Consider the following 144,179-nt stretch of genomic DNA (forward strand, 5'->3'; position numbering starts at 1 on the left):
GAATTGATAAACAGCCTCTGAAATGATCGTTACAGTCACCAGTGCATGGGTATGGCTCAATTTTATGGAGAAGTGGGCATGTGGTATATGAATGTTTGGAGCTGCCTGAAAGACAAGGTGTCAAATCACTTTCAAGGTTGATTGGCTCCTGACATAGAAATATCTGGGTCAAGCGAAAGAGATACCTTGGGACCTGTCACGGGATGGGAGGAGGGCTGGAGGAGTCCCAGGTGAGAGTTACACATTCCAAGGTTGAGCACAGTTCTCTGCTGAGCAAATCTCTTCTGTGAGAAAAACTGATGAATTTGAAAGGATGGGGGCTGGAGAAAAGAAGGGGCGTTTTTAGGCTTTTATTTTTTAATTATATTTGCTAATCAAAACGTCTGTAGGCTGCAATTTAGCCCTGAGGAAAGTGCCCATTGAAAATTGTGTTGAATAGCAGACCTCAAATCTCATTATGTGAGTAATGGTCTAACAAAGCCTGCCTATTCTTTACCACCCACTTGAGCTTGCACGAGGGAAACAACCCCTAAGGCAAGAAGAGGAGTCTAATGCAAACGCTGTTTTTCTACAGATGCCTTATTGTTCCTTTGCCAAAAATATCACTGAAGACTAGTTTGTTTGTGATGTAGGAAAATCATTTGGCTGCTGTGAGCTAGAAAATTGGTGTGGAAAGAGTTGTCATGGACAAATTAAGTGGCCTATGTTTTACTTTGACAGTGCTATTTGGAGTGAAAAGCAGGTTTCCATACTAAATTGGGATAATGCCTTCTTTATAAGGATTAATTATATAAGAGTTTAAAATTTTCATTATTAATAGATTGCTCTCTTGTGAGCAGTGACCGTATAGCTTGTTTGAGGTACTAAAGGTTAACAGTGGGTCAAATATTCTGGATAGTAGTCGTTTTCTGGGGCAACTCATGAAAATTGTTCTGCTAAATATAAAGTGACCTTGCTGTTTATGATAAAGAGAAAAGAAAGGAAGGGAAGGGAAGGGAAGGGAAGGGAAGGGAAGGGAAGGGAAGGGAAGGGAAAGGAAGGGAAGGGAGGGGGAAGGGAAGGGAAGGAATCTGACATTTCTGAGTGTTGCTCAAACTGCTATGATAGGTCCTGGCAGGTCTGCCTGCTTCCTTTCGCTCCCCCTGAGTCAATAACCCACAAGATAGCCAGACTAATCTTCTTAGTATGTTTTGCATCCTGTCACTATCCTACTTCAAACCCTTTGATGGCATTTCATTACATTCAAAGCAAAATTCAGAAAGATCCTACCATGGCTTGAGACCCTTCTGACCTGGTCCCTGCTTCTCCCTCCTGGACTGGCTCCAACCTTACTTTCTCTCTGTCCCCTAAACAGTGCAAATTCATTCCCAGCCAAGGTGGTGTACTTGCTGTTGCCTCCCTGGAAACACTGCCTCAGGTGTTCATGATTACTTTGTTTTTATTTATTTATTTTGCTTTGCTACCTTTTTAACACTTCATTGAGTTATAATTTACGTACAGTTAAAGTGAACAATTTAATGGTTGTTAGTATATTTACAGAATTGTGCAACCATCACCATAATTTCAGAATATTTTCGTCACCCCAAAAGAAATTTTGTTCGCATTGGCAGTCACTTTCATTCCCCTCCCCTGCCACCTCATTCTCCAGCTCTAGACAACCACTAATCTACGTTCTGTCTCTATAGATTTGACAATTCTGGACATTTTATATATACAAGATCATATTGTAAAATATATGGTCTCTTGTGACTGGCTTCTTTCACTTGGCGTGATGTTTTGGAGGTTTATCCTTGTTGCAGCATGTATCAGTACTTCATTCTCATGTTGTTTTATTGATTGATTACATAAATGCACTTATTTGAAATTTCATTGTTTCTGCATATTTGTTTACTACTCCACTGTCTATTTAAAGGGCACATACTCCCACTCAAGAAGTCCTTTCATTTGATGTATATAGATAAACATACTCAGCAATCCCAGGGGGGTGAGTAGGTGGAGAAGTGAAAATCTGACAAATAATTTATCTCTGTGGAGGACTCAGGCATATGTGAGCAAGCTCAGATGAGAATCCTTCCCCACCTCCTCCACTATTGTATCTAGGGAAAAAACCTGAAGGTTAGGGAAAAAAAACCACTTGGATAGGGTGCCCCTTGTTTGTAGTTGTTAGGAGCTTCTTTGTCATGCTAGGGCGGGGTGGGGGGTGGGGGTGGGTTGCTCACCCAACCCAGGTGAAGGTCATTTGACTCTTTGGTAGAAAGTACATAGAAAGTATGCTTGTTGAACTTATATCGACTAGGGCCATGGGATTTAACAACTCTCTACAGTTAGATGTAAGTTTATCAGAATCTGATAAAATACAAATTATTTTATATCCAATAACAAATTCAAATAATATTTATCCAGTAGAGGGACTTCCCAGGTGGTCCAGTGGTTAAGACTTTGCCTTCCAATGCAGTGGGTGGAGGTTCAATCCCTGGTCGGGGAGCTAAGATCCCACATGCCTCGGGGCCAAAAAACCAAAACATAAAGCAGGAGCAATATTGTAAGAAATTCAATAAACACTTTAAAAATGGTCCACATCAAAAAAAATATTTGTCTAGTAGAGAAAATAACCCCCCCAAATATGATTTATTGCTCTGTAAGACATTACCAGTCTTTTACTTAAAGTAGAAATTTTATCAAGTATTTATTTGTCTTACACTCATTATATAAACAAACCTTTCTCATGTTACTATTTATTGTTTTTTGTTTCTTTTGGCTGCACCGGGTGGCATGCGGGATCTTAGTTCCCGGACCAGGTATCGAACCCACACACCCTGCAGTGGAAGCACGGATTCTTAACCACTGGACCACCAGGGAAATCCTCGTGTTATCCTTTAAATAAACTCTGTCATCTTCCTAGTTCCCTCCTTAATGAGTACAACAAAACTTCAACAAATTTTCATTATGTATTTGAATGTAATGTCTTTTTTCTATAATCTTTTGGAAAATGACACACTTCACACAATTAACTTAAGACTGTAGTTTGTATGGATACGTTTGATTGCACTAAGAGAAAATCAGCTTTGGCATACAGACCTGATTCTGTTCGTTGGAAGGACACTAACTGCTTTTTAAAGTACGGTTATTAAGGTATAATTTACATACAGTAAATTCACCATTGTATGGTGTGAAATTCTATAATTTTTGACAAATACATTGTCATATTCCGTCACTACAAGTCAAGATAATAGAACATTTCCATCACCCCCAAATTCCCCACTTAGCCCTTTTGGTAGTCAATGCCCAGCTTTCAATCTAGCCCCTGATAACCACTGGTCAGTTTTCTCTCCCTATAGTTTTGCCTTTTCTATAATGTTATATGACTGGAGTCATAAGAGTATATAACTTTTTCAGTCTGGCTTCTTTCAGAAGGATAATGTGTTTGAGATTCACTCATGTTCCTTTTTATCGCTGAGTGATATTCCATTGTATATATTTATAGTAATTTGCTTTTCCATTTACCGACTGATGGACATTTGGCTTTTTTTTTCTAGTTTTGAGAGATTATTAATAAAGCTGCTATAAACATTAATGTGTAGGCTTTTGTTTGTATATTTGTTTTCATTTCTCTTGGGTAAATACCTAAAAGTAGTAATTTCTGGGTTGTATCATAAGTGTATGTTTAATATTCAAAAAACTGCTACACTGTTTTCAAAGTGGCTGTACTAGTTTGCATTCCCATCAGGAATGCATGAGATTTTCAGTCGCTCTGCATCCTTTCCAGTACTTGGTAGAGTCAGTTTATTATTAGTATCATTGTTATTATTATTAACACCATCCTAATAGGTGTGTTGTAGTATGTCATGTGGTTTTAATTTTTTCATTGCAGTTTGAATTTGTCTTTCTCAATACTTTTTTTTATGTGCTTATTTGCATTCATATGTTATTTTACTGAGGTATCTGTCTAAATATTACGTCTTTTTGAAAAATTAGGCTGTTTGTTTTCTTATTATTGAGTGATGACAGCGCTTTATATATTCTGGATGCCAGTTCTTTATCAGATATGTGTTTTCTAAGTATTTTCTCCCAGTCTATGGCATGTCTTTTCATTTTCTTTCTTTTTCTTCTTATTCCTCTTATTTTTATTTGTTTATTTTAAAATTTTATTCTGGTTGGGTGCTAGTATTATTCCCTTTTTTAAAAAATAAACTTTATTTTTAAGAGACATTTTAGATTTATAGAAAAATTGTGAAGATAGTACAGAAAGTTCCTATATGCCAGAACCCAGTTTCCCCTATTATTAACAGCTTACGTTAGCATGGTATATTTCTTAAAATTAATGAACCAATGTTGATACATGATTATTAACTGAAGTCCATACTTTATTCAAATTTCCTTAATGTTTACCTGATGTTCCTTTTCTGTTCCAGCATCTCATCCAGTATACCATGTTTACACAGTCATCATATTTCCATAGGCTCCTTTTGGCTGTGATAGTTTCTGAGACTTTGTTTTGATATTCTTGACAGTTTTGAGAAACACTGATCATACATTTTGTAGAATCTCCTTAAACTAGCATTTTTCTGATGTTTTCCTTATGACTAGATTGGGGTTATAGGTGGAAGGAAGACCACAGAAGTAAACTGTCATTTCCATCACATCATTTAAGGCTATACAATACCAACTTGCCTTATCACTGTTGAAGTTGATCTTGATCACTTGGCTGGGGCAGAGTTTGTCCGGTTTTTCCACTGTAGAGTTATGTATTTTCCCTCCTTTCTGTACTGTGCTATTTGGAAAGATTTTATTATGCACAGTCCGTACTTGAGCATGGGGGAATTACAGCCCACTTCTTTGGGGATGGAGTATCTACAGACATTATTTGAAACTCTTCTACATGGGAGATTTGTCTCTTCTCCCCATGTACTTACATTTTAATCATCCACTTATATCAATGAGGACTCATGGAAATTTAGTTCATACCTTGAATAATAATCCAAGATGACTTTATTTTGTTGCTTAAATCGTTCCATCTTTTGCCATTGAGAGCTCTTACACTTGGCTCCTGTGTCCCTTTGACATAATCCCTACTGGATTGTTTTTGAACTTCCTTTCTGGCATTACAAGTTAAGCCAGGCTAAGCTTGTATATTTCCTACCCCAGTCCTAGAATCAGCCATTTTTCCAAGCAGTCCTATTTTCTTTTATTTGAGGGTGATGTTAGGAACTAAGGTCTAAGTGCTAGGTGTGATTGATGCTACTGCAGTGTCCTTACTTCTAAGTCTGTTCAGCTGATAGGGCAAGAAAATATGTATATTTTCATGTACATTTGTAAGGTATATTAATTGGTAGTTTTTCTTTTGGAATATCTTTTTCAAATTTTGATATCAGGTTATAAAGTCAATACATAAACATTAATAGCCTTCAATATATATAAACAAAAATAATTTTCCTCCCAAGCTCTGTCACAGGGAGACATTCTTGCCTCTCCTTGGGGTGAGGTGGGAGGTTCTCTCTCCTCAAATTTCAAGTTACTTGGTTGCCCTGTGATCTCAGCTGTATGATAGATTTACAAAAATTATGATTTTTATCTAGCTTTCCTCATTGGTCATTAAGAGTGGTCCAACTTTATACAGTCTAAGGAGAAAGGGATCTCTCAAAAGTTAATCTATAATGTAGTTAGTTATTTTTGAATTCAGACATTTCACATTTCATAGGAAAATGAGTTACAAGCCAGGGAATAAATTCCTCCACATCCCATTCTCTACTGCATCCACAAGACTACAGCAGAGGTCTGCAGGATTTGGGGGAACACCAGGGTACAGGTCAAGACTGAATAATGCAGACTTGGAGGGGAGAGAGGATCCTTAGGTGATATCAACATCTGTAAGTAAGATATGTGATTTCTTGAAAAAAGGTACTGCAAATTCTCATGAAGAAGGTTTGAATGAGGCTCTGCGTGAGAAAAAATCAAAGCCTGTGGGCAGGTGGGCAAGGATACCACCTGGAAGGCATCCAATGAAGGGACCTTCTAAGAAGTGTCTAACTTATGAGGTGCTTCTCCTTTGGGCTAGAAGAAAAGTTAAACTCAGCATGCATGTTATAATTATTTTCCTACAAATATAATTCTCTATAAATTACTTATACTAGTAGTTCTCAACCCTGTGTACCTATTAAAATTACTTGAAGCACTTTTATAAAATTCCAGTGCCCAGGCCCCATCCTATACCAATTATATAAAAATTTTTGTGGGGACTTCTCTGGCAGTCCAGTGGTTAAGACTCTGCACTTCCACTGTAGGGGATGCATGTTCGATCCCTGGTCAGGCAACTAAGATCCCACATGCTGAGTGGTGTGGCCAAAAAAAAAAAAATTCTGTGTTTTTTCCTAGGCAATGGCAACTTTTTGAAAATTCTTAGGTTATTTTAATGGGCCTCCAGATTTGAGAATCACTGACCTAGATGATTTACTATAATCTGAAAATCTCATACAGGCATGGGATTCAAAAGTAAAGGAAACCTGTCCATACGAAATCCTGATTCAAAGGAGGCCCTTGGGAGGAAGTAGCTTTACAATAAGGTAATGAATTCCATGTGCTGGTGAAGCAAGCAGGGGCTTGGGGTGGAGGAGAAATCTTTGAGGGGGATTATATAATTTGGATCCAGGTTTGTGATTCTCCAACCAAAAGGGAACTTCTCTAATTTAAAAGGAGATGTAACCCTGAAGTAAGAAGAAGAACACTGTTACTTGGGTTGCATTAAAGACTTGCCTCGTTGTCCTAATATTTTTTTCTCAATCTCCCCGCTGTCTGGTACAAATGATGATCCCAGGCCCAGAAACCCTGCTGTTAATAGGGAATTTTTGAAAAGTATAAATAAATAACATAGACAGGTTTTTAGCTATATGTTTTTTCCTCCCCAAACCAAAAATTCCTTGACGGATTAGACTGTGTCTCATCTTTGTTTATCCAATGTTTATTAGTGTTGATATATTGATTAGTTAATTAGCTAATCAACTTTCTTGTCTATTCACTCATCAACTTCTTTTTTTTTTTTTTTTCATCAACTTCTTTTATGAACTGATATCACGCCAGGCAGTGTTTTAGACCTGGAGATAGGATATGGAAAGGTGACAGACAAGTCTCTTCCTTATGAAGCTTACATTCTAATAAGGGAGATAGCCACTAAACAAATAAAGTAATAAAAATCCAGGTAATAAATGCCATGAAGAAAACAAAGAGGATAAGTGGATAGAGAATATACAGAGATGTGTGTAGGAAGAAGCTCTATTTTGGATAGGGTTGTCATGGGAAAGCTTTCTGTAGAGTTTGCATTTGAACAGAGATTTAAATGAGAAGGCACCAGCCATATGAATATCTGGGGAAAGTGGACTAGCAAATGCAAAGGGGGAACAGCAAGGGAAATGCCCTTGAAGTGAGAATGACCTTAATGTGTTCAGGAATTAGCAAAAATATCCATGAAGTTGGATCATAGTGAGAGAGGCAGAGAGTGGTATGAAATGAGGTCATAAAGGTCTGCAGGGCTGGGTCCTGTAGAGCTTTGTATATATTGGTAAGGAGTTAGGGATTTAATTATAAATATACTGAAAGCCATTGGAGATTCTTATGCAGAGAAGCAATCCATCTGATTTATGTTTTTAAAAGACAATACTGGTTATTGGGTGGTAAGTGGATAACTTCAAGAAGGAATTAGATATTATTATGATGTTCCATTATGAGAAGAAATGTCTTGGTTAGGTGAGGTAAATTGAGTGTTCCAAGACCCAGAATGGAAAAATATTCCATTCAACTGTAGCTCTGGGATACCATCATGATCTAAAAGGACTCAATTAGTCTCTTTGAAAGGAAAAGTTCCTTTGAGAGACAATTCCTGTTGGATGATGTCCCATGTTATTGGCAAGAGTTTATAAAACATCTTTCCTTCAAACCATCTCAGACATGGTAATCCAGGAGGATTCAGGTACTGCATCTTAATTGATGTCATCATAAACTGCTGCATCTGGTTGCTGCAGAGGCAGACACATGAGTCTGTGTTCCATACCTATGGTAACTGGAACATCATTTTCTATTATGTTCTATTTTGTTCTGACAGGCAAATGATTAATTAGCACAATCAGCGTCTCTCCTTGAAAAGGGCCATGGATCAGCGTGTTCCCCTCCATCATGTAATTGAATCAGGGCCCACACACCTGTTTCCACTTCCTTTAAACAAACACCTGTCCAATAACCAACACAAAGCAATATTAAATCTCAACCTGCCTTGTGCATAAGTACATCTTTCAACTTGACCTAATCAATGCTGAAAGCTAGGAAAACATGGGTCTCAGAGAAGACTGTTGCCTGATCCTCACATGTAACCAGAGCACCTGCAGCTCTGGCCCCACTCATAACTACTTTGCGGAGTGATTCTGGAATCAGACCAGCCTAGGATCATACCTGGTTTTCCAGTTGTGTGACACTGAGCGATTCAGTTAACCCCTGTTAAGTCTCTATTTCCTCATCTTTAAAATGGGGTTAATGACGTTTATCACAAATGTTTGTCATTTTTCTATACGTTAAGTCATGCAAGTAAAAGGTTTAGCACAGTATTTAGCACATAGTAAGCAAGTGTTAGCATTTTTTACTATAATAAGATAATATTAAAAGAAATTAGGTTGAAAATTTTCAGTTCTGGTTAAGATAGGGTAAATGCATGCCACCTTCTCTTTTCCACTGATTACAACTAAAAGTCCTGGACAGAATATATGAAGTAACTATCTGAGGACTCTGAAAAGTATACAACAGCAAGTTAACTGGGGAGGAGAAAAAAGCCACGAAGAACAACAGCTATGAAGATGAGTTCCTGCTTCTTCTTTCCTCCCATACTTCCAGGCATAGGTTCAAGGACTGCTTGAATCTTGAGACTGTACAACAGGTACTAACAGAAAAAGTTGCATGAAAAGTCCTCTCTCTTGGGCCAGAGGGCTGGGAATGGGGCCCATGGGAAAGAAAGATTTTTTACCTCTCTAAGCCCTACTTCAGTAATGAGGTGGCATTCCCATGGCAGTGGGAATTGCAGCAGCAGTGGAGGTGGCATCATGGGTAGCAGCTACAGCAGCAGGATTTCTGCAGGCTCCTTTCTCTTGCTACTTTGCCCTGAGGTAGATCCAGTTTCAGGAAGTTCATTATAGTACATGGATGCTAAAACCATGGTTTTCTAGGCAGAGCCATGAAAAGGAGTCCATAGGAGTCAGAGAATGTGGGGGGGATTCATAAGGAGGAGGTAGCAGGAGAAAGGGATCCTTTAAATCTGTGTATAACGTTTGGGCTCATCATGAGTTGTGCATGTATAGAACTTGATCATAAGCAACATAGCAAAGTCTCTGAGAACTGAACTACAGTGTAGACCACCACCCTGGTCTCAGACTGAACCTGGATGGTGCGTGCACGGGTAGGCCGGATAGTACAGAAAGGCTATGAAAACTGAATTCACAATAGAGCTACAGCCTGCAGGTGGGTCAGGACTGTGGTCTGAACCTAACTTTAGAAGGTTAATTGCCTACTAAAGAAAACAAACAAAAAAATAACAGAAATTTTTTTTTTTTTTTTGCGGTACGCGGGCCTCTCACTGTTGTGGCCTCTCCCGTTGCGGAGCACAGGCTCCGGACGCGCAGGCTCAGCGGCCATGGCTCATGGGCCCAGCCGCTCCGCGGCATGTGGGATCTTCCCGGACCAGGGCACGAACCCGTGTCCCCTGCATCGGCAGGCAGACTCTCAACCACTGCGCCACCAGGGAAGCCCAGAAATTTTTTAACATATCCTATATTCTCATAGCATAATATTAAAATGTCCAGGATACAGTCCAAAATTATTTGACATACAAAGCACCAGGACAATGTTAACAATCTTCAAGGGAAAAAGTGATCAACAAATGCAAACTCCAAAATGACCCAGATGTAGGAATTATCAAATATTTCAAAACACCTCTTATAGTGAAGGTTCATGCAGTAAGGGTGAACATTCTCAAAATGAACAAAAAGAAATAGAAGGTATGCCAAAGAACCAAGTGGAAACTTGAACTGATAGATACAATAACAGAACTAGAAAGTCCACTGGAGCACCTCAAAAGCAGAACAGAGATGAGAAAAAAAAGAGCCAATGAGCTTGAAGTTCGATCAATAAAAATTATCCAATCTGGAAAACACAGAAGAAAAAAAAATGTTTGATAAAAAATGAATGGATCCTCAAAGAACTGTGGTACAATATCATAAGTTCTTATATACTGTGATTACAGTCCTGGAAGGAGAGGAGAAATAAATTGGTGCAGAAACATATGTGAAGAAATAATGGCTAAAAAATTTCCAAATTTGGTAAAGGCCATATATTTGCAGATGCAAGTTCAGCAAACTTCAAAAAGAATAAACTCAAAGAAAACCTGCTCTTACTCGTCATAATCAAAGGGCAAAAAACCAAAACAAAGCAAGAAATCTTAAAAAGACCATAGAAAAGCAATACATTAAAAAGGGATCAATGACCCAAATGATGGCAGATTTCTCATCAGAAACCATGGAGGCAAAACAAAAAACAATAACAAAACACCAGAGGAATAACATTTTTTAAGTGCTGAAAGAAAAATACTGTCAATGCAGATTTTCATGCCCAGTGCCCAGTGCAAACAGCACTCAGTAATTTTGGCCTGAGAACAGGTCTGGTACTTAAAATAATTTTTTTTCACCAAATGTTCCTACTATGTTCTAGGTATAGTGCTCAGTACAAGTGATTCCAGAAAGATCAACACTCAGCTACGCCATCAAGAAACTTACTCTGAAGTCCAAGATAAGGTGGAAATGTGAGCAGTTAAGTGCCACGTAAACACTGGAGTTAAGGATGAAGTCCATATAAGGTACTCTGGTGACACAGAGGAGGAGGTAGTTGTTTCTATTCAGGTAAAAAGAAGGAACCAGGGGCTTCCCTGGTGGCGCAGTGGTTGAGAGTCCGCCTGCCGATGCAGGGGACACGGGTTCGTGCCCCGGTCCGGGAGGATCCCACGTGCCGTGGAGCAGCTGGTCCCGTGAGCCATGGCCGCTGAGCCTGCGCGTCCGAAGCCTGTGCTCCGCAACGGGAGAGGCCATAACAGTGAGAGGCCCGCGTACCACACACACACACACACACACACACACACAAAATAATAATAAAAAAATAATAATAATAAACAAAAGAAGGAACCAGGCATAGTTTCAAGAGGAGATTATGTTTGACTTGAATATTCAAAGGTATATCCCAATGGGTAGAGAAATTAGCGCAGTAGAGTAGGTACTCTGTAACAGGGAGAAACATGAATACACCCGGCAGTGGTTTGTTGGTATATTTGGGCAACTTTAAGTTTTTTAGTTATTATAGCACATATACCTCTGAACACTTATTTTTCACTTTCACCAAATTTCCAACTTCCAGTTCCTACAGCACGTTGATTGAGGGCTGGATCCAATTCTTCTTGCACACAGAGCAATCTGATTATACTGGGGAATTAACGCTCCAGGGGCAGATTTCAACCAATGACTGATGGGAGTTGATGAATAAATACCCCAGCCCTCATATCCCTTGGACAGGGTAACTCTGAAGTACTGGGGTCTCAGATTTCCCAGTGGAATTTAGTCCTGTTTGCCCACTCTTGTTAACTTGCTTGACAATGCATACATTATTGATTTTTATCCATTCCCTCTCCTACTTCCCCACTTGCCTTAGTAGTGTTTTTAGGGATAACTTCTCAAAGAAACTCTTTGAACTTGTATCCTTGTTTCAAGATCTAACTCTGAGATAACTCAAACTAAAAGAGTTTCACAGATTAGGTTTCCAAGGAAGCAGATTCTGAAATGGAGATTTAGAATTTATTAAGAGGTACTCTTGTAATTAATATCTGTGAGATAAGAAAGCAGGATTGGACAGAGGGAGGAGCTGGGCTGTAGTTACAACAAAAGTCTCAAGTAACCCCATGGAGAGCTCTGAAGCTGGAGTGACTCTTGAGAGTTGTCCCAAGTTGGGGTGAGGGGGCTTGGCTCACATTCCTTCATTTCAACCGGTCATTAGATGCACGTTTAACCTTAATTACCTCCTGTAACATCCTATCTCCAAATACAGTCACACTGCAGGTTAGGGCTTCAAGATATGAATTTTGGGGGATACAATTCATCTTATAATGTGTGTCTTTATGAAGAGAGTGTTATATGATGTAGCGGACTGTGACTTTACATAGACATATGTATAAGTATGTCTGACCTTGAGCATAAGTGAAGAGAAATCCCTAAACCTTGTTTTATACAAAGCAAGGCAGTGTTCCTTAATTTATTTCAATAAGCATTTATAGAGAAGTGACTATGAGCAAGACACTGTTATCAGATGTGAAAGATACAAAAGTGAATAAGATTATGTTAGAAGTTCTTACTGTAATTTTAAATGACTTGAATATTTTACAAAAGGACACACAAAATATTCTTGCAAACTAAAGCTTTTCAGAAAGCGGACCACTCAACCAGAAGAAAGGGAACCTATTACCTTTCTAAATTTCAAAGAGCATCCCTATTTAAATAAAGAGTTTTCAGGGGAAGCAAATGTATGATTCACTGCTCTACAGTTATTCAGATTAAATGAATAGTAGAGAGTTGTTTTCTGAAACAAAATACATACACATAAAGTGACCAAATGCCAGACAGGTATCCTACTCTACCACTTGTATACCCAGCTCTGGAGCCTCCACTGTGGACTGAAGAAGCAGCAGAGGGGTTGGTGGAGGTTGAGGCTGTAGAGAACAGATAAGTGGTAAGACTGGGCAGGAATGAGAGTTGAACAGGGCAGGGAACCTCCCCCTGTAACGCATCAATGTTATGCACTCATTAAAGCAATGGGAAGTTCGCAAGATTCAACAGTTTTCAACAGTTCCAGAAAACTGTGTCAGTGGATAATAAAAAATAAAAGTAAATTTTATTTTATTCATAGGAATTGCTAACAGAGCAATGCAGTTGACAAATGCCTACCCATTTCCATAGAAGAATACGGATGGTCCAAAGCAGAAACATGTAACTTTTTTTGAATGGGTAAATACTTGGCTTTTGGGAAAGAAAATGCTGGACACCTATTATATTCCTTAAGTCTTAGAAATTATATACTTATATCCCAAAATATTTATTTTAAAAAAGAAAAATATAGATGTTCTATGACTCTGGTACACTGTCATTAGCAAATAAGCAATTATTGAGTGATAATGGGAATGAAGAAAATGTAGGTGCATTTAGGAAGTAGGTGATTTCTTTCACTTCTATTTTCCTGGTGAATGAATTCAGAGAAGGATTGGCTCTGACTGTTAGATTGGATTACCAACATTGGATAGCACTGAACTCTTGGAGTACCCAAATGGGAAAAGTCTTCAATTTGATTCTAATGATTAGAAATCATTCGTGACATGGAAGTCTCTTTCTTTACATAATTAGGTTGACTCAGAGAGGGAGCATCTCATACTAAACTTCTGGTCTACTAATGTTTGAAAATTAGACTATTAGAACCTGAGTCTTGGGTTAGAGAAAGGTGCTACCAATATTTTGGCTTCTGTTCACATTCTCTCATTTTCAAGAAAGACAATTTGACATCATTTCAAATAATCTACAGTCCCTACAAATTATGGCTGTTCTTTGTTGTTCAAATTAAAATTTGAAATTAGATATGCAACCCACCATCGCACAATTAAACATTTTTAAACTTTTCTTCTCAAAAAACTTTTATCCTTTAATCTCTGCACAAATGTCCTATTTTATGACCTCTGTTATACCACAGAAATTATTTCTCAACAAGAAGAAACAGTTATATTAGACCAGATTTTCAAGTCATTAGAACATATTGTGACTTTATTTTTTCTACTTTAGCAAAATTATTTTCTTTTGAAGAAAAGATAACTCTGGACCTGCAGACAAAAATGCATATATAAGGGAATATCTGTTAAACAAAATCTAATGGGATTTTGTGGAAATGTTTTCCCGTGGACTGAAAGATGGATATCCTTATATAAGTCTACATAGCCTATGCATATGCTGTGGTTCAGAGCAAACTTCAAGGTTTTATCCTTTTGTCTCCATCGTGAAACCTGGGTCTTCACTCATGCATAACGAAACCAAGGAAAATATATAGCCCGAATTTCCAAGTGTTGTTTCTCAACTCAGTTTTCTCTATTCACACCTTTGGCTTTGAATATTGAAATGAAATCTGGATGGAATAAAATTAATATAGGAAGGGACCCCTGTCCTTTGATGTAAAAGAGGTTAAATTGTTCCCTTGCCAACTTCTAAATTTGAAAATGATCAGGTGGTGTGATTTTTATTTTTTTTCTTCTTTTTCATTGAAATGGAATGACTCTAACCCCGAGCTGGGTTTCACAATTAAAAGGTTTTCTATGTTATTAACTTTGTACAAATATTTATTGCAATGATCTCTGATTTCAGATATGTAGTCTGGATTTTCTTGAATAAAGTCAACTTGGATAGGTTAACTTTGAAAAAAAGAGAATGCAGGATCTTGGAACTTGAAGATAGAACTGTGAGATTCCCCAGAAAATCATTCAGGGACTGCAGAGGAACTCTTGCCATTATTCTTGGGCAATGGGACAAGCAGGAGTAAGCTAAGAGTTGCTAGGATGGTAGGTTCCTGAGGAGTCTTTGCGGAAGAAGTCATCTCTTTACATGAAAGCAACTCAGAACCTGCCTTTGACTGCAAGAGCCATTTGTCATTAACATAGTACACTGCTTTCCAAACTTTTATATAGAGTGAGATTTTTTTAAAGGAAAATCTCTGCTAAAGCTAAATAGATAATGCAGACAGAAGCAGGGTTACTTTGGTTGATTTGGACCTACCAGTGGGCTCCACATAAGCCCCAAGGCTTGGCAGAGCCATAATGGTGAACCACTGGCAAAACATGGAATCAGAGAGTCAACTCAATCCCTTACTAGTTGTTGGAACTTAGACAATTTATAGTCTTTTTGAGCATGTGTGTGCACATGCATGCGTGCGTGTGTGTGTATTGATTTTTGCCTCTCAGGATTGTTGTGAAGATAAGTGATAATGCACATAAAGTGCTTAGCCAGTACCTTGCGTGTAAGTAGATATTCAAAAATTGCCACTACTCTTATTATCATCATTATCTTAATCCCAATGAGCTGTACTCCATATGGAAGCATACAGAAACCACGTTCCAGGCTCGCTCTAAAGGGCTATATATCTTAATCCCAATGAGCTGTACTCCACATGGGATCATACAGGAACCACGTTCCAGGCTCGCTCTAAAGGGCTATATAGGCACGAACCCCTGTAATGTACAAATGATGACAGGCTTAGAAACGTTAAGTAGTTTATCCAACACAGATGGTGGAGTTGGATTTAAGCTTCCGGATTTAACTCTAGAGCTTGAGTCCTTAACCCCACTGTACAGTTGCTTCTCATTAATAATACAGCACAGGACTCAGTGTCTACCTGTGGAGATCATTCTCTCCATCTTAGCTTCCTCCTATTCAAATGCGGAATACTTCCCTTAGCACTGAGAGGCTCAAATGAGGGAAAGTCTGTCATGTCACATGCAAAATACTTCTATTTTTATATGGCAACTTATATGGTCAGTGCTTTTTATGCAGTTTGATTATATGAAATAACAACCATCAAATCTTCATTTGCATCTGTTTTGTGTGGAAGCAACTCAGGTCAAAAACAGGTCTGAACTTTATCAACACTCCAAACTCCAAAATGGAACTTATTTAGCTTTAAGCTAGGTTCTCAGAAAAAGAAAGTTTTCCATGTCTAATGAACAGTTTTGCTGTGGGCTGCTTTTGAGAATAAGAGATTGTCATGTAAGTACTTGGCATGGGGCATTGTGTATCACACAGAAATAAAAAGATAGATACTGAGTGAGATTTGGAAGCAAGTCTTCCAGCTGAAACTATCTTGTGGAGAGTAGAAAATGCTGGACGGGAATTCTGGAGAGAGCTGGAAACTGGGCTTCTAGAGTGAGTGTGTATATTGAGAAAGATGGTGTGGAGAGAGAAAAAGAAGAGAATTGAGGACAGAAGAGGGATGTCCACACTCCAAGGAAGTATAGTCAACAGAGGGAACTGCAGGGTGGTCTGAAGGGTAGGAGGGCTCCCATGAAGCCAAAGGGTTTCCGAAAAGCAAGGAGGATGAAGAACGGAAATAGGCTATGAGATGGGTTCTAGTAATGGGTAGCTTCAAAAGAAATAGCTTCTTAGTTTCCTTGCTGGAAAGTAACCACCACTGGCCCATCTTACATAAATTATGCACTTTCCTCAAGGAGTTACTTTTCCATGAACTTTTCCTGACTGTTCCATTCTTCATGCATCCCCCGCTCCTGAGAATTCCTGTAGCACTTAGAGACCGCCAGTGCACTCAGCCCTGGTGTACACCACCCTGCATTTCACTGGCAAAGGGGGGTGGAGGGCTCACAAGCCTCCCCAGCTGGATGGAAGCAACTTGACAGTTTTGCTTCTCCCTTCCGGGATTACACCAACTGCCTTCTAACGGGAGCTCCTGCACAGCTGTCAGTCCCCAGTGGTACCTTTTCCACAAGGCAGTCAGCGTGACTTTTAAATGTAAAGCAGATCACAGGACAACCCTGCTTAAAACCTACAATGGCTTTCCATCACACTTGGGAAAAACTCAGGCTCTCGGACTCCAGCCTTCAGTTATCCCGAAGCCCCACCTCTCAGACTTCCACTCCCTCCGCTCCCCTGTCACTCACCCACTCAGCAATGCTGGCTGTTTCTGTCTCAGAGCCTTTAAGCTTCCCATTCCTTCTGCTTTATTTTCATTTTCTTTAATTTTCTTTTAGAGAAGGGCTCTTTTTTAAAAATAATTAATTAATTAATTAATTTTTGGCTGTGTTGGGTCTTCGTTGCTGTGTGCGGGCTTCTCATTGTCATGGCTTCTCTTGTTGTGGAGCACGGGCTCTAGGCATGCAGGCTTCAGTAGTTGTGGCACGTGGGCTCAGTAGTTGTGGCTCGCGGGCTCTAGAGCGCAGGCTTGGTAGTTGTGGCGCACGGGCTTAGTTGCTCCGCGGCATGTGGGATCTTCCCAGGCCAGGGCTCGAACCCGTGTCCCTTGCATTGGCAGGCGGGTTCTTAACCACTGCACCACCAGGGAAGCCCCCTTCTGCTTTAAATGTTCTTTCCCCAGAATTTCACATGGCTTCCTCTTCCTCACCATTCGTGTCTTGCCCCAATAGCTTCCCTTTCGCAAGGCCAACCACTCTGATGAATGTGGTAAGCTTTTCACCCCACGTCACTCTCTACGGTATTATCACACGGTCTTCGCCATGGTGAGGAACTGACGTGATCTTATATACTTGCTTGTTGGTGCGGTGGTTGTTTCTCACTCTTCGTCCGATGCTTTGTTGAGTAGGAGCTCTGTCTCGTTCACAGCTGTCTCCAGCACGAGAGGAGCTGCTGACACCTAGTGGGTGCTTCTTCAATAAGTCTGGCTTGCCGACCAACTCAAGGCTTTTGGACAGTCTGCTACCTCTCAGGCCTGGATCTTCCTTCCTCCTTCTGTTGTCACTCCTTCAACCAGGCCCTTCTGATACCCTGATCTAAATCAGCCTCCCTGTTATTCTCTCTTTCATAAAACCCTGTTATTTCCTTCAAAGCCCTTTCACAGTTTTCAAATTCATACCTATTTATGTGTTTACATTCTGTCTCCCCCAAAAGACTGTAAGTTTCAGCAGGGCAAAGACTGTACACCATATATACCTTGAGGGATATATATTATATACATCTTGGCCACTGCACCCTATGCCTGGCACATAGTAGGTGCTCACTTATTCTGTATCAAATGAGTATTAAAATATTCTTCCCAGGTTTAACCATAGCGTAGAATATTAAAAAAATAGCTGAGGAAGGATTGATACACACTTCTCCTTGGGGAAAATTTAGATATTCTTGTTTTTTTTTTTTTTTTTTTTTTTTTTGCGGTACTTGGGCCTCTCACTGTTGTGGCCTCTCCCGTTGCGGAGCACAGGCTCCGGACCTGCAGACTCAGTGGCCATGGCTCACAGGCCCAGCCACTCCGCGGCATGTGGGATCCTCCCGGACCGGGGCACGAACCCGTGTCCCCTGCATCGGCAGGCGGACTCTCAACCACTGCGCCACCAGGGAAGTCCTAGATAGTCTTGCTCTGGCTAGAATGTGCTTTTACATTTTGTAGAAAGGTCAACAAACCTCCCCTGATCTAGAGGAAGACATCTGTATCCTTTTCTCCAACAGGACAATTTGACAGAGAGGCCGGATCTGATTCTGCCAAAACTGGAGGAGACATCCTGGTGTTTCTCCCCAAGGTGGATGGAGGAAAGGCAGCTAAATGGGTCACACTGCAGCATGGAGCCCGCTGGCCATCACTGGGAGGAAAGGCAGCCCCAGGGGCCATGGAGGGGTGGATCTTAGCACATGAAGTCTGGCCATTCTTTTCTTCGGTCCACTTATACTGATGCAGTAGTGTTCAGGTGGTTTCCCTGTGAGAAGCTCAAGCTACTAAAAGGAAAACAGGAACAAAAAGTGTGGACAACTTCCCATATTTACACCAAGGAGCTAACTCAGACTGGTGGGAAAGGCACTGATGGGTGTGAATTCTCTAGACTGGGCTCTGTGCGATGGCAAAAGATCCTGGCAGTGACTTAGCCCATATTAGGTCAAAAGCCGTGTATCTTGTTCTCATTTGGAAAATGGGCTACTAATACTTATCTCTTGTTTACAGGGCAGAGGAAAAGATTGGCATGAGGGTGAGGTGACCCAAGTTCTAGTCCTGAATCACCATCAGCTAGCTGTGTGGCCTTGAGCAAACCAATGTGCTTTTCTGGGCTTCAATTTCTTTATACTTAAAATGAACTTGTTGGCACCTAATCTTAGAATCTGGAATGACTGTACAATCAGGTTTCTCACTTAACACACCCCTGCTACGATGGGCAGGATCTAGTGAAACCCCACACCCCATCGCCAGTACCGATTGCATCCCTTCTTGAATTTGCTGAGCCTGGTCTCCCAGTTGAAACTCTAGCTCCTCCAACTACTGCTGCAGGGCTTCGAGTAAAGTTTGCAGTTGTTCAGCCTCCTCCCTGCAGGTAAATAATAGAAAACAACCAAATTTCACAAGCACCTCCAGGTGCAATCTTCCACTGTCCCTCTCAAAATGTAGGTCACTCCTTTGACAGGTCTTAAAAGAGACAGTCACCATCTTTATTTGTATCAGTTGCAGGCCTACGTTTATTAGGAGGGCAGGTTTCCTTTTTTCTTTTTTTTAAACAACTCTGTTGCAGAATAATTTACATACCATAAAGTTTACCTATTCTAAGAGTACAATTCAATGATTGTTAGTAAATCTGCCAAGTGTGTAACGACCACCACCATTCAATTTTGGAACACTTCCATCTCACCAGTAAGAAACCTTGTACTCCTTTATAAATTAATCCCTATTCCTACTCCCAGCCCCAGGCAATGACTAATCCACTTTTGGGACGAATACTTTTAATCTATGTGAACATAGTGCAAATTTCCAAAACTCTAACATCCGCCAATATTCGTATTTTCGTGAGCCCCGTTCATGTTGATTAAAGATGCCCTGCTGGCTAGCCCCCTCTTCCCAGCTGCTGCCTATTTTCTGACCTCAAATAGCCCTGGCCTTGAAGAGGTAAAGTGTTGCTATCCGGCAAATGGCTCTCACAGACTCCCACTGAGAAAGTAAGAATGGGAACAGGAAAGCAAAGGGAAAGCTGGTCAATTTCTCGTTAGCCCTGCTCCGTGGTGCTTGTCTGTCCTGCCCTGAATACCTTTTCTTGCTCCAGATGTGTGGGCTGGTACTTACTTTTATGGCTCCCTTAGATAATTATCTTTTCTCCTCTGACATGCCCCTGGAAAAGAGTGCCTGTTGTTCTCTAAGGTGCTGCTCAATTTCTTCTAAATGCTTCCGGAAAATCTGGCAGACCGTCCTCATTGTTTCCATCTCAGGGACTGTGCACTGAGAACAATTAGAAAGAGCTGAGAAGGAAGGTCTTTCTGAATCACTGCAAGAGTTCACCACAGTGGCACCTGCCTTTCCACCTGGGCTTACCTGTTCGCGACGAAGCCCTGCTACTAATGTGTCAGAAAGAGAATAGGGAAAGCCCAGCCTTTGGCTTCGTCAAGCAAGTAGAGGCAGTATGTGGCTGGGACAGGAGGGCAGCCATTGTTGGATGGCCCTTGGAGACATTATGTCCCAGAGACAAGAAGGCGCTCTGGAAGACTAGGGGGAGGTAGGGTGCGAGGATGTAGACAGGAGAGGAGGAGGGAAGGGCCAGAATAGTGCGAGCCTGTGCTTAGAATTGTTGAGTTTTGTTTAATCTTGTTTCACTTTGGTGCTGAGTACTGCCTCACTCTGAATCTCAGTAACACTGAACATGTTTGTTCGGATGGTACGTATTTGATTAGAGAAAGTCTGCTTAGAATAATTTTTATTAGCCTTAGCTTTGCTTAACCACAGTCTCTGGTGGTTGAAATCTGTAGGATCAGCCCCACCCAGCCGACAAGCCCATTCAGAGTGAGGTAGGCATAGATTAGGCATCCCATCCTCCATGGACTGGAATCGAAAATTGAACTCTGTCCTTCCAGTCCTGCGTCCCATTGTTCCTGATGTGAATCAATCTTTAAATCTTACTTTCTCTGTACGACGATGCTGTTGCCTTGGTTTCCTTATTTAAATATCTTCTTGCAGCCACCAAGCCTGGTCTATTTGTCAGGCACTCGGCTGATTTGCTGAGTTCTTACCAGCTATCCTCTTTGTTTTCTAGCCCTGGTTGGATCATGCTTTGAATAGATCCATGATCCAGAGCCCCAGAATCTCTACCCACCTGACTTTGAGTAATATTAATGCTAGCTGGACCCTAATGCTAGATCTACCAGGTCCTCCATTTTAAACTCCTCCCTGATTAGTGTGTAGTGTCTGGTCGTTGCCTACTCACCATCTCTCCCTCCTGTATTCATAATTACAGAATTCTAATATCTTAGGGGCACTGAGCATTTAACTAAAAACCTACATTTCCCAGTATCCCTTGCAGATAGGATGGCAATGAGATGGAAGTGGAGATGGTGGAGTGGGGCTTCTGGGAAACTCTTTTTTTTTTTTTTTGGGAAACTCTTTAAAGGAAAAATTTCAATGGCAGGTTGCTTTTAACCTTTTCTTCTTCTTCCTCCTTCAGTGGAGACCAATCTTTCAGCTATGTTAATTCCTCCCACCCCTTTTTCTAGGAAGTCCCAGATTTCTTACCTTTCACCCCCAAACCACATGGCCATGCTCTTAGCAACCAGATGGCTATTTTTACTGGTATTGTCATAATGGAAATACTGTCCTGAGTGATATTTTGATATTGAAACTCTCCATCATTTTGCTTTGAGAGTTCGGTTTTGATTCTATCCTCATTTTTATACATGAACAACATTTTACAGAGCAAAACTCTCCAATTATTGTTGCTTCGGTATGAGTGCATTTGAACCAGTTAGAGGAGTATTTGAAGGTTATTGATGTCGGCAAGAGTGCTTGAAAGGTGACTACAGTTATGGTTCTTAAAACTAGAAAAGATCATACAGACCATGGAGGACTTCTTTTTATAGATAAGTGTTCTGACACAAAGAGTTAACTAACTTGTCCCAGGTCAAAACATGGTAGATTTCAAACCCAATTCTCCTGATTCATTTCTTTTCTTCTCAAGATCTAGCTGAGTCACAGCAGGGACTACAGTGTAGCTAGTCATACGGAGAAGTTATTTGTCCCTAAGGAATGAGCCGATTGGTCTTAGTAGATTCTTACAAGGTGACCAAGTTCTAGGGACTGTGAGGCCAGGGCCGTGGAAATATGGTGCTTAAGTAGGCTGAACGTTATAAACGTTGAAATTTATGCTTCATCTAGATATTTTGGGATAACCCTTTGTGATTGGAAGGCATGAGGGCTGGGATTTAGGAATAACTGACGGTGTATAGCTCCCTGTGAAGGGAGCGATGTGGAAGATTCTGAAATGCTGCCAACTCCCGGTCACTTGGAAACACTGAAACTATCAATACATTTCTGCTTTAGAACAGATATAGAAGTTTCAGAAAAAAGGAAACCTTAGTCAAGCAAACAAAAAAAGAGGCTGTTTTGAACTCTTTTTTTTCCAATATAAGGGCTAGGTTATAACTCAAATACAATGCAAGGTCTACTCTACTGACCCAACCTGGGCCTTAAAACAAACTTTATCTTCAATAGTAAGAGCAACAATATCGACCCTTCACTTTTGAATTGGTTCATATTACTTTTCAGTGGCCATGGCTCACGGGCCCAGCCGCTCCGCGGCATGTGGGATCTTCCTGGACCAGGGCACGAACCCGTGTCCCCTGCATCGGCAGGCGGACTCTCAACCACTGCGCCACCAGGGAAGCCCGGCTCATATTACTTTTTAAAATTTGTATGATTTTCTTTTTCTTTAAATCTAAATAATAAACATTATAGATGGATCTTCTAATATCCAAAACTCTTATTTCATATACAACTCATTTTCTTTTCTGGAAAGATTTTATTTCGAATTAACAAATTATTGTGAAGAAATCACTTATTTATAAGAAATTAATCATATCAGCAAACCATTATCATAGATAACCCACGAGAGCACACCCTCTCTGTGACTTTCTTCTGAAGTTTTAAACACAGTTTTGGTTTTTTATACTTTATTATTTTAAACAAAATATAAAACCAACTATGGTTTAATTTATATTTCCTTATGAAATTTATCTTAAAAATGTAAATTAGAAAAATAATATTTTTTCAGGATATGTTAGATCAATAATCTGGTTTTCATCATGGAAACTGGAGTACCTAACTGTAGGATTTAATATTTTTCCCCTTATAGCCTCTTAAAATGTCACCTTCTCCAGCTGTCTTTCATCCCTAACATTTGCCTACATGAACTATATGGTCAAGTAGATGTTTATTCCCTTAGAGCTGAGTTTCTCAACGTTGACATTGTTGACATTTTAGGTCAGATAATCCTTTGTTGTGAGGGATGTCCTATGTATTGTAGGATGTTTAGCACCATCCCTGACCTCCACCCACTAAATGCCAATAGCACCTACCCCAGTTATGACAACCGAACATGTCTCCAAACATTGCCAAATGTCGCCATGGCTGGGGTAAAATTACCCCCAATTGAAAACCACTGCATTTACAATCTCTCAGCTAACGTCAATGATGATGATGGCTCCTACCATTCTCCAGGATTTGAACCTCGGTCTTTTTACTCCAAAGGACCCCAGCTATACGTTAGCTTTTGTTCTTTTCTCTCACTGAAACTTAGCATAATATTATACCTAGAATTGATCTCAACACCTTCTTTTACTAGTTCAACCCTTATTTTATCTTTCATATAATCACTTTCTATATTCACATTACATTTGTATAGATTTCTATATCTTGAAGGACCATGTCGTAATTTGCCTTATCTTTCAAATAATCACTTTCTCATGTTACTATTACACTTACATAGATTTAGATATTTTAAAGTTGGACACATCTTTGGAGTGGATTGTCCAAGGATTTGGTGTCAGCTAAGCTTGAATGTGACTCTGGACTTAGGAGTTGTGGGAAGTTGGAAAATTAAACTCTCTCAGTTCTTGTTTCCTCATCTGTGAAAGAGGGAGGACTTGGCACATTTATGGCATGGATGAAAATGGGGGTTATTTGACACAGCATAAATAAAGTGCTTGGTATAGCACTCAGTAAATATTTGTGGGATTAACAGAATGGGAAGGTAACACAGAAGGCACCAAATAGTAGGCACCCAGGAAATCGTAGTTGCCTTTCATTCTCCTTTGAACAGCTATAGTCCTACGTTATATGTGCTACCTTGTTTTTCCACCCTGTCTATACACGTAGTTTCATGTTTGATACTCTTTAATTTTTTAAATCAATGGCTAGCCTTGATAGCCTAGATTATTTCTGACCTTGAGAATTGCTGAAGAGGGTTCATTGGAAGGACTCACTAAATGCTTGTTGATTTACCAGGAGCTGAACAGGGTTGGGGGTCCTTCAGTCCTCAGTAACCTCAATGTTCACTTTTAAACAAGCTCAGCAAAGGAAGACCAAAAGTTCCTCTATTTGACATGAGAAGTTCTATATTTAAGACCCGAACAATAATAAAATAGTAACGAAAATCGGTAACCACCGATTCTCTCATTTAATCCGAAAACGATCCTGCATCGATGACATGAATAGTCTCCCTATTTTACAAAGCAGGAACTAGGCTCAGAGAGATGAAATGGCTTGTGCAAGATTATACAGCTAAGTGAATATGAGACAGAATTTTCAGTTAGACTGAACTGAAGGGAGGTACAGATGCATTGATGCTTAGAACCTTACATATGAATGTACTGTTCTATACCCCTCTGTAAAATGGGGGTGGATAATAAAATTTGCCTTCCTTCCTTCATAAGGTGATTGGAAGTATCAAATAAGAAATTTGTGAGAATGTATTTTAAATAATAAAACAGTCTACAAATATTAGTCATGATTTGAAATGGAAAGGTATGTCCCGAGAGCTCACATTTGGAAGGGAAGGCTGAACTTTATCCCTGAGGTGTTTATCGTTGCTGCGTCTGCTTCTCCATCTTTGCAGAGGTAAATACTGACAGAATACAGCTCCCTCACTGTGGTGTCCTGAAGGACGTTCAAAGCCTTCCTGAACTTGGCTTCCAGATGGTTATGTGAGTATGAACAGGGCCTACAGGCTGAAGACACAAAGCTGGGGCTTTGCCTCGCCACGTGGCAGGGGAGATGGCGGTGACGGCAGCCACCACAGTGGGCAGGCACAGCTTGGCAGGTGCCCCCTGGGTAGATACCAGGGAAACATGTGTCTGCAGAGACAGTTTTGGTGAGGGGCTGGGCCTTGTTACTTGGAGCTGAACAGCAACGCCAGGGCCTAGGCTCACGTGTGTTAAGTCTGAACAGAAACATCATTGAACTGTCTTGCTTCTGTTCCCAGTCCTGGCTCTGCTGTGGTAATAGGGTCACACGTAGTGCATTCAAAAGTTGCTTCTCTGGAATCCATTCCCAAGACCACAGCACTCTGAGCGGCTGATGCCAGCTTGCAGAACATCTGGATTGTCACAGACTTGGAGCATTTACGTTAGCATCTGGAGGAAGGTCTCCCGTCTCAGATTCTGCCCTAGGTGGTATTTGACCCAAAGCACTACACCTTGGCCTCACTTGGGGAGTATCGCCAGCCACTTAATCTAGATGGGGAATGGACCTTCCAGATGTTTGGACAAGGTCGCCTGTATAGGGCATGGCTTCACTGGGCTTGGGGACGTGCTGTGGGACACTTTTTTTGCATCAGTAAGGCGTTGTTAATATCAGGACAGAGTTTACCGCCTTCTGTTCCTCTTGGGGCCTCCGAGTCAACATGAAAGGACTTGTCTTGAGCACAATCAATTCCAGGTGATCTCTGAGACTCACAGTGGTGGCTTTGTACGTATACTGCCCCAGCTCGCTCAGGCCTCAGGAACCCATCCTTCACTTCTGTGATGTGCATCACCATAAGACCCAGAGGGCAATCAGTGTAAAATTGAGTCACTGGTTTCCTGTTACAAGGAGTAAAATTGAGTCACTGGTTTCCTGTTACAAGGAGTAAAACATGAAACAAAGGAAGAGGAATGAACATCTCTTAAAACGAAATAACAATCTGATTGTGAGATGCATCTTCACTAAGGGGAAGAAAATCCAGAAGGGAATGCATATGCCTTAAATGCCACACTAAGAAAACAATAAACACCACAATTTATACATCTGTGTATATGTACTGCAATGGACAGAATGTTACATTCCCCTTCCACCATGCTATGTAAACATTAGGAGACCCAAAAATTCAACAGAAGGGTTGAAACTCGCTGAAGATGGACAAAACAGACTTTGCAACCTCTCACTTTTTCTATATTTGTTTTGGTGCAAGATTTGTGTCACAAGCTGTGAAGGACTCCCAGTACATCATTATTCTTTACAATTTCCAGATAATGTCTAAGCAATTACTATCCTGGAATGTAAGCTTCATATAAAATGGTTGCTATTCCCTTTCTTATAACTCTGGAATGAAATTATACATTAGAGCACTAGAACAAAATTATCGGTTAAAGCCCATTTATTCGTATGCTGGTAGGTTCAAGTCAGTCTGGTCCAAATGAAAATAAACAACCACCAACATAAAGGGTCCCTAAAAAGTAGAGAGAGTGATTTCCTCTAAAAGGGATATAGTTATATTATAACTGTTACCTTTAGTTAACTGTACTTTGTAAAGCACAAAAAAGCCAAAAATAAACAAAAATAACCTCTGAAACTCATTTAAGTGAATTTGTGAAGAAACCAGATTATGAAAACTTCTCTTTGATGGTGAGATCAAATGGTGGAATTTGGCATATTTCTCTCAGGAGTAGAGCCTTATTTATCTTGTGTTTTAGAAGCCAAATACATGCATCGGAATCATTTTGAGCAAGTCGCCAGGAAAATGTGGTTCAATTTACAGATGGTTTCATTTCTTCAGGAGGCTAAAAATCTTTCCTACCTATAAACCACCTTTTTGACAACTCGATAATAAACTCTCAAAATTGAGTTTGCAAATTCTCTTTTTAAAATAATTAATTAATTTTGGGCTGCGCTGGGTCTTCGTTGCTGTGCGCAGGCTTTCTCTAGTTGCGGTGAGCAGGGGCTACTTTTCTTTGCGGTGCACAGACTTATTGTGGTGGCTTCTCTTGTTTCGGAGCACGGACTCTAGAGCTCAGGCTCAGTAGTTGTGGCACACGGGCTTAGTTGCTCCGCAGCATGTGGGATCTTCCCAGACCAGGGCTCGAATCCGTGTCCCCTGCATTGGCAGGCAGATTCTTAATCACTGCGCCACCAGGGAAGTCCCGGGTTTGCAAATTCTAACCATTCTCTTAGGGTTGTAGGAATTACATGATACAAAGGATGAGAAATTGCCTAGTCCAGGATGGCTATGATAGATGATTAAGCAAATAGACAAATACAAATGTGCATCGTTTAGCACTCCCACACCCTCACACCTAATATGTAATATGAAGGTTGGCATGACTTAGGGGAAGATGATATGGCCTCTGGCAAGAGTAATGGACTTAGTACCTGCACCCCCAGGCCAACCCAACCCAGTTCCTGAAGCTATCGAGGCCAAGACAGGTAGAACTTCAGAAGCCTCATCACCTCCAATAGGATTTTCCCTATGCACTTAATATGCACAAGGAGCCATAGCTCTTCCTTACTCCACTAGATTGGGGCCTTGGCTTACCCCTACCTTACCCCTTACCCCTACCAGTCCCTTTCCCCTAGCTATATCTTATTATTCAAACCCTTGCCTACTGGGTGGATCCTGTACCAAACCACCACGAATCCCCTCGTGAGTTTGTCATGCCCCTTAGACTGCTGATTCCCTCATTCTGCCAATCCTGTAGCTCGGGGTGGGGGGTTAATCTCTCTATAATGTATGCTACTAAGATCCAGTTTGCTCCCATAGCTGAGTCATCTAGAAAATCTGGAGCCAAGTCTACTGGGTTAAGATTCTGACTCTCCTACTTACTAGTTGTGTGGTCTTGGGCATGCCACTTACACTCTCTGTGTCTGTTTCCTCATGGGGAAAAGAATAAATATGCCGGTGATATTGTTTGTGGGGTTGCGAAGAGGATAATATCCAATAATACATACGTGAAGAATTTATGTACATGGAAAAGATGATGTAATTATATATACATTTTTACTGCAGAACATCATCTTAATATTATATTATCTTTCAGAATTCAATCATTACTAATGTTATTAAGTATCATTAATGAGTGTCATTATTAATATTAATATTTACTAGAAATTACCTTCCCTAGCACAGGACTGTCCTCACAGAGTTAAGATTTTACCCTCCCAATTAGGTAGACCCTGCCCCGGGAAGGTTTGCTTCACCATCTCACGGGTGTGAAACATTTCTGCCTGGGAGGAGTGATGCTGCAGGCACTTTGTCCAAACAGTCACCAGGTGGCAGCATTACACCAACCACAGCACAGAGGAGTCAGGGCCCTGACAAGTCTCTGGAATGGCTGAAAGCAGTAAGAGAAGTCAACCTGAAGGGTTGCTCTTCTGAGCTGAGTTAGTGATAAAAGCTCTGAATCCTAAGTGGAAAGTTTTTACTTAATGTAGTCTGAGTTCCTAGAGGCTCAGAAAAAAAAAAGCCTGTGGAATTGAAACATAAATGAGGGGAGGGAGAAAAAGAAAAGGAATCTTTAAGGGTGTGATGTATGCTGGAGTTGTGCAGAACAAAAGAAATGGTTCAACCTTAGGCTGTTTGGGGTTCCCATCTTCCCTGAGCTATTCTACTCTACCTCTTTGCCAAGCTCTTCTCTCTTCCATCCTCCAATGGCAGAAAATTCTGTGACAGCTCCGTGGTGAAGTTACATCTCAGGGGCAAATTATCTTCGAATTGGACTGGACATTACAGATTATGCCAACTCGAATGCCTTTAGGAGCTGGGCAGGTCGCATAGATATGTGAAGCAGCAAGATTCAAGACGATAGGGAGCCGTGTGAATAGTTTGGACTCCAGAGTGTGTGTTCCCCTAAAGGCATTTAAAAAAAATTCATTTGTAGGGCTTCCCTGGTGGCGCAGTGGTTCAGAGTCTGTCTGCCGATGCAGGGGACACGGCGGGTTCGTGCCCCGGTCAGGGAAGATCCCACACGCCGTGGAGCGGCTGGGCCCGTGAGCCATGGCCGCTGAGGCTGTGCGTCCGGAGCCTGTGCTCCGCAACGGGAGAGGCCACAACAGTGAGAGGCCCGCGAACTGCAAAAAAAAAAAAAAAAAAAAATTCATTTGTAGAACAAATAAAACCTCTCTGTGGGCCAGTCAGTCCCCCATGTTGGAAGCCTGCATGGTGCATCCTACCATCCAGTGCAGGAGTACCTTCTAGAACATTCCTTATAGATGGTCATCTAGCTGGTGCTTGCCCCCTTGTGGTGACAGACACCTACTCTTGTGTACTCAGAGGGTATCATACCTTTTAGAAAATGCCTTTTCATATTGAGCCAAATCTACTTCAGTACTTTCCATCTGTTGCTCATACTTCACTCCGTGGAGGAATACTGGATGTGTCTAACCCATTTTCCCCCGGAAAGCTCTCTTGTACTCTCCAGGCCTTTTCTCCTCACCTTAAATCTCCCCAGATCCCCTTAAATCAGCCCTCAGAGGGCAGGGTCTCCAGGCCATTTGTGTTTTATATTTTGGAATAAGCACTTACTTAATAATGTTTACTGTAAAACTGGGCACCCAGAATTCAATTCCGTGACTGGGACATGGTCTGACCAGCATGGAGTGGAGCAGGACTGCCTTCTTCCTTCTTCTCTGTATTTCTCTTCTGTACACACAGCCTAAGTTTAGTCTAGTCAGAGGCTGTGTTTGCAGTGTTGGGTTGTACTGAGATCAGTCTCTATTTTGTATTCTCACAAGATTGACCTAGCTAGCTTGGGACCATGTTTTCATCCAGTCAGGGATGATTTTGACCTTCATTCTGAAAGCTATTTGTGTTATCTATGGCTTTGAAACACATTCTTGCTGTGGGCCAAGTCACAGTTCATATTCTGAAGAGAACAGGCCATGAGACAGAGCCGGGCAGGGTGCTCTACTGCAAACCCCCCTTCTTCCATTGAACGCATGTTCACTGGCCTTGCAGGGCCCTGCACTACTCCAGAAACTCCATGGACACAGCAACAAAAGTACCTGGCCTCACACAGCTTATATTTTATCTTGACTGAATTCTAGAACTCAAGAAAGGCTGACAATATTCGTGATTGTGGCGGGTACACCTGAAGAGATTTAATTTTTCCTTCTATGCCAGCAGGCTGGAAGCAGAGGAGTTTCTATCCCATAAAGATTTCTACATAAGGATTTGATAACTTCCATTAGCACCCTGCTGACATTTTTGTTCAATCTCTTTCTTACAACCTGTGAATCCTTACTTTTCCTTTTTCCTTTTTCCTCCTACTCCCCTCCCTCTCCCTCACCCCCTCCCTGTTTTTTTTTGTTTTTTGTTTATTAGTCCAGGTTTAGCAATTTCTCCTTTGTTCTTTAGTCAGACTAATCTTCCTTCATCATTACAAAAAAAAATAGCTGCATCTCTAAAATCAGCTTCTTTTTGGCTTAATACCATTAGTTATTTTTTAGCATTATAGAAGTAATACATAGCAGTGAAAAAAATTTGCAAAGTGAAAAAACATAAAAAAGAAAATAAAAATTACGTATAATCTAACCATACAGGAAAGTTACTATAATATATATCTACTTCAATCCATTACATTTTCTTTGTGCACATGTATATTTTATAAAATAATCATCCTAACATACACAGTATATATTCTGCTTCTTTTCACATAATATATTGTGAATTTTTCTCTATCAAATATTCCTTATAATTTGTGTGTGTGTTCATATGTGTGTATTTGTAAGCACATGAATTTCTTTTTCAGATTTTGATATAATGATTGTGCTACTTGTATAAAAAAATAAGTAGATAGGTTTCTCTTTTTTTTTTCCTATGCTCTCAAGCAGTGTAGAAAGCTTAGCTAGTATCACGTCCTTAAACTTTTTTTTTTTAAGAAGATGTTGGAGGTAGGAGTTTGTTAATTAATTAATTTATTTTGCTGTGTTGGGTCTTCGTTTTTGTGCGAGGGCTTTCTCTAGTTGTGGCAAGTGGGGGCCACTCTTCATCACGGTGCGCGGGCCTCTCACTATCACGGCCTCTCTTGTTGCGGAGCACAGGCTCTAGACGCGCAGGCTCAGCAGCTGTGGCTCACGGGCCCAGTTGTTCCGCGGCATGTGGGATCCTCCCAGACCAGGGCTCAAACCCGTGTCCCCTGCATTAGCAGGCAGACTCTCAACCACTGTGCCACCAGGGAAGCCTGTCCTTGAACTTTTTAAAGTGCTCAGCCATAAAACCGCTGATTGTGGTGCATCTTAAAAGATGAAATTCTTTGACAACTTTTAATTTCTACAATAGTTATTGACATTTTTGGATTCCTACTTCTTGAATTAATGGGAATACTTTCTTTTTCTTACTTATTTTCTAATGTTGTCAGTCAAATAAATCATTTTTTTTTTCATTCTACAGTCTCTAAAAAGAACAAAGACTAAGTTTCTGCCTCTTGTCATAGCTTTGGCTTGATTTCATAAATTTTTGTATGTACTTTTTTTCTTGAATTCTACTCTATCTAATAATAATAATGTTGGAATTCCTGTTTTCTTTTTGTTTACTTTAGCATACTTTTTGGTATATTTTGCCCATTCATTTTTCTTTTAACTTTTCTGTGATTCTTTATTTTAAATATTTTAAAATATTTTAAAAGGTTTTATTTTATTTAAAACCTTTGAGTCTTTTACTTTGTTAGATCCATTTATTATATCTATAACCATTTTCATAAAACATGATCTTGGTCTTATTGTTCGTAATTTTATGTTATCTACTTTTATAATTGTGATTGATGTAGTAAGCATATGGCATACTTGATGCAAATCTTCTCTCTCTCTTTTTTTTTTTTTTTCACGGTATGCGGGCCTCTCCCTGATGTGGCCTCTCCCGTTGTGGAGCACAGGCTCTGGACGTGCAGGCTCAGTGGCCATGGCTCACGGGCCCAGCCGCTCCGCGGCACGTGGGATCTTCCCGGACCGGGGCATGAACCAGTGTCCCCTGCATCGGCAGGTGGACTCGCAACCACTGTGCCACCAGGGAAGCCCTCTTTTTTAAAAAATAGGCATCACTAATAGTCCATGCTGGTCTTTTCTGCTGAGATGGGATTCAGCCTCAGAATATTTATCAGTTCAACATTACTAAAGGCTAATACTAATCAGTGAGAATTGGGACATAAGTTATAATCTATTTGCTATTCTTATTGTATTAATAAAGACCATAACTTCACATTTAAGCTGACCTGATTTTGAACTGCATCATAAATAACTATCTCAGAGACTTAATCGAGGATTAAAGGAGATAATGTAAAACACTTAGCCTAGTGCCTGGCACTCAATATTTGTTAGTATCATTAGTATGATTAATTTTCAATGATTATTCTTTTGCCAGGTGGACTCTATTTTCTTAGGTTGCTTTTTTCCTCTGGTAATTCATAAGGCATATAGTGTGTTTTTAAATTTAATTAGTGGTAACTTTAAAAGTTCAAACATATTTCACACTGCGATTTTCAACATCAAGAATTATACATGTCTATTGACTGCCCAATTAATCAGTATTTGTTGATGATTTTATTTTCTTCTGCATTCAGCTTTCTTTGATATGATCTAGGATTTTAGATCTAGAATGTTGTCGTTAAATTATTTTTTTCATGTGCCTTCTTTTTAAGAATTTTCATGACATTTGGATTACGTCTGTATAATTTACACTTCCTTCTACTTTGCCTTGCTCATCCTCTTAAACAGGATTTCCTCATTCGGTAGACTGGTGTACATCTTTGAGAAAGAAAATGTGAGTGCTCTACTTCCTGAGAGTTTGCTTATCTGAAATGTTGCTTCACAATTATATGACAACTTAAAAAGGTATAAAATTCTTGAGTTGCAAAATATCTACTTTAAAATGAAACTGATGTGCTCTTATCCTCTGGTTTCTGCTGAGAGGTGAGTGTGAAAAACCTTCTCTATTGGTCTCACGGTCTGACCGTATTTTAAAATATACATAAGTCACATGGCTTTTTCTGGCATCTTTTCATACCATTTTTTTTTAGAAGCTGTCATGTAACACACTACCTAAACAATAGTTGAAAAGGACATTTTAGAGTAATCAGAGGGAGTGACTTACGTTTCTGTGCTCCCTCTTCCCCCCACAAGCTATGTTTCTACCCATAAGGAGAAGAGGCCAGTGTGCCTGGAGCTAAGTGGCATAAAGTAATCAGGGGATTGATCATGAAGAATCTTGGAATGAAACAAGGTAATTTTAATCAATTAAATTATTTCTGAAACAGAACATTTATATGAATCTATAAAGATTATATTGTTTCAATACACATATCTCCTTTGTCTACATAGATACTTGTTTATTAGATATTCTTGAGAAAAAAAGAGGGGGCACAGAGCCAATTTTGAATTGTAAACCTGCATTCATCATTCGGGAAGAATGTAATGAAAATTTTTCATTCGGAACCGGTGCTTATCTCATATTTGAAAATAGGAGAATAGAAGTTTCCAGGGCTAAATGAACAACGTCGCCATGACCATTTGAGACAATAGGTGGATTACAAATTTTGTGATACCAATTTATATGAAGCTTTTAATTTCTGTACTGATTCAACTACCATAGTTGTGAAGACCACCGGTCCAAATGTTTTTTCTCTTGCGAAGCTGTCTGGGAGCAACATTATCCTTGCTTGATTTAACCAGCTGATGGCCAACTGCTCAGACAGCAAGACACAACAGTCCGTTTACACGGTAGCCTACTTCATCAAAAGTAACAATTTAAGTATCCAAACTGCATCTATTTTTCTTACAATTATAGGTAAAAACTGTTTATTAAAAATACAATTCTTAAAAATGTAATCATCCAGGATGAAAAAGGAAAAAAAGTTTGGAGACACCAAGCTGGAGAACTAAAATTTTCATCAAGAATCAGGCTTATGATTTTCATCTACTTACATTCTAGGGGACAGATGTAGGAGTGGTGGCTACATTGGGGGCAAAGGGGAAGCTCTCTGGGAAGCCACTTGTGTGTTGGTTAGTCTCCATTTGCCCTTCCTTACTTTCACTGCCGCTACTCCAGTCACTTTTTGCCCTGTCTTTCCTCCAGGTTTTCACTTGTGTTCAGTCAATGGGAGGAACCGGTAGAGATTGAAGGGCAGGAGAAAGAACACTGAGTACTTACTTACCACCACTTCCTTCGGGGTACTATTTGAAAATAGCTGCACTCCTTTACGGTGAGATCTCCAGGTAGAGTGTTTTCCTTCTAAAGCTTCCACTTTTACCAGGCTCCATTAACATGATTCTTTCCCACTGTTTTTTCAGACCTAGGAGTGGTAATGGCTTTTTTTTTTTTTTTTTTTTTTTTTTTTTTTTTGGTAATGGCTTTTTGCTCTTCCTAGCCTAGGGGTGCTTCCCCATCTCTTATTGGTTCCTTGAATTCAGCCCACCTCAGTAAATAGTTCCTTTTCAAACCTCTCTTCAGTTAAACATTTTTGAATATGCTATTGCTTTTCTGAGTGAAACATCCAGGACAATCACCCAGATAACTAAAAATGCTTTGCCATGGCTAATCTAGTATTCTCATAGCATTGCATCTTTTTATTTTATTTAAAATTTAAAAAAAAAATTTATATATTTATCTGGCCATACTGTGTGTGCGATCTTAGTTCCCTGACCAGATATCAAACCTGGGCCCTCGGCAGTGAGAGCACAGAGCCCTAACCACTGGGCCACCAGGGAATTCCCAGTATCTTTAAATTTTAATCCTAATTAATCTTTTTTTTTTTTTTTTTAAAAAAAAAGAAGGTTTGGGTTTTTAGGGACCTTAACCCACTGAAGCTTGTTGGAAAGATGGACAGAGGATTGAGACCCTGCCCTCCGTATCTGTCACATTTAATCCCTTTCACCTCTTTGCCTTGCTCATTTTGATTTTTCTCTAAAGAATGTCTTTCATGTCGCTCTTTTTTTTTGCACTACCAATGTTATTTTTTACTACTTCAAAATCATTTTAAATTCTGGTAAAAATTATTTTATATATTCTCATTCATTTACTTGACAACTGTATTACTAGTTGGCTACTCTGTGCCAGGCATTGGATGAATAATGGAGGGACCTGAAAGACACAGACCAGGCTTTGAGGAACTTGTCTAGTCGACAAGGCACAGATTATGGGTAAAATAGATGGTAAAGAAAAATGCTAAAAGTGCCTTTTAATTTAATTTGATAGCAATAAAAAATACCCCCAGAAGATCTTTTTCAACATATGTTTTAGAAACACATAATTTATAAGACGTGCCTCCTAAGCAATGAAATAAAATAATTTTAAAGCTGATGACTAGCCACCGTCTAGAAAAAAGCTTGCTATATTTATTTATTCATTTCCAGAAATATTTATCTATTGAGTGCTTACTGTGAGTTAGGCAGTGTTCTAGATTCAGGGGATACAGTGGTGAATAAGATTGTGTCTCTCCTCGGCAGAAGTTCAGTCAAATGTTCTGAGAATGAACTCTGAGGATGTTGGTAGCCCTTACAAAGAGTAAAATAGCCTTATAACAGAGTCTTTGTACACTTTAAAAACTAAGTCCTTTTATCTGGGGCTCCAGCAGCACTGGCTCCTCTTTAAAGCATGGTTTCACTGACATATGTAAATTATTTGGATTCAAATGCTAAAAACTATTCAGAAGAGAAATCCTGAATACCTACTACAGGGTGAAAAATCAAGTGAAGATGCTGTATGCAGTTTTCTGATATTCATGATAGCAAAGGGAAGCATGGTAACAAATGAGAAATATAATCACGGATCTATAAATAGTGAAATGCAAACACAAGTATATTAGAAAAACTTATTTCTACCTAGTAGCACCAGATAAGTGATGGCAACTGAAGTATGATTAATGGTAGTGCTCAGAACGAGGTTACAGACCCAAACTTAAAGCGTGATTGTGGTCACAAGGTGGCCTATTTCAAATTGACTTTTCAAAAGGAATTATATATCTGGCTTAATTTCAAACAAGCAATTTTAATATCTTTTGTCACACAAAGTATATTCCATTGCTTTATGTGATGTTATCATTCTTTTTTCTGGTCTTTGCTCTTACAAAAGGAAAACCAGAAGATGCACAGCAGTAACAGATTTTGAGGCTGAATTCTTTTTTTCTTAGAAGGACATGTTTTTGCCAAGTTTGCAACCCACTTGAACTTCTGTTTGTTCTTTGATTTTAGAATAAACTTGGGTTCCTTTTAACATTGGGAAAATTACAGATTTTGCCATAGATAAAGAAGTCTAACAAAGTTTACTCAAGATTTTTATCATCACCAAGTATCTGTAAGTAAAGAACCTTCTTAATATAATCATTGTAGCTGAATCTGAAATATAGTGTCTTAATTTAAGGTGAAACCATTTTATTTTCAATTAAGCATTCATAAAATAACTTTGTAAAGGAAATATTTTTTTTAAAAGACATTCTAAGAAAAGCTTACTCTAATTTTTAACTGTTTGAAGAAGAGCTTGCTTTATTTAAAAAACTACTTGATCATTTGTTTCCCCAGCAAACATGAGTGTTTGCTCTGTGCTAGGCACTGAGGTAAATTCTGGGGATTGAAAAGAAATCAGACATTATTCATGCCATCAAAATGCTATTACCTGCTTAAATTTACCTTTACACATATCGTTTAAACAAAGAATAATTTGGGAACATGTTACACAGAGAACTGGTTAATCATAAAATAATCAGAATTGAAGATTCAGAACTGAGAGTCTTGGGTCTGGATTTGTCACTAATCATCACTGGCATTGGAACAAGTCACTAACCTGTGGGCCTTTCTTTCCTCATGTGTAAAGTATGAGGGTTGGCCTAGAAATGGAGTCATTAAGCCTTCTATTTTATAATGACAACAATTTGATTGCCTGAAATAACCATAACCTCATACCCACCTCTAAATGTCTGAGCATGCATATTGGCTCAATACGGTCCACCAAAGCCTACCAAGACATGGAGAGGGTAACTTGCATGTATTTATAGACAAAGAAAAGGAGGGAAGACTAAATCTATTTTTAAAAATAAATAAGTTATTATGGTTAATATATACAGATTACAGGTAACATGGGCATATTTTAGAAATTATAAGAAGACGAAGGTGAACAGGGAGTCAGAGAGGAGAGCAGAGAGGATTTCCTTTCTCAGACATACTACAAGGTGGTGAGCAATCAGATTTCACAGAGTGAATCCTGAAAGGCTTTGTGTTGCCCACTCCCTTATGACACATGTGATAAAACATTTTATCTGCTTTGGCTTCTAATGAAATGCAATCTGCACCAGCAAAACTCATTTTATAATAAAGTTACATCCCAATAGGTTATTTGCAGCACAGAATTTGGGCAGGGCATTCCAACTGGAGTCAGAGAAATCTGGGTTTCGTCCTGATGCCAACACTTGCCAGTTGGGTGAACTTGAGCAAGTTACTTAACTTTTATGGGTCTTGGTTTCCTCATTCACAAATTAGAAATAATTGTAGGTAAGTCTTTATACTCAACTATAATTATGGGGTACTACGTTGTAACCAAATTCAGGAAGGGAAGTTTCTGAAATTTGCCTTTGGCCTTTCTTGACTCCCTTTTACTTTCTTGCCTCAAAGCCTTTTCTAACATCATCTCTACCTTCTCCAAGGAAAAAGGAGGACCCCACTTAGAAGCATTTTGTCTTGGAATTAGGCTATGGATCAGCGAAGAAACAAATATTCGTGAAACTTGGGTACAAAGAGTTGGCAAGACCCAGATGCCTCTAGCAGTGCTGTGCATCAGAAGCAAAGGGCATGAGAGGGATCCCCCAAAGAATAATGTAAACTTGCCTTCTTTCCATTTCCCCATAAAAGGCCCTATTATTTGTTATGGGATACTGGTCATACTGGGGAGAGGGGCAAATTGGGTGGTGATTGGAGAGATACACATAAAACAGAAAAGTTCTTACGTTTGAGGAAATGGTTACACCTTTGGTCTGGATACAGACTTCAGAGTCCTTGCTCCCATAACACTAATGGGTACCAAAAAGGCATATGAGTCCTAAGGGTCTGTGAGCCAGATGTCTTCTGTCTTCTCCAGGCTTCCTTAGGATCCCAGGGAGGCCACAAGTACCAGGAACTGTCAGAAGAGCGTGTACAATTTCTCTAACAACAGTAAATATGGTGTTTCTGAAATTATTTCCCCACCATTTCCCTTGCTACAAATAGAAAAGGAACTTTATTTTCTTTCCCTACAGTGGTTTGTGTTAGAAACAAATTTAAGCACCTTTCTTCTGAAGTTAAATATTCTTTTCTGAAATTCAAATATTTTATCTTCACTCTGTCAACCAAGTTTACTGAATTTATTTTAAGTCCCTAAAGTACTGTGGGAGCAGGAATAGGGCACAAACATAAACCAGAAGATTACAAGAGAATATGGTGATTGTTTTCCTTAGAAGATGGGACATTGAATTATTTGTAAGGTAAGGGACTTGTCTAAAGAGTGACTGTTAATGGAGACCAATCAGAATATGTGTCCTCTGAAATAAGTTTGTCTAAACTCTGTTCTTTCCACTTACAGTGAAGTTTTATTCACAAAAAGCAAGACGATTTTGATTTTATACTGATACACATTTTCTTTTAAGTAAACTGTTGGAGATATTTGGTTATATCTCAATGCCCCTCTTGTGTAACTTAGAAATGCTTAATATTGCATGGAGGTATGATACCTTGGCACGCTGAAACTTAAGGCTAATTTTATTATAGGTTATCAATGAAATACTTGCTATTGAGAAACTCCTTTACGTAAATCATCCTCTCTGCACAGGTCTATCACTTTTTAATTGTTGGTGTTGTCTCCATTCTAATTAGAGCAGTGCTTCAAATCTACTGAGGTTATAGGAGTAATAATAGGATTTTCCCTTCTCTAGGTTTTTCTTCCTGAGGATGCCAAGTGCTTTAAAAATTGAATAAGTTGATAGACAAATTATACTGGGATGAGCACACCTACCGAGGATGTGCAACCATCTCCAGGGTAGCTCCCTGTAGCTGTTTACTACCTCACAGTGGTGCCTAGGAGCAGTTGATTAAAAAGGAAAGAAGAATGCCACTTGGAATATAAGCAACAGGGGGTTTGAGGGAGAGCAAATATAATTATCTAGATTGGAATGTGACCAGGACAACCACACCATATATGCAAACTACTAAGATTAAAATAATTCCTTTTATTGATGGAGTAATCAGATTTGGAAAGGCAAAAAGTAGGCAGGAGAGGTCTGGGAGTCCGACAGTTGTTTGAAAGACAAGCTAGTGTTTTTACACTGCCAACATATGCATTTTAGAAACCTTTTTGGTCTTGTGTTTTTTGTCTTATTCACTTGTACTAATCCTCACGCTGTTTCTTGCTTTGGGCACAGAGGAAATCAGAAAAAAATCCGAAAACTACTCTCCCAGCTATCTAGGGAATCTACTATGTGATTTAAGGCACTAGCTATTTTAAAGCTAAAATAACAGATAGTGCCTGTGGAATCAGAGAAGATGAAAAATTGGACCTTTGTCAGTGTGTGGAAGGGGTATGTTAAAAAGTGTATTACCTCCTTCAGTTCCTAGACCCACTCCACATTCCCCTGCTGTTTTTCCTTGGAACACTTCCTAATAAATCACTTTAACACGAACCTTTTACCAAGGACTGTTTTCTGGGGAACACAGTCTAAGATAAATGGTAGGGATGATTCATAAATGAACTCTAGAACATAATGTTAAAAAAATCTAATTATTGAAAGTCCAATATATGTAAATATTCATCACAGGCCCTGAAGGGCTTATCATAAATAGAATAAATGAAAAAGAAGTAAATTAACAATAATTTACATTAAAAAAACCACAATTGAAAACCATGATCGATTCAAGGTAATGTTACTAATATGTTGATAACAAACCATAATTCTTGAAAATTATAAAAATTCCAAAAATTTACATGTTTGTATGTACAGTAGGCATCTTATAACGTTGTCAAAGCATTGTGTAGCATCCAGGCCTCTTTATAGAAAACTGAATTAGAATTCTCAGTAAACTCTAATGTACCACTTGTATGAGCCCTTAATTAGTCACTTAGTATGTTACTAGTAATAGTCTGGATCATATCTGAAAATGAAAGTCTGTGTAATTACACATACTTTCCTTTTAAGAATCAAAGAAAAGACTTCCATTTTTTAATCAGTTAATGTCTCATTTTTCTTAAGAGAGTACTAAGGACTATCTATTGATAATCACTTATCATGTCTTCATATCTTTCCATAGAAATGACAGAAGAGGATTTACAAATGACTTTCAAGATGAATCCACAGTAATAACTACAGTACTAATAGCCACTATTTATTGCTCACCACTACTGTTCGTGATATTCTGTACACATTGTTTCTGATCCTTACAACTGCCTAGTTGGGTAGATTTCATCAGGCCCATCATAAAAATGGAAACATTGGGGTTTGCGGGCCTCAAATAACTTACCATAGGTCACACAAACAATGTGACCTGACCTTATGTTCATGCTTTTTCCATTAAAGCACACATATCAAATCTTTGGTATTTCACCAGTCAGTCCTGTATCCATGTCCAAGGAAGAAAGGAGAAAATATTGGCATTTATTTTCTAAGGGCTAAATTCTGGATTATGGTGATTTCTAGAGTTTTGCTAATCAATATATACTTTCCAGAAGCCACTCTTATGCTCCTTAAGGAAATTAATATAAAATTAAGCTGAACTAAGTAACATTCTCAAGCTTACAGCTTAGAGTTTAAAAAGAAATAGCTGTTTAGTCTCTTGGCTGATGGTGATACAAAACGTCAGCAGTGGACCTGAAGTGAGGTCCAGTGTTTATTCCTGCCATTCTACTTCAGGGAATAAGAAACGACATTCCAGGGTTCCTTGTGATTTGAAAATATAAATGGAATTTCTGAGTCAGGAGTTTTCTCAGTGGTTGTTTCTGAAATAGGTTTCAAAAAAAATGAGCAATGAATATTCTAAAATCAGATGACAAGGGTGTCCAATCCCTTCTCCTCAGAGAATATTTCCTAACCATCTAATAAAATATAACTCCCTGTGCCAGGATGTTTTATACTCCATTACTCCATTTTATTTTTTCATAACCTTTAAAAACATCTAAGATTACCTTATTAGTTAATTAATTAATTATATAAATGTATATTTATTGAACACCCATTATGTATAGGATCTGGGTATGTCCTAAGGAACTGGGCATACAGTATTGTACAAATCAGAGAAAATAACTCTATCCATGAGATGTGTACACCTATTAATTGTATGTCATCTCTTCCTTTTGTGGAGACTTTGTTACTTATAGCTCTGGACACACAATAGGTACTCAATAAATATTTGTTAAATTACTAGAAAAAGTATAAATCTGCAAACTTGCATGCAGTTATTTTTTAAAATAAGCTCTTGAGCTAAAGTTGAGTCTCTCTTCCCTTCCATACCCTGCTCCCCACCAAAAACAAAGATAACTAGCCCTGATCGTCTCTTATAAAGCATAATTTTATTGGAAATATTTATGAACTGACCTCTCCATCCCCCTTACTTTAGATGGTTAAGAAAATATTGGAGGCTATGTAGGTATTTTAAGCATTGGATGGTTTGGACTAAATAACAATCTGAAAGTCCGTGGTACCTGGAGTCGAGGACACTGGATGGTTATAACGAAGAGGTCTCTAAATTTTAATACAGGTGACCTGAATTCAACTTCCAACCTTGGTGCATACTAATTGGTTGTTTTGTGGCAAATCACTTAACTCCTCTGAGCCAAAGTTTAGCATCTGAAAAATGGGGATAAGCCTGACTGCTTAAACTGCTATACCGGTGACTGTAAGGAAAAAACTTATGAGCTAGAAAAATATGAAGCTCTTATTAATGGCAAGAATAACACAAATGTAACTTAATGTCATGAGAAGCCATCTCTCGAATTCAGGAAGGTTGAGAATGCTGTCGGGTATACAACATAAATATAAACATAACCACTGAATCTAGCTTTACACGGAAACAAAACAGACTGCTGATCACATGGGGATTTAAAAGAAGGATGGTCTTAACCAAGAATATCTTTCCTTCTGGTGTGTCTTACTACCTGATATTCTACTAGTAGAAATGTTTCAATCCATTGTTACTGAATAATAAAACAAAGGTAGACTCTGGGCTAAAATGGTAGAATGAACACATATAATTTTTTTCTTTGCAAATATCTTGCTAAAACTGTAGTGAAGAAATTTGTTCATATAGTAGCATCTTGGACATGGAATTGTTAAACCATCTTTGAGAAATGTACACCAGGACTTGTTCATTAGGTTGGCAGCAGAGGGGCAGAAGGAAGTATAAAAGGGAGGGAAGTATGTGGATGTGTTCCTATTTATAAATATATATATATATTTTTAAATGTTGAGCCTTCTTTTAATTAATTTATTTTATTTTTGGCTGTGTTGGGTCTTCGTTTCTGTGCGAGGGTTTTCTCTAGTTGTGGCAAGCGGGGGCCACTCTTCATCGCGGTGTGCGGGCCTCTCACTGTCGCGGCCTCTCTTGTTGCCGAGCACAGGCTCCAGACACGCAGCTTCAGTAGTTGTGGCTCACGGGCCTAGCTGCTCTGCGCCATGTGGGATCCTCCCAGACCAGGGCTCGAACCCGTGTCCCCTGCATTAGCAGGCAGATTCTCAACCACTGCGCCACCAGGGAAGCCCCCTATTTATATTTCGATGATAACCACTGATGTGTGTGCATCTCTTAGCTGTACTATAGGAATATATTGTTAAGTAATTCAAGGGAAACATACCTCCTTGCTAATACTTTAGTAGTTTAGATCAGATAATGAATCCTCTTAAAAAAAAAAGAAATTTGTTTTACTGCAAAGACATAAAAGGAGAGAAGTACTTCTGGAATAATGGAAAAACAGCCTGCCAAACCCCATTTCTACATAAAAGCAACAAGAACACTGGCAAAAATTGTCAATATTAACTTTTTCAGAACTCTAGAAATTAACTCAAGGCTTGCAACAACCTAAGGAGCATTTATTCAAGGAAAAAAAAAAAGCTGGATATAAATAAGAACAGTGAACTTCGTGGCATTTTAACTTACCCTAATCCCATCATCCTTTCCCCAGCTCTGCATGAGCCTTGAAAACCAGCAGCCTTGGAACAACAATAGCTGTGAAAATCAGAAGACTTAGCGGTGAGTGGCGGAAGCAGGAAAAGGGTGAACCTCCCAGAAAAGCCCATCCCTGGAGAACTGTCACTAGTTGACCTGGCTGGCAGCTCTCTGACAAAACCCCATGCACTAAGCTTGTCTTTATTTGATTTGACTCACAGGTCCTTAAGTGAGGAAAGCCACATCTGACAGGGCATTTGTCAAAAGCAACCAAAGATAATTGTTTAACCTTGCAGCTACCTGAGATGGCAATACCACTTGGGGCAAACATGAAGCTGACTAATGCCCACAGAAGACTTTGAAAAGCTCCAATATATTCCTATGGATCTAGAAGGTTGTACACATGTGCAAGGTTGTGTGCATGACAGGAAAGATCTGAGGAGACCCCAGTCTTTCACCTCAGGCTGACCTTGAGGCTCTGAACAAGGAGGAAGTGAAGACTAGGCTGAGTTGTATATAGTTGGAGCATTGAAGCTGTGCTCCAACATATGCACAGAAACCATCAGCAGTGCGTGGGAGATTTATTTGTTCAAAGCACTTAAGAAAAAAATCTGCCCAATCATTAACTGACCACTAAGCTATCTGGGTAGAGACTTCAGTGACTGCACATGACAAAGAAGACAGACTTCACAGAATTAATCCAGGGAAGTCACTTTAAAACAAACCAACCAACCAGAAACAACAACAAACTATCATAACAATAAACCATAGGGAAACTCAATAAGATTAACAGTTAACTTCCCATCAGAGACCGTGAAGACCAGAGGCTGTGGGATGACATTGCAAAGCACTGAAAGAGAAAAGAATGCCAACCGAGAAATTCTATATTCAGCAAAACTGTCCTTCAAAAATAAAAGACAGTTTAAGACATTCCCAGATAAACAAAATTGAGAGAATTTATCACTAGCAGACTGCCCAATGAAAAAAACTAATGGAAGTCCTTCAAGTTGAAGTGAAAAAACACTAGAGGGTTGGTGATGCTAAGATATCCTAAAGTGACAGCTGTGCATCAGGCATTAAGCACCACCATCTTGTTGATTAGGAAGAGGCACACTAAGAACAGAGCTTTGTTTTCTGATTATATATCTTTTTAATCTAATGAAATCACTGGAGGATGTTCTCTGAAAAACAAAGGGGGTACCCAAAGAAATAAATGAGTTCTAGGAAAAGGATAATCCAACCCAAAAAGATGTAGGAAAAAGAAGGTGAAGGAAAATCCCTGAGGATGACAGTTTCATAGCAGGCTTAGAAATCATTCTATCTAGAGAAAAAAAAAAGGATGGAAATTACCATAAGAGTAGATGCCAAGAGTAAATTTAAATTATTAGATTTGTTAGTTTACCTGGCGTGAACATTTATTTTATGAAAAAATATACTGAGAAGGTACTGGAAAGTGTAGGAAGAGCTGGTAATGTACATAAAAGAAAATAAACAAAAATGCCTTGCCCAAAATATCTTGGTCCATTCTTCTATTCAATATCTCCATGTAAACTTTCAATTTCTCTGATAAAATCCCAGTTGATATATTTTTTGATATTAATGCTTGAAAATAATAGTCTGATGGGCATAAATTTTTTTTATTCTTCTAAATTCAAAGGTTTTTATCATTATCAAGTCAACAGAAGTCCATACTACTGCACTACATTATCTTTGCAAAAATTCATTTAAGTGACATTGATTTTATTTAAGCCTTTACAGCCTGGCCATCAAAAGTTTCTCCATCTCTCTCTGTCTCTAGCTCTCTCTTTCTCTCTCATATCATTGCTCCATGAAAACATTTAGATAGGGGCTTGATTTTGCCTTTTTATCAAAGGCAGGGATACAGCTCCTGAGAAATCTTTGTTGTCTCATTCATCCGTTGAAGAAATACTTTCTGAGCTTCGAATAGGTGTCAGATCCCCCACTAGATTACCAAGGTATGCATGTCAGTGTCTTTGGACTGCTAGGAAATCACAATTTATTCACGTTATCATTAACAAAGAGCAAATACTGGTTTTTGAAATAGTCATATTTTTCAGGAGGCAAGAATTTATACTAATAATATTGCCTATTAATACAATAGGAACAATAATGATAGAAACAGAACTTTGAATTTCCCTGTAGACTGCATATTTTTAAAAGAAAGTCATTTAATGAAAATAGAATATTTACAAGTTCATATCATGTTATACTTTATTAAATAAATTTTAAATCCTATTGGTTAGTGCATCAGACCATGACCAAGGTGAAACCTGTGCAATTGTCATGCAGGTGGGCAAACTGCACCTGCTGAAGGAAACAGACCAAGTCAGATATCACCCTTGAAGTCTGTGTGGGCACCAGAAGCAGACTACAGTTGGCAGCAGAAGAAACCAATCAAATTCTCAGCTGCTCTAGCTCTGAGCCACTCTCTAACCTCTCTTCCCAGGGAGAAGCACCAGCCTCACCTCTGGTTTCAACTTTCCCAGGGAAGACTAAGAGGGGGAAATGCCAACTCTCTTTCCAAAGTGAGGAGGACAGCCAGAATAAGATCAGATATGGAAGGAAAAGCCCTAATATTCAAAGCCTCTTCTAGTAACAGTTTCCTTCTCATTTGCTCAAACTTTTCTAGAGCCTTGTGCTTACCATACAGGATAATGTTTGCTACACAAGACAAGAACTGGGATCTTTCTTCCAACAGATTCCTGAAAAGAAGGTGGGAAGCTATGATTTTCCCCTTGCACTCCCCTAAGCCATCGATCTTCACATCGATTTCATACTACCTGGGACTTTTGGCAAAACACAAACTCCCTTATGAATGGCCTAGTTTCTTGATGCAATATTCACCTTGAATGGTTTTATACTAGCACTTGGCCAGTAATTAAAGGAACCTAGAAAGGAGTGGGGGAAAAGTGGTGGGGCTGAGCTGGGGCAAGAATAGGGGATAAACCGTATGATAAAAAACATCTGAAACACGTCCTCTTTACCTTCCCTTTCTTCCTCTTTTTTTTTCTTTTTTTGCGGTACGCTGGCCTCTCACTGTTGTGGCCTCTCCCGTTGCGGAGCACAGGCTCCGGACGCGCAGGCTCGGCGGCCATGGCTCATGGGCCCAGCCGCTCCGCGGCATGTGGGATCTTCCCGGACCGGGGCACGAACCCGTGTCTCCTGCATCGGCAGGCGGACTCTCAACCACTGCACCACCAGGGAAGACCCCCTTTCTTTCTCTTTGGTGGCTTCTATCAACCACCCTTGGCCACACCCTTCATTCCTTCCATAATCAACTCTTCAGGCTCAAAAAAGGGCCTGTGAGAGACTGATTTTCTAATCCTCTTCCAAAACAACCTGTTAGGCTAAAACAAAATAAAGGATTCCTGATTTCATATCTGATATAAGCTATCCTCTGAACAAACCCTGAAACACATCTTGTTAAACAAAATATTAATTTTTATAAGGGGCATAGAAGAGCATGCTCTTATTTTCATCTAGCATAGTTCTGTGGGAATTTATATAATAATAATAATAACTGTTATTATTATTAAGCCTGAATTTAAATAAACTGAGCCCCTAGTTAAATCATAAACTTTGGTTTGCTCTCCTTTTTTTGGTGTGGTTCATTTCAACCATATTAATATACTTTGATTTTAATATTCCCTTAGAAGTACAACAGTGTTTTCTCTGTTGAATTATAAATCTAATTCTACCTACATTTTAACATTAGGGTGGTATCTTGACTATTCTAACATAACATTAAAATTTTTGTAAGGGAAATAGAGGAATGTTTTGGCAAGAATAAAAGTTTTTGCATCAGAGAGATCTGTGAATCCTAGCTCCGTCACTCAATAGCTGGGTTACCTGGATCCAATTATTTATCCTCTCTCAGCCTCAGTTTCCTCTTCTGTAAAATGGGGGTGAAATCCACTAATTCCTGTGGTTGTTTTAAGGATGAGTTAAGAATGTAAAGTGCTGTGTGTGATGCCTGGCCTATAGAATACTCAGTACAGGTTTATCCCCATTCTTTAAGCCCATTTTCCATGCTAAGTGCTCCACGGATGTGATGCCAACCCCTAATCAAGACATGGCTACAAAGACGTATGCAAAAAATCTGTAAAAGAAATACCAATTTAGTTAGAGACATATGTTTTGCACCAGCTAATTATAATTCAAGGCAAACTGTGTGCAGGCCTATAGTAAAGGCATATCAAAATTTATGGGAGCACTGAAGAAAGGGTACTCCAGGGAAGAGGGTTCTTGGAGGAGATGATAGAAGAGGCAATAGCTGAACTGAGACCTTGAGGATGGATGACTTTTGGCATGTAGAAAAAGAAATTGGAAGTGGATTCCATGAAAAGGCAGCAAGGCAACTACAAAGATGTAAAAGTGGGAAGTGCTGAGGGATGCAAAGCAACCCAAATACATGCAGTTTGGGCTGTGGGAAAGGAAGTGAGACCAGAACGGGAAAGACCTTGAATTCAATCCTAAGGATATATCCAAGTATAGACAATTAGGAGAAATGAAATTCAAAAAACAATCATGAACGAACAGTAGAGCATTCTTATGGAAGTAAAAGCTCCCAAACAAGTGTAGGGTTGTAGCTATAGAACTTAGCATCAAGCAACTGCCCCTTTTATTCGATAGTGGATAATACCAGCCTTCATGCTATTGGAACATACTCAGTCAATTAAGAAAAGTACTGATTGCCGGCTGCAAAATATCCCCATGGTGCCAAAATGTCTGTGGAGTGGGTGGGGAGGGGGAGGGAAGGTGTGATAATTAAAAGAATTGTTACTTGCAATGTCACAGGAGCCAATGTGTTAACTCTGCATGCTGGAAGCTAGACTGCTCCCAGCTGCCACGGGGAGGGAGGATGTGGTTTGATCCCTGGCACCACTCCTTGGGACAAGATGAATCACAAATGTGTTAATAGTGAGGTTCCATGTCATAATGTGCCAGATGGAGGCGGTTACATCTCTGATTGATTGCCTCCTGGCCAAGACAGGGGTTTTCCAGAAGGCGAACGTCTCCAAATTGGTGTTGGAGCTCTAGGGATCAGCAGGTCTTTATTTTGGTCAACGTGGACCTGACATTCTTGACTTTATGAAGTGTGGCTTCCCCAAGACACAGGCAGCCAGAAACAGTACGTGGATGAGGAAAGATGCGATGAGGGTGTGATAGATGGAAGAAAGTTTTGAGCTGGACTGAGCGTGGCTGTTAGTGAATCTATGTATGCACTGGAAATAAGGGGGTGGCGTGGGGGTGAGGAGATGCACTAGACGCCCCTCCCGTGAACGAATTAAATAACTAGAGAGAGGAAGGAAAGAAAAAGAAGAGAAAGAACAGGGAGGAAATGCTTCCCAGCCCCAGACACCAAATCCCCACAGCAGATGAACCCGGATGCCAGGCTGAGGCCACCAGGCCGAACTACAGAGCGGAGTAATGCTGGGTGACCTTCCCGCCTGTTCCGTTCCTTTCCATTCACCCCAACTATAACCACCCGGCCCTTTGTTGTTGTTGATTTTTCTCCCCAACGCAAGCTTCCGACTATAAACAGCCAACTACAAGGGCAATAACTGTGGCATCCTACTGGGAGCTAACGCAGCCTCTCGTGCAGGCGCTGGGTCCTAATACAGGACAGTGAATAAAGCTTCATTACAGAACAATGGAGTTAGCTGCCAGGGCCTACAGATTTGAATAAACAACAAATAAGCAACATCTGCTCCAGCATATGTGTATGGTAAAAAAAAAGCCACAAAATAAAAGAATTTGTAAATGCCAAAAGCAACATGAAACTGGCAGTGCTACTGTAGAGTGAATTTTTAATTGCACATGCAAAGAGGCAGGCTGTGGGTATTAGTCTCACATATGTCTTGTTGCTGCCAACCTGGGAGTATAGATGAATTTAATTAAATAAGGATTATCCCTTCTCCCCAGTACAATTACTTATTTATAACAATGATAAAATTGCCTAATAAAAATTGTAATATTTCAAAAACAAGCCTAGAAAACACCCTGCTTTCTGTAAGTCGTTCAGGGCTGTTTGAGTTCGAGTGTGTCTTTTAAAATGAAGTCTTTGCCTACTGCCAACGAAGAAAACAACAAACAGTAACCCTTATCATAAAGCCCGCTGCAGTTGAACAGCCAGAGATGGTATTATGGAGAAATATAAAGAAGACGCAGAGCAGCATGGGAATTGGCTTTCGTGGGGTGTGCAGAAAATTAAGCAATTGGACTCAAATTGAGGCCAGGCGACTGAGCCAAGGGACAGAGCCACTGAGACTTGTGCTCCACCAGTGTACTGGTCCTAACCTGTCTTGTGAACAGGCAGTCTCAAGTGATCAGTTCCCTTCATTCTGGCTATCCTTTTCCCTGTGCTCTAATGCCCCCCAAACAAGTAACACTACCTAGGCCGAGCAAACAACCAAAGAGGTGGGCACTTCTGCCCCTCTTCTCATTGCCAATGGAGTCCATTTTTACCTTCAAGTTAGCAAATCACACCATCGGGGAGGTCAGTGGTAATAATCCAGGTATGAAGCCATAAACACCAAAGTAGATTCATGTGTAGGAGGTTATTATAGAAATCAGTATCTTCTGAGTCTCATGATCTAAGTTTGTTTTATATTTGAGCAATGTTGTTTCAATAGGCTTTCTGCACTAGGGTTTAAGGCAAGCGCTAAGAGCTCGTCACCACAGGGATTCTGTCAATGCCAATTTAGAAGGCAACCAGAAACAAAAGACAGTCGGGGCTCTGAGATGTGTGGCCATGGGCAACCACACAATCTCTGTACCTCAGTTTCCTCATCTGTGCACTGGGAATGATAATGATAGAATCCACCTCCAAGGGAGGATTCAATGAATTAATAGATGGAAAGTGTCTGGAAGTGTGCCTGACACAGAGTGAGCACTCAGATGTTGCCAGGCAGTTAAAATGATGCTTTATCAAGGCACTTAAATCTGTACTTGGCTCTTTCCGGGATGTTAGCAGCTTTCAATTCATCTTTTGCTTTTTCCTCTTGACACTTATCGCAATTGTACATTAATAATTAATTAGTTTCTCCTAAATCTTGTAAGCTCCATGAGACTAGGCTCTGTTTGGCTTCCATCTGTAACCCCAGCATCTAGAACAGGTTCTTGTATGTATAAGTGCTCATTGAATATTTGTTGAATGAATTAATTCAGTATGGAAGGAGGACAAGATCCTGGCTTGAATTTTGGTCCTTCCTTTGGCCAGCTGTGTAAACTTAGTCAAGTTAATTTATTGATGTCTTATCTCTAAAGAGGAAAGAATAGTGTGATCATTACATTAAGTAATATAATTAAAACTGCTTGGGACACTACAGACCTGTGTATTGATGTAAATTGTTAATTGACAAGGAAATGCTCCTTCATAATAATTGTAATTGATTGGAGTATAAAGTTCAGCAACAGATTTCACATATATTCTGATAAACCAGCTTTCTGAGAGATGTTGCTGAAATGTGCATAAAAGTGAAGTAAATTGTCTACATTACTTAGTACTAAATGCAACATGAATAAAATGAAGGAGCAATTCACAGATTTGAAAGGTATGTACAAATTGGATAAATTCCTAATTTACAAATATTGAAATCTATGACAGTAAAACCATTAAAAAAAAACATGCACTACATTTTAAGCTAGTCATTACACTCTGCCCATAATGCACTGTTGCAACATTAAATCACTACTGATGAATTAGAATTGGGAACTCTTTTGGTTAAGACAAGAGAAGCCCAGAAGGCGACATGACCAATGTGGGGAGGCAACATGTATGTATGGGATTGCCTGATGGGTCAGGCACTGTGCTAGGCTTACTGGGTAAATAGGACAAGATTCCTACCCCTAAAAGGAGCACTGTTTGGCACAAGAGAGCCAGGTTACAGTTTCTCCAGTAAGTCCTGTGGAGGTGTCATTCACCAAGGGCAATAATAGCAAAAGGAAGCGGGTATAGGTAGAGAAAATAAAGGAGGAAGAATAGCAGGGACTACGGAATTTGTCTGCCTAACAAAGGAAATCGGCCATTTTTGGTGTTTTCTAAATTCGAATACCAGCCTCTTTGAAATAACAAAGAAAGAAGAAGAGAGAGGAAGAGGGAGAGGGAGAGGGAGAGAAAGAGAAGGGGAGGGGAGGGGAGGGAAGAGAAAGGAAGGGAAGGGAAAAATTGAGAGAGAATAAACGATTCTAGTTTAGTGGTAACTGATGAGGAAGAAGACCAACCAGGAGACAGCACGTAAAAGTTATCTCTTCAAAGTTCTCTAGGTCCCCAAATATACTCAAATTGTAAAAAGTAACGTTTAGGATTATCTTCATTGAATGATTATTCTGTGTAGACAAATTAGAAAATACAGATAAGCAAAAGGAGGAAAAACCAGATGTAATTCTATCATCTGGAGATTGCCATTGTTAATACTGTGATCTCTCCCTCTTTCTCCCTCTTGACTGATTGATCAAAGGATTGATTTTTGTTGTTGTTGTTGAAAATGTTTGAAACTTGTTTCAAACATTTTCATTTGTACTGTATAAAATGTAAGAAGGGGAAAGGCAAAATATTACCTGAAACTCATCACCATGAGATGGTCACCAAACTATTACCTGTAGTTTATCTCATATGTAATTTTTATGTGTATTATATAGATTAAATATGTAATTTTATATAAGCAGATTGAGATATTTTTCTGTAGGAACGTGAGTTTTATTTTGACTTGTTTTTCTCTCCTAAGTCTTTAACCACTGTGGCGTAAAATACCAGTTGTATTCTCATTAATCACTGCATGATATGCAGCATTATTTATTTAAACAACCTTTTATGTTGGATATCTAGACTGGTTCTGGTTTTTTTTTAATTTCATCTTTTTTGATTATTTTTAGTTTTCACACCTCTTTTATAACTGTTTTAGGATAACTTTCTAGAGGGTGCGCACTGCTCAGAAGGTAAACCATTTGCAATATTTCTGATACATGTTGTTATATTGCCTTTGGAAAACAATGTGTATACTTGACAACATTAGATTATATGATTTCTTAACCCTCCATCAATTTAGTAACTCATTTGTCTATTTTAGTGTAATTTAAATTTATATTTCTTAGATTACTACTGAGGTTAAAATTTGCTTCATTTACATTATTTTGAATTTATAATGTTAACTTTGCATTTTCTGCACTTTTCTATAAGGTGGAGGACTCAGTCCCTAAGTCTTGGATTTGGTATTTTGCTTTGTTTGGAGGAGGAAAGTGTCACTTATACTTACACTTTTTTATTGAATTCAAACATTACTGCATTTATATCTATGGCAAAGTAGCCTATACATTATGTGTGAGTGTGTGTGTGTGTGTGTGTGTGTGTATAAGATATAAATGAAATAATCTTTGCATTACAGTTTGTTAGATATTTTAATAAATATTCCAAGAACACCAGCAAGGAATACTTATTTCAATATTCTTCTATTAAAGGCATATTATCAATTATAATATTAATATCTTTTCTATCATATTTTATTATTTCATGTTTGACCTGTAAAAGATTAGAGGAATAATAAAATCTCTCAATTTGAGTGGAGATGTTGGTCAAAGGGTACAAAGTTGCAGTTATTCAGGATGATTAAGTCTAGAGATCTAAGGTACTGCATGATGACTACAGTTGGTAATACTGTATTGAATATTAGAAATTTGCTGAGAGATTTCAGGTTCATTCATTACACACACACACAAAGTTAACTATGTGAAGAGATGACATGTTAATTAGCTTGAGTAGTCATCATCATAGTAATTATTTCACTGTGTATATGTACATCAAATTATCACATTGTACACCTTAACATACATAATTTTTATTAAAACAAAATCTCCCATTTTCATTGTGTCAATTTCCTATAGTATCACAGAGTTTATTTTGCTAAGTAGTGTTATGAAAATAACATATACACGTGGTAACATAATAAAAAGATGCCAATTAATTTAAAACATGTGAGTTTCCCTTCTGTTAAGGTACTGCCATTAACAGTCCCTTATACATTCTTTCAGAAGCATCCTGCACATACCTTCCTCTCTCAATAGAAATATACTCTTTCAACACAAAGAGGTATGTATATAGACTCTTTTGCACGTATCTTTTCCCCCCTCCTTTAGCAGGTGTATATCTTAGAGACCTTTCCGTATCAACATATAAATATCTGCCTCATTTAAAAAAATAGACTTTAATGTCAGAATAGATTAATAGATTTTAGTGCCAGAATGTACAATAATTATTTGAAGCACACATATTTTTGGCACTTAGGCTGCCTCTAGTTGCTTGTTATTATAAACATTTTTATAGTAAAAAATCCTTGCGTGTACATTTGAGTCTATTGGTAGGTCAAGTTTCAGAACTATAATAGTTGCACTAAAGTTACATACATTTAAAATTGTGCAACATCAACAGATTATACTCCAAATAATTATGACAATTTAGCTTCCAACCAACATTGGGTGTTTGTTTTAAATTTTTATTATCACTGGGTATTATATAAATCTTTAAATATTTGCTAATATGGTAGGTGAAACATATGTTATCATTATTGTTTAAGTTTGTATTTGTTTAGTTACAGGAGACATTGATCATGTTTTACCATTTTTATGGAGCTTGTATATTTCTTCCCTGGACTTTGTATCTATTTCCTTTCCTCATTAATCTAATAAGGTTTTGTTGTTGTTCTAATTGATTTCTAGAGGCTTTTTACAAATTCATAAAATCAGTCTTTATATATTAGGTGTTAATTATTTGGTATGTAATGATTCATAATTTTTAAATCTTAAATGTGGTTTATAATTTTGATTAAATTTTTAAAGTCTTCTTTTTAATTTTTTTTACCTTGAAGCATATTTTATTAGATTTTAATATGATAAACCCTAATTAGTTTTTGTCTTTATTTCTCTTTTATCCTATTTCCAATCTTTCACAGTAGTTTGTTATAATAAAATAGAATTTAAACAAATTATTATTGTAAATTTTATTTTTATCCCAAGTTACTTTGTAATATTTTGTTTCAGAAAATTTGACAATAATTAATCAACTTTGTATGTTTAGTTGGTTTTTACTTGAGTTCACTTTTTCCATACCCTATTTGAATTATTCTAGAGTACTTTTTTTTTTTTTTTTTTTTTTTTGCGGTACGTGGGCCTCTCACTGTTGTGGCCTCTCCCGTTGCGGAGCACAGGCTCCGGACGCGCAGGCTCAGCGGCCATGGCTTGCGGACCCAGCCGCTCTGCGGCATGTGGGATCTTCCCGGACCGGGGCACGGACCCGTGTCCCCTGCATTGGCAGGCGGACTCTCAACCACTGCGCCACCAGGGAAGCCCCTAGAGTACTTTTTTTTTTTTTTTCCTTGCAGGATCTTATTTCCCTGACCAAGGATTGAACCTAGGCAGTGACAGCTTGGAGTCCTACCACTGGACTGCCAGGGAATTCCCAGGACTATGTTATTTTGAGTAACATCTTAATCATTGAGGACATTGTCCTAGAAGGGTAGTGAAGGGAATACTTCATGAATCTTCCTTTGAGAATGACTTTAAGCTGCCCTTGCATATAGAAAAAATATGAATGGGTATAAAATCATTGGTTCACATTTTCCCACTTCTAAATTATGTGGACATCAGTTTACTCCCACCTGCCATTTAGTGTTCCTAATGACATGTTGGAACGTTTTCACTTGTAAGTAATCTGTACTTTTCTGTCTGGAAATTTGTGGATTACCCCTTTCCCCACCTTATCATTGTATCTCATACATTTTACTGTGATATTTAGGTGTTCTCATTTCCTTCATGTACCTAGACTTAATAAAAACTATTTTTGTTCCAATATTTATTTATCAAAGGTAAGATTTTAGCTAATTTACACTGCTACTGTACTCCCTTTGTCCTTGTATTTCTATCATCTATCTATCTATCTATCATTATTTATCATCTATCTGAACATCTCTTACTTTCGCAGTCTATCAGCTTTAATCATTATCTTGACAAGCTTCTATCTAAGGTAAAGACATTAGTGTACTGTACTGAATGTTTTCTGTTTGCTCCTCCAGATCTAGTCTCCTTTCTTCTCTACTCTATGTGTCCCTTATTGACCATATCAATGAGCTTCCTTGATCTCTGGCATCATCTTGGGTTTGGCCATTGGAGATTGGAGGATAGCGAGAGAGGGAGTTTGGAGTATTTATTTTCCCACCTGCCTCCTTGCTGGGTCATCCACAGCTTGGCTGCCTCACTCTACAAAAAGCCACAGCTTTCCGTACAGCTGTTCACCCCCCGGTTTCAGCCACTACTCCTTCCCCTGCCCCTGCAGTCCTAAGAGTGGTAATTTCTCCCTAATATTTCCAAACCTAGGATTTGGCACCATTCACTGCTCGGTTTAAGCTTGTTCATACGTTTATGGAAACTACTTCTCAGTCGCCCAGGTCAGGTGCCATCTGTTTTCTTCTTGGATGAAAGTCCCTGTTCTTTCCTCCACCTTCTTCCAACGTTTCATCTACCACTTCCCAACAGCTATAATTCTACCTTCAAAATGTTTATGTGATCAGAATTAAGTCTCTGTGTTTGCCTATTTGTTGATTCTCGAAGCTGAAAACCAATCAACAGCGTTCACATTGTTATAGCTGTGTAAATATGATTCAATGCAGAGTCTGTAGTTTGGTCAGGTGGCATTCCCTTTTCTTTATGCCCATTGCCATCAAATAGTATTAGATACCATTAATTTTAAGATTTCTATTATTTATGTACCACTAAAAAAGGAAGAAACCCTCTGCCAATTAAATTATGACCTGCCATCAATTGTAAGATGTATCTTGATTTCAAGGAAAAGCTGTTCATCTTATAATTGATGAAATACAGTGGTCAACTCTTCCCTTGCCCTCTTGACTTGTCCTTGAGCACTTCTCAGCCTGGAGTCACAATCCATTTCACAGCCTGCATTATTTTTCTCATTCACCAACCACATGTCTTCCAACTGCAGAGGAGTCATTTCAAAGTTGTATGGTGTAGTATTTAAGAGTACAGACTCTGGTGCTAGATGACCTGAATTTGAAACCTGGAACCACTTTCTACTATCTGTGAGGCCATGGAAAGTTACTTAACCTCTCTGTGCTTCAGTTTCTTCATCTAATAATTAGAAATAATAATAGTGCCTAACTCAATGGTTTATTTTGAGGATTAAAAGGTGTAATGCACGTGAAGTACCCAGAACATGTGAAGTACTGGTTACACTGTGACTGTCCTTGTTAAATATAATGAAATTGCTCTGTGAGTGGTCTCCTTTAAATGCCCCTTACTGCTTGGGTCTCAAAGTAGCATCCCCAGTCCTCCTCCAAATGGTAGAAGGGCACACAACAGGGCATTACTTTTCCCCAATTAAATATCTTCACCAGTCTTTTCTTTCTCTCTGCAACTTGTCCCCTCTTTAAATACACAATGAGCTCAAGAGTTGTGGAATTGAGTCCTACAGTTTCCTTAGAAAAGTTGCATATACGGATTTGTCACATGTTGACTTTGTATCTGATATCTTTTTTAGAACCTCAGTCAAAACTAAGACGGGAAGAGTCCAACTCTAACCACCTGTTAGGACTATGTAATATACTCCTTGGATCTGTCTTCCTTGACATTTTGTTTATTATATCCATTTCATTTTTCTACTTGATTCTTAAATAATTTCTCACACATGTCTCCACTTTTTAAATTCAGTTATTTTTCTGCAGTATTCAATCTGTCACTTACTGCCTTCATTGTACTTTTTTAAATTATAATTTAATTTTTCTATCAGCTTTTTGCTATACCTCTGTGATTTTAACTTTTTTTTATACAGCAGGTTCTTATTAGTTATCTATTTTATACACATCAGTGTATACATGTCAATCCCTATCTCCCAAGTCATCCCACCCCCCCACCCCCCCTGCTTTCCCCCCTTGGTGTCCACACGTTTGTTCTCTACATCTATGTATCTATTCCTACCTTGCAAACTGGTTCATCTGTACTATTTTTCTAGATTCCACATATATGCATTAATATCTGATTTTTATTTTTCTCTTTCTGACTTACTTCACTCAGTATGACAGTCTCTAGATCCATCCACATCTCTACAAATGACCCAGTTTCATTCCTTTTTATGGCTGAGTAATATTCCATTGTATATATGTACCACATCGTCTTTATCCATTTGTCTGTTGATGGGCATTTAGGTTGCTTCCATGACCTGGCAGTTGTAAACAGTGCTGCAGTGAACATTGGGGTGCCTGTGTCTTTTTGAATTATGGTTTTCTCTGGATATATGCCCAGTAGTGGGATTATTGGATCATATGTAATTCTATTTTCAGTTTTTTAAGGAACCTCCACACTGTTCTCCATAGTGGCTGTATCAATTTACATTCCCACCAACAGTGCAAGAGGGTTCCCTTTTCTCCACACCCTCTCCAGCATTTGTTGTTTGTAGATTTTCTAATGATGCCCATCCTAATCCGTGTGAGGCGATACCTCATTGTAGTTTTGATTTGCATTTCTCTACTAATTAATGATGTTGAGCAGCTTTTCATGTGCCTCTTGGCCATCTGTATGTCTTCTTTGGAGAAATGTCTATTTAGGTCTTCTGCCCATTTTTTTTTTTAACATCTTTATTGGAGTATAATTGCTTTACAATTGTGTGTTAGTTTCTGCTTTATAACAAAGTGAATCAGCTATACATATACATATATCCCCATATCTCCTCCCTCTTGCATGTCCCTCCCCACCCTCCCTATCCCACCTCTCTAGGTGGTCACAAAGCACTGAGCTGATCTCCCTGTGCTATGCGGCTGCTTCCCACTAGCTATCTATTGATTTGTTAATGGTTGCTTTAAATCCTCAAAATTTCACAGTGTACTTTATTTTCTTTTTTTAAATTTTATTTATTTTTATTTTTATTTTTTGGCTGCATTGGGTCTTTGTTGCTGCACATGGGCTTTCTCTAGTTGCGGTGAGCAGGGGCTTCTCTTGTTGTGGAGCACGGGCTCTAGGTGAGCGGGCTTCAGTAGTTGTGGCACGCATGCTAGTAGTTGTGGCTCGCGGGCTCTAGAGTGCAAGCTCAGTAGTTGTGGCTCACGGGCTTAGTTGCTCCGCGCATGTGGGATCTTCCTGGACCAGGGATCGAACCTGTGTCCCCTGCATTGGCAGGTGGATTTTTAACCACTGTGCCACCAGGGAAGTCCCTCGTGGTGTACTTTAATATTGTACCATTTCACATAAGGTGTAAAAACTTTGAGCTCTATTGATCCATTTACCAACCTCCCCTTCCTCCATGCTGAAAATGTCATATGTATTACATTTATGTATGGTATAAACATCACAGTTCACTGTCTATCATTAGTCTGAAGAGCTTCCTTTAGCATTGTAAGTGCACTGTAGAACTATACTAACGAGTTATGGTCATAATTTCCAAATGAAGCTAAGTTAACGCTCAGATGAGTCAAGGCATACCTTTCCTGTCACTGTAATATCAGCAAACAGAAAAATTACCACAGTATCTAGCAGTTCACAATTAGAGGCTATCCCAAAAATGCCCACCAATAAAAGAATGACTACAAAGAATCATTTGGAATCCTCAGAAATGAATATTTTCAGTGAGATGAGAATTGTTACGTTTCCTTCTTATATTTATATTCCCTTGTCATTCCAGTGATCATTTTTCAGTGATAAAGGGAGGATGGTACATTTGTGGCCTTGGGTCCCCATCTTTCATAAGAAGAAATTTTGCTCAAATTCATTTAGGGAAATGCTTAAATACACTTTTTCTGCTAATATTCAGAGTATTGTGCTTGAGTAGATGAAATAGTCTTTAAAGTATCTTCAAGTTTTAAAGGTATTTGAAGTGTTCATCACATGCCTTCATCTATTTGTATGTATATATGTGGCTTAAAGCTACAATTCATTATTACTTCCATGGTTCTGTGGATTGATTCAGCTTAGCTATGTGGTTGTCGCTTGGATTCTCTCAGGCAGTTGCAGTCTGATGGCATCTGGGCTGGAGTCATCTGAAAGTTTGACCGAACTGGGTAACTAAGGTGGTTTACTCACAGGTGAGCTCATTCAAGGCTGTCCCACCAGAGTGATCACATGTGGCATACCCACATGTTGCACTTCTCACACAGAATGAGCTAGGGCTAGGTTCCCAGAAGGAATGTTCCAAGAGCAGGTGTTTCAAGAAACAGGAAGCAGCCAGGTGGGTTAAAGGATAAGCTTGAAAGTGGCACAACATCATTTCTGCTATATCCTATTGGTCAAACAGTCCATGTGCTTTCCTCTTTTGAGTAAAGTCATCTTTTGAACTTTGTGTAAACATTCATTCATTCATATGTGTATATATTTAATATGTACATATATAATTCATATATATGTAATCCATTCATATATATCAATCAAAGTAATAATTTTCCCTTTCCCTACTAATCAAACTAGTTTTACTTATTTTTTCTCAGTCCTATTTTTTCTTGGGTTAACAACACTGTTTTTGAAAGTAATAAAATCACATTTGCTTTACTATAATTCAGATTTTCTCCATTAGGCCAACCTTTACCCATCTTAATTTGTTCTATGAATTCGAGATTAAATGTAAATTAGTGCTTTTGCCTAACTTCCCAAATCATTTTTTGGAATGACTGGGGAGACTTACATGGTATCAGCAGACCTCTTAATTGAATGTCAAGGAAGGCAATTCCTATTGGCAAGGGGACCTCCAGCTTCACTGAGAAGCGTTCAATTAGATGGAAAACAGATGCTTATTTTTGTCTTATAAACCTCAGCGCAGGTTAGTGGTAATTACTTCGAAGAGCAGGATAACAATTTATGTAGTCAGCAGGACCCTATAATTACTAATGCATAATTTCTAAACAGCGTTTAGCAAAATGAGGCCCATACATACACTTTGTAATGAAAAAAATGTGTTTGACACCACACTAAATTAAATTTTAAATTTGCATATTTTCTTCTAGGAAACACGCGAGCTTCATCTGCTTTATTTTGCTTCACTAACCCCTGTCTACTTTTAGCTCTTTTATAGCATCATGGTAATGCTGAATCACAATGATGGCTGAATGGCAGCCTAAGAACCAGTAGTGGAGAAAGACTTCCTTCTCTGTTTTCTAGGGTAATATTAACACCAGTCTAAGAGATGATTTGGAATGTTACATCTAAGCAACTTGTTTCCACTGTGAGATTAATATGATGGTCATAGAATCACTTAATGTAGACTATAAGTGCCAGCAGAGAACTTAAAAATTATCTGTACTTATCTCTTTATTACAGACGGAAAAACTGAGGTCCGGTAAAATATGACTTGTGAAACAGCAAGCAGTAGGAGTAAGAAAGTATTCACTCAGTTAGTCCCAGGTCTGTGTAAAATCCATTTCATTAGCCTATTTGGGCCATATAGAGTTGTTTGGTGTTTTTTTGCGGTACGCGGGCCTCTCACTGTTGTGGCCTCTCCCGTTGCGGAGCAACAGGCTCCGGACGCGCAGGCTCAGCGGCCATGGCTCACAGGCCCAGCCGCTCTGCGGCATGTGGGATCTTCCCGGACCGGGGCACGAACCCGTGTCCCCTGCATCGGCAGGCGGACTCTCAACCACTGCGCCACCAGGGAAGCCCCATATAGAGTTTTTGTTAGACAATAACACATACTACATTAGCCCCAGGGATACTGGACATCTCTGTAGTAAGTATTTTGAAATTTACATGTACATATGCATTGCTAGCAGGTGTTTAATAACAGTAGGTCGAAGTAGTAGTAGTAGTAGGTATAGCATCTCTTGAAGATAATTTAAGTTCTACATATTAAGAAAATTGAGCACTAGTTATTGACATTTTCTTTGTGAAAGACCATTGATGAAATTGTACACCTTGATGAATTCTTACCTACAGTTCCTGAGGTCATGTCAAGAGGATTACCAGCCTCTTCTTCAAAGCTCTGGACCTGAGACACCAAAGTGCATCAGTCTCATTAGAAACGCTTTCATAATAAATTCACTTCATTTATTTAATCAACATATAATGAATACCTACTGGCTACTGCCAAGAGGATTAAACATGATTTCTGAACTCAGAGAGCTAACAGTCTGTGGCAGGCCGGTGGTATGTACAAGGCACTCATAACAAAGATTCAAAGAACTAAGGGAGTTAAGAAGAGGGAAAGGGAAAGATCACTTCTGGGTGGAAGGAGTAGAGGCCCTGCCTGGAAAATGTGGCATTTGAACTAAACTTAAATAATATTATTACTATTAACCTAGAAATATTTCTTTTGTTCCTAAAGAGCTTTAACTATATTTGGAGCAAGCAAGTTATTTCCCATATTTAATTTTAGCTCTCTAAGGGATTTATTTACAACTTGGTAAATTTGTGGAGAGCAATTCAGGAAATTTCATAACTCAGTTGCTATATAAAGCTTAGAAAGCTCAAAGAACATTTGATTTTCAAATTGAGAGAGTAGAGTTTATTTAAAAAATTCTTTTAAGAAATTAATGAATATTACCCTATTAATGAGAATAAAATTATTGCTAAAACAAAATAATAATTATTTCTTTAAAAATAATAACAGCTTTCTATAGAAACTTGATAAATATAAAAAGTTAAATAAGGTAGGAAAATGGTTACTGTTATTATTTTGGAGCATGTCTTTGCAGGTTTTCTTTTAATACATTAATTCTGGATATAGTAACGTAGTCAAATTTTCATCTCAAAATTTGGAGGGATCTTTTTTCCCCATATCATAAAATTTCTTTGAAAACACCATCTTCAATGAGTGCACAATAGGCCATATTTTGAAGGTACATTAATTTACTTAATGATTCTCCTAATGTTGGAAAGTTTTCTAAATTTTGCAAATAGAAATGATGCTGAGATGAGTATCTTTGTACATAAATCTATTTCTACATGTCATATTATTTATTTGGGATTCATGTCTGAATATTGAAGGCTGAATCAAAGGATGAAAACATTTTAAGCTTTGTGGTACATACGGCCAAAAATTACCTTTAACCCAGGAATAAACAGAGGACTATGAGGATATAGCTCAGCAATGTAAGAAGAAATATTTATTCCCTCTTTTTAATCCTTCATCTCTTTTTTCACAGAAGGTACTTTATACTTGTAATTGATTAGACATACTTCTTAACATTATTTTTACTGGTTTTGTAACTCAAACCAGTGTGCACCATATAAATTTTTCAGTATAATAAGTAAATTTTTTCTCTGTGACTGTTATCCTGGAGAAAAATCCACTTAGTGCAATGTAAAGTACCTATTCATCTATTAAAAAAAAAGAAAAACAAAAAATTCCCAATAATGTAAAATGGAAACCAGGTATATTCCTGGGTTATTCCACCTGGGCCCAAGTTATTAAAAAAAAAAAAAAGAAATAATTATAACGTTTGAAACATTTCTCACCTAAACAAGATGCTGACTGGCATTGTTTAATACTACGGGTAACATTCTTACATAGGAGTTCCAGAGAGCAGGGTCCTTGTATGTAAGCCAGAGGGAAGGTTTAAGATGTTATATTGTAGATACAAAGATGCACCCTAAGAGAGTCTACAGTTACAGAAGTTTCATAAGTATTAAATTCTCATAATATATTTGGGAATTAAAAAAAGAAAGGAACAGACTCAGTTTAACTCAGTAAAATTAAACACAAAAATGTTGATTTTTGCATTAAAAATCTATGTACAACTTGGTTGGAATCATAATTTTGAGAAGTGAGCCAAATATTACCATATTCAGCCTTTAGTAGGACTTTAGGGAAAACATCATAGAGTGATCTGGAGGCAGAATTTGGCCAATCAGAGTTGAAATTCTGATAGGTAGATATTTAAGTACATTGGTTTATGTTTTAACTGCCATGAAAATCTGCCAATTTCACACATAGTTTTCATTTCTTATATTTTTAAATTTGCCATTAAAAAATGACTATTAAATCTGGCATTAGCTCTTGTTTAAGCTACAACCTACCCAAGTTTCATTTACTCATACATTGGTATTGAGTGAAAGAAATATTTTTCTCCCAGTCTGTGTGATGAAGATTTAATATTTTAAATATACATTTTTAAGAAAACAAAGTTCGGGACTTCCCTGGTGGTGCAGTGGTTAAGAATTTAACGAGATCTCGTCTGGGAAGATCCCACATGCCACGGAGCAACTAAGCCCGTGCGCCACAACTTCTGAGGCCCCCGCTCCCAGAGCCCGTGCTCCGCAACAAGAGAAGCCACCACAATGAGAAGCCCGCGCCCACAATGAAGAGCAGCCCCCGCTCGCTACAATTAGAGAAAGCCCACGCGCAGCAACAAAGACCCAATGCAGCCAAAAATAAATACATAAGTAAATAAATTTATTAAAAAAAAAGAAAACAAAATTCAAATAGTGAGTTTTTAAATATCATTTTGAAGGCTCTCTCTGCCTTATATATACATATAGCCTCTTACACAAATCTGGGCAAATATTAAAGAAACACCACAACGAAAGTTGGCTTCGAAGTTCAACAGAATATTTTGTTTTTATATGGAAGCCACTCACAGATTAAATTATCAAATACTTCTAATATTAATTTACTCCTTTATGAATATTTACCAAGTTCCCACTATGTGCCACAAAACGTGAGGTTTTTACTTTTATTTTAATTTTTGGTGTCTGAGTGTGTTCTCCCTTACCACACCTATATATACTAATACGTATTGCTTTTCCTTGAATAATTGTCATATAAGAATATTCGAAAGTTTGCCATGCAAGGACTAACATTCTTTTCTTAGCTCTTTATGTTGAATATGATGATATTTATCTCTCCCTGTACTCTCACATATAGATGACATACAAGGAACTTTGTTCTCCTCTAAGTCAGTATAGTTTGATGCAGAAGAAGCTTAGTAAGGGGACCGTGGAGTCTAATGAGGCTTGTCAACAGGCTGGAGTTTGGTGAATTTCCTGTTTGGATCCTAGGAAATAGACAGCAGACTGAATAATGACTTGCAGATTGTCTTTATAGTCTTTATAGTAATTTAACTATTAGTTTGGTAATTGTATAATTTTTACAAGATTGAATAAAAGAAAATACGCTTTTTTAGTGCCACCTGCGATTGTATTGAAATCACGGCACTTGACCAAAGCTCTGTTTTTTCTCCATTTATAATTTTTATTCATTTTTATGCTACTGTTTTAAGTCAGATTAATATTTTAAGGTTCTTAAAATCATTTTTGACATAATACATATGCATACAAAAACATATACACATAGATATTAGGATCATTAACAGCTATATATTTTGAGGCAATTTTTATCTCTTTGTGGGATGGGGAGACCTACCAATAGGCATTCTTAGACTTCTTTTAAAGTTATTGTTAAGCTTTAACATCCTACGATTTCCTTGATTGTCTCAGCCCCCTGGCTGATTAAGAGCCCCTTTTCTTACTCCCCAGATATCCAAACTTGTCTCTTTAGTGACATGAAAGTTTATCAGCATAGCTGTCACTCTCCCTACCATGTTATTGGTTTTTGTGCTTATCCCTGCCACTACACTGTGGTTACCTTGAGGGCAGAGTCTGTGTCCCAGAGCCTCACATGTAGTGGGCTCACATGTAGAGTGTCTCACATGTAGTGGGCTGACATGTAGAGTGTCTCACCTGTAGAGGGCTCGAAAGAGAGTGGCCTGACCTTGGGATTGGCATATAAATATCCTACCTGACTTCTAAACAATTTACATGAAAAGGGGGAAAAAGCCTTGCTCTTCTATACTTTCTCTGTAATTAAAGAATAAAGAGATGAGTGAAAATGTGTATATATTTTTTAAAAAGACTCTGAAGTACAGTTGGGTGTGCCATCTAAATGACAATGAAAATTAGCATGTGTGAATGAAGGTGGGATGAAGAGGCAAAGAATATGTGTGAAATGGAGGTCAAGCTACGTGAGTATCACTAAATCCCAAAGCAAGCAAGCAAATAAAATGCTATCAAACCCAAGTCCCTACTTTTTTTGTCCAAGGCCCTGCATTAGGTGTTGCAAGGGAAATATTCCCAAGACATATTCCCTTGAGGATAAAATCTAATCCTCAAGGAGCTGACAGTCCAGCGGGGGAGGTGTTGTCAACACACACACGCAATCTTTACTGTAACAAGCTCTCCATGCCAAGGCTACGAGAATACAGAGGAAGAGTGGTGTGCTAGCTTCACTTAGTGGGAAGTAGTTGAACTGACCCTCAAAGAAGGTGAAACATGAAAAGTTAGAGAGTAGATGAAAGTATACTGAGATGCATAATAAAACACTGAGGAAAAGCAAAGTGAAAAATAACCTGTGGATTCAGTTGTGAGCAAAAAAAGGAAAAGAAATGGGAGAAAGCAAAGGCTGGCTTCATACTAGTTTAGCTCTGACTGAAGTAACTAGAATGACCTTAAATGTCCTAGATTAAACAGAAGTTTGGAATAAGATGTAATGCTGAAGGGCTGAAAGATGAAGGGGTTAAATGAGGGGTGGAAGGCAAAAGATGCCTTGGTGGGAGATACTTCCCTTAGAAGTTGAGTACACTGACCTCTTCCATTTCGAAGGAGTCTGGTGCTTTGCCTGCAAGACAAGACAAGCTCTTGAGTTTGTTAGTCTGAAGTGAGTTCTCCTTTTGAGTTCTGTCCTTGACTAACCCCTCAGACACACAGGAAGGAGGAGCCTGCTTGGCCAGCATGGATGAGTGAGGACACTGCTTGCTCAGAAGAGCTTGGGGAGGATCACAAGGTGTCAAGTCATCACAGGCCTGAAGAGACCAGTGCTCTGCTGAAAGAGACACATGACTTTGGTCGTGTTTGTTTGTCATGGCAACTCTGCTCCACACCCTGCTTCTGCAGAGACGATGGAAAATTTGTTTCTCATCTTCAATGACTGTGATGCTCCCAGGCTATAATCCCTTCTAGTGTTCTGCTTTGAACCTATCCTAAAAAAGTTCACCCATTCTTCTTCGATGCTCTTTGGCTTCACTCACTGAGGTTCTTTGCACACTTTTTCCTTCATCTTCCTCTTTAGCTTTGTTCTGCAGGATGTTGACATCATTCAGCAAAGATGAGAAAGCACTGGCCACATGATCCAATATTTCCAGCTGTTAGAAACAGCCTGAACAATACAAGCAACACACAATTTTTAGTTTCAACGAAACTGCATTCATGTGGTAAAAACTGAAGAGATTTGTTAACTCACGTGATTTTCAAGATGCGAAGGACTTTAAGTTTCTGAAACTCAAGTTTTCCTTAGTGTGTGCCATTGATTATTATGGAGGAGATTCCCCTACATGACAAGGTATCACTGTATTATAGGGAAAGAGAATGCCTTTTATATTTAGTTGAATATGCATGACTCTATAGACTCATACAGTCTTCATGTGTTAATCTATAAAAACTATAGGCAAGGCTGAATCTTGAGATTAATGTCATGTGTTAAAGTAGATGTCAAAGAGTGAGCCCAGCTCTTCCATATGAAGTGAGCGTGGAGATTCTTCCATCCTTCCATAGCTTGAGGCAGTCATCGTCCTCATCATCACCTCCATCATATCCATCTATACCCTCCACCTGAGAGTGTGGAAAGATCAGGACACATGGAGTCAGAAGGCCTGGATCCAAATCCCAGATCAACCAGTCACTGAAAGTGTGACCACAAAGTGAATGAATTAACAGATTCACGGTGCTTATCCCTGCGCCTAGCACACGGTACATGGCCCGTTTCTTCATCTGGAGAATGAGATAATAATGCCAGTCTCACATATCTCTCACATCTGTTGTGAAAAACACAATGCTACATACATATCAGTTAAAATAAGTGTGCACGACTCAGGAAGGGAATGTATTGTCTTCAGTCTTCCAAGAGAAGATAGTCATTAATGTGAAAACCCATTTACCTTTCCAAACAAACCAGTTCCTCAACTTGTCTTTCTGAACCACCTGGCCTCACTCATTCGGGCAATATGCAAGAATTGGCTTAATTAGTATGTGGGAGAGGTCTAATGTAGCAAGGGCTATTTTGGGGATGCATTGCCACTTTGAAAAAATTGTAAAAAATACTTTTGGTATCTCCAGGCAGTAAAACCACAGTAATGGAAACAGAACATTTTGTTTTTATTACACAGCCTTCTCTCAACCCCAGTGATAGCATGAAGGGTTGCATAGCTCATCAACGGCCAAAGGCCCATTGGTGTGGAAGGATGCTGTCCTCTGTTCTGTTGTTTGCATCATCATAGCGATGCTACAGACTCCTCCATGAGCAAATCATTATGCCTACCTGTTTTCTTCACCTGAAAGTGGAAGATATTGACCATTCATAATTCTACTCCAAAAAAATGTGATGGGTGTCTTATGGAGGACTGTGATATTCTGTCAAGACCTAGAGGAACTCTTGGGTTCCAGGTGTTTTCAGAAATATTCTGATTACGCTTCCCCCTTAAATTTAGTTGTAAGCTCAAGAGCATGATTGAATCACAATTCCACTTTTACGATTGTCTTAGTATCCTTTCTATAGCAGATTTTTATACTTAGACTAACATAAAACCTATCAATTTAATTGGTTCAGGCAATTCAGAGAACATAATAGTGTGAAGTGTTGGATGGGGGGTTTTGTTTGTTTGTTTTGCTTTGAGGTACACTGAACAATGAACCAACTGATTCTCATCCCTTCAAGTTGGAACGTTTTGTACTGACTTTGAAGGAGACATACTTTTCCATTCTGTCTGTGGGACAACCAACTAATTTTACTATTGCTTGTTTTACACTTGACTTTCTCAGTTTTCTCGAGTTGAAAGTGTACTGTAAGTGTTGAGTCAGAATAGTTACCGTGCTCTATTCTATTAGCACAGGTCTAAGTGGTGGAAATAAGAGGGGGCCAGCAGCCACAGGATCAGGGGCCAACTCCTGGTTTCCCTAAAATCCATGTGTCAATTTCATCTGTGAAATGTTTACTTCACAGATCTGCTCAATCACTCCTCACATACTGGTAAGTGTTATTATTCTCCCCAAATAAATAACTGATCAAAGATTTTGCACCTCTGTGGGGCTTGGAGGAGGAGACAACAAAGAACGGTATTAATTTCTTCTAAAGGTAAAGAAACATCACACTGCAACACCTTCAGTTTTGCATATACTCTCTTTAAACAACGTCATTGCTGAGATTTCTGAGACCCATTTCACCCATAGGAAAGCAGGGGAAACAGAAACTGAAATGAAAAAATCTACGTAAAACCTCTGTTCCTGATATTTGTTTGAGAGAAACACTTCATCTCACTTGACTTTCCTTTCAGTGAATTTATTTATTTAGAAGAATTTATTTAACTAGAATTTTGGCATGTTCCACAGTCCAGAATTCTGCAAACTCTATTCCACGGAGGAGATGTTCTTTAATGCTCCTCTAAGAGAGGTTCTGTACTGAAACGGTTTTGAAAGCGCTGCACTGCATCCCCTCTAGAAGGCTGAGCGTGCACCTCAGCATATTAAACAAATCCTGCAGTAAATAAACCTGTTTAGCTGTAAGCCATCTTTCTCTCAAACTCTTTGAGCACAGTACACATGCTCCAAGAATATCCTCAGCAGTGTCCTAGAGAAAAGTATTCCAGTGACCATCAGTGGGAGAAACATTGCGGCATGCGTGATAACTGTAAGATTTAAGCACAGTTGCTCCACAAATCTGAAGATGTGACAGATTTATAACTACCAATTACAGCTTGGGGTGGAAATAAGCCTCACAGGTGAGAAAATTAAGGTGTCACTTAGCGACTCATGATAAGCCTTGCCAGATCCTGGTTTCTCTGACCTCTGGGTATGTGGCTATGGTATGTATTAGTGCTGTTCACCAGTATTGTCTTCCTTCTGGGCATGCGGTACGATTGCACATTGTCACCCCTTTGGAGTTAAGTGTGGCCACATGATTTATTTTGGACAATGAAATGAGCACACTTGATATGTGTAAGTTCTGAGCAGGAGGCTTTAAGACCCAAGCATGGTTCTCTATTTCCACCTTTTCCCTGTCATTTACAACCAGTGATGTTCCAGATAGTTGAGCCAAGTCCATGGATAAGGAAAACATCATGGAACAGATCTTGCTTCCTCCCAAAGTATACACCAATCTGCAGTGGGCATGGAGAGTGATCATGACATAAACTTGTTTCTGTTTGAAGCCACTGAGATACTGGGGTTGATTGCTACTGCACAGATCTCCTGGCCCATTCCTCCTAATACTGTGGCTCATCTGACTGCTCATTGCCATTGCTGAGGTTCTGACGCCACGTGGTCCTCACTTACTGTACGAGTTAGGGTTCTCAATGTCCATTCGCTGCTTTTGAGCTTCGAGGAAAACACGGATGTTGATTCCTCTGGCTGCTGAGTCACAACCCAGGAATCTGGCTGGGATTCGTGTGTAGATGTCTGGCTCGTCAGCACCAAACCCCAGATCCAAGAGAATCTCCACTGGATCTTTTTCCCAAAATTCCAGCCATTCAGGAATGCTGCAGTAAAAATATGAATATCTTTATCCAGTAACAGTTCACTTAACCAAAAGCCATTTTTTTTCCTAGTCACCTCACCCACCCAATCTTCCAGAAATTGAGTAAAGGAGGAATCTGAATAGACAAACAGATGGTGCATTTCCTAGAGCTCATATATACTTCCTAAAAGGACAGTCCTTCACCCCCGCTCAGGGACTGCTTGTCTGTACTTTAAAATGAGTTTACTTAACAGGTTTTCCATTTCACAACAGGCAGGTGTTAAGTTAGATATGGCAGGGAGATTGTGGGACAAAAACCAGAGGCAGTGAAGTGATAACCACAAAAAATGGTAGTTGATGGCAATATGAAACAGAAGAAAAAAAAAAACCAACCCTGAAAACAGTAGACTAAAAAAAAGAATATTTAAAAAGAGTATCAGTCTGGGGCATCCCCAGTCACGCAGCTTTGTTGAGGATATCACTAAATGGAGACTACAGGACTAATGTTCACAAATAATGACTTTAAGTCCCTAGGTGAGGTTAAAATATGTTCTGTATTTTTTTGGACTTGGCTGAGAAACAAGAAGTACTGTTTTCAACTTGTTTTATTCAGTGCTGGCACTTATAATGATACCCTGCAGTTGCGTGGAAATTATATTTATATATACCAGCTCACTTCCCCCTCACTGACTACCCATTTACACAAATATTTATTGAACGTCTGTCATGTTCTAGGCTCTCTGGTAGGCACCTAAGGCACAAAAAAGATCAAAAATAATATAGTCCTGCTTTCTAATGGCTCACATTCTCATGGCCAAGAATATAATTATTGATTGATCTGTCATTAAAAATACTTTCAATATTATTTACTTTTTTAAATCTATATTTAATCAGGTAAGAAAGACATAAAATACACTCACTTTGTTAAAAATTGTCATGTCCCACATAAGGGTCTCTCTCCCCTTGGCCATTACCCCTGCAAATCCTGACTGCCTTCCTACTGAATTTACGTGTATCCTTCCAGACATTTTTTTTTAATGTAGTTACATATATGCTTTAGTTTTCACTTGTTGGCTTTATAAGCAGTAACATAGTCTATGTATCTTTCTGCATCTTGATTTTTTTCCTCTTAAAATATGACTTAAAGACCATTGTAAGTTAGTATAGCCATCTCTACCTATTCCTTCTGTCACTGTATAGCATTCCATAAAGTGGGCGGGCCACTAGCTTAACTGGCCATTTCCCCACTGACAGACATTTAGTCCACCTTCACTGAATCTTTTACATCGTTCTTGCAAGTTGGGGTTCTGAAATCCTTTATTCATTCTCTCATCCATCCATTCAACAAGTATTTCTCAAGTGCCTATTTGTAATTTCATGAAATCCATCGTTGAAGAGAATGATTTTTCTGGATGAAAAGTGCCTGGAAATCACGTACCTTTGTGGTATACTTGCAGCAGAATGGCAAGAGTTGAAACTGGTCCCTCTGGAGAGAGTGGGAGTTTCTAAACACTGATGCAGAGATCTGCAGTCGGGGGAGGGGGGAAATACCAACGATGAGATGTGTTGATTTAGATAGTGCCCTGGGAGGTCACTGTGACTCTTTCCCTTCCAGAGCAAACATCTGCATTTCCTCTTTATTTCTAATAATCTCGTAATGGCCACACCTTTGAAGAAGAGAGTGTGTGCAGCAGAGGAACTGCTCCTCTCTTCAAGAGCGTTGTGTTACAGAAGGTGTAGGAATTTAAGTGTTAGGTGCCCACAAGTGCTCATTATAAAGGTGACAGAATGTCTCACTTTGGACAGATGGCAAATCATTGGGGAACCTTTCAGGAATACAGCTTTGCTAGGCACCAACTTTCAGGAAAAAGTTAAAATTATGTGATGAAAGAGGTAGAGCAAGCAACCACTGAAGCAACTCTGCATGAATTCTCGTAGTGGTGGAGGGTTTCATACTGCATGGTTAACACTCTCTAAGTGCTGTCTCCTGTGGTCATCCATATGCAACACTAACAAACTCCTTTCTTATGGCAAAGGCAAAAAAAACGAGCATCTCTCTCTGCAAATAGGCCTGCAATGCAAGTCATTTGAAAGGGTTTCCAAACAGAATGGAACCCTGTTATAATATAGTTCACTTTTATATGGCTCAGATATACCATAACATATCTAGCCTCATCAAATATAACAGCAAGTGGGCACAAAATTGAAATTTATCAAAGAATACAATGTTGATATCAATTCTCCCAAGGAGACCAAGTTATTTTACATGGGCTCCTGAATTTGCCTTAGCCTGGTCCACATTTGGTAAGAAGAGCTGGGCCCCACCTCTTCTTTGTTTAATTGCTTCTCTGTATTAAGGCCGAGAAAATGCACGTTTCTCAATAATAAAGATTCTGTTTTAGCAGATGACTGAGCTGGCTGAGAGCCTTGGAAGGCGGGAAGAAGATACCTTTCACTTACTGCCTCCCCTCAGTTTGCATTAGGTTTGCCATAATTTTTGTTTCACTCTGTGTTTGAGATTCACACTTTATTTTATAATGTTCAGCAGAGCTACCTAGAAACTGCCCTGACCTTGGATCCAGGATAGTCCACGTACAGTCACAATTCCAATCAAGCTGTAGGAGCATGGGTGAGTCACTGACCTTAACTTGTCACTTTCCTCTTCAACAAAACGAGTTGCCTGAGAGATTTCTGTGGTCCCCACGCCTCTATGATTCTGTGAGTAGCAAAAACATCTAATCTTCTAAGAGGGAAAAACTATGCCAAAGTAGCATTTTAGGTGTGAATCGGTAGGAGGTAGAGGGATACAGTGTTGAACGTTTGGTTTTCGACAAGTTCGAATTATCCGGAGAAGGCAAGAGTGACTAGAGCGTGGGAAGCAGAGTTCCCAAGCCCCAGAAGCACACTGTCTGTGCCGGTGGTTCTTATACTAGAGTGGGCCTCAGAATATTTGAAGGGCTTGCAAAAACATAGATTTCTGATCCCTACGTCCAGATTTTCTGATGTGATGTGACTGGGGTGAGGCTTGGAAACTTGCAGTTCTACTAAGTTGCCAGGTGATGTTCCTGCTGCTGTTGAGACCCCTTTGGGACCTAGTCTCTCTCCTCATATTAGGGACACTCAAAATGCTTTCTACCTAACAGTGGAAACCGTAGGCATTCTAGTCCAGCAAATATCGTGATAATAACGGACAATATGGAAACACGGATGTAACTACTTTATGAACAGGTCCTCATGAATAGCTGGATTTTAGTAGAATACCATTTACGTGGAGGCTTTAATTAAACTCCCCCCAAGCCAGCATTTGCTGAGTTAATCTGCACACTCCTTCATGACAATTAAAGAACCTCTATCTCTCTCGAGGCTGGTACAAATGGTTTAGGCACTCTGGCTAAACCAGTGACAAGATCCCAAGATCCATGGCATTATAAAGAGACCTCCTCACTTCCACTTCATTTATGAAAGACGTGGCTGTAAAATCCTGCAGTGAAATAACAGTGACTCTGTCACCTACCTCGTGTAGTCTTTCACAGTCATTTGAACCATTCCTTTTTCATGAAAAGGAACTGCAACAAAAAAGAGGAGATGAGCTTAATTTCCTTTTTTTCTAAAGGAAGGTTTTCTCACCTTCAAACAAACCAACATGGCATTGATTTCCATATCCAAGACTGTATCAGCCTGAGATAAAAGGCATCTCTGTAGTGAACAAGACAGAATGTAATTAATGGCTAAATTGTGTGACAAGCACTTGAAGAAATGTGGTACTTGCTCAGTGAAGGGGGGAGTCAGTGGCAAATGAAGTAGTCAGCAAAGATTTCATGGAGGAAACAGTACTTGTCTTGGATTTTTAAGAATGGGGAGAATTTGATAAATGGAAAAGAGGTGTCATTATGAAAGAAGAGTGTCTATAGCAAGTGCCAAGCACAGTGATAGGGCTAGGCTGATTAGATCGCAAGGCATTTTGGAATACTCTCTCCTGGTACAAAAGGTTGAGGAGCAAGGATGGGGACAGGCAAAAGAATACATGAAGAACCCAGCATGCACGGAGCAGTTTCCATTGATTTGTATCACCTAATCCTTACAACAGTCTTATAATTTAGGACCTATTCTTATTTTTCAGATAAGGAAACTGAGACTCACAGAAGTTGAGTAATGAGCCCATGACCACACAGTCAGAAGTAGCAGATCCAGGAATTTATCATTACATTTATTATTGATTATAACAATAATAGTTACCATTTATTTAACATTAAGTTTGTGTGAGGCAATGTGCTAAGCGTGTTACATGCACAATCTGTTTATCCGTGAAATAGGTATCATTCATGCCCACTTAAGAGAAATAAATTGAGGCTCAGAGTAAATAAATTTCCCATGGCCAGTACGATGCCACAGCTTATTTTTATTTGTTGCTGTTGTTTCAAGACACTACGCTGTCAACAGATTGTCTTGTCGCTTATTCGAAAGCTGGAAAGAAGAGTTTATTATGTACGTGTTAGGACATGGAAAACAATAAAAAGTTTTTGAGCAAACAAGTAAATGTGAGAAGGACGATGCTGAAAGTCCATTTGCCTGGTTAGTGGTGCTGAGGACAGAATAGAAGAGCTACATATTGGATGTCAGAGAGGCCTATTCAGGGGCGGAAGCGGTACTCAGAACCTGTGTTGTGAAGTAACGCTGCAGTAGACATCTGCAGAACGAAGTGTTCAGAAGACAGGCAGTTCCTCAGAAGTCCCCCACTCCATCCCCAGGGCTTCCAATTTCCTCTCACTGTGGCTCTCCTGGGCGCAAATGTGTGACATGTATCAAACTGGAAGTATTACCACCCAGCACTTCTATGAGAATGTAAAGTTCTTCACCATAAGAAATATAACACAGGTTGGGAGAGATTTTGGAAAAACAAGCTTAAATGATTGAAACACATATAAAAAAGGAAAATAATAAAGGGCTCTTCAGTCTGGAGCCAGAGTTCCTCTCTGGGTAGGGGGTCTCTGAATAGATCTCAAGGTATCTGGGAACTTGTCTCTGAATACCAAATTTTGAGGGTGAAGATAAGAATACTCATAGTTTTCAGCTGTTTTTTTTTAAGGTTCAGTGACCCTGCCGAATGGAAAAGGGCAACTGGTCTAGAAAGATAAAGACTAGAGGTATATTACTGAGGTGTGAGCAAATAGTGGATTCTTAATTAAGTCCGAAATACATAACTACAATTTTAAAAGGTAATGAGGAAACAGATACAGTAAGTTCTGCCCTACAAAACAAATGGAATTCTGTCACCACAAGAGCTATATAGGGTGAAAAATATTAATCTATGATAAAGGTTTAAAAATAAAGTATATGTATCTCCATGCTACCACTCTCAATCTCACTCTCATAGCAGACATCGTTAATCAATTACACCACTTTCTCATAGAGCCTAGATAGGCTCTCAGAATTGTCAGGAATTGAATGAGATGGAGCTTTTATGCCATTCTTCGTGTAGAGTAAACTTCATGAGTGGTTTTTTTGAATAAACAAACTTCACCCTTTGTTTAGAATAAACTATGAGTTTTAGAATAAACTGCTTCATAGAACATTATAGGGAGCCACTACCAAGGATGGAATATCAAGGTGAATGACCATTATTATGATACAAATGTGACATTTATTAAATGTGCTATGTGATATCTGGTGACAGTTATTCATGTAAGTTAAAATATCTGACTCAAACTTATGCACCAATTTAGAAATTAGCTTAGAATCCAAACTCCAGCCTTTTGCCCATTACCTCAGTAGTTTTAAAACTATGGGTTTTAGTGAGGAATTCTTTTGCAAATTTCTAGTAATTTAAATAGATAAAAGGAGTGCTGTTCTGGGCAGAGTGGTCTCCCATTTAGCTCTTCCTTCACTCTGTCAGTCACCTCCACAATCCAGAGTTTGAAAAACATCATCTATTCAACACCAGACTGCTCACCTAGGCAGGCATTGCTAATCCACTGCAGCACTCTTGCTTACTGAACTCAGTCTCAAACCTTCTCAAATCATAAAGCCAATGTCAATTGATTAAAGTTGTCACATGGGAGAAAGCCTATTTGCCACTTTATTAATCATGTTATAGATGCCAGCACAGTATAATATTTTGGCAGTCATGTTGTAATGACTTGATGAATTAAATAATAGGTTGCCCAAAATGGAAGGTTAAAATAAATATTTATCATTTTCAGCAATTTTTTGTCTATTTCTCCCTGCCCCCACCATCTCCATCTATTGCTCTGCATGTATCTCACAAAGGCAGGCTCCATTTGTGCCTAGTTAGTTCATCCAGAGAATTCTGGAATTTCTGAGCAGCTCTTACATAAAATACTCTGGGGTTCTAGGACATTTGGCTTCATATTCTGCCAGTACCGCCACTCTTGCCACTGCCTCAGTCTTTTCCGGTTGTCTGCTATTGCTCTGGATTTCCTAGAACATGTGAACGGATGTGTACGTCCAGGCCAGGGGTCTGGCATTGTGGCCACAGTGAATTGCTCAAACTGTCAGACAGGAAATGAACCATTTTCAGATACTGATGAAAAGAGTTAGCTCAGCCTTGTTGAGTTTTCAAAAACCTTAGCCCCACAGAACATCCAAGTCATCCATAAAATTCCACATCCCTTCACTCAGGACTTCTTCATGAGATTCTAGTGCCCACACAGATCTAGTAGCCACATTCCACGGACCACACACGCTGCAGCTCTGCAGTCCAGGTTCAGGAGCAATCTGGTTGCCAAGAAACCAAGGGCAGCCCCAAAGGGGAAAAGAAGCCCCTGAAAGAAACATATTTTCTAAGGAACGTGCAAAGTGGACCTGGCTAGTTCACCGAAGCGCTGTTTTCTGGTCTGATGACACACATGAAAGCCTTACACAGTTTTAGCATCAGCGGGCCCTGTAAGGCCCAGCCGTCGCTGACAGCTAGGGGCTGGGCAGGATGTTTGACCCCCCTCACCTGAATCTCGCACTTACTGATATACAGATATAGCTTTTACATCTTTTGTTAGACTCTTTCTTTTTGATCTTGTTTAAAATGACACAAATGTCTATCTCTATGCAATATATTCAGACACATAGCCTTCTCTGCTGCCAAGCTTAGATTCTGGAGAAAATGAAGCCAGGGAAAATCGATATAATTTTTGAAACTCACAAGACAAGCCTGATTTTTAAAATTGTAATATAATTATCAAAAATCAATTAGCTTCACTGCTTCATTTCCATTTTTCACTCCCTGGACACCCTGAGTCCTGGGAGACCAAGGGGCATTTTTAGCATTACTACGTGTTTACTTCCTGATGACTGTGGAAACAGGAACTGGCCTTCCCAGTGTTGGACGCTGACAGTTGAGTCTTGCACAGGACAGTGTGAAACTATTATTCCTTGCCTGTTGGAGTTTTCTTTGGTTTTACTTTAGCTTTTTTTTTTTTTTTTTTTCCACTTTGTTAATTTGTAAGGTAAACTTCCTGGAACCTGAGGACAACCTGGTCAGGGTCAGGCCCTTGCTTCTTTGCCTGTTTTCAATAATGAACCTGAAGCTAGTAGCCCAGTTCTCAGCAGCATTGGTATTCCCAGGCTTTTGTTAAAACCCAGAAGATCCAGCAGCCCTGGCTCAGGTCTCTTCAGGGCAACATCTGCTGGAGGTGATGCTCCCTGCAATTCTCTGCAGTCTCCCCGCCTGCCTGGTTCATTAGCACTCACCTGCCTGGCTCACAGAAGCATTTAAGTCTGTGACCTCTGATCAGAGCACAAATTTGACACCTAGAGAATGCCATCATGGGACAAACAAACTGCTCCTGTTACCCCAGATTTCCCCAAGCTTCTTCAGGTAGAAGGTGGGACCCTTACAGATGCACCTGTGTTCACCACATAAGCCTGCCTGCTAAGCCTGCTCAAATCCACACTGGCTTCTCTGGGTGCTTGGCTCTGATATTTTCTCCATTTCTTTGTCCTCCCAAGATAGCACTCTTATTAGGTTTTTAAAGCCAGATTTTACTCTCTAAAAGCATTGAGGGAACAAAGAAAGAAAGAAAGAATTCAAGTTCTCCTATCCTCAAGTTTCCTAAGGGTTGGTCTGAAGGAAAATTAAAGTGAGAAAAAAAAAATTCCCTGCTCTACTCAATACATCCCATTGCATGGGTTAAAACGCCAGTTCTGATTCCCTTTTAGATACTTGAGTCTCCAGCCACCCTCCCTACTGTTAGGTGGACTTCTGCCATCTGAAGCAGCAGACACTGCACTTAACCCTGCAAAATGTATTACTGGAGAAGATGTAGTGAGATATGCAGAAGGCACTAATTAGCACCTTTATTGGCTTGGAAAGCATTTTTTATTTTGGTTTTCCTAAGCATTTCTGACTGATTCATGGAAGACATTTGGTTCTTTGGAATATCGTCCAATAGACTAATCAAATTGCATTTTCACAGGCCTCTAAAATAATAGCATTCTGCAGCTTTCTGTATATTTAACTCCTGCATGACCAAGACACTTAGTAAAAGCAGTCATCAGGGTTTGTTTGTCTCAGTTGGCAACTTATTAAACTATATTCTTACAAAAAAAAGAGACTCTGACATTCTCCCTGACCCTCATGCTCAGAACTTTAAAGCCAGTTGCGATGCTTTGCTCTTCTTAACCCAGATAGCTGTTTATTTTCCAGATGCTGTGGACTCTTCTTCTCTATTCCTCTGCTGACACCCAGCCCAAGCTCTCATCACCCCAAGCCTGAGGTCACAATAGCTTCTTCCCAAAGGGTGCACCTTCTTCCCATTGCCAGGATAAACACTGGAATCTGTCATCTCTCTTCTTAGAAACCATTCATAACTCATTACAATAGAGATGGCAAATGTGAAACACGCCTGCTTCAATTCCCCAACGCTGCACCTGTGGAGTTATTACTTATTATTCATGACCCTCTATTCAGGTGAACAAAGATATGGCTTCACAGTTCTACTCAACACAGATCCCAGCTGTAACTACCCATCCTTTGGCTGGAACTTGAGATGACACTTCTTTGCCATCCCTGTCCTAAGACGTCAAGCGTGATTCCCTCTTTCTGGATTTTAAGGCATTTATAACCTGACCACACCCTATTTAACAGAAACATGTCTCCCTTTGCTCCTTAGCGTGAAACCTTTTCTCTAGTCTTATCACCCTATATGCTTTCCTGCACACATTCAGTTTGCTTCTCACTCTGTGCCTTTATTCAAGCTCCTATTGCTTCCAGGAAATGACATCGACTTGCTTTGTCTCTTTGTTTTTTCGAAACCATATCTCTCTTTGATTGACTAGCTCAGGTCTCACCTTTTTTTGAAGATTGCCCAATCTGACTAAATCATGTTTATTATGGACCAGTTTTACTAAGATCTTTTTGTTGACTAGCTTTAGGGAAACCAGATGTGTGAGAGATAATTCTTGCCTCAGTGGCCTTTACAATTTTGTTAATGAGGCCGATCATATACTAATAATTTGAGGCAGCACAGACCAAGTGTCATATGGGTAGAACCCATGATGGATGTCACTGATGTTCAGAGGAGAGACTGAGTCTCTTAGTGCAGATGTCAGGAAGGGCCTTACAGAGAATATGGGACTTGGGTAAAGTCTCAAAAGAAGGGCAAGAGGTAAACGGAACAGGAAAGACTTTAAGACAGTAGGAACTGGATGAAGAAAGAGAAAGAACTAGGTATAATGAGAGGAGATAAGACTAGACAGTCTTGTAGAAAATTGGAACAGGTTATATTCACATTGTAATGGTCCTGGAAAGTCAGAGTGACATACTTGAGAGCAGGAGTCATATATTCTACATCTTTGCATCCTCCACCTTGCATAGTTCTCTGCTTTGAATGTTTTCATTTGATAAACATTAGGCTTTCATATTATAAACATTCTTATAATATAGACAAATTTAAAACTTGATCTTGTAAGTTCTTATTATTTAATAATTTAAAAAATTAATTTATTGGTTGATTGATTTTTGGCTGCGTTGGGTCTTCGCTGTGCACGGGCTTTCTCTAATTGTGGCGAGCGGGGGCTACTCTTGGTTGCGGTACTCAGGCTTCTCATTGCGGTGGCTTCTCTTGTTGTGGAGCACGGGCTCTAGGTGTGCGGGCTTCAGCAGCTGTGGCATGTGGGCTAAGTAGTTGTGGCTCGCGGGCTCTAGAGCGCAGGCTCAGTAGTTGTGACGCACTGGCTTAGTTGCTCCGTGGCATGTGGGATCTTCCCGGACCAGGACTTGAACCTATGTCCCCTGCATTGGCAGGCACTTTCAGTCTGTATGTGTCCCTAGGTCTGAAGTGGGTCTCTTGTAGGCAGCATATATACGGGTCTTGTTTTAGTATCCATTCAGCAAGCCTGTGTCTTTTGTTTGGAGCATTTAATCCATTCATGTTTAAGGTAATTATTGATATGTATGTTCCTATGACCATTTTCTTAATTGTTTTGGGTTTATTATTGTAGGTTCTTTTCCTCTCTTGTGTTTCCTGCCTAGAGAAGTTCCTTTAGCATTTGTTGTAGAGCTGGTTTGGTGGTGCTGAATTCTCTTAGCTTTTGCTTGTCTGTAAAGCTTTTGATTTCTCCATTGAATCTGAATGAGATCCTTGCTGGGTAGAGTAATCTTGGTTGTAGGCTCTTCCCTTTCATCACTTTAAGTATATCATGCCACTCCCTTCTGGCTTGTAGAGTTTCTGCTGAGAAATCAGCTGTTCCCTTGTATGTTATTTGTCGTTTTTCCCTTTCAATAATTTTTGTCTTTAATTTTTGCCAATTTGATTACTATGTGTCTCGGCGTGTTTCTCCTTGGGTTTATCCTGTATGGGACTCTCTGCGCTTCCTGGACTTGGGTGGCTATTTCCTTTTCCACGTTAGGGAAGTTTTTGACTATAATTTCTTCAAATATTTTCTTGGGTCCTTTCTCTCTCTCTTCTTGTTCTGGGACCCCTATAACGTGAATGTTGTTGCGTTTAATGTTGTCCCAGAGGTCTCTTAGGCTGTCTTCCTTTCTTTTCGTTCTTTTTTCTTTATCCTGTTCCGCAGCAGTGAATTCCACCATTCTGTCTTCCAGTTCACTTATCCGTTCTTCTGCCTCAGTTATTCTGCTATTGATTCCTTCGAGTGTATTTTTCATTTCAGTTATTGTATTGTTCATCTCTGTTTGTTTGTTCTTTAATTCTTGTAGATCTTTGTTAAACATTTCTTGCATCGTCTCGATCTTTGCCTCCATTCTTTTCCTGAGGTCCTGGAGAATCTTCCCTATCGTTCTGAATTCTCTTTCTGGAAGATTGCTCATCTCCATTTCATTTAGTTGTTTTTCGGGGGTTTTATCTTGTTCCTTCATCTGGTACGTAGCCCTTTGCCTTTTCATCTTGTATATCTTTCTGTGAATGTGGTTTTTGTTCCACAGGCTGCAGGATTGTAGTACTTCTTGCTTCTGCTTTCTGCCCTCTCTACAATTGTTTTTAATTAATAATATTTAAATCTTCTTTATGTACCTCAACTGTAAATGAAATAAGGTTTTTTCAATGCAAAAAAACCCTTAAATGGAAGTGTACCTTTTTGCTATCCAAGCTTGGCTCACAGAAATAAGGAAAAGCTAGGGATAAAATTAATGGCCACGGATTTACACCAGTATGCAGTATATTGGTTTCTGGTAAAAAGAGCATGAACTTTGAAATCAAACAGAATGCAAATCATGTGTCCACCTCTTTGGCTTTATGTGGTTTTAGGTACATCTTTTAACTTTACCGAGTCTCTGTTTCTTCAATATTTAATGAGGTTAATCAATCACCTTGTTTGAGAAATACTTCACAATATTTTTAAAATATGCAACAGGCACTCAATATATGATAATTACTAATTATTACTAATTATAAGTTTGAGACTGAAATGTATAGGGATCAGAAACCTCAGGAAAAACCTGAGTGAACCTCAGGAAAAAAAACAATAACCATGGAATTTTCCAACTCTTAAGGGCTAGTACCTCACTCATGTCGATTTTCCAAGAGTTTAGTTTCTTATAATTTAAAATTTCTGGAGTTAGGGTAGAATGGGCTTCTTATGACTTTCTAGAAAACTAATTTGATGCATCTTTTTTATTTTAAGATCCAGATGTGGCCATTTTTCATTCCTACGGATACTTGACTGACATTTAAAAAATTAGCATTGTCCTACTTCAAAACATTTAAATTCAAGAGGACTGAGTTGTGGCCGTAAAAGCTGGTGCACAAGAGTCAGAAGACCTGGAGGGAGAAGTAGATGCCAGTGAACAGACCCACATTGTTCATGCTTTGACTTTTCTAGCAGGGACACTGATGCAGAGCTTTCCTCCCAGGATACTTCCAGGAGTGTCCATGCATAACACGGATAGTAAATTATACTATAGTCCTCTAGAGAGGAAACGTGGCTGCAGAGTCAGACAGACCCATGTTCAAATCTCAACTCACTTATTTACTAACTGGGTTACTCTGGGCAAGTTACTTAACGTTTCTGAGTCTCATTTTCCTCTTTGCAAAAGTTACTAATGATAATATCCACCACAGAAGATGGTTCTGGTAAATGAGATAATATACACAAAAAGTACCTAGACTGTGTGCCCTCCACATGTACTAATTTCATTCCCCTCTGGGAGCTCTACCTAGCATAATGGTGGTGAACAAGATAGCCAACCAGATTCCAGTTTAATAAAAATTAGACTTAAAAAAAAATTAGACTTTAGGTAGCTGCAGAGCAGCATGAAAGGCAAAAAATCGCCGTTAGAAGCCAAGACCTGACCTTGGCCATCTCAGGACATAGGAGGAAATCAGCAATAGGGCCACTGAAGCCTTATTCCACCTCTTCATTTTATTTGAGGTCCACTAGAATGCTTTCCATGGGAGGTACTGGGTCACCTGGAAGATGAGCAGGCACTTGGATATTGTTACACTTTAATGTATAAAGCCTCAGAATGATCACTGAGGGAAACCAGCCTCAGAGTGGTTTCTACTTGTAGTCAGTTGAATAGTATCCCCCTCAAATTTCATTTCAGTATCTGAAATTTCATATCAGAATGTATCCTTTATCTGGAAATAGGGTCTCTGCGGATATAATTAGTAAAGGTGAGGTCATACTGGATAAGGGTGAGCCATAAATCCTAAAGCCAATGACTGGGGTCCTTAAGAGAATAGAGAAGACTCACAGGGAAAAGACAGCCATGTGAAAACAGAAGTAGAGGATGCAATGATGTAGCTACCAGTCAAGGAATGCCAGGGTTTGATGGGAACCACAAGAAAGAGGCCAGGAAAGATTCTTCCCTTAGAACTTTCAGAGAGAGAATAACCTTGCTGACACTTTTTTTTTGTTCTTTTAAGGTTTTATTCTCTCCATTTTCCCCTTTACTTATACTACAGACAGCATTTAAAATCTTGTTGCCATAGTTACTGATATTAAAGCACATACAAGAGAATCAAACTTGAAACTCTAAGAAAATATACTTGAAATAAAAGAAAAATCACTACAGTGAAACGTACTTATATATAATAATTTCCCACCTGACATTGTATTATTTTTCTTCCCTTAGAAGATATAATGATTGAACTATATAGTGCCCCCAAAAGGTTGCAGGATTTAAAGAACTTTAAAATGTTTCCTTAAAAGAGAACCTTGCTGGCACTTTGATTTCAGACTTTCAGCTTTCACAACTGTGAGAAAACAAATTTCTGTTTTAAGTCACCAAGTTTGTGGTAATTGGTTATGGCTTACCTAGGAAAGAATGCACCACTCTACATCATACTGAGATTGTGGGAGCTTTTACAGGATTTTCCCTCCAGCAGAGACTACTTTCCTTTCTCTTCTTCAGTTCCTTTTTGTTTCACCACAGTTTCCTCTCTGACACACCCCTCATGACCTTCAGGTCTCCAGTTTCTGCTACTACTGTTATAGTTTCCACTTCCTGGTACGGTCCTTGGCTTCCCTAAACTCAGGGTGCCTTGAGCTCATTGCAGCAAAACCAGCACACAGAGGGGCTGAGAGAATGCCCAGCCACAGGTCCCTCCACCCACCTCCAACCAGCTGTAACTAAAAATCGTGGCACTTGACCACCCAGATTCTCCACCTGCAAACACAGATGAACACCAGCCTTGCTACCACACAGGTTAATGAGTTTAAAATATGATAGATGAGGAAGGGCCTTGTAAAAGTGAAGGCTCAATTAAACTTGTAAGAAGCTTTTCCATTATTATTAAAAACTTCGCTAAAGACAAAGGACCTGGCAAGTAGAAACTGCGCATGTCTGATCTCAGAGTCATCTTGTTACCCTTCTTTCCTCCAACTCTTCACCTCATGCTTTTACTTCATTGACTTGATTCAAAGGAGGAAGGGCCATGATTTGTCTTAATTTCTGGGAAGTGAAGCTTTTAATATAGTTACTGACAACCCCAGAACTGGTGCCAGGCCTCCTACTATAATCTGAGCAAGATGAAGTATCAGAGGGATATGAAATGCTGGCTATATTTCTTAACTTCCTGCCTTTTCATGAGAATAAACTGTCAGGAACAAAGGTACTTAAATTCAATTTATTGGCAAACATCTTCAGAGATTTCTGGCATCATGGAACTTTTATATTTAAAAAAAATAAAGAAGCTTGGCAAAGGAGGAAATTTGAATATACCTAGATTTTTAAAGTAAAAATTCCTAAATTTAAACTGGTTTGTAGCCAATGGTCAATCTTAATTTAAGTGGCAGTGAAGGAAGTGAAATAATTAAAACCAGCCAAGTAAGTAGCAATTAGACTAATAATTTTCCCTCTAATCATTAAACTCCTTATTTATGTCATTTTTTACATGCATTATTTAGGGCATTACATCAATTTTAAAACACACTGTTTTCATATTTTAACATCTATGAAATCAGGATGTGTCTAGTAGTCAATGTTGCCTACTATAATGCCTAGTTATAATTGACAGGGATGACAAGGATGGTTGTTTTATTTTCCTATTGGAGTGGTACTTAAAATGTGGGTGCATTTTATGATTGAGGAGTCTTACATTCTATGAAATACCGTATTTGACTTAATGAAGATGTAAACTGTGAGACCTGTAGTTAAATTTCTTTTTCTTCTTGTAATGTTCTTATCAAATCTCAATGTAACAAGTGTGATACATTTTCTGCCTCGGAAATACATACTTGTACTGTTTGCTATAGAATTCAGTCATTTGTTGTTTTTGAGAACAAATGCATCATTAGAAAGAGAGGATATAATTTTAAGACTGAAGAATAGAAAGAAACTAGATTTAGAAATAAAAGTACAATACAGTGTCAGGAAAAATTAAACAATTTCATTTTCATTTCCATAATTACATCCTTGCAAAATGTCTTCACAGACCCAGTGAGTTTTCTGTTAGAGTCTGAGCTAATGATATGGCAAGAGTCCTTGTTTCTAGCCCCCAACCTGCTGCTGGATAACACCTATCCGTTCTGAGCTTGCCTTAAATATTAAAGAAACTGATTGAGCTGAATGGTTTCTGAGATTTTTTTTCCATTTCTAGGAACCTCTGATAATTCTCATTTTTAGATTTATTCACACAAACATTTTAATACATCTCCTACTCAGGTCCACAAAGCATAACTGCTTCTGGGTTCTCTGGTCTTACCAATGTGGTTGATGGCTGGCTGAAGGTTTTCATTTACAGAGACACTAGAAAGAAACAAAAGTATTGTGAGTCAAACAATGTGTGTAAATAAATTATGCTAAATTGCTCCTTAATTAAACAGAGTTATGCAGTTAGGCTTTATTATAAGAGGGCTTTTGGAAACCAATGAACAGCTGGGGGCTGAAATAATATTATTCTATTTTGTACTTTTTTTTTTTTTTTGCGGTACGCAGGTCTCTCACCGCTGCGGCCCCTCCCGCTGCGGAGCACAGGCTCCGGACGCGCAGGCCCAGCGGCCATGGCTCACGGGCCCAGCCGCTCCGTGGCATGTGGGATTCTCTCCGACCGGGGCACGAACCCGCGTCCCCCGCATCGGCAGGCGGACTCCCAACCACTGTGCCACCAGGGAAGCCCCTCTATTTTGTACTTTTAAACCGATATATAACTTTTGCAATAACAGAGTAATCCTTCAAACACCCAGTTAAAATGAAAATCCCTACATGTCACACCTGTCCCAGAAGGATTACCCATACTGTTTTCATGGATCTTTGCAAGAAGGATGTGTAAGGGCATAAAGAAACACTTACAAGAATCCAGAGTCCAGCCAGTGCTGAATACTTTCTTGTTTGGAATCTTCTACTAAAGAGAAACAGACCAGTTAGTCAAAGCATAACCAGCTAAAGTGATCCCACCCTGTTATTCAGCCACCACCTAATAGGTCTGGTTCCTAGTATTTAGTCACATGTTCCTATAAGCATATTCATTTTTTCCCCAAGGCAAAACTTCCGGTTTTCCATAATCAGCTTTTCCTGAAAATGAAGTGTAAACTTGCCAAAGGACTAACTTAAAAAAAAGAGAGAAAGAAAAAAATGTGAAAAGGAAAAAAAAAAATCACCAAAGAGCAAGAGATGTTAGAATAATTTTTAAATTACCTGGTGTGAATACAAAGAGTGAAAAAGCATAGGAGACTTTTGCCTTTCTCTAGTTGGATATAAATCACATGGAGCCTCTCCTTACTGAATCACATTTACATAAGGCAGCTAGCCAGTGATGTTCATTTGCAAGGAGTTCTCTGCCAGGTTAGAAACCAAATTTGCATTCATTCCAGGGGCAAATTGCACTACAGTCCCAGAATTGCCAAAGGCACCCTGTGTTAAAAAGGCATCCAGTCTTTTAAGGTGGATCTTTACCACTGGCTCAACAAATAGTCAACAGGCAAAAAGGAAAGGATGTAAAAGTAGTTTTCCTGTAAATATTTGTTTCCATTCTGGTTGGTTACAGGTTACTCTGGGCTTATTTTCTTTGACTTTATCCTATGAAGCAGTGAGGTACCTGAATTATCCTCTCACAAGGTGTCTGGTGAACCAAAAAGGCCAAGTGGACATGGGAGGTGCTTAGTTTTCAACTGAGATACTGTGAAGGGATAGAATAAATTGGTGGTGGGCAAAGAAGAAAAGCCATCAGTTACATCATAAAAAATCAAACAAACAAAAAATCACAGTGAAGGGAGAAGTGTTTTCTTACTTATTACTCTTTAAACAATTAAAATTATTATCAACACCTTGTGCAAGACCCAGCAAATAAAAGCCTTTCAATAAAATGTTTGATGTCCTACGAAGCTTCATGTCTCTGGCATGGACTCCACGTAGCTTTATGATCCTGGGGACTTAGGATGAGGGGATCTTGGAGTGGAAAGGAAGCAGAGTTCATTCGTTAGTTGGTCTGTTTCCATCAAGAAGGTCTGTGTCTTAGGTGTCTGTAGGGGAAGTCAGATGTGCCCATTTCACAGAAGTTTCTGGTATCATGCCAGGAATACTGGTATCTTCAAAGTCAAGTCTTTGTTCCAAAATCATTTGCCCCCAGCCCAAAACCCCCATATCCCTCACCACTCACAGTAGGTTGGATTCAAATAGCCCTGAGGGCCCGTTCTCACCCAGCATGGGGGCGGTGAGACTGTGGCTCTCCTCCTCAGAGCCAGGGGGCAGCTGCTCATCCAGGGGAGCCCATGTCCTCTTGGTGGACCTCAGGATGTCTCTCCTGCTCTTTTCCTGGTCTCCTTGAGACTTCTCCGCCATCTTTAAGAGAGTAATTCAACAAGCTAATTAAAAACACACACACAAACAGATTAGATACAAAGAGCTCAGCTTTCAGGCTTGGCTCAGTGAGAGGGAGAGGACGACAGGATTCACAATTCAATGAGTGGACCCAGCTTTCCAATTTTTGGGACCCTGGCTCACCTACCCAAGCAAGGTCTCTGTCTCAATGAGATAACTGTTTCTTTCTCAATGGAGAGGCAGCTGGAGACTAAGGACTAATGTGGTCTCACCCTTCACCAGGCCACATCCACACTCTGGAGGATTCAATCTGGTGGTCTGGGATGTGGATGGCAAGCAAAGAAACTGGACTGGAGGACCTACCCAGCCAAGGAAAAAGTTTAAAAGCATTGATTAACATAATATAAGTATCCTTCAAATTCATCCAACAGTTACATCTATAACAATATGTTTAGAGTCCCAAAATGTAAAAAATAAGGGCTTTGGCTGAGTCTCATCTCTGCAATTTATTGTGTGGCCTTGAATAAATTATATAACCTCTCTGCATTCCCTTATTTTTAATTGGGGATCAATTGCACTGAATTTTAATAACTGTTAACCTCAGCAGAATACTTATTATGTGCTAGATTCTATGCTGAATTCTATAATCCGTATTTAATTTAATTGTCAATGAAGGAAGTAATCTAATTGCTTTTTAAAATGAATTTATTTATTTATTTATTTTTGGCTGCATTGGGTCTTTGCTGCTGTGCGCAGGCTTTCTCTAGTTGCCGCGAGCAGGGGCTACTCTTCGTTGCGGTGCGCGGGCTTCTCATTGTGGTGGCTTCTCTTGTTGTGGAGCACGGGCTCTAGGTGTGCAGACTTCAGTAGTTGCGGCGCGTGGGCTCAGTAGTTGTGGCTCACGGACCCTAGAGCACAGGCTCAGTAGTTGTGGCGCACGGGCTTAGTTGTGCTGCAGCATGTGGGATCTTCCCGGACCAGTGCTCAAACCCGTGTCCCCTGCATTGGCAGGCGGATTCTTAACCACTGCACCACCAGGGAAGTCCGGAAGTAATCTAATTGTCACAATTTTGTAGTAAATCTAAGAGCAGTGGGGTTAAATTGCTTACCCAAAGTCACACAACAACCAGGATTCAAACCCAGGCTCTGGACTCTAAGCATGTTCCCATGACTATTAAGCTGCACTACCTGCCCTGTAAGATGGTTGGGACAATTGGGATGTTAATAAATACGTTATTTACATGGCACAAGAAATACAGGCTGTCCCCATCATCTCATTTGACATTTATTAATATAGCTGTGAGGCTCACAGAGTAGGAAAGGAGACAGAAGTTTAGAGAAGCTGTGTAAATTGTGTAAACTTCCCAGACTCTCAGCACATAGAGAACAAAGGCCTCCTTCTTACTAGTTGATGTGTCAGTATTTGATTGAATTCTCAGCATAGAGTAGGTGCTAAATAAATATGTACAAAACGAAAGTAGCAAAGCTAGAGTTCAAAACCACTAAACCGTGACTGAATTCCTTCCATGGCATCTACTTGAAACTGCATTAGTTTATTCTTCAAGTTTAGAGAAATGACCTACTTCAACAGCATGTCTTGCATCCCTAAACTTATGGAAAATCACTGATCGCATGACATGTAGACAATCATTTCTAATCAGCATTTTAACAAGTCAAGTTGTTCAGATTTATTATAAACATTTGAATATTTTCATTTAATTACAGATGAGCATTCCAGGTGCAATTGTCAACAAGGGTCTTCCTATATGATTTATATATTAAAATTCTGTCATTCAGTTGAAGTATAAATATACAATTACTGTTGCAATAATAAATGACTGCAAAAATTAATTGTAATGACTGTTAATTTTATGTTTAAAACAGCAATTATTAAGAAATCTCAATTAATTAAAATTTAAGGCAAAGGGTGGATAGTTAATATCTATACTAATGGTAGGTCTTTTAGCCAGCTAACTTTAGAAAGTTAACTTTAGGAGTATCTTCTGGGAGCAAATAAATGTTTATAAAAATTTCTATGATAACATAAGACAAAAATCATACAGAGATGACTATATTTCTAAAATTTACAGAATTATTTCGTATGCTAGAATTCATAACATGGCAAAATAAAGTTTAGAAACTACATTTAATTTTTAGTTGTTTAATTTTTGAGTAAAAAAATAGTCTCTTTGGTAATGCCTTGTATCTTGTATGTGTGAATTATAATAAAAGCATCAACTCTGACAGTACAAAATCTCACAAGGAGGAAACTTCCAAAATGCTCAACAACATTCATGAAATATCAGACTCCATAAAGGATCAGGGCTTGAAGGAAAGAATAATGTATTACAAAAAAATAAGATTCCCCCAGTAATCCTGCTCCTCCACTGACCTCAGCTGAAAGTCAGTTTCTGTTTAGCACAAAGATTTTGCTTTGTAGTGGCAGCAAGGACTGTCAAGCAGTTCAGTCCTCAAATTGCTGCTTCTGTACTATAATGTTGAATTTTCACCTAGCTACCACTTTCTCAAACACAACACTGTAAAAGTCATCCAGAGTTTAGATAATGGTGCTGCTTTATTCATATATCCCCAAACTTCCATTCTACAATGGCATGTGTGACCTCAGCCACCAGCCTTGCACAGCCAGTGAGAATACGCTCCCTGCCTGCTCAGCTGTACTTGGCTTTAGAGCAGGAAAAAGCTTGCCAAGGAAAGTGGGAACCCTTGCTAAAAGCAAGGGTCAGGGACAGGTTTGTAAAGAAAAACTCGTTTGTTCCCTCTGTTATAGTGGATGCCTTCCCAGTTAGTAAACAAATCTGCTTCTGGAAATGTATTCTCTGATGCTTGAATGACCTTGCTTTGGCATCCACTGGCTTGACCCACAGAGAGTCCTTTGGAAAGAGACACAAATCAGGTGGCAGGCCCAAACAGTCCAGTGGACTGACAGGGCAGAAGTTATGTCATGTGGCCTCTGCTGACTCATCTAGTTAACCCCTCCCCAGGACCGCTTGGAACCTAAGTCTTGCCAACTCTGACTTGGTCCAAAGTGAATCCTCATTCTGGACTGCGTTGCCTCCTGTGCCTGAGAGGCCCTCCTCTCTCTTCAGTTCCCTTGTATTATGATTACTATGTCATTAATCGTTATGTGTATAAAGAACTGCCATTAACACGGGAAACTTCTTATATTATCTAGTTTAACTGAAAAAAACAAGAGGATGTGAAACTATATACGCATCAAGAACTCAATTTTGCAAGAACAAAACAAAACAAGACCGAAACCAATGTATTAAAGAGACAAAAAGTAACGTACTGAAATGTTATCAGAGTTTCAAAATTTTTTAAATAGTCAAAATGAGAAAAAATTGGCTTTGTTACATTAATATTACATCACATTTTCTTCCACTTGAGCAAATTCAACCATACATGATACTCAGAGCAGTGGTAATGATTCCACCTTTGTCCTCTGGAATTATTTAACTTTTTGCACCTTTACGCAAACAGGTTGTCTTGCCAAATTGGTAGTTCATACTGCAGAATAGAGATTGTGCTTTATTTACCTCTGTATTTCTCATAGATCCCAGCACAGCATTTTACCCAGAGTAAATAATCTTTAACTATTAGTTGCTTGCTTGGTTATTTGGGAAAGGAACGTGCAGCTGGCTTAGCTAGTATTCTTGGTTGGTATGTGGTTAAAAGAGCAAGTGTTTTCAGATCAGATAACTCCAGGTTTTAATCAGCTCTGCTGCTTTTCTGACATCTCCTTGGGGAAAATTTCAAATTCCTCTGATAATCTGTTTCCTCATCTCTGTAAAGAGTATGAAATAGTAACTTCATAGGGTTGTTGGGAAAATTTAATGAAAAATGTATATAGAACAATCAATACCCATATTGGTCAGTTTTTTTTTTTTTCTTTTTTCTTCTCTTCTTTATGTTGCCTCTTATTGTTCTGGCAAGAACTGTCAAGTAAAGAAGATGAATCAACAACCAATGCAATAGTTTTTCTCATAGGAGATAAATTTGACACTTATTTTGTAGATAACCCATGTCATCTTGAGATTACTTAGTTTGGATAATTGAGAAGTAGAAATATTTGGGGAGTATGAGAATAAAATAATTCTGTGACCATGAGAATGCAGATTTCCCTGAGACTAGTTAGAGGTTCATATCAGAGTTTGGAAATTCCCTTAACTATGGACTTAATTTCAAGGTTACAACTACAGGCTGTAGCTCTAGCCTTGGCTACCACTTCTGAATGAGCCCTGTGGTCAAGAAGAGAACTTCATAATGAAAGAACAGCTCCAAGGCATTCTGGGTCCACAAGGGATCTCACGATCTCTATGTCTCCCTCTGGATTCTTGTTATCACAGCCTTTGTTTAAGCCTTCGTAAGATCTCACATAGTATCCAGGCTTGCCTTTCTCCCCTCCATCTTCCATATGTAATGCCTTCCCTAGTAGCAGGATTTAAGAGAAGTCTACATAGAGCCATGGGCTCCAGGAAGACCTGTCCCTTTTCCAGCTGTAATGCCATTCATAGACGTTTGAAAAGGAAGCCCCCAGAGCTCCTTATATTCTCAAAAAGATAATTACCATGAGCCTCAGTACCACTCACCTCTCTTCACAAACTAAGAGATCGGTACTGAGAGGCTGACACTCAAAGAGAACTGATTTACACTTCTTGCCCTAGGAGACCACAGGATTAATCCCATCATGCCCTAGAGCCATGTTCATATGGCAGTGAATGTTGCCTCATCTGGCCCAATCTCCCACCCTTTCAGGACTCTCCTAACCCTTGTGCCCTCTGGAATTCATGGATTAGAACCCACCAAATCCCCTTTATCTGAAGCTCTTCACTGAATGTCCCTTCAATTCTTTCTCTAATTGAAACCTGGACACAGCTTCCTTTCTCACTGTCTCAAGTTGTGGCTTTTTCTTTTTTGCCCATTGAATTAGGAACATAGTCTTGAAGATGGTGTAAATTTCCTTCATGTTCTTCATTGCTGCTTTCAGATCTTGTTTCCTCTGTCCTTTGAAGAGCATGCTATCAGACTATGTAGGACATCAACATCTAGGACATTTGTCCCATTTACTGAAACTTTTAAGATGGTATTTCTGTCATCTTTCTGGAAGATTTCATTATCAATCTAGATGACTTATCAACAACTGAGCACTCAGTTTAATAATCTGTCCACTTTTCATATCTGGAGAAAACCACAATTTGAAAAAAGAATGCACCCCAATGTTCACTGCAGCACTATTTACAATAGCCAAGACATGGAAGCAACCTAAATGTTCATTGACAGATGAATGGATAAAGAAGATGTGGTGTATATACTTACAATGGAATACTACTCAGCCATAAAAAAGAATGAAATAATACCATTTGCAGCAACATGGATGGACCTAGAGATTATCATACTAAGTGAAGTAAGCCCGACAAAGACAAATATCATATGACATCACTTATATGTGGAATCCAAAAAAAAAAGAGATAGAAGTAAACTTATATGCAAAACAGAAATAGACCCACAGACACAGAAAACAAACTTATGGTTACCAAAGGGGAAAGGAGGGGAGGGATAAATTAGGAGTTTGGGATTAAACATATACACTACTATATATAGAATAGATAACCAACAAGGACCTACTGTATAGCATAGGGAACCATACTCACTATTTTATAATAACCTATAAGGGAAAAGAATCTGAAAAAATATATATATATTATATATATATGCATGTATAACAATCACTTTGCAGTACACCTGAAACAATACTGTAAATCAACTATACTCCAATTAAAAAAAATCTGCCCACTCTCAACAATCCTTCACTCTACTTGATTCTCATACTTCAACATTGTAAATGAACATCCTTTTAAATCCCAGTTTCAAGCATCCCCTGTCACCACTATTCTGCTCACATCTTTGCCTGGGCACAATTACCGGGTCACTCCCTTCAGCTTACAACATGGTATAATGCTTCCCATCTTAAAATAATCCTCCACTGACCCTTTCAATTCAACCGATGATGATTCAAATTCACGTTTCCAAATCTGGTCCACAGCTTCAGAATAAGGTCCCTGAGACTCAGAACGGGGTATTCCCACTTACGTGACATCTCCACTTAGATACTTACAGATAGCTTTAATTTAATATGTACCGCACTGAATTCTTCGTTCTTTCCTTGACTTCTACATGACCCTCCCACGTACCTGCATCTATTAAAGTGTCCGTCTCAATAAATAGCACCGCTATTCAAGTAGTTGCTCAGGCCAAGAACTTGTGAGTCTTCCTTGATTCCTCTGTTCCTTTCACATCGCACATCAAGCCATTAAACTGAGAGACAGAGGCAGACAGACAGACAGACAAAGGAGCCCTTGCAATATATCTCAGACCAACCACCTTCACTGGTATCAACCTGATGTGAATCAGAACTTGTAGTTTCACCTGGATCATAGCAAAGATTCCCATCCACACCTCCCATGCTCTTTGTAACCCACTCAAATCAGCATAATAATGGTCAACTATCAGTTCTTATCATTTTAGAATTTTCAGCAGCATTTGATATAGCTGACCCCTTCCTCTTAATGGAAACAGTCTTTTCATTTGTTTCTTAATACCACAATTTCCCAGGTTTCCTCCTATCTCACTCAAAGCTTTTTTTTTTTCAAGCTCTTTTGCTGGTTTTCACCTTTCCAACTTCTAAATTATGAATGGTCTATACCACAGTCCTCAGCCCTCTCTTATCTTCTCTATCTACATGCTCTCCCTACCTGAGTGCGGCTTTAACTGCTACTCTCTAATTCCATAGTTCAGTGTAAATCACTATTAAAGTATTTTTACATTGTTTTATAAGTCTGCTTAATGTCTGTTAAACAACTCTGCTTAACCATCTCTGTTCTTCAGGACAGAGATCTTAGCTCTCATATCATAATTATGTGGAAAAGATAATGTATGTTTGTTGACTGAATGAATGAATGCCAACAAGGGATTGAGAATGTCAAAGAAAATCTGGTTATGAAATCATTAAGAATGGTTTGGTATTTAGCAGTTAAACAACTTATCAGAATGTGCAACTTGCCAGGAATAGGTATACAGAATCAGGGAATAGTGCACTGTGGATCTGAATTTTAAAAGTCATAAGATTTTATATATATATTCATATATACACACACACATGCATATATATATATATAACATCACCATTTTGAAGCAGAATTTTCTGTCAGCACTTGATGCCCACTTCTGCCATTTTGACCAAAACTATCTAAGTAGATACCTTTTTCTACTCTTCTCTTATGAGCCTTCCAACAGCTAACAAGCAGATGAAAGATATTAATTCATCACCAGGGAAATTAATCAACAAATAGTTAATTGGTATATGACATTGGGCATGTAGTTTCAAGTTGTCTTGGGATATAATTTCTTGCATGATATGAGATAATTGGATGAGATGAGATAGTTCCATAAGTTGATTATTCAATTTCTAGCCTCCACACAGACTGTTTAATATTTGACCAATGGAGCTCATATTTAAAAAATATTTTAAAGCTATATTCATCAAAACTATAAAAGTGAGAAGAATAAAACATTGTTCCTATTACTCACAAGTTTGGAAGACCACTCAAAAGCTCAAGCAACAAACCAAGCCAGGAATGCCCTTCTGCTCTTCCTACCTATCCAAGTATCAAAGTCCCACAAATACTTGTAAATGTTCCCAAATGATTCAGTGAAGTAGAGGCAGAGCCTGGGGAATAGAGTGTTCTGTCATCACTCTGCTGGGAGGAACAAGCAGTCTGTGATGACTTGTTCTGTGGGTGGTTTCCTCCCACCAGGAAATATGTGAAGGGTGCTCACTCCTGCCATTTAGGAGCAAGCTGGATCTAAAGACAAGGCAGTTGTGCCCAAGTTGGAACCCAAAGTCAGTTCTCTTGGACTTGGAGTTTTCCTCTTTTGCTGGGGAAAATAAGCAAAAGATTATTATTTCAAGAACCTTATATACAGCTTCCTGGAAACTTGAAATGACTCTGAGGCTGGTAAAGTTGGATCGAATGATCCATCTACTGCTAGCTCTGTTCCAATCCCTTTCCAGCTTTAAAGAGATTTTTATTTCTCAATGATCCCCTCCTTTGCCATCATTTCTACTCTTGTCTTCTAAACATTTGCTTTGCTTCATGCTAGGGGGGGAGGATGAAAGGATGTGGGGGCATCTATGCACTACTTCTGGTCTCCCATTTCAACATAATTGCAGCCTAGGTTCCTTCATGTACATCATATTCTGGATACACAGAACTACTTGTTCCCAAATGTGCCCTCCTCTCTTATCCCACTGGGTACAGATCCTTCTATAGTGCTGCCCCTTCTCCTTACTGGATACCATCTCATTGAGTTCAAACAGAACTTATTCTGTAGAACTTTTTCTCCTTATCACTCTCCACTCCTGCCCCAGCCTCCTTCTGGAACTCACAGCAAACTGTGTGACCCCTTATTGTAGCACTCTTCACACTCAAGTTAAGTAGTTTTTTTACACTTCTGCCTTTCTCACTCATCTAAATGGACTTGTTGGGGACAAGGGCCATGACTTCCTCATTTTTGTATCCATGACACTTAGTCTAGGACATGGATAATGATAGGTGATTAGCAATAACTGCTTAATGAATGTATAATTACTTCTGACCCTGGACTCTGTCTTTGCTCAAAATTGTGGGAATTGTGAGTTACTCATCTTTGTAGTCTTCATCATTTTAGGCAAGGTACTGTACACTTGTAGTTGCTCATAAAAGCACATGGTATAAATGAACTATAAGTTAAATAAATTCAATAATGATATCTACTAATTCAATTCAGTTCAGTATTTTACTGTCTACTGTGTACAGAGAAACTTTGAGGAGCTTACAGTATAAGAAATAGCATTTATTAACTCATATTGTGAAGCAGAATACGCATTTTAAAAGAAGTACAATACAACTGTTCTCAAAAATTAAAAGAGGAAAAAGTTCTTTTAGGGGCATAAGAAAAGGCTTCTTGGAAGCGAAAGTATTCGTTCTGGCTCCTGAAGATGGGATAATGGGTAGGCAAGCATTCTAGACAAGGGGTTCAAAATACATGTAAGCGATGATAGCATAAGTTTTACCAAAGGGCTATTAACCGGTGACTTTGCAACAATTAAACAGATGTTCTTCAGTGTTAACTTACTGAAATCTTGTGTCATCTTATATGATGGTGTGATGATTAATTTTATGTGTTCACTTCACTGGGCCACAGGGTGCCCAACAGCTGGCTAATTATTATTTCTGGGTGTGTCTGTGAGGGTGTTTCCGGAAGAGATTAGCATTTGACTCAGTAGACTGAGTAATGCAGATTGTTCTCCCCACTGTGGATGAGTATCATTCAATCTGCTGAGGGCCTGAATAAAAGAAAAAGGTGAAGGGAAAGTTCTTCTTCTCTGCCTGATTGATTGAGTTGGGACATGAGTCTCCTCCTGCTTGGCAGTCGGATTTATACTATTGACGCTCCTGGTTCTCAAGTTGTGGACTCAGATGGGAACCTCACCACCAGCTTTCCTGGGTCTCCAGCTGGCAGATGACATATCATGGAACTTCTCAAGTTCCGTTATTGTGTGAGGCAATTCCTTATAATAAATCTCTCGACAGATAGACAGACAGACACTAGATAGGTAGGTAGAGATATTTCTTTCTCTGCATGTATCTATGTCTGTATCTATCTACATGTCTGTGTGTCTATGTGTCTACGTTCTGTTTCATTTCTCTGGAGAAAGCTGACCAATGCAGATGTTTATTTCTCTCTCTTTTTAAAAAAATCTTTTATTTATTAAAAAAAGATTTTTTAATAGATCTTTATTGGAGTGTAATTGCTTCACAATACTGTGTTAGTTTCTGTTGTACAACAGGGTGAATCAGCCATATAGTTGGGCTCTATCACACTTTCCTTCCATCTACCTTTCCTAATAACCTTTGCAAATGACTGGTCCAGCAATTTGCTTTAAGATCTTTAGGTGCATACATCTCAAGTTTAAAAGTATACTGTTACACAATAAAAACTGCATCATATTTCAGTTCAATAGGAAACTAACACGATGGTAAAGATCTTAATTATATAAATGAGAAAGTATTCACAAAGAAATAGCTGATAGTGAAGAGAAGAGATCAAGATTTAAGCCAACTCTTGTGCCTAAACACGCTTTCCTCCTAGACTTCTTACAGAGGCAAATTCTAGCAGTATTCTTTACTCCTTTGGTATCAGAGATGCCATCATTGTTCCCTTCCCACTGTGATCATAACCATAAAATCTCAGGGAATGTAGCAAAGGGAACAGATCTTATTCATTATAAATGATCTTAAGAAACTGTCATGATATTACAGCTTCGTACCCACTGACTGTGTTGGGAAGACAAACTCTTCCCGGATAAAATCTGCATATACAGAAATAAGTTATATATGCATTGTGAAAAAGATTCCTGCATTAAGGCAGGAAGACTCTGTACTATTTCTTACAACCAACAGTATGTGAATTTACAATTATTTCTAAATTAAATATTAATTAAAAAACAAAAAATAAAACAAAAGAAAAAGAGTCCTAAACAATTCATCAAAATAAATTTCAATAGTGTTAATGATTTAATGTGTAAAAATGAAATACAAATAGTCCTAGAATAAAATATTGTGAGTATTTTTTCTAATCTTGAGGTGGTAAAAGCCTGCAGAGAAATGACACCAAAGGCAATGAAGGGAAATCATGATGGATTTAACCAGATAAAATTTTTAAATTTACTGTGGCAAAAATAGTAAACATGTCAAAATGTTTTAAAAAATGTAAAAATATTTGCAGTATATGTGACATTAAAAGTTTTCATATCCTTAATGTATGACATGCAATTACAAATCAAAAAGAAAAAGATACATGGAAGTAGAAGCAGTGTAACGATCAGGCAATCCAAAAATAGAAAATCTATGAATGACTAAAAAATGTAAATGTAATGTCTTATTATTATTTAAGAAAAGGAAAACTGAAAAGAGAATGAGTTACCATATTAGATTTTCAGATAGAAATTCATTAGCGTGAGAATAGCTGACTCATTATGATTATTTTTGACCATTGCTTCCTCCTTTTAAGGTTTGAGTCCCACTATTAAATCATTTCCTAACATATTATAATAAGACTGATAATTAGGTGATCTTTTGACGGAACTTTATAATGAAAGGTTGTTTTTTATTTTAATTAATTAATTAATTTATTTATGGCTGTGTTGGGTCTTTGTTTCTGTGCGTGGGCTTTCTCTAGTTGTGGCGAGCAGGGGCCGCTCTTTTATTTATTTATTTATTTATTTTGCTGTGTTGGGTCTTCGTTTCTGTGCGAGGGCTTTCTCTAGTTGTGGCAAGCGGGGGCCACTCTTCATCGCGGTGCGCGGGCCTCTCACTATCGCGGCCTCTCTTGTTTCGGAGCACAGGCTCCAGATGCACAGGCTCAGTAGTTGTGGCTCACGGGCCCAGTTGCTCTGCGGCATGTGGGATCTTCCCAGACCAGGGCTCGAACCCATGTACCCTGCATTGGCAGGCAGATTCTCAACCACTGCGCCACCAGGGAAGCCCCGTAAAGGTTTATAGTGAGAAAAATGCATACTCTTTCTTTTTTTTTTCTTACAATTCTTCAATTTTCATCCCTGAATCAAATTGCCTGGCTTGTCAACTAAAAAATACAGGGTGTTCTGTTACATTTAAATTGCAGGTAAAAAATAAATAGTTTAGCATAAGTATGGGTCATACATTATTTGGGACCTATTCATACCAAAAAATTTTGCTGTCTATTTAAAATTCAAATGTAACTGGGTGCCTTATATTTATCTGGCAAGCCTATCCTTGAATCAGCTTTCTCTACTCTTGCAAAAGAAGTTTTCATTTCTACAGCAGTTTCCACCTGTACCGGAAAGCCCACATGGCCCGAGCACATCAAGCTCAGTTTTCATATTTAGTGAATTAACCGATTAGTTAAAAGCCAAAGAGTGTAACTCTTTTACTTCATCTTAATGAATTAGACTTCCTTCAGATAGTAAGGGAAAAGTGACACAAATGATCCAAGATACAAACAATAGATACAAAAGGATGGAAATATAATTTCTGCATCTTAGAAACATTGCTTGAAATAATATTCACAACATAGAAGAAATAAGCTAACCATTTTGAGCCTAGAGCATTCCCATCCCCTGTGTTTTAGACCTTTCTGTGTTAATGGCAGCCACCCAGGCAGTCACAGGGATGCTGAAATCATCCAGGTCCGAACCCATGACGATTAGATTTCTTACCTTATTGCTAATAGTCTCTCTTCCTGGGAATCACTCCGTCACACAGCTGCAGGTAAAAAAAAAGTTTCAGAACATGCCACAGCTGCCCTTTCATTCCAACTGAGAGAAAATGAGAACAGAGAACTAATATTCCCTCCCCCACAACAAACAAACAAACAAATGATAAAAGTTACTCTACCAGAAGAAAGGAATCTCAGCAGAGAAGTGGCCCTTGTAGTTAGTTTGCTGTAGTTGTTCTCAAAAAGTGTTTGTAGTGGTCTTGGATGCTTTCCTGTCTCCTTGAGCATCACAGCTGCTAACATTAAAAAGCCTTTGTCACAGAACTGTGATCTAGGTTTTTATTTGTGCCTATTTAAAAGTTAGTCATAGAAAGCCAGGACAGCCTGCTTGCAAAGATCCGTGGTCAAGTTGGGGATAAAGATATGTAGTGATTCCCTTTACCCTCCCTTTTAAGGAAAGAAAGCAGCAAGAAAGTACTAGTTAGAAATAGCAGAAGTTATTAGTAAGAAGTCCTGGACTCAGAGGAATGCGTAGAGAATGGATACAATGGTTCCAGTTGTGTTTTTATTTCTATGAATCCTCTTGCTGTCCCTTTAATGCCCTCTGACCTGCTGGCAGTACCATCAGGTCTGAATGCAAGACTGGAAAGCACTTCACTGAGGAAGTAAAGCAAACTTGTCTTCATTTGGTTACCATGGTTATGGTACTGTGTGTTACCAACCTGATGATTTGCATTGCAAACCATCACTGGAAATGAAGACAGTGGAACTTGATATTCCAGGTGGAGAGGTTCAATTCACAGGAACTTCTACTGGAAAGTTCAGAGCAAACAGAACATAAATATACACACATACTCCCAAACCCATGAAGAAGAGGACCAAACTGTAAGGGCTAACAGTCAGTCTTATCCTCCATGGAATTTCAGTATCTATGAAGTATTTTAGTTGAAAGATCAGACAATTTCATTTTAGAAAGGTAAATAAGCACATTATTGGCCTCATTTAAAACAATTAAATTTCACAGTCACATTCAGCGTGCATTCTTGTGAAAGACATAATGCTAAAGCACTCCCTAATCCTGAGTCACGCATGCCAACAAATAGCCTTCATTTTGAAAAGCTTCATTAGCAGAGTTTGAAATGATGGAAAAGACCGTGTGCATTGCAACTTATATTTAACTTCAAACAAACAGGAACCCCAATATATAAAAGGAGAGTGCTGAGGTTGTCTTCAAGAGGAATGAGTGGAAAGGGCCTCATCAAATCTTCCCTCTCCCTCTATGACAGCTAGTGAGGTTCCTCTGCAGAGCTCCTAATATTAGTGGGTAGAATCCTAATGGCCGTATAAACTGGCCTGAAACCTATCCTGGGAGAAACTCTTGTCTTTTAGGCTTCTCTCACCTCTTCACCACCAGGTTCTAAGACCCTTACTCTCGGAAGCCCAGGAGTCTCTCGAGGCCTGAGATAACACCACAGCCACCTTTTCCTCCTGTGGCATCCACAACCCACTCAGCCCTAGGAAGAGCAGAACTTTTGTCTTGGACAAAGGCTAACTGGCAAAGCATACTTTAACTGAAGTATCATGTGCAGAACTACACTTGGAAAATGGAGTCCATAGTTTAACAGCTTTCATTTTAATAAAAGTGATTTTTTTAAGTGCAAATAGACATTCAATTGCACCCACAAAGAAATCCTCAACTAGCCATATTTTAGTTGGCTATTAGTTATATATGTATTATTTATGTAGATGATTTATTGGGAAGTTGCAGTACACGATGGATTGAAATCTGCATTAGAAATTAGGAGAATAGGACCCTATCTTAACCCAGTTCCTACTAGAATGGCCTTGGGAAAATCAATTCCTCTTCAGAGACATAGCTAATTTGGAAAAATAATGTGTACATTGCTGAATTTTAAAAAAGCTCTCTGCATGAAAATTAAAGATATCATATTGTATCAAAGTCTGTGAAACAAGGGAAATTGATAGCCAATACGTTGTTATCCTATGAACAGTCTTCCAAATAAAACACCTTCCTTCTAGTTCTGTTCCCTAGCATGCAGAATAATTTCTTCCTTAGTAATAAAGAAATACTTAAAGTTGAATGAGTTCACTGCCTAAGGGAGAAGTAATAAAGTAAATCAAAGTGACAATAGAGTTGCTAAGTTTTGGGGGGCAAAAGGAGGGGGTTCTATGGAATCTCATAGTTAGAGTCCTCAGCCCAGGTTTGAGGGTTTGGAAAAAGCATCCTGGAAAACATGGAGTCTAAGCTTGATCCTAAGGGAGGTCAGAAGTTAGTCAAGGAGGTGAAGAAGAAGGGAAATAAGCTAAAGGGGGTGCTCCAATTAGTAGGGAGATGAGGGTAGGGCAAAAATGAGACTGGAAAAGTGAACCCATATATTTTCCATATTTTCAATAAGTGTATCATTCTCATAACCTTGATCTCTTTGGAAATTCTGTAATACAATGGCAGGGATAAGGAAAGTGAGACCCAGAAAAGCTAAGTGATTTGAGAATATCACAAAATGAATTTTTGGTATATTAGGCCCTGGAATTAAGGTCTCAGGAATCCCTTTCCTAATGCTTCTACCATTAATGGGTCGTCCCGGGAAAACAGGCTAAAAGAAGAGGCACAAGTTTAATGTCTTTCCAATTAACTGAGTTTACCTGTGGTTCCATTTGTCTGGGGTAGCCTTCTTAAGAATGCCAGTAAGTAAACATAAGCTCCTATCCTCTGCATGGGGTGGGGAGAAGGAGGGCAATCCAGGCAGAGGGAACAGCATGTGCAAAGGTCTGGGGGCCAGAGAGAGAATGGTCACTTGAAGAATTGCAAGAGTCTAAGTATGGCTACTGCATAATATATGAAGAGTCAATGTCAAGTGATATAGCTGGTGAGAAAAGGAGTAAGCAGATCATAAAGGCTTTGCATTCCATTAAGAGATTTGAACTTTATTCTGAGGGTAGTGAGAAGTGACATTATCAGATTTATATGCTAAAAAAGATCCTCTTGCTTTAATATGGAGAATTCAGTGAGTGGAAGGAACATGACTAAAGACAGGAGGCTGGGGACCAGGTGAGATGCAGTAGTGACTGCAGCCATAGCCCCACGGTTAAAGACATGAGTTACTTTAGAACCACGTGTGAGAAAAAATCAGCAGGTCTTATTAACTGATCCACTCTGTGGGGAAAGACAGTGGTCAAAGATTTTTCTCAAGTATAGGTTTATAAAGCGATCTAGTGTGTTTTGTTTGCAAATATAGAGTTTGGGGTTCCCATGGAAACACCAAGGGGAAGTATCAGTATGCAGTTTGGATACATGAGTCTAGTGTTCTGGGTTTACATGCATGTCCAGTAACAAAATAGCTTCTAATTGAAGCCAAGGTGACAGGTGAGTTCACTACAGGAAGGACTGTGGAGTGAAAGTAGGTCCTAGACCAAGATGGAGAACAAGATGAAGGGAAGAATTAAGAGTGCCAAAATCAGAAGCGGGCTTGTAAGCTCTGGAGAACTGAACCCTTTGATCTACATGAGAAGCCAAGTTACAATCATCAGGCAGCTTGATGAATCTACAATAGAGTCAACTGTATTGCTGAAATGTCTAATGGGTTCAAACTATCAGAAGGAGACACAACAGACAGTTGAAACTTTTGATTCAAAGTTTCTCAAACCTAAATGTGCATGGAAGTCCCTAGTGCTAGAGATTTTAGTCAGTAGGTCTGGGGTGGGATGAGAAAATATGCATTGTTATTGATAAGTTCTCCAAAGCAACTCTGATGTAGCGTGTCCCAAGGGAAGAATTTCAGAATCATTGTTTCTGGTTAGTGCATCCTTTCTCCTGATTGGCCAGTTTTGCTGCTTGACATTGTTCTTCTACACACAAATACTCACCTTCTACTCTTAAGCGTTTAAAAGATATATTGATTGTTGAGCTATACATGGAGCTTGTGGTTTCTAGTACATTTCCAGCTCATTGGGAATGTTCCCACTTTTACTCTTCTCACTTTTACCCTGTGAAAACTTCACTTACAGAGAACATGTGAATGATGATGGTGGTGGTGGTTTTTAATGATCAGAGGCAGAGCCTGGGGGAGGGAGACAGACCTTCAGCCTCCCTAGAATCTCATCAGACCCACATTCTTTAGTAAGATCAATTGAAGTGTTTTCCAAATAGCTCTTAATGTCCAGTAGATGGACATTAAGATGGTGTTTCACTTTAGTAAGTCCTTTAATGATGCTTTTTTACCCCTTTGAGTTAGATTTGTCATATCATGCATGCTACTGGGTATTCATTCTTCTCACAATAAGTCCTGCTAGGTCAGTTTAATCTTTCTACAGTAACGATCCAAATTAAATGCTGCCTCCGCCGGGAATGGGACTCCCCTATTTTACTCTCATTTTCCTTATGCTTGTCACGGAGCACTTACCACACTGTGCCTGCTATTAGACCACTGATTCTTAAATGGAATTTATTTTGCCCCCAAGGGGACCTTTGCCAATGTCTGAGGACATTTTGGTTGTCACAGTGGGATGGGTGATGCTACTAGTGTCTTATGGGTAGAGGCCAAGGATAGTGTTAAGCATGCTATAATACACACAGCACTCCCCCTGTCACAAAGAACTTTTCAGTCCCAAATATCAAGAGCATTGAGATTGAAAAAAAACTCTGTATTAGACAAAGGAAAGACATAAATTGCTTAGGACTTAGAGCCCCAGGTGCTTAGTTCCAGCTCTGGCTCCAATGTTTACTACCTGTGAGACAATGGGCAGGTCTCAATTTCTGAATCTGAGTATTCTCATCAGTAAAATGTAGATACTTATTTTACAGATGCTCCTCTCACAGAAATCTTGTAGGGTTCACGGCAATAATGCATAAAAGTGGCCTGTAAACTTAATACAATCATCTTTGGATGCTTTGAGATTGTATGTATAATGATGACTCTAATGATAATAACTATGCAGGGAGTTTGGATATATAGGTCTAGAGCTCAGTAATGAAATCTAGGCCGGATTTCAAATTTAACTAGAATCTTACTCATTTTAATTTCATCTCAATGAGTATTTATTGAGCAGGCTCTCTGGGCTGGCATTCTTCTAGGTACTATAGATATAAAAATGAGACATTCTCCTTGAATTAAGGGCTCTTTTTTAGGATGGGGATAGAGATATAAACAAAAATTAAAATATCATGTAAAATAGCCTAAGATAACAGAGAATAGATGAATGAAGTTTTTTTAGAAAAACAGCAATTCAAGATATATTTTAAAAGTTTATGGGTTGCATTATTACTGGCAACAAAAAAACTTTCTATACTACCTCTCTTTACTGATCCCCACGGGGAAAAATATACATTTTAATGACTTACCCACTCTACAGAGTAGATGAAAGTCAGTAAGGAACTGAAATTGCTTTTTAACAATGAATATGTTAAATCTGACCATATAGAAAAGTAACAAAATGGAGGCAGCTCTCTAGTCTTTAATCCTAAAATGGGACCACTAGCCATGACTCAAAACAGTGGCATATGCTGTGCATTGCTCATTGCTCTAACTGAGGCATAAAATGCCCTCAGAATGCAAACTAATGGTATACTTGAAGTTTTCGAGACCACACCAGGCAGCTGGACACTATTCCCAGTTATCTTGCTCATAGGAAATAAATAACTGCTCAGTAAATGTCCAATAAACTGAACAGGATTACTTGACAGTAATAGAGGAAGTGGGCACTGATTTTGCCCCTTTCTCTACAAAGCCCCACAATGTTTGGTTGTAAGGGAGAGTACCAAATACCCAGGGACATGTCATTGAAAAGAGTGAGTGGACTCATCTTGTCTCTACACTGTCTTGGGTACGCAACAATTTCAGCATAACTGAATAGTTGATATATTACTAACATGTACTTCCTACACTGTCCATTGTCATATTCCCTTCGTGGATCTCCTAACCTAGAACGTACTCAGTATTGCCTAGGCTAATAGCCCCAAGCCATTTTAATCCAAAGGGCTACTCAGTGACTCAAGAAGAACCAACACCCTTACAACTACCATTTACATCAACAAACCTTATAGAGTTAGTAAGTAAAAAACCCTACTATTCCACACCATGAGCACAGTGAATATGGCACAGTTGGACAGCACATCTCTAAAGGATGCGGTCCAAGAGAATCTCTCCCATTTTTGTGAACTTTACCTTCAGGAAACCCAACAGGTTCTCACAGTGAGGATGCAAGAAAGAGACTCTCATGGCTCTGGGAGCAGTAGGGGAAGAGTAATCATTGTGAAATATGCTCAGATCCTTCTCCATAACAAAGGCCTGTTCTCCAAGAGAAAATATTTTGCCAGAACCTCACCCCAGTTGTGGAAAAGCATTCCTCCTACTCTAGACCACTTTAGATTTCTTGTCTCACCTAAGAAAAAACATAGTCAATAGGGGTCAGGGCTTCAAGGAAACAGACTGGGAATGCTGCTGCCAGGTATGGCAATAGGGGCAGAAAGGAAGAAGCTATATACTATTGGAGAAACACTTGTGAAAGTCTCAGCCCCAACACAGAGACCCACTAAAACACCGAGATCTAATCAGAAGATTGCAGAATGCATCCTCTCCCCCACATTCTACTGACATACAAACAGAGTTCTGATATAATCATAGTGGATTACAACTTAAAAATCTACAATCTCTCTCTCTCTTTCTCCCTCTCCTCTCTTTCTCTCTCTCTGAGGAGTACTTGGGGAAAATCAAAGTCAAGATGCGAGACAAAAAACCAAGACACTAGAGGAATTTGAAAGCCTCTGGCATCTATAGCCATAGCTAACATTAAATACAGCCCAATCTCTGGTCAAATAACATAAATTCTTACACTAAAGGCTATTTACTTCAGTTCTTATTACCTGATACAACATGTATTACTTTCAACAAAACATTACAAGGGAAGAAAAAACACAGTCTAAAGAGGTAAAACAATTATCAGAACCAAAATCAACGATACAAATGTTGGAATTATCAGATAAGAAATGTAAAATAACTATGATTAATATGTTAAGGGTCTAATGGAAAAAGTATATAGCATGCAAGGAAAGATGGGTAATATAAGCAGAGAGATGGAAACTCTAAGAAAAAAATCTAAAGGCAAGTCTAGAAATCAAAAATGCTATAACAAAAATGAAGAAGACTCACACAGCCATGAAAAGAATCAGTGACCTTAAAAATAGGTCAGTAGTGGGGCTTCCCTGGTGGCGCAGTGGTTGAGAGTCCGCCTGCTGATGCAGGGGACACGGGTTCGTGCCCCGGTCTGGGAAGATCCCACATGCCGTGGAGCGGCTGGGCCTGTGAGCCATGGCCACTGGGCCTGCGTGTCTGGAGCCTGTGCTCCGCAACGGGAGAGGCCACAACAGTGAGACGCCCGTGTACCGCAAAAAAAAAAAAAAAAAAAAGGTCAGTAGAAACTTCCCAAACTGAAAATCAAATGAAATAATGACAGACTCCACAGATTTACGACATTTAGAAAGCACTAAGTAGGATAAATACTAGAAAACCGTAACTAGGCATATTATTTTCAAATTATAGAAAACCAAAAACAAAGAGAAAAGTTTGCAAGAAGCTGGGGGGCTTGGGGAGATGTACTTATAAAGAAACAAGGATAAGAATTACAGTGGACTTCTCACCAGCCATAAAAGCAAGAAGAGAGTGAAGTAAAATATTTCAAATATTGAATGAAAACCTCCCATCAAATTAGAATTTTATAACCAATGAAATTATCCTTCAAATGTGAAGAAGAAATAAACATATTCTCAGAAACACAAAAATTAAGAGAATCACTAGCAGGACTACCTTACAAGATATGTTAAAAATTTTTCTTCAGGTAGAAGGAAAATGCAACAGGTCAGAAATTTAGATCTACAAAAGAAAGGAGAAACATTGAAGAAGGAATATATACATGTAAAATAAAATTTTTTATTTTTCCTATTCTTAATTTATGTAAACTATAACTGCTTGCAGTAATAGTAGTAGCAATGTATTGGATGATTAAAGTATATGAATAAGTGAAATAAAATATAATATCAAAGGATGGGAGAGAGAAAGTGGGAATACCCCATTATAAGTTACCTGCATTGCATGAGAGGTGGCACAATGTTATTTAAAGGTGACTTTAGATTAGTTAAACATGAGTAGTGTAAACTCTAAGGAAACTACTATGTATGTTTTAAAATAAGTATACAACATGCTAAAAGAGAAAATAGAATAGTCATATAAAATGCTCAATAAAACCAGAGGAAACAGAAAAAAAGAGGGGAAAAAAGAAACAAAGAACAAATGCAACAAATAGAAAACAATTACAGACATAGTAGGCATAACATAGAGACATTATGCCAATTATATCAATAATCACTTTAAATGTGAATGCTCAAGATACAGCAATTAAAAGACAGAGATTGTCAGAGTGGGTTAAAAAACAACAACCCCCAATTTGATGTTATCAACAAGAAATCCATTTTAAATATAAACACTCAGATAGATTAAAAGTAAAAAGGATGGAGAAAGATACACCACACTAATCAAAAGAAAGCTGGATTAGCTATATTCACTTGAAACAAAGCAGACTTTAGAACAAGGAAGATTATCAGGGGTAAATATGGGCATTATGTAATGATAAAGGTATAAATTCTCCAGAAGGCATAACAATTCTAAATGTGTATGTGTAACAGAGAACAAATCTGACTCCATATTGGCTCAATTCCTTTAGTTCTAACCTTTGTGCTCTGTTGCCTGTGCTTAGTCATGATGGCTCTGCACCTTTCTCTCTTCAAACAGTAAAATAATGTTGCCTATAGCCTGGAATATACATAATAACCCTTTCTCAAGGCTCTGCCTCCCAGGCTTGACCTTTAAAGGCATAACACTTTTCATTCATGTAGAGATAATAAGTTGCAGAACAGAAAATAACATTTGTCTTTTTGAAGGTTTTTAGGAACATTGTGATCAGACCTATGTGGACAGCTGTAAGAACAAAGAATTATCACATCCCCTCCAGAGTCTGGCTGGCACCAAGATGTCTGAAACAACCAGCCACACCCTCTCCTCTTTTAGTATAAAAGAAGCCTCACTTCTAACTCAGGTGAGATGGTTCACTAGTCCACCACCTTCTTGGTCTGCTGCCATCCTAAATAAAATCGCTATCCTTTGCCCCAACAACTTGTCTCTTGATTTATTGGCCTGTCATGCAGTGAGCAGTAGAGCTTGGACCAGGTAACATATGCCCTTAACACAAGAGCATAAACATACACGAGGTGAAAATTGATATAACTGAAAGGAGAAATAGGCAAATCCACTATTATAGTTGGAGATTTCACCACCCCTCTTTCAGTAATTGATACACAAAGCAGGCAGAAAATCAGTGAGGGTACTGATGACCTGAACAGCACTATTAACCAACTTGATCCTGTTGAAATGTACAGAAAATTTCATTCAACTATAGGAGAATACATATTCTTCTCAAGCTCACATAGAACATTCAACAAAGTTGACCACATTCCGGGTCATAAAATGTACCTTAATAAATTTGTAAGACTAGAAATCACATAAAGTGTGTTTTCACGCCACAATAGAATCAAACTAGAAATCAGTAACAGAAACATAACTATAAAATCTCAAAATATTTGAAGATTAAACAACACAATTCTAAATAACACCTGGGTTAAAGAAGAAATCTTAGGTTTAAAAATATTTTGAACTAAATGAAAATACAACTTACCACAATTATCAAAATTTGTAAGACGTAGCAAAAGCAGTGCTTAGAAGGAAATTTAAAGTATTAAATACATATTTTAGAAAATAATAAAGATCTATAATCTAAGCAATGTAAGCTTAAAGCAAGCAGAAGAAAAGAAATAATAAAAATAAGAGCAAAAATCAATGAAATTGAAAAACAGGAAAACAATAGAGAAAAATCAATGAAACCAAAAACTGGTTATTTGAAAAGATCAATAAAAGGGATAACTCTTTAGCCAGGCTAAGTGAAAATAAAAGGGAAAAGAAACAATGTGAGAGCCAGGTTTCTCACAGTCGGAGTGGAAATTTACAAATAAACAAGGGGAAGAGGCTAGAACAACCCAGGTGGTAATGGATTAGAGTTGAGAACAACAGTGTGAACTCATGGGTAGCTTAATATACATACAGATAGTTACATATGGAAACATTTATACATATGTTTATATAGATGAGTTAGCATACACATATATATTTTTTCCCTCTGTCAGCTGAGAGGGCCTAGAAGCAAAACACCCAGTAGTAATAAGCATGTATAGTTCCCAGATCTTGGTTTCTAATATATCATTCTCCTGTAAAAGGAACCAATGCACCTTGAGAGATTATTGAACTATAAATGATAAACTCGTAACATCTTAAAGTAATGAAGTGCTAAACATGCACACACACACACACACACACGCACACACACACACACACACACACACACACAATGATGTGGTATGTCAAAGAGACAAAAGCCAGCTGAAAAAGCTCCTAACGGCCCAAGCTGGTACAATTTGAGCACACGATACATAAAGCAGTATTGGATCATAACCCAAAATTTAAAATAAATATCCACGAGTCCATACTCATATAAATACGTGATTTATATAAATAAATAACTGTGGGAGAATAGACAAATCTCCTGTGCAGAAGAATTCCAAATAATTTATTTAGATACTACACTTTTCTAACTTCTTACTCCTTGAGTGTGGGCTTAGCATAGTGACTCTCTTCCAAATAATAAAGTATGGAAAGGTGGGAGGGAGTAACTTTACAGATAAGAAACCTGACAAACAATACCTGAACCAGGTGATCAAGGTTAACATCAAAGTCATGTCATGTTGATAGTTCGCACCCTTGATACAATGCGATGAGAATGCTATTTTACCTCTGTGACCTTCCTCCCTCACGCCCATAACTCCAGTCTGATTATAAGAAAAATACCAGACAAATCACAGCTGAAGGACACTCTACAAAATATTTGATCAATATTCTTCAAAAATGTCAAGGTTACCAAACACAAGGAAATTCTCAGAAACTATAACAGTTAAGAGGAACCTAAGAAGATGTGAAAACTAAATGTAATGTGGTATCTTGGATGGGATCATGGAACAGAAAAAGAACAGTAGGCAAAAACTAAGGAAACAAAGGTACAGACTAGTTAATAAGGTAGTTAATAATGATGTATCAATATTGATTTATTAATTGTAATAAATTACCATACTAATGTAAGATGTTAATAATAGAGGAAAGTGGATATGGGGAACTCTGTACTATCTTTGCAATTTTTCTGTAAATCTTAAACTATTCAAAAATTTGTAAAAATTATTTATTTGGCAGTTGGACAAGATGGTATTTAGTATATTTATTCTAACTCTGATATTCAGTGATTTTAAAATAAGATATTTGTGATTTGCTAAGTGACAAATAGCAGCAGCATGCATATATATATACATTAAAATTATACATATATTGAGAGAGACTAGAAATATATACATATATGCATGATTGTGTGTATATATCTATGTAGATGTAATATTACTATATTAGGATATATAAGACAATGTTAAGAGGAGTTATCTCTGGATGATATGATTATGGACAATTTTTACTTTCTTCATTTTATTGACAGTATTTTAAAAACAACTGACTAAGGACACAATTATTTTTGTAAAATAAAAACAAGTCAGTAAAAGGTTTTGTTTTACAAATCAATGAGTATCCATGATGAGTCCTGCCCGTCTGGACTATGTGCCCCTCCTCCAAGCCTAACCAATTCTTCATGCTTACTTCTATCATTGTATTTACAAAATAAATTATATATGTACGTTATTTGTCTGTCTTCCTTCCTAGATTATAAAATTCTTACGGACAAAATAATCTGTCACTTCTGCATCACTACTGTCTAGTACAGAGCCCAGTATGTTGTGCATTTAGGGGCACAGGCAGAGGGCAATGCAATGTGAAATCTTGGGCAAGCAACTGAAGTAACTAATCCAGTTTTCTCCTACATAAAATGAGAAATCTGGGCTACTTCCATCTCTGGGGTTCCTTCCAGATTTAAGATTCAACATTCTCTGCCTGTCTCAATGAATCAGGCATAATTTCACAAAACAAGAACTCCAGGGAAATTATGTGACTTGCCCAACTTCTTCTTTTGCATCTTCTGGAAGATGATGGAAGATTGAGATTCAGGAAATGTCTGCTCCGTGGGAATTGGTTCAGAAAGCCTTTTTCTGTAGGTTTTAAATAATTTATTATTTGCAGTTAAATTTGTCCTTGAAAATTTACAAAGGTTTGAGCAACTCAGAGTGGTGAAAATACGGAAGGATAAGGCCTTACTGAAATTATTCTTTAAAAAATGTCTGCAATATGCAGAAAATACTCTGTGTGATAAAGTGAACATATTGCTACATGTGTGTCGTTCTGATTACACTGCTTTTTCCTTGGGCCTGAGATTAAGGAAGAATGATGAAAAAGGACAAGTCACCATCCATACATCTTGAAGTCAAACTCTGAGACCCTTCCACCATCAGTGGTTCTGCCATCTCTTAATCAGCAACATTTTCCAGTTTTCCTACTCCTATTCCCCACTGACTCTGATCCCTTGAAACATCAAGTTCACCTAGAAGAGCCTATTACAATTTGTTTTAGTTTTCTATCAAGCTGCAACAAAGTTACTACAAATTTAGCAGCTTAAGACAACACAAACTATATTATAGTTCTAGAGGTCAGAAATCCAAAATTCGTCTCACTGGACTAAATTAAGGGGTTAGCAAGTCTGCACTCCTTTCTGAGGGCTCTTGGGAAGAATCCATTTCCTGCCTTTTCCAGCTTCTAGAGGCTGCCCACATTCTTCAGATCCTGGCCCCTCCTCCAGCTTCAATACCAGCAGTACAGCATAGTCCAATCTCTTGGACATTGATATTCTACTCCTGTTATCACATCTCCTTTTCCGACTCTGATTCTCCTCCCTCTCTCCAACAAGGACACTTACAGTCACATTGGGCCCACCCAGATAATCCAGGATAGTCTCCCCATCTCAAGATCCTTAATTTATTCATATCTACAAAGTCCCTTTTGATATGTAAGGTAGCATATCGACATCTTTGGTATCGGGGCCATGTTTCTGTCTACCATGTATCTGTCTTTCTCTCAATATCCAACAGAGTGGACACCTCTATTTTCGTGGCAATCTCTGAGTTAGGCACTTTATGGTACCAGTCACATCTTGTCACAGAGAAGTCACTACTTTGTCAGTTCTATAAGATGACCCTTTTAGAAAGTGTAAATGGATATGTGAGGCTCTAATTAAAGCATGCAATACTTTTCTATTCAGACAAAATTTTTTTTTTCTTAAGAGTATAGCTTTGGTGAGATAGACTCAGATTTAAATCTGGGCTATATCATCAATTATCTGTGTCACTTAGAATAAACTGCTTTCTTTTTCTGAGTTTGCCATCTCTAATTCAGCCACATTTTCTACCACCCAATTAAAGACCCCACCATCCCTGAGATTTTTTCTTTGACGTGAGATTTGAAGGATATACAGGGTGTCTTAAATTATACAGTAACAGTCATAATTGAGCTTCATAGACTTATTAGAAATAAATGAGTAGAAAATAAGTAAGATCTTATAATTTGGGTGGGCTTTTTTACTTGAAACATCTAAGGTTTGATATATTCATTCTCTTCTCTGAAAATATTTTCAATATCTATTCTCTAGAACCTATAAACACATGCCAAAAAATCTTAGAAAAACCACCTAAGTGTCTAACAAGACACCCAGGTGATGAAGTATTATGCAGATTATAAGATATGATATTTATAAAAAGAGTTTTATTTTTAATCTCCTGGTCCCTTCCTCTCCTAGCCCAACCCTTGTGTCTCTGTGATTCTCTGAAACCTGTCCAAGTTTCTCTGCATGCCCTATGGTTCTGGGAGTCGAGCTCTTTTTTCCTTTTTAAAAAATTAAACTAAGTTCCCAAATGTACCCTCCTTCCTTCCCCAGTGCCCCTCTTTAATAAAATTATATTAAACCTGCTAAAAGTTCAATGTTTAACTAGAAACCTAGTATATTATTAGCAACATAACTTATTCAGGATGACTCAAAATATATAGACTATTTATTTCCCTAGCACAATATCAATGGCATCTTCAAACATGACAGAGAAAATCATTAGTCCTACCTGTAAAGAGTGTCACACCTTGATCATATTCTTGGGATCTGTGTCCTGCTTCCTTCATTCTCTTTTCTCATTCTCTCATTTACATTCCCACCTTCAGTCATTCTTTCTTTAAAAATGTATCAGTCTGGCTCATTGCAAACATTTTAAACAATACATATTATAAAATGAAGTGAGAAATGTTTCCCACCTTCTCAATCTTGTGAGGTAATTATTATAAAAAGTGTTGCCAATCATTGTCCTCCATAATTTTTCACTTATGAACACCTGCTGGACATCACACCACGTCCAAGATAGATCTGACTTATTTTTGGTGGCCACATAGCAGTCATTGAATGGACATACCATGATTTGTTTCTCTCTAATGCTCTCTTTATTGTTGCTGCAGAAAGTAGGATGTGTCCCTTGTTGCATTTATCACTCCATGTAATTTTCTCTCTCTCTCTCTCTCTCTCTCTCTGTCTCTCTCTCTCTCCCCCCGCCCCCCCACTGCCTCCGCCACACACACCCCTCTCCTTCCCTGGAATTAGCTATCTCTCATGACCACACATTTATTTGTCAATTCTCAGCTGCAACTCTAGATTATCATTTTGATTTACACCCATCCACAGAGAATTACTTCTTCTTCTGTCTCTTTCCCAGTGAACTCTTCAATCCCCTCATCATCAATGGCATTTAACATCATTCTATTTGTTTCTAACAGCCTAAGTCCCCTCAATTTCACCTGCATTCAACTCAAGTCTGTTAGGTTAGTTTCAGTCAAAAGATTCTTACAAATAGGAAGGAGAAAGGAAGCTGATTTCCTGTGTCTCTCCTTTTAACGATCAGGGAGAGCAATTAGGTTGCTATGGCACAAAGAAAAGGTCCTGATAAACAGTCTTACCTCCTCCAGTTGGAGTGAAGCTCAGGGACAAGCAAAGTTCATCCCCTAAAGAAGCTGACTGTCATAGTCCCATCCACCAGCCCCATCCACCTGCAACAAAAGCTTCACTGCTGAACTGTCTGAAAGTTGTATACGTGGACAGTTCCTGCAGGAAACAGCGTAGCATTTGCCTAATATTGCATAACATTTTCATAATCCATGCCCATTTGTCTTAAGAAAAAACCTGTTTTCCTGATATTTTATATCAGGAAGCATTTGAAACAGGGGACTGAGACAGTGAGGCTCCTTCACGCAAATGAACCAGACTAGAGGAGACTTCTTGCATTCCTTGGTCCCACAAGATTTTTGGAGGTCTACTTTGTGCCAGACCACGGGCTAGGAAAAGGAAATGTGAACATGAACAAATCATTCTTCTCTCCCCCAAGAAGCTTGTAGCCATTTGAGGGCCACAGCCAGTAACTCCCAGGGAGGAACAGTGAGGGCAGAGAGGAAGAGGGCATGTACTATCTAATGGAAATTTGGGAAGGCTTCACCAAGGACATAATGCATGCCATGAGTTTTGAAGCATGAGTAGGAGCTTCCCTGATGAACAAAGATTGAACTAGACTTGAAGCTGTGGGGAGGATGCATATACAAAGGCACAGAATTATTGAACGGATGATACCTTTGGGGAACTGCAAATTGTATGCATGGCTGAAACACAGAGTATGTGGTGGCAAAGGGGAGAAATGAGGCTGAAGAAGAAGGAAGCCTCACCTGGAGGGCTGACTTACGACTTAGAAAACTGTGAATTTAGCTAATTATAATGATTCTACACCTTAGTGCCTGAACTTAGCATATTATTTGTAATTGTGAGAGAGAAGCATTGAAGGCAAGAGTTCAATATATATTTAGTTACTCAGTATACTCAGAAAATGAGTGATTTGTTTGGGCAAATGATCTAGTTTGAATTAGGGCACTGAATACCAACTTCCAATTAATTAGAATAATTAAAGTACATTAAATATTAAAGCTGTCATTAGTTCATAGGAATATTCCTTTGACATTTCAGAAGGTTCTTCAAGGCTTTAGAAAGGGTCGGGCCTGTGATCAGGATGAGTACCACTCTGTGCGAGGGCCAAGGTGATCGCCCCCAAGATCTGCTGGGGAGGAGGTGAGCTTAGTGTTCTTCTCTTCTAAAAATCGCTTGCGTTTAGAGTATTTTTACACTTCTGTGTTCTGTGGAGCCCCCTGACAGGTTGAATTTGGGTCAGCATAAAAAATGAAGCACTGCACTAATCATGTTATACAAACAAATAATCAGAATAAACCACATTTACCCGCATGATCTAACAAACATATAGCCTTGTGGTTGAAGCTTGGCAAGTTAATGGTCATAAGAACCCTGAAAGGAAGGTGGAATGAATTGGCAATTTAATCCCTAGGTCAGACCTCCGTTCTTGATATTTCCCTGTTCCCACTGAAAGGCAAACCCTTGAAATAGCAAGCACATTCTATTGTTAACATTTCTTCCTCTGTGAAATCGAATTAATGATTATAATTTGCTCCATTAATATTGGCTTTACAGCTTAATTAAGTGCTTTCACATGCATTATTTTACTTTGTTTCTAAAGATTTGTTGGATACCCAGGGCAGGAAAGTTGTTGTTTTTTATTGTTGTTTTTTTTTTTTCCCCTCCTACATTTAACATGTAAGAAGCTAAGACTCAGAAAGGTGACTTGCTTTGTCCAAGGTCACATGACCTGAACCACAATGCTTGCTTCTATCTCCAAGTCTGAATACCCTTTTGCAATCACACTGCCTCGAGGACATTTCCTTAAAAGGGAGTTGCACACGGTTAGTAACTTGTACTGTTTGGATGGTCTCCAGGACTCCCGACCATTTTCCAGAGCTCCCAAGTGATTTTGGATGGCACAGTGTCTATCTTCCCTAGCCGCCTTCAATGTTCTGACCAGGACATCGCCTCATAAAAATTCGCTTGTTTCCTTCCACCTTGTCTTTGACCTCTCTTGTACTCACATGGTTTTCCCAGGCTCTGCCTCCTGCCTCTACTTGGACTCTCTCTCTGTCTAGCATCTTAGAGTTTCACATCTCTTTTGAATGCCTGACTGTCCTCACTTTATTTCTTTTATCAATGCTGCTCTTTTACTGTCTCTATGAAGATGCAGGACTGCAGATGATAAAACAAGTACCGTCTCAATTTTATGTCTGTCCCAGTTCCATGCTCAGCATCTCAGACTTCCAATCACCTGTCAGGGAGGATGAGTCACTGAGGGGTATAGGCACGAAATTAACTGCCCCCAGAGAACAAGGGCAGGGTGAAAGCCTCCTCCATTCCTCAGCGGAACCAAAATAGGCGTTCTGGGACAGGTCAGTCCAAAAGGGTTACTTACTCAAGACAGATTGGGTGGATGGCATAAGAATATAAATTTGGTCAAGAGGAAACCAAGGCCATATCTAGAAATATAATGCAGAAGTTCAAGTCTGAGGATCAATGAGTTTTCAAGACTAAGATTCTGAGGAATGAGGGAGTCCTACGGTAGAGGTGAGATTTGCTACTACAAGGTATGTTGGATAGGAGATGTTTAAGCAACAAGGATTAACTTGATTTTGCCTTTGGGATTAGTTACAGGATGCAGGCATGAATACAGAGGGGCAAAGTCTTAACAAAATACACAGATCCATGAATAGCAATCTGCAAGATAAAGACAGCAAGCAGAACAAGGAAAGGGCTTGCAAGAGAGAAAAGGTGATAGGCAGTGGAAAGAAGGATGACAAAGAGTAACAGAGTCTGATTTAATAAACCAGAGCTTCATAGGGCTCCAGTCCCTTTCCAGCACTGTCTACCTCTAATACGAGACATAAATAGAAACCTCCAGCTACATGGAGCTAGTCAAATCTCCCCAGACCCTCAACTTTATCTTGCCTCCACGACTTTGCATATGCTTTCCCTTCTCCCTGACATCCTCCTGGTTAGTCCCCTTGAAAAACACCTAAGCACTTATCAGGGCTTGACTTACAGATGATCTCCTTTATAAACCTCTCCTTGATGCCTTACTCACCAATTTATTTAAGCACTGTTTGTGTTCCCAACATTGTTCTAATGAAAACCTCACATTAACCCTATGGCATAGATGCTAATGTTATTCCCATTTTGCAGATGAGAAACCTGACATGAAAAGGTTAAGGAACACATTATCTCAAAGGAAGAATCAGGAGTCAAACCCTGGTGGTAGTGGGTTCCAGAGTCTGTACTGTTAACTACTATTGATACGCCTCTCCCCTTTCTGATGCCATTACTGTACCTTGAATATATTACTATAATATCACTTGTCTATGTGGCTTTCTTACCCACTAAACTTGAAGATTCTGTACAGCTGAGCCAATGACTTATCTTTGTTCATAGCCTTGCACTTGTTAACTCCAGAAAATATTCCTCTGTATTTTTTTTTTAAAAAATAGATCTTTATTGGAGTATAATTGCTTCACAATACTGTGTTAGTTTCTGTTGCACAACAAAGCGAATCAGCCATATGCACACACACGTGTCCCCATATCCCTTCCCTCTTGAGCCTCCCTCCCATCCTCCGTATCCCACCCCTCTAGGTCATCGCAAAGCACCGAGCTGGAGCTGATCTCCCTGTGCTATGCAGCTGCTTCCCACCAGCCAGCTATTTTACATTTGGTAGTGTATATATGCTGACGCTACTCTCACTTCGCTCCAGCTTAGCCCCCCCCACCCCCTGTCCTCAAGTCCATTATCTATGTCTACCTCTTAATTCCTGCCCTGCAACTAGGCTCATCGGTACCATTTTTTTTTTTTTAGATTCCATATATATGTGTTAGCATATGGTATTTCCTCTTTCTGACTTACTTCACTCTATATGACAGACTCTAGGTCCATCCACCTCACTACAAATAGCTCAGACCCAAGTAGATGCTGCTTCCTCTTTTGGCATAAACTTCCCCTACTTCTTTGCCTATACAGTTCCTACTCATCACATAAGACACAACACAATCAATTTATTTTACTTATCCATTCCGCCATTGATAGAACCTCAAGTGAGCTCCAATGCTACCTAATCACCTACAATTAAATTATGTGCTTTCTTATGGAAAACAAAAATAAGCAAATGGGACCTAATTAAACTCAAAAGCTTTTGCACAGCAAAGGAAACCATAAACAAAATGAAAAGACAGCCCACAGAATAGGAGAAAATATTTGCAAGTGATGCAACTGACAAAGGATTAGTGTCCAAAATTTACAAACAGCTCATGTGGCTCAATACCATAAAAACAAAAAAACAATAAAAAAAATGGGCAGAAAACCTAAATAGACATTTCTCCAAAGAAGACATACACATGGTCAAGAGGCACATGAAAAGATGTTCAACATCGCTAATTATTAGAGAACTGAAAATCAAAACTATAATGAGATATCAACTCACACCAGTCAGAATGGCCATCATCAAAAAACTTTACAAACAATAAAAGCTGGAGAGGGTATGGAAAAAAGGGAATTCTCTTATACTGTTGGTGGGAATGTAAATTGGTACAGCCACTGTGGAGAACAGGGAGGTTCCTTAAAAAACTGAAAATAGAGCTACCATATGATCCAGCAATCCCACTCCTGGGCATATATCCAGAGAAAAACTTGGTTTGAAAGTATACAGGCACCCTAATGTTTATTGCAGCACTGTTTACAATGGCCAAGACATGGAAGTAACCTAAATACCCATTGACAGAGGAATGGATAAAGAAGATGTGGTACATATACACAATGGAATATTACTCAGCCACTAAAAAGAATGAAAGAATGCCACTTGCAGCAAAATGGATGGACCTGGAGGTTATCATACTAAGTGAAGTCAGTCAGGCTGAGAAAGACAAATATCACATGATATTGCTTATATGCAGAATCTAAAAAAAAATGATACAAATGAACTTATTTACAAAACAGAAACAGACTCTTTTACAATAGCTCTTTCACTCATTTGTCATCACCTAACCAACCTCTTGGGGTGGGGGAGCTTGGTTATTAAGGAATAAAAGTCCAATTACTGAATGATCCAGTTGTCATGTATCTGTTGGTACTGGCTCTGACTGTGGTCTCCTCCAGCCCTGCCCTGACTAGGTATTCCCTAGCCTCCCTGGGCTGGCTGCTGATCTTGACTTTCAGAACTAACAGGGTGGGTAGCAGTCTGCTCAGGGTAATGTGGGGAGAAAAAAAGAGCACATGTAAAATCCCTTCCCTACCCAGTCACTCATCTGTGGTGCTTGTCCTTCTGTTGTCTAGGAATGTCTTGTGTGCCCCTTATGTAGGTTGGTTGGGGCTATCTTTGTTTTCCTTTATCATCTGTGGTAGCTCCAGGGTTGGACCTCAGAAAGGGGGCCACAGGCCATGTTAGCTTTTCATCTTGTCTAGTGTTTTTATGAGGATTAAATGAAATAACTATACAAAAGCATCAGGAGGACAGTACGTCACGGGTAAATGTCACCATACTAGGATTATTATATGATTATTATTATTGTTATCATTAACTATAACTTTTTCATTTCTCATCATAATAAATATTCTCATAAGTATATATCAAGCCTCTTCTACACCTTAGACTCCATTCTGGATGAAAAGCTATAAAATGTATTCCACACAGACCTTGCTCTGTAGGTGACACAAACTACTGAGTATTTTCAATGTGCAGAGCAAGGGGGGCCCTTGTCCACATGGGAGAGAGAGGGTGTTCATAAAGCCTCAGAAAGGAAAGAGCTTATAAAATCCCTGTGAGTTTTCCAATAGCTCTTACTACGTTTGGCAGAGACACAGTCATGGACATCAGTCTCAAGGAAATGGAGGGCCAGAGAGCCCGATGGACACTCAAAGTTTCACTGATGTTGGGCCTGAGGATAACACATTGTGATATGTTGGGAAGAGCGCTGTAAAAAGAGGCTGTTCCAGGGCTTTCATTGTCACAGAATTTTACTTGTGAAAGGTTTTCCCGTACGCAACAGGCTTGCTTTCTCTCCTTTCCTGCTCCCACCAAACTGGGATGAATCTGCAGCCCTGCACAGAACAGTGGTGTTGAGTAAAATATTTCTTCACAACTTAAGAAATGTAAACCACTCTGCAAATATCCTCCTGGGTCTGCTGACATAGCAGGAGTGGCAGTAAACCTCCTAGCTAAAACGTATTAAGACACTTCTGGATTCCCTTCTCCCTTCTAATTGTTTTAGGAACAAAACTTTTGGCAACCTGACCCTTTCATGGAAGTAGAGCTGGAGGCACAGAGCTGATTATGAAGATCATGTATGCAGGATTAGGGAAATGAAGGCTTTCTGACCTTCAGCCCCAGGAAATACGACCTCATAGTACTCTCCCTCTCCACTCTCCAAATTTTTTTTCCATGACTATGGCTATGGGAACATCAACTCTCCCTAGCACAATACGTAACCTAATTTTATGACAATGTTTCCCATGACCAAACAAGTGATACATGGTGAAGCTGGAGTGCAAACCTAGGTCTTTATTACTCCAAAGCTGAGAGACTTTCCATGATGTGCTAGGTGTTTAACATGTGTTGCTTCACACAGGTCCACACCAGGCCCACAGCTTATTTTCCTTTAACTATCTGAAGCCCAGACTAAAGGGACCATATTTCTTCAATCAATAATCAAGGCAAAATTACACCTCTATGCATAATGAGATAGAATGTTTAAAACAAAGAAGGTTCTGGAAAAATCTAGTAAGCATGGTCACCACACTCCTTGCTCTTGGGCTCCAACATTTTCTGTAAATATTTACTAAATGTCTGCTCTCTTCCTTAGTCTCTGTTAGAAGATAAGTAAGTTCAAAACATGAGCAATTAGAGCCAGCCATAGGCCAAAATTGTGGTTTTCACTTCCTGCTTTAGGAGTTCCAGCACCCATCTTACCAAGTCCTAGCATAGGGGCCCAGAAACAGGACCTGCACTATAATTCAAACCCAACTTAAGGTATTCTTTTTCACTCTGTGAGTCACTAAGTATTACGGTTCAACAAAGCCAAATCTCTAGAACTTTCAAGAGCAGGGATGTATCAGCACTGTGTTCAAGAGAAGTTTAAGAATCAAATACATTTTTCTGTTTTGAAAAACTCAGTGGAATTATTCCCTTTAGGCTTCTAAAGCTATGGAGCAACATACCAAGACCACAGCACAAAGCTGATGGACACCTGAGCCATGGAAGGAAGCAAAGTCATCCCAAACCAGTGGGCCTGAGCACAGCAAAGTGGTCCTCAGTGGCACTGTCAGGTCTCACAGGCCTGTGACCCACATGGCTGGCATCTCCACTGTGCAGGGCTTGGAGAAAAGTCAGGAATCAGGGCCTGAACTTCTGGGGAAATTCTACAGTCTTCATAGGACTGGTTTTTCAAATAAAGCAAAGAACAATAAATAATTCAGATAAGCTTGTTAAAGGTAGGCCAAGGAGGGGGAACAAAGGAGACTGGTGATATGTATTTCCCTTATTAGTGAAGGCTCACCCTCTGGGGGCAGGCGGAATGTTCGTAAGAGGGGTGGTAGGTGACGGAGCACATATACAACCTGGCAAATATTTTCTGTTTCTCTCATTCTCTATAGGACACCTTAGGCTTGTTTGGAGTCAAATTTCCTCTCAGGTTTGTAAAATAGTTTACATTTCTTACAAAAGCAATTTGATCCGAAGGGTGAGGTACCACTTGGTAATAAAAGCTACTAAGAAAAAAATTCAATCTTCTTTAAATTTCATAACTGACCTTTCCTTAAGCTGGTAATATGACATCCTCTTTAATACCTATCCATATCTGACACTAAAACAAACAAAAATGGTCATCTTCCAAAGACTTCCAACATTTAGCACTTTAGCTGGAAGCTAAAATCCAAAAACTCAACCTGGTTTATTTGGAAATTTTGCTCTTAATTTGTTAATGCTTTCATAGGTTAACCATTTGTTATTAAATTCTAGTACTGCATTAGGCCAGAGATCAAGACATTGCGGCCTGTACTACTGCTTTTTTGGAATTTTTGATGCTGTCTATATGAATTAGCTCATATAGATTGATTTGTGTACATGTTGTATGGGCACTGATATTTTAGATCCTCAGTTTTGTAAGAATGTAAGTGTGAGATTATATATACATATAAAATCATCTTATTAATTATATTATCCACTTCATATATAATCTTGCTTATCATTTTTTATATATAAAGTATTAAATTATATATCTACAATACATAAAATATTTTGCATGTCAGTTCTACTCTCTTCCAGTGTAAACTTTAATGGTACTATTGTCTTTTTTTGTTTTTATTTATTTATTTTTTTGTGGTACGCGGGCCTCTCACTGCTGTGGTCCCTCCCGTTGTGGAGCACAGGCTCCGGACGCGCAGGTCCAGCGGCCATGGCTCACTAGCCCAGCTGCTCCAAGGCATGTGGGATCTTCCCGGACCGGGGCACGAACCCGTGTCCCCTGCATCGGCAGGCGGACTCTCAACCACTGTGCCACCAGGGAAGCCCCTATTGTCTTTTAAGATTCCTTGGAATGCTATAGTATCTCAGTTAAGTGTATAAATATATATAATATATACATACATATATGTATATTGTGCATTTGTTCTGACAAAGAATTGTGTAAACAGGCCAGCAAGTACTCAGAATCACTCCTTTTATATTATGACTTCTTCATTCTTGAGCTCTTGAGCTCTGAAGTTTGCTTTACTTCCTGGCTAATTGGAGTGGATCTGCAAATAATTTTATTAGGTAGGGTAGGTACGTCATTGGTATATTTTATGCGCTTCTGTTTATCAGAAAATACATTTATATTGCCTTCTCACAATTGTCTGAGTCTAAAATTCTTGGGTCTAAAAACTCTTCATTGAGAGAGAAAAAACATTGCTTTATTGTATACTGACATTTAAGGTTATAAATGAGGAACTGAGTTAAATTAATGTTTGTTTCTTTGCAGAAAATCTGTTTTTCTTATTTGGATCACAACTGATTTTTATCTTTATCCTAGTTGTTTGTCTTTATCCAAATGTCTAGATGTATGTGTCATTTCTTTGACTTCACATGGAATTTGCAGAAAATGTTCTATTATTATAAATTTATGTCTTTTCTACTTTGTCCAAGGTTTCATTCAGAAATAATGCTTATTTGCAAGTTGGCCACCTACGTTTGCCCTTAGCATTTATAATCTTTTTTCCCCAGCACTGTACGCTTCTTTTTGTACACTGTCTCTTCATTTTGGAAGAATTTTACAAACTTGTCATTCATATCACTGATAATTCTTCTACACATCAGTTCTACTCTCTTCCAATGTAAGCTTTAATGCTGCTATTGTCTTTTAAGATTCCTTGAAATTCTATATTATTTCATTTAAGTCTATTTTCATCCCACACTCCAGACTTCTAATCTCAATCTGCTCTCTTAATGGCTGCATCTGCTCATGTTTCACATAGTATATGTCTTTTTGTTCTGTACTGAATATTCCAAATCTCTTCTCCCAATTTTCTTTGGGATCATGAATAGATGATTTGTAGAAATACCTTCCTTTTCTTGTTTTCTCCAGCAGTACACCAAATGTCCTATTTGGAGGTTATTTTCTATCATAGTCCCCATGTTGTTTCCTTACTATTATTGTCTACCCTTAAAGTAGGGTGAGATCTAGTAATTCCCCATATTTATTTTCAGACAGGATGAAAGGATAGGCTTTTTCTTGTTCAGATTTCCCTTCTCAAATCTAAAATGTAAGGGCAGGTTAATGGGCACATCTTCCAGACCCATGACCAGTCTCTAGGAAGCTTTTAACTAGTGTCTAATTTTCCTGCCTTGGGTCTCTCATGCTATGAACCCAAACAATAGGTGAAAATTGACCATGCCAAGCTTGCTGTGCTCTGTAAGTTTTTCCTTCCTCAGCCTTGGGCTTCACTGTTTTCTTCATAGGATGGAATTTTCCAGAATGCACTCTACCCAACCCTGCCCTCTACATCTCCTAGTTGAGTTCTAAGATTTATAGTCTCTGCTTGAGATTTTAAAAAGTGGGAGGGACGGACTGGGGGATAAACACATTCCCAATCTGGTGGGTACAGGTCCTGGTTCTTAAGTCTACAGGAGATGATATAGAAGGAAGACAACATCTATTATTTCTTTAATGATACTGTTTCATGACATTGAACCAGGTCATGACACAAACTGATAGTTTTTTTCCTAGAATAATTGCATTTGTGTTTTATTGACAAGGCATTCCAAATCCTGATATGTTGTCTATAAATTTCAGTTTCTAATGCTTTGGATTTCCTCTTATTCTACTTCTTCATGAGTACTTTAGAAGACTCTTGGAGAGCCTATACTGGGGGCTACTTGCCAAACAGCATTCTGAGCAAGAATGCCATAATGATCAATCTTTAGTAACGCTTATGTAAAGATGGTTAAAATCGTCAAGTCATGGGGCATTACTCTGTTAGCAACCTTAAATATCATCCAGTATAGTCTTATCTATCTGAGATATGGAACCGTGGTAGAAGAACTTACACCCAAGCAGACTCTTCAAAGTCTGCAATTCCATCAGAGGAGATCCTAAAATTTTCCTATCAGCCTCTCTCTCTACCTGTAGGTCAGGGGTATATATGCAGTGGCTCAGAGAAGCTGGGCCCTAATTGCCCTGCCAACTTTCCTAAGAGAAGCTGGTACATTCTGTCATATCCCAGACTTTAGCATTATCTGTCCACACCAGGAAATGGATCCATCTTTACCTTCCTTTCTTCCTCCCACCCTTGCCTATTCCCACCACTCCCAGCAAAACATGCTAATCCCTGACAAAATTACTTCCCATTAAATTCCCATTTGCAATATGCATATGGCAATGGGTAAGAAGAAAATTTGGGGCAATCGTTGAGCCTACTTGTAGGGAAAAGCAAGTGAAGTGACAGAACTTATCTGTATTCACCTGCTCCCTCTTCCCAATTAGGCATGGTGATAGGACTCAGGCTCTCTCTCTCTGCTTCTCTTATGCACACACACACACACACACACAACACACACACATGAGTGCAACACACATACACACACATATACACACAAAGAGAGTATTAATGATTGTCTGTCCCTACCATGACTTTGATTTCATCCTAAGAGCAGAATAAACCAGGGTTTCACAAATTATAATCCAAGGTCCATGGAATGTTAACATATATTACATGGAAACAAAGAAAACCACCTGAACAGCAACAACAATGAATGGTGGTAGGGAGAGGCTTGGCGGTCAAATACCTTTGGGAAATGCTGATTGGGCACAAACAGTCCTCGTAGCAGGAATTCTTAGGATCTCTACTGAGTTCATGTGCTCGCTGAGAATATCCAAATTCAGTGTGGAATAAGCAGTGTTTCCCACCTTATTGAATCATGATTATCTCACGGGGATCAAAGCTTTTACCCAGAAAAAGTTTTAGAAGTAATAAGCTAAATACCTTCCCCAGTCTGCCCCAAACCTTCCAGATATGGGGGCTCTGGAATTACAAAGACCTGTATTTAAAACCAGATTCTAGGACTTCCCTGGTGGTGCAGTGGTTAAGAATCTGCCTGCCAGTACAGGGGACACGGGTTCGAGCCCTGGTCCGGGAAGATCCCATATGATGCAGGGCAACTAAGCCCCTGTGCCACAACTACTGAGCCTGCGTGCCACAACTACCGAAGCCCACGCACTTAGAGCCCATGCTCCGCAACAAGAGAAGCCACCGCAATGAGAAGCCTGACCACTGCAACGAAGAGTAGCCCCCTCTCGCCACTACTAGAGAAAGCCTGTGTGCAGCAAGGAAGACCCAACGCAGCCAAAAATAAATAAAGTAAATTTATAAAACAAACGAACAAAAAAACCCAAAACATATTCTGCTACTTGCTATGTGGCCTCTGTTAAGTTGGTAAACCATTCTGAGCTTTGGTTTCATCTTCTATAGGAATTTAAATAATAATATGTGTTTCACTGCATCATTTAGAGGATTAAATAATAATTCCACTCAAATGCCTAGCAGAGGGTCTGTCTCCTTTTTCCTGAAGATGCATTGCTCATAAAACATTTTCAAGTATGGTAATGAACATGGTTAGACCCTACCCAAAATGCACAGATCTCCAACAAGTGGCTAGTCACTGAGGAAAATCTCCCATGCTCCCTCAAACCTCTATGAGGTTGCCAAGGTGCCCAAACACTTCACATACTATACGTTTGTGTTAAAGCACTGAAGACACTGCTAAAATATAGCGGCCCCTGGGAAGCCAATAATAGCATTTAGAACTACTGTGTGAGTCAGCTTCTCAGATTAACATTTACTAACCAACTAGGCCCCTAAAAAGAGCAGTGGCTGAGAGATACTATGTGCAAGGACCAACATTAGGGGGACAGGTTTTGAATACCTGATCTACAACTCACTGGGTGGGGATAAGACTGAATGATGTGTGAATCTCTTAGCATAATACCTAGTACATTGCAGGAACTTGATTGGAAAAGCATGCATGTATGTATGTATTATTATTACTCACTCATTAATTGAGCAGTTTCTCTGTGCCAGGCACTGGGGATACAATTCTTGCTCTCATTATATGGATGTGTTCACTGAGAAGCCCATGCACAGTTTAAATAACATTAAATCATCCAAGCCACTTTAATCCACTCCCTACCATCCAGTGGTTAAATCCACTCCAAATATTCACCTAACAGTCACGTGGGTTCTGCTGGACACGTGAATGGAAATGGGGAGCTCTCTGTTTTCCAAGGCAGCTGATTCCAATTTCAGAGTCTCTGGTAGTGGATCACCTCTCTCAGTGAATCCAGGTCTCCCACACTGCCCATTTTACTTCACAAGAATAACTTCCATGCACATTTCAAATAACCTTGACCCACATTAAAATCATAGCCAGCATCTTTTCCCCCTTTCTTTTAGAAACAGTAAGCCATAGCTAAAACATTCCTCTTTACCTGCCATTCCTTTTACCTGGTACTGCTAGTGACCCCTGCCCTTCTTTTGTTTCAAATAGAGCTGATGCTACAATATCTGACATGATTAACGATGATGTCTCCTCGAAGGCTTGATTAACTGCAAAGTCCACTTGCCCTCCTGAGCAGCAAGGACTCCCTTTCCATTGTCACCACGGGATGCAGCCCTGGCAGACCGGGCAGTTTATGCTCACATCAGCGGTGAGGTCCACCTCCCCTGGGGACAGGTGGCTGTTTATTGCTGTTGAGCAGAAGGAGAGCTGTTTGTCCTTGGCTTCATCTGGGTCCCCGTGGCCTACATCTAAAGGAGCCACAGAATTTCTATTTCCCGCTTAGTGAGAGCACTGGAAAGTGAAGGTAGGGGAGATGATCCCATGCTAAAGATATTGGATTATTCTTTTTTTATACTTGGAAGGGACAGACTCAAGTCCTCACTTATTCAAGATAAATTTTATGTCAAGACAAATGTGAGTCAATGCTCTGCTTCAGCTCCTATCTTCTTTTTTAAATTTATTTTTATTTATTTTTTATTTTTGGCTGCATTGGGTCTTTGTTGCGGTGCGCAGGCTTTAGGCACGTGGGCTCAGTAGTTGTGGCGTGCAGGCTCTAGAGCGCAGGCTCAGTAGCTGTGGTGCATGGGCTTAGTTGCTCCGCGGCATGTGGGATCCTCCCGGACCAGGGCCCGAACCCGTGTCCCCTGCATTGGCAGGCGGATTCCCAACCACTGAGCCACCAAGGAAGTCACCCAGCTCCTATCTTCTGCTTCTCTACTCTCAGACTCAATGCCTGCTGAAAGTCAAGGACTCACTTAATCAAGTCCCTTTTCCCCCCTCATTCCTCTTCATTTTTTCTAACAATGAGAGGGCAAACCACTGGGGTTGGCTGAGTGAGCAAATGAGATTTAGGAGGATTGAAGAATTTCCAGTCTCATTTTCAATGTTATTATCTCACAGGGCAAACTCTAGCGTTAGTGACTGGGCTCAAATTCTGGTTTTGCCCTTTGCTAATGGTGCGATTTGGGGCAAGTTAGTTCTCAAACGACTCTAGAAGACGTGTTAAATAAATTATTTAGGAGAAGAGAAAACTGTGACTCAGAGTGAAGTGACTTAACCTAAGCCAATGTCTTAAACTTAAGGCTGAGTCCAAGATCCATGTCCTTGTTACTTGCTCGAGTTCCCTGATCAACTAAAAGATGCTGAACGAATCCATGCCAGTTGCTAGATAAAGACTATTCCAGATTTCGCATTCATGGATTTCCCTTGACAGGGACAGGTTTTGCCTGTCGAGTTGTTTGTTCTTTTCAGTGACACTGATATAGGAAACAGCTCCCAAGGGGACTGAGTTTGAGACAAACCTCCATCTTGCCTCAACTCAGTTAAACTCTTTGAGCCTCAACCTTCTTATTAAAGAAACAAGAAAGTAGTACCTGTCTTACGTGTTAGTGTCACGATTAAAAGATGATGACTATTAAAGTACTTTTCAATCCCTAAAGCACTTTATATAAGTGTAAGGGATTTCCAGCATTGTTGTCATTGCCATGACACATCCAGGACTCTGGGGGCAGGGGTTTCTGTGCATCAGCATGAGCTCCCCTTTTGCCAAAATGATAAGGAATGCGTAGAGGAAATGGTAGAGTCCCCACTTCCAGATGTGAATAGAAAATGAGCGGTCTTGGTTCTTCCTGACACTTTGTCATGTAAAAGCTATTTCTGTTGCAATGTGCAAAGAACAAAGAGGGGGCAAAGAATCTTTGAGGCAATGTCATTAATGAACATTCCCCAACCTCTGGCAGGAGTGGGCAGCCTGAGTTCTTCAGAAGGGGAAAATTTGACTAGCAATTCGGCCAGAGGTCAGGAGCAAAGATATTTCTGCCAATAGAGTTAAAGCTCAGGCATTCTTTTGATGGCATCTTTAATCATATCACCTCTTCCGCAATTACCCTACCATCATTATTCATTCTGCAGGTATTAAACAATGATTTATTATGCTCTAAGCCCTCGAGATAGAGCAGTGGACAAAACCAACAAGGACCCTCACCTCATGGAACGGACCTTCCAGTAGGGGGAAGAGGAACAATAAATAACCAAGCAAATAAATGGTAAGATAATTCTAGGTGGTGATAAGTGTTATAAAGAAAATGCAAGGTGATGGAGTTAAAAAGGATGGGTGAAAGTTCCTTTAGACTGGGTGGTAAGGAAAGCCATTCTGAGGGGATGGAAATGACATAACAAGAAGCCAGGTAAACTGGTGGTTCTCCATTTGCCCCCATCCATGCTCTGCTTTTCTCTATTCTGACTCCCTTCCCAGCTTATTTCCAATGGGATTTAGCCAATGAGACAGCAGAGGGGCAGGAGGAGGGAGAGTAAGTAAATCTTTCCTTGCTTAGAGCCTGAGCCTTATCAGACAGGTGGAGACTGTGGTCCTCTACAATGGCAGCTCTCCTGGGGCGGCCCCCTCCCCGGTTCCAGCTCCAGCAGGGCCCCAGTAACATGGTTCCTCCCACCCCAGCCCCAGTTCTTCTGGCCTTAGAAGTAGCAATGGCTTCTCAGTACTGGTACTGTCTAGGTTTCCCACCTTTCCTGGCTGTCTCCTTAACCCAACCCACAGTACAGTCCCTCAACCAAAAAATTTGGGATGGACTCTGTTTCTTGCTGGAATCTGAAACAACACACCTTGCAAAGATGCAAGGACAGAGCATTCCAGGCAGAGGGAACGCCATTATTTTATGGACAGAATGAAGGGGATGTTATCAATAATTAACCTTTCTGTGATTTTTTTTATAGATTAGGAAGTGTTTTCACATGTATAATCTCATTTAAATCCCATGACGACGTAGACAGTTTGGGCACCTATTACTCCCATTTTACAAACAAGGAACGGTAAGAAGTAAATGACTTGCCAAAGGGCGACACGAATGGTCATTACTAGAGCCTAACCTCAAACGAGGTTTCTGGCTCCAAGTCTAGGCTTCTCCACTTCCACCCCTGTCACCTAGCAGGCAGGTGGAAAAGAGAATCCAGGGACATTTCCCAGGGACCAGTTTACCAGCTTCAGTAGCAGCTCACAAAATCCGTCACACTCAGCAAATAGCCAACTAGAATCTTTAATTCAGCCATAGAGTCCCATGAAGTGCAAAAATCCCCCCAAGATAAAAAGTGACAAAGATAACCATCAAATCTTATTAAAGGGAAAGCCATGTGATTAAATCTTACAAGTTGATACTTTTGTTTCAGAGAACATATATTCTCCACCTTACTCAAAACATTACTTTCCCCTAAATATATGTAAGTAGTCACAAATAATCTATCTTAAAGGAACTGAAGAAGATGGTTTATTAGAATCATTCGATGGAAAAATGTATTAATAGAATTATTTTGAAGATCAATAATAACTAGTATACCTAATGTGTCTTGGAGTTGAGAATTTTGTATAAATGGTTCTCAAAATAGGCACATTCATAGTCATAACACCCCCTGTATAAGCAATATAGTATAGATCTAGGATTAACAGTAGAATTTATTCTTAAAAGTAGAGCAAGCCACAGAAAAATCCAATTTCCAGCAGTAGATCATTTGTTCCAAGACTCCTACAAGCCACCTTCCTCATTAACTTATCATTTGCAGTTGAAAATATCTACATGCACCTCTGTGACACACCAATAGTTAGTCCTCTGGGGGTTTCTAAGCCAGATTGAACATCTGGAGTTGCAGCGAATCCTAAAGATCACCAGATTCAGTGTGGTAGAAGGAGATGGATAGATGGACACATGACAATAGGCAGCCACCAAGACAAACTGCTCCTGCTGGCCCAGGCCAGCTCAGAAAGCTTAGACACATTAAGACCACATGGATATCTGCTGAAGGATGAATTGTTGTATGGCTTTGGAAAAAGTCAGTGTTTCCATTTCTTTCTCTCCCACTTGGCATTTTGGAGCCTGCTGTCAGGATTCACACCGATTTTTGGCTTGGTTTTAGAGGCTTTTTTTCCTCTTACTACAGTTGAGCTTAAAGAAAAACAGCACAAAGAAATTGTTAAGAAGAAAGGAAATCATGCTCCAGATGGTTTTGAAGAGCTCTAAACTGACCCAGAGCCCAAGAAAAGGCCTTTCATTTATAGAACATTGAGGAAAATGATATTCCTTTTATTTGGTCATAAAAGCAACAACTGAAAATGCCCTGAGCATCCATAGGGATGCACTCCATCATGTGTGCCTTTGTGTGTCTGTGTGTGCATCTGTGTGCATATCTATGAGGATACGGTATGTATATGTCCAAACTAGAGACTCATCGAAGCTATGGGGAATATTCACTTATGAACTTCCAATTCTCTAACAGCTGCTCTGATAAAGGACATCTCCAAAAAAATTGAGAAATGGTCAAATTCAGTTTCCCAATGGTAGGAAGTTTCTGACAAACCCACTTTGGGAAACATGGACTTTCCCTCACTGTATTTAACATATGTGAAGGGAGATGAAGTCCTGCGCAAGGTGGGAGTGTGGAAAGGGACGGGCCCTGGAGGAGGTCAAGAGTCTGGGAGGCTGCAGTTGTAACATCTTTTTAGTTACAGGTCACAGAGACTGTACTCAAACAAGCTTAGGCAAAACAATAAGTAAAAAGGATTTATTAGAAGGTTTCTAGGGTAATGAAGGAACCAGGGCAACATAAAGGGTCAGAGACTGGGACCTGTGGCTGATACTATTCCAACTTTCTGTCCATCTATCTTTTATGTCAAACTGCCTCTTTCTGACCCTATTCACTCCGATGCACACAAGTTTTCTTCTTGAGGTGGAGAATGTAGTCACAGGCAGTTGGAGTCCAGTCACAAAAGACACATACTGTTTCCTGTTGGTTCTAGATAGAGTAAACCTCAGAAAGGTAACCTGATGAGTTCGGCTTTCGTCACACATTCTTCTCTTGACCAATCACTGAGTCCAAGCAGGTTATGCCTGCCCAGCCTGATTCCCCAGGATCAGAGTCTGTACAAAAATAAGCAACAGTGCAGGGAGGAGCAGTCAGGGAAGATGGTGGTGGAAGTGCCCTACACAGTTGGAAAACAATGTCCCCCACAGCAGCGAACGGAAGCTTACCAGGTTGAGCCGGCTTGTGTTACTCACACTTAATATCCCAAATAATATACAATTCAAAGATGGGGTACAAGTTTTAAAATTGGGGACAGACTTATTGCATTTAGAGCGGAGTGCAAACAGCTCACCATGGCCGACAGATGCTGTATGATGTGGCATGCCACCTCTCAACCTCACCTCATGTCCCTCTGTCTAATCACACTGCTCTACTTTCAGGTCCTTTTCTACTTTCAGGGAAAGAGGGCTCTTTCCCTCCTTTGGATTTAGTGCATTTTATTGCTTCTTCCTATAAATGTTTTTCCCTTGCTATTTGCATGGTTAAGATTTTGTCATACTTCAGAGCTCCTGTCCTCAGAGAGGGCTTCACTGAACACCCTGTTTAAGGAAGCTTTGCTCTCTAATTCATCAGAGCACTTTGTTTTGCTTTTATGGTACGTCACCTGTTTGTAACTGATATATTTATTTGTCTGTGTAATTGTTCATCTGGTCTCTGTTCTAGACTGTAAGCTAGGTAAAGGTACGTACCATGTATGATTCTATCATTACTATATTCCCACATCTGTAAATGTGCCCCACCCATAGTAGGGGCTCATAAGTATTCGTTGAATGAATGGATAGATGGATGGATACACTGCCCAGATGAATGCAGCAGCAAGTGAGGAATAAAAAGGGAAAATGATATACAATCTGAAAGGTAGGAAGGGGATACAAAGCATGGATCATGGTCGGCTGTGCAGGACCCACACAGGGCTGCTATGCTCAAAACACTAGGGGGCGCCATTTGCATAGACTACAATGATGCGGGACCCCCACCCCATCCCCCCACCCCCGCCCCCCGGCGTTAGTGGTTTCTAGACCACATCTACCCAGTTTGGTACATCTCCTTGTTAGGAACAAATAAACCAATTCTAGAAAACCACAGACCTTTTGAGCTGTCTCAGACTTGAGGTCAGTGATTCTTAAATTATCTGTGATGAAGGACCAGTTTTGTAAAATTATTTCGAAACTTTTGTAAACTACAATAAAAATGAATTGCTAAAAAAGAAAATTAAAAAACCTAGAAGACATGCAAAATGAAAGCCCAAACTTGTAAATAGATTGAGCATAAAATCACGGTCCAATTACCATAAAAATATATAAACACTTTTAACTTCTGTACTTATCTCACTGTAGACAAAACAATGGTTTACAGATTAACGCTGGTCTGTGAGCCACACTCAGGGCATCGCTGCTTTAGAGAAAACTCAAGACAGAGTGAAAGACCAGCCACCAGGCTAGGTGGCTGTTAACACCCTGCATTGAGTCCTCACAGCTGTCCTGTAAGAAGGGCAGGATGAAGAGAGTGACGTGAGTTGTGTAAGTGCAGGGTAGATACCATTTTTATTAGATTCTGAAATTGCATTCATCATGTATTTTTTGCATTAATTTTGATTTTTAAAAATATTATATTAAAATAATGTTTTCTTGATTCCTGAGTTTTTTGGTGTCCCCTTAAATTTTGCATCCAAAGTGAATCCCTCATTCACCTCTCCCTAGTCCTGGCCCTGAGGAAGGGCATAATATTTGCTATTAATTTACTATCATAGATTAATTACTATGAATTAATCTATGTGAGTAAGTGGCTGAGACCTGAACACAGGTCTAACCTTTCCATTGCACTACACTACTGCCCATGCTGAGCATCTACCATTCACTAATTCATTCACTCATTCATTTATTCAATAGCAATGCCAACAGAGATTAAGTGTGTGCTACATGTGTAGCTGGAAATGAGTAAGTTCCCAGCAGTAAGCAGAGGCCAGGTAATACATGACCTTGAATGTGAAGTATGGATTTTATCTGGAGTTACTGGGACATTCTAGAAGTGACATGGTCAGATTAAATATTTAGAAGGTTCACTCTGAATGCAGTGGGGTGACTTGGTAGACAGGAGTGAGCAGAACTGGAGAGAGGTATCCAGTTAATGGAAGGATACAACAATCCAGGGAAAAGAAGAAAAAGAAGGTAAAGATGCTGGTCACATTTGGAAAGACTCTTACCATTGGCATTTTGAGGGTTCAAGGAAAAAACAAAATCACCCCTGCTACCGCCAGGCTATGTTCTATCATGCTCCCTGGGGTAAGGAAAGATAACATAGGTCTATTGGAGAAACCAACCAATATAAAACTGTGCATGGGGGATGGGGAGGGATAAGGAAGAAAACTCAGGGATAAGTGAGAATCTGGAGAGAGGCAAACGGGTGCAAGGAGACATGGAAATACAAGAAACTGGTAAAGGAGAGAGCAGAAGGCAGGCAGCATCTGCGTGCTCAAGGACAGGAGGAAGGGGGAAGGCGGGAGTAGGCGGAAACAGCAGTCAGATTCTCAGCAGCACTAAAATTGTCCCTGCCACTTGGCAGGAGCCAGTTCAGATGTCCCAGATCCAAGAGCCAGGGCCTTTTCCTCATTCATATAACACAAGGAGCAAATTAGTGAGATTCATGGACCAAATGATCCCTTGGCAAATATTGGTTCTATCCTTGGGGATGTTTTAAGCCCTCAAAGCACTGTTTATCGAAGTGATGGCAATGACAATGAATTATTTCTGCCAGAATGAACTATAAGAAATTTAGTCTGGCTGATTAAAAGAAAGTTTATAAAGCATAGTTCAAACATGCACGATGCCTTTTAGGAAAAATTAATTTAACATTTAAATTAATACACAATTGATACTGTGATTTAATCTTTAGAGACCCTAAAGAGCACTCTTTTCATTACTGACCATTTTTATAATGAAAAAGAGAGATCCCTGATACTGTGGACAACTTTACAATCCTCTATGCTTTTTCACTCAAATTATGCATTCATTGTTGCATTTGCTTTGCACATTCATTATGCAATTGTTGATTCTTTCAACAATTCTACAAAGTATAAAGGGCAGAAATTATTATTCCTATTTTGCAGAAGTGAAGACTGAGGCCCAGAGTGGTGCAGAGATTTGCCCAAGGTCACACATATGCCAAGTGTTAGAGCTGACCCTGTAACCCAGCTCCCTTGACTAAAAGAACTCTTTCTACTCATTTCTATCATTCCACTTTAAACAGCCTATGTTGTGTGGCTTTTCTGGAAGTGCAACATGATGATCATTCCATCATCTTCTCCCAAAGATCTACTGAAGGACAATTGTGAAAGAGGATCACATACTTCCTAAAGGAGGCAACTGCAGAGACTTGGGCCTGGAGTCAAAAGGTTTAGACACTCCCACACTGCAACTTACCACCCCTATGACCTTGGGCAAGACATTAAGCCCTGAAAGTCTCAGTTTCCTTAGCTGAAAAATGGCTGCCGTAGTCCCTATTTTACTAGATTGTTGTAAAGCGTTATGTCCAGTAGAAAAGAGAGGGGTAAAGGGATGGCACACAGGTCGAGCAAATGAGATTGGAGGAAAAAAGGAGAAAGAACCCCAGGGTATTTAGGGTCCATAAGGAGAAGCAGACCCGGCAAGGACATACGAGTGGAGAAGAGGGCATAAAGAAATAAATTAGAGATTAGCACGAGTCCTGTAAGCATCTGGAAGACAGAAGAAAGCTCACTCCTTGAGTACCTGCTGTGTGCCAAGCACTGCTAGACACTTTGGAGTATATCATTTATTCACTGACCACTTTGACCACTTACTATGAGCTGAGCGCTGTTATAGGTGCTCACAGACAGATTGCATGGCCCTAGAGGCTCACCTCCTCTCCTCTAGTGGTCCAGCAAGGAGAGTTAGCTCCCTGGGACAGGGACCAAAGCAGACATTCATGGAGCTCTGAGGTTCCGCCTTTCTAATGAGGACACATCTACCAGGAAGTTTCTACTGTTACGTGGTCGCCCCCTTCCCACCGTTATAAATATGTAGAATTTCAGAGGAGTGGAAGATTTCTCTCTACCAGAGCTGTTTTAATGGTGTGCCTGACCTGGATACCCTTCTCTGGAATAATAAACTTTGGAGGATCATGTACACTCTACTCCCCATCTGCTGGTAATATTTTCCCCAAATGCTCCAGTCTATATTTATATCACATAATAATAGTGGCATGTGTGCCAATGCCTTTTTTGCAGAACACAAAGCTTCTATTCTCAAGAAGCTAACATTCCTGTGGACAAGACAGACAATGAACAATTAAATAAGATAATGCTCTGTCATTGGCTCCATCCAACTTTACCATAACTGCTCAGGTTTGAATCCCTGCAGGCAATCTGTGGCTCTCAGCCAACTACGGCTGATACACTCCCCTGGGTGCTCTCGGCTACTCTTGTGGCTTCGACCATCATCCACAACTACTCTCGTGGCTTCAACTGTCATCCCCTAGACCTTTATCCCCAGCTTAGGTCTCTCTTCTGAGTACCAGACTCTTCCTTTCAGCCACTTCCCTGACATCTCCACATGCACGCCAGAGGCGCTGCACACCTCCTCCTTCTCCATTTTCAGTCTTCACTGATCCTGCCGCCCAGGCTAAGAATCAATCAGTCTCAGTCTTTCCCTCACTCTTTCTTCCTACAACCAATCTGTCACCATGCCCTGTCAAGTCTTGCATTTCTGGCCTCTTAATCTCTCTCCTCACACCCTCTCTGACTTAGGTTCCACTCTAAAATCTGAGCTCATGCTCACAACAGTCTGTTGACTGGTTCTCTCCTGCAATTACCCTTCCGCCTAGAACTTTCTCAGCCCTGCACCACTGTGATCTTCCTAGAGTAGACATTTAAGCAGATTACTCTCCAATTTCCAAAAGCTTGTAGGGAAAGGACCAAACTTCCAAGTAGGCTTGGCTCTTTCTCTCCCACCTCCCCCCCACCCCACCCCCTTTGACTCCTTTCCCTGGAAATGGCCTATGCTCTGGCCACACTAAATTTCTCACCAATTTCCAAACATAACTTGCCATCTTGAGACTATTTAAATCTGCAAACCCATCCTAGAATGCCGTTCCTCTCATCAACCTGCAGAACCCCAACCCTCTACCGAGACCCAGCCTCAGGTCACATACGTTTAAAATGTCTTCCCAACTTCCCCTAGCTAGAGACAGTCTGGGCTCTCAAAACACTTAGAAAAATTTATCTTAATATGTCTTCTTTATATGCCTAATTTTCCACTAGAAAGTGAACCCCTTAAAGAGCTCTTTGTATTCTTAGGGCCTAGAAATTGATACATAATAATATTATAATAATTATATTAATAAAGTAACAATAAATAATATCTATCATTACATAGTGCTTACTGTGTCCCCAGCAGCAAATTTGTGTAGGCGAATATATGCACACATATGCAGGTATATTCAAATAACCTTCAAAAGAAACTTTGAACTAATGCTATCATTAGTTCCATTTTACAGATGAAGAGACTGAGGCAAGTGTGTTAACTGACTAGGCAAATATCACACAGCTAGTATGTGGCAAAACTGAGTTTCGAACTCAGGACCAGAGTCCTTGGTCATTACCACTAAGCTTTACTGCCTCTCACAGGGCATTCTGCACATTTTGGATATGGCTGGCCGACTGAATGAATGATTAAAGCACAAGGCAAAAGGTGGTGAGAATGATAAGAATGGTTAAAACCAAGAGACCAAGACCTATGATGCAATCTAACAAAGGCACGGAGGCAGGTGACACTACAGTGTCTGCCTTGTGGGGAAGATGGTGAGGACAGAGGGCATACTGTAGACAAAGGGAACAGCATAAGCAGACAAGACTCTGGAAAGATCACAGTGCTTTTAGGAGAACAGTGCAGAGCCGAGAGTGGCTGCAGAACTCCAGAGCAATATTGAAACCAAGTGAATGAAATGTTTCCCTTGGAAATAAAAGTATTTTCATTATGTGGTACTTTTCTCAGGCCTGCACATGATGTTCTGGGCCTGAGGCACTTTTGCCTTTGTGGGCCCCCTCCTTCATAAACTGTATTAAAAATTATAATTTACAACTACATTGGTGTAAAGATGAACTTGTTAATGTTATATATTAAAATATTTCATTTGATCTAAAAGTTTACTTTTTTCTTTGGATGTTAAAATAAATTAAAAATAGGCCCTATGAAAAATCTGAAAGAGAAATTAAGGAAACACTCCCATTTACCATTGCAACAGAAAGAATAAAATACTTAGGAATAAACCTACCTAAGGAGACAAAAGACCTGTATGCAGAAAACTGTAAGACACTGATGAAAGAAATTAAAGATGATACAAACAGATGGAGAGATATACTATGTTCTTGGATTGGAAGAATCAACATTGTGAAAATGACTATACTCCCTGAAGCAATCTACAGATTCAATGCAATCCCTATCAAACTACCAATGGCATTTTTCAAAGAACTAGAACAAAAAATTTCACAATTTGTATGGAAACACAGAAGACCCCGAATAGCCAAAGCAATCTTGAGAAAGAAAAACGGAGCTGGAGGAATCAGGCTTCCAGACTTCAGACTATACTACAAAGCTACAGTAATCAAGACAGTATGGTACTGGCACAAAAACAGAAATATAGATCAATGGAACAGGCTAGAAAGCCCAGAGATAAACCCACGCACATATGGTCACCTTATTTTTGATAAAGGAGGCAAGAATATACAGTGGAGAAAGACAGCCTCTTCAATAAGTGGTGCTGGGAAAACTGGACAGTTGCATGTAAAAGAATGAAATTAGAACACTCCCTAACATCATACATAAAAATAAACTCCAAATGGATTAGAGACCTAAATGTGAGGCCAAACACTATCAAACTGTTAGAGGAAAACATAGGCAGAACACTCTATGACATAAATCACAGCAAGATCCTTTTTGACCCACCTCCTAGACAAATGGAAATAAAAACAAAAATAAACAAACGGGCCCTAATGAAACTTAGAAGCTTTTGCACAGCAAAGGAAAACATAAACAAGATGAAAAGACAACCCTCAGAATGGGAGAAAATATTTGCAAATGAAGCAACTGACAAAGGATTAATCTCCAAAAGTTATAAGCAGCTCATGCAGCTCAATATCAAAAAAACAAACAACCCAATCCAAAAATGGGCAGAAGACCTAAACAGACATTTCTCCAAAGAAGATATACAGATTGCCAACAAACACATGAAAGGATGCTCAACATCACTAATCATTAGAGAAATGCAAATCAAAACTACAATGAGGTATCACCTCACACCACTCAGAATGGCCATCATCGAAACATCTACAAACAATAAATGCTGGAGAGGATGTGGAGAAAAGGGAACCCTCTTGCACTACTGGTGGGAATGTAAATTGATACAGCCACTATGGAGAACAGTATGGAGGTTCCTTAAAAAACTAAAAATAGAACTACCATATGACCCAGCAATGCCACTACTGGGCATACACCCTGAGAAAACCATAATTCAAAAAGAGTCATGTACCACAATGTTCATTGCAGCACTATTTACAATAGCCAGGACATGGAAGCAACCTAAATGCCCATTGACAGATGAATGGATAAAGAAGATGTGACACATATACAATGGAATAGTACTCAGCCATAAAAAGAAACGAAATTGAGTTATTTGTAGTGAGGTGGATGGACCTAGAGTCTGTCATACAGACTGAAGTAAGTCAGAAAGAGGAAAATAAATACTGTATGCTAACACATATATATGGAATCTAAAAAAAAAATAAAAAATGGTTATGAAGAACCTAGGGGCAGGACAGGAATAAGGATGCAGATGTAGAGAATGGACTTGAGGACACGGGGAGGGGGAAGGGTAAGCTGGGACAAAGTGAGAGAGTGGAATGGATATATATACACTACCAAGCGTAAAATAGATAGCTAGTGGGAAGCAGCTGCATAGCACAGGGAGATCAGCTGGGTGCTTTGTGACCACCTAGAAGGGTGGGATAGGGATGGTGGGAGGGAGACAGAAAAGGGAGGGGATATGGGGATATATGTATACATATAGCTGATTCACTTTGTTTCAGCAGAAACTAACACAACACTGTAAAGCAATTATACTCCAATAAAGATGTTAAAAACAAAAATTAGGCCCTGAAGTCCTATGTACTTTACATACCATACCTTCTGTGCCTAATGAGTAAATTGGCCCTGACTTCTCTCTTAATTGTTTAAATCAACAGCCCTCAAATGTTCTCTCAGGGATGAATGGAGGATGACTCTGACAGGGTTAGTTCTCAAAGATCATTGTTTATTATCAATTTCCTTATTTGCAAAGTGAGAGAAATAGTCTCTATCATCTCTGAGGGCCCTTCTGACTAAAATTTAATGTGCTATCTGTTGTTTTTGAGGTGTTTAACAGCCCAGAAGTATACTTCAAGTTTATCATCCAATTTGATTCCACAAATTCCCACTATTCATATAAGGACACTGAGACTGAGGGCAGCAGGCTGCCTGGTTTCACAGCTCATACATGGTGGAGGGTGAGGCAAACCTAAGTCTTCTAACTCCCATGCACTGCTCACATTAGTGGTGTGTTCCAGGAAATAACCCCTGGGGTAAAAGAGAGGCTTATATCCATGTATGGTTTAAATAGTTATGTACGATAGGTCATGAACTTGGAGCTGGCCACATGGTGTAGTAGAAATTGTCCTGGGCTTGGAGTTAGACACATGGGTTCTCGTCTTGGCTTCACCATTTCCTAATCACGTGCCCTTGGGCATGGTATTCAATCACTCTGAATATCAATTCTTGTATTAGTCAGCTCAGGCTGCCATATCAAGACACCACAGACTGGATGGCTTAAACAACAGAAATTAATTTCTCATAGTTCTGGAGGCTGGAAGTCCTGTATCAAGGTATCAACCAATTTAGTTCCTGATGAGAGCTCTCTTTCTAGCTTGCAGATGGCTGCCATCTTGAAGCGCATTCACACGGTCTTTCTCTGAGCACTGCACACAGAGAGAGAGGTTTACCTCTTCCTCTTCTTATAAGGCCACTAATCCATCATGGGCTCTGGTATCATGACCTCATCTAATCCTAATTATCTCCCAAATGTCCCATCTTCAAATACCCTCACATTGGAGGGGTAGGGTTTCAACATATGAATTTTGAGGGGACACGATTCAGTCCATAATGTTTTTCTAATCCAAGAAGTAGGCATAATAGAATACTTGGGAGAATAAACTACAATTCAATAAGAAACTATATATATATATGCTATCTTCATAAAGACAGGATATTTCTTTAAAAGGTTTAGATGCTTAGATTTTGTCTTTGTTCCTGTTTCTGTGGCTTAGCAGGTAACTGAACTCTGGTATTGACTCCTCATCTGGTCCTCTTCCAGATCAAATGCAGAATTATCGGTCAATACAAGGGGTCCAGTCTGTTCAAACCCACACACGTTTTACTTTTCAGTACCTACAGTATTTTGGGCACTGGGCTGGCCAAGCAGGGCAGGAAAAGGAGACAGAGGTGCACAGCCACACACTAAGACTGGTGTCTAGTCCAATGGTGTTTTGTTTAAACGGAACACAGGTTTGATAAGAAATATGTGGCCAAAATAGCATAGGATGCTAGGAGACAAAACAGAATGAGGAGGAAGGAAGTACAGTTGAGAAGAAAAGCTGAAAATCTTCCCGCTTTCCTTGGGGCTGTTCAGCTCTCCCCTTCTTGCTTCTGCACCCACAAAAAGAAAAATCCAGAATAAAACCTCTTAACAGGCAAAGAAGTATTTGTTTGTATAATTTCCTGTTAAAACTAAAAGTTTAGCCTGATTCTAGTCAGCTGAACATTTTCCACCCTCTCCCTTACCCCATGTTGGCCAGGCTAATAAGAAAAGCACTGTATTGAGGAAGTTTGGGCATGAATTTTATCACTCCCTGAACAGTTCTGAACAATAGAAGGGGAGGCATTACTACGAAGTTTTAAAACTCATACTACTTTGAAATTATCGCGTAAGAATTGTCACAGGGGAATGCAGTAAGACTGCGATTTCTTCTTGTTTTACACCACAGGACTGAAAAGGGAGCTGAAGGAGATTAATTACATTCCCTGCTAATCAATGCAAAGACATATTTTCTGCTTCTCCATCTCATAATTTTTATTTCATCTAGTTTGGGCTTTTTTAGGGTTGCCAGATGTCCCAGTTTCAGTGGGACAATCCTGCATTTTGAAGGTACGTCCCATCTGCTCTTGAAAATATTTCTGCTCACTGCTCTCTCGTGGACTGCAGGGTTTTTAGAGCTGCCAGCCAGAGTACGGCTGCTGGAGAGAAGATGATAAATTATTGTAACACTATAAAAAAAATCACTCACATCCACCACCACCCCAACCTTACCAATGCTGTGAATTAATTCTGCAGGAATCTTTGTCATGAAAGGTGAATCTCCAAGTCTCCAGATGGGAATGTAAAGCTCTTTCCACACTGGCTTTGAGAAGACAGAAGAAGTAGGCAGGGCAGGAAAGCATGCATGGACTGATTCTTGGATTTGCTGTCAGAACACCTGGCTCTGACATTTTCCACAAGAGTGACTTTGGTCTAACTGGTTAAAAGAACAAACTGTTTTTTGAGCACCTACTGTCTACCTGACTTGATGCTAGGCACTTTTGATAAAGTACCTGATTAAGTTCTATAATAATGTTGGATAGTATAGGTTTTATCCCCATTTTATAGACAAGGATGTTGATGCTCAGATCCACTGAATCCAGAACTCCATGGTAACAAACCCCACTCTTTTCACTACAGATGACTCACTTTCTTTCTCTATTAAGCAGGAATAATAATAATCTATACCTTGTAAGATACGAAACAGAAGTTGATGAATAGATTCTCTAAAGATCTCTTCCAGGGCTCCTATAATGGGGATGAGGGAAAGTGTCAATTGAAGTTCCATCTGTGGAAGGTTTTAAAAGGACAAGTTCCACTGAGCAAGCATTCTTAGTGCTGGTCTAAGTGTTTTTTAACTTGACTTCAGATTAGACATTAAGGATGGCACTGTCAGGGAGAAGCTAAGTGATCTTGGGGCCATGGAACCAAATTATCTTCTTCCTTTGTATTCTTGCATTCCTCACTTCTCCTAGCTGAGGCCTTGAAACTGATGCTTCAATTCAGCTGTCATTTCAATAAGGCCACTCATTACATTATGAACAGCCATCTTCTAGAGAGTGAGTTTATCATATTTATTTTAACAGAACAAGGCCCTAACAGCAGAGGCCAGGCTGGGCAAACACTGTTGGTAGCATTGAGGCAATGCCTGGGAGAGACATTGCAGAGGAAACCCTGCCACCAAGAGGCAAGTGAGAATGTTCTGGTATCCTGTGGGAAAGGCACTGAATGATTTCATTAATACACATTGCCTGGTTTTCTTCACACCAGTAGCGTGATGCTTCTTCCAGGCCCATAGCTTTGATATTGTTATGCCTCAGTGGGAAAGCCTCAATGGAAAGCGAGTCAATAATCTGTAATGTGGGCCTTTGTCAGTGTATCGAAGTAACAAATGTGCAAGTGGTGGAGGGATCCTAAAATACTGCTAGCACGTCAGCTGTCATCACTTTGGGTGTTTTGCAGGCAGCATGTCACGTGGACTACTCATCTTCTTGTTTTCCTCCTGCCCTTTGCAAAGACATTTTCTCCCAGTAATGACGAAAATTGTTTTCTTAGATTTCAGTTCCATGCACTCTTACCCT

At 39.3% G+C, this 144,179-nt stretch overlaps 1 protein-coding gene across 1 annotated transcript; it reads right to left on the bottom strand.

Moving 5' to 3' along the window:
• Positions 1–207: 207 nt before the first annotated feature.
• Positions 208–88,900, bottom strand: ITPRID1 (ITPR interacting domain containing 1). The gene is given in 19 exon segments (XM_089917082.1): positions 208–18,509; positions 18,512–18,548; positions 19,018–19,131; positions 19,903–20,028; positions 24,703–25,008; positions 25,010–25,191; positions 25,194–25,398; positions 25,400–25,652; positions 42,916–42,984; positions 60,792–60,913; positions 65,508–65,788; positions 65,791–65,905; positions 65,907–66,076; positions 69,244–69,446; positions 70,863–70,949; positions 72,939–72,990; positions 85,045–85,088; positions 85,632–85,680; positions 86,978–88,900. Coding segments are annotated over 19 exon segments (2,817 nt in total). The 5' UTR covers positions 87,120–88,900; the 3' UTR covers positions 208–18,249.
• Positions 88,901–144,179: the final 55,279 nt, after the last annotated feature.

This window comes from Delphinapterus leucas, chromosome 9, assembly GCF_059928025.1.
Source record: "Delphinapterus leucas isolate spDelLeu-1000000601 "Yukka" chromosome 9, BTC_Dleu_Yukka2, whole genome shotgun sequence".
In the NCBI taxonomy this organism is placed as follows: Eukaryota; Metazoa; Chordata; class Mammalia; order Artiodactyla; family Monodontidae; genus Delphinapterus; species Delphinapterus leucas.